At 45.3% G+C, this 140855-nt stretch overlaps 2 protein-coding genes across 4 annotated transcripts; both read left to right on the forward strand.

Annotated features, from left to right (window-relative positions):
• Positions 1-12647: 12647 nt before the first annotated feature.
• Positions 12648-13241, forward strand: LOC138363185 (circumsporozoite protein-like). The gene has a single exon (XM_069322178.1). It carries the CDS (start codon positions 12648-12650, stop codon positions 13239-13241), a length of 594 nt encoding a protein of 197 aa, XP_069178279.1.
• A 23245-nt stretch (positions 13242-36486) lies between these two features.
• On the forward strand, positions 36487-121590 carry LOC123746864 (peroxisomal acyl-coenzyme A oxidase 1-like). Of its 3 annotated transcripts, none has more exons than XM_069321664.1 (15): positions 36487-36589; positions 41473-41631; positions 45289-45427; positions 45694-45859; positions 47887-48010; positions 55788-55907; positions 56623-56747; positions 62243-62403; positions 62998-63160; positions 63363-63553; positions 69730-69842; positions 75850-75989; positions 102109-102255; positions 109595-109758; positions 119086-121590. In XM_069321664.1, the coding sequence occupies exons 2-15, from the start codon at positions 41496-41498 to the stop codon at positions 119180-119182; spliced, it is 1986 nt and encodes a 661-aa protein (XP_069177765.1). In that variant the 5' UTR covers positions 36487-36589; positions 41473-41495; the 3' UTR covers positions 119183-121590. The 3 variants fall into 3 exon arrangements, with proteins under 3 accessions (XP_069177765.1, XP_069177763.1, XP_069177764.1); XM_069321662.1 differs by having other exon boundaries at positions 45691-45859; positions 119086-121589; XM_069321663.1 differs by lacking the exon at positions 36487-36589 and adding an exon at positions 39210-39296 and having other exon boundaries at positions 45691-45859.
• Positions 121591-140855: the final 19265 nt, after the last annotated feature.

The following is a 140855-nucleotide window of genomic DNA, read 5'->3' on the forward strand; positions in this document are numbered from 1 at the left end:
ACCACATAAAGGAAAGCTGCTGCTGCTCTCTCTCGCTCTCTCTGTTAAACTTTGGCCAGGTGTGTGTGTGTGTGTGTGTGTGTGTGTGTGTGTGTGTGTGTGTGTGTGTGTGTGTGTGTGTGTGTGTGTGTGTGTGTGTGTGTGTACTCACCTAGTTGTGTCTGCAGGATCGAGCATTGACTCTTGGATCCCGCCTTTCGAGCATCGGTTGTTTACAGCAATGACTCCTGTCCCATTTCCCTATCATACCTGGTTTTAATATTATGAATAGTATTTGCTTCCACAACCTGTTCCTGAAGTGCATTCCATTTTCCCACTTCTCTCACGCTAAAAGAAAATTTCCTAACATCTCTGTGACTCATCTGAGTTTCAAGCTTCCAGCCATGTCCCCTCGTTCTGTTACTATTCCGTGTGAACATTTCGTCTATGTCCACTCTGTCAATCCCTCTGAGTATTTTATACTTTCCTATCATGTCCCCCCCTCTCCCTTCTTCTTTCTAGTGTCATAAGGCACAGTTCCCTCAGGCACTCCTCATACCCCATCCCTCGTAGCTCTGGGACGAGTCTCGTTGCAAACCTCTGAACCTTTTCCAGTTTCATTATATGCTTCTTCAGATGGGGACTCCATGATGAGGCGGCATACTCTAAGACTGGCCTCACGTAGGCAGTGTAAAGCGCCCTAAATGCCTCCTTACTTAGGTTTCTGAATGATGTTCTAACTTTTGCCAGTGTAGAGTACGCTGCTGTCGTTATCCTATTTATATGTGCCTCAGGAGATAGGTGTTACGTCCACACCCAGGTCTCTTTCGCGCGTCGTCACAGGTAGGCTGTTCCCCTTCATTGTGTACTGTCCCTTTGGTCTCCTATCTCCTAGTCCCATTTCCATAACTTTACATTTGCTCGTGTTGAATTCCAGTAGCCATTTCTCTGACCATCTCTGCAACCTGTTCAGGTCCTCTTGGAGGATCCTACAATCCTCATCTGTCACAACTCTTCTCATCAACTTTGCATCATCCGCAAACATCGACATGGAGGACTCTATGCCTGTAAACATGTCGTTAACATATACAAGAAATAGAATTGGTCCCAGCACCGATCCTTGTGGTACTCCACTTGTTACTGTTCGCCAGTCCGACTTCTCGCCCCTTACCGTAACTCTTTGGCTCCTTCCTGTTAGGTAGTTCCTTATCCATGCTAGGACCTTTCCCCCCACCCCCGCCTGCCTCTCGAGCTTGAACAGCAGTCTCATGTGCGGTACTGTATCAAAGGCTTTTTGGCAGTCCAGAAATATGCAGTCTGCCCAACCATCTCTGTCCTATCTTATCCTCGTTATTTTATCATAGAATTCCAGAAGGTTTGTTAGGCACGATTTCCCTGTCCAGAACCCATGTTGATGTTTGTTCACAAACCTAATGTTCTCCAGGTGTGCAACCAGTCGTAGCCTAATTATTCTTTCCAGTATTTTACAGGGGATGCTTGTCAGTGATGCAGGTCTATAGTTAAGTGCCTCCTCCCTATCACCTTTCTTGAAGATCGGCACGACATTTGCCTTCTTCCAGCAACTGGGCAATTCTCCCGACATAAGTGACTCATTAAAGATCATTGCCAGAGGCACGCTGAGGGCCTGCGCTGCTTCTTTTAGTATCCACGGTGATACTTTTTCTGGTCCAACTGCTTTAGTTGCATCTAGAGTTGTCAACTGTTTCATTACCTCCTCTGCTGTCACCTCTATATCTGATAGTCTTTCATCTAGGGTAACCCCTTCCAACAATGGGAGCTGCTCAGGCTCGGTAGTGAACACTCCATGGAAACTGGCATTCGGCCTCGCAGATTTCCTTGTCACTTTCAGTATATGCCCCCTCTGTCTTCCTTAGTCTTGTCACTTGGTCGTTCACCGACATTTTTCTTCTTATATGACTGTGTAGTAACTTAGGTTTTTTTCGCTTTGATTGCAATATCGTTCTCATAGTCCCTTTCCGATGTTCGTCTTATGTTAATGTAATCGTTCCTAGCTCTGTTGCATCTGATCCTGTTGTCCTCTGTCCTTTGTCTTCTGTACTTCCTCCACTCCCGCCTGCTGGCCATTTTTGCTTCCTGACACTGTCTATTAAACCATGGGTTATTATATTCCTTCTTATTTTTTCCCTTTACTGTTGGTATAAATCTCTCTTCGGCCTCCTGGCATTTCTGTATGACTAGGTCCATCATATCTTGGACTGTTTTTCCTCTAATTTCTTCCTCCCACTGCACTTCACCCAGATAGTCCCTTATCCTCTTATAGTCCCCTTTCCTGTAGTCAACTCTCCTTTCCCAGATCTCTTGTCCCATGGTCATAAGTTTGAATTCCATCATGTAGTCAAAGACTAGGACACAATGGTCACTGGCCCCTAGAGGTATTTCATGCTCTAAATTCTCGATATCTTCTACGTTCTGGGTGAAAATCAGGTCTAATAGGCTCGGTGCATCTCCTCTTTCCCTTGTGTCTTCCTTCACATGTTGTGTTAGGAAATTCCTGTCTATAACATCTACTAATTTTGCTCCCCACGTTTCGTCCCCTCCATGGGGATTCCTTGATTCCCAATTGATCTCTCCATGATTTAGGTCCCCCATGATCAGCAGCTTCGCTCTCATTCTGTGGGCTAGTGTTGCTACCTTCTGCAGTTCAACTATACATGCCTTGTTGTTGTCATCATACTCCTGCCTGGGTCTTCTACTGTTTGGTGGGGGATTGTAGATTACCAAGATCATAATCTTCCTCCCATCTACTGTCAGAGTTCCATGTATGAAGCTTGTGCACTCATTGGTAACTCGATTTCCCAGGTCTTCAAACTTCCATTTCCGCTTTATTAGGAGTGCTACTCCCCCTCCCTGTCTCTGTGTCCTCTCTTTTCGTATCACCTGGTACCCTTTAGGAAAGATTGCATCTGAGATCATGTCATTAATTTTAGTTTCCACAATTGCAACTATGTCAGGATCTGCTTCACTCACTCTTTCTTTGATCTCTTCTGCTTTATTAGATACCCCATCAGCATTGGTGTACCAAACCTTGAGATTCTTCATGGAAACTCTTGTACCAGAGTTCTCCCTTTCTCTGGGGGTCTGGGGGGATCTGAGGGGTGTCTGGGGGGTGACTGGGGGCAGGGGGGATCTGGGGGATCTGGGGGGTGTCTGGGGGATGACTGGGGGCGGGGAGGATCCGGGGGATGTCCGGGGGGATCCGGGGGGTGTCTGGGGCGGTCCGGGAGGTGTATGGGGGGTGAAAGAGGTCAGGAGGGGTGCTTGGGGGGCTAATGGGGGCTGGGCTTCTAGGAAGGTAGGTAGGAGGGTCTGGGGTAGGGCCTGGATAGGTAGGTCTGGAGTAGGAAGGGCATACTGGGTCTGAAGATTAGAGAGGGTCTGATAGGCATAGAGGGGTTGGGAGATAGCGTAAGGTTGAGGTCAGATAGAGGTTGAGAGGTTGGGAGGGGGAAGGATAGAGGAGGTGGGGGGAACCTCCCACCCCTCTCGCAAGGGTGGGGGTCACATGGAAGGAGAGGGGATGAGGAGGGATGAGGGCTGGGTAGGTTTTGGGGGTTGAGGGGATGAGGGCTGGGTTGGTTTTGGGGGTTGAGGGGATGAGGGCTGGGTGGGTTTTTGGGGTTGAGGGGATGAGGGCTGGACGGGTTTTGGGGGTTGAGGTGATGAGGGGGTCCTTGGAATGTGGGATGAATTTGACTGCAGTGGGGTCAGAGGGGACAAGGGAGGTGTTGGGGAGATAAGCAGGGGCAGGGAGGGCTGATTTGGGGAGGGAGTGACCTGAGAAGGTGTGAGATGGTTAGCATGGGGTGGATTAGCATTGGGGTGTGTAGCTACGCTCAAATGGGAAGAGTTGTATTGTTGTTTGCTTGCTCTGTGGGCTATCTGCTCCTCCTTCGTTATGAAATCATGACGAATTCATGACGTGGTGTGTGTGTGTGTGTGTGTGTGTGTGTGTGTGTGTGTGTGTGTGTGTGTGTGTGTGTGTGTGTGTGTGTGTGTATACTCATCTATTTGTACCTACTTATTTGTATTCAACTATTTGTGCCGGCAGGATCAAGCTGCAGGCACTCTTGAACATACCGCTTTTCTAGCCGTTGGTTGACTAATGCAATGCCTCGTTGCCTATTTTTCTATCATTCCGGCCTTTAAAGTTATGAATGAATAACGGATAATGACGAGGAGATGAGTAGTATTGTTAATAAATATTTTATATCTGTATTTACTAAAGAGGAACTTAACAATATGCCTTCAGCCGAACAAATATATGTGGGTGGGGACGAGGACAAGTTGACTAGTTTAGCAGTTACCAGGGAGGATGTAATTAAACAAATAGTAAAACTATAACCAAACAAATTCCCAGGGCCGGATGAAGTGTTTGCCAGGGTGCTTAGAGAATGCAAAGAGGAGCTTTCCGAGCCATTGTCTACCATATTTAATAAATCAATAGAGTTAGGTAGAGTGCCAGAGTCATGGAAGGTAGCTAATGTGATACCAATTTTTAAGAAAGGAGATAGATCACTTGCATCAAACTATCGGCCAATTAGCCTAACGTCTATTGTGAGAAAGTTACTTGAATCGATAATTGCAAATACAATTCGTCTTCATCTTGAAAACCATAAATTAATAAATGAGTCGCAACATGGTTTTACAAATGGCCGTTCATGTTTAACAAATTTGCTACCTTTTTATTCCAGCATAGTTGAGGCAGTTGATAGTGGTAAGGATTGTGATGTTGCGTACCTTGACTTTAGCAAAGCTTTTGATACAGTGCCACATGAGACTGATTAAAAAAAATAGAGGCTCATGGTATTGGGGGTGCTATATTAAGTTGGATTAGGCCATGGCAATTTCAAAAGAAACAGAGTTAGTGTAAATGGGGTTAAGTCAGGGTGGGATAATGTTGTTAGTGGAGTGCCTCAAGGCTCAGTCCTGGGACCTCTGTTGTTTATAATATATATAAATGATTTAGATTCAGGTTTGAGTAGCAACATCTGCAAATTTGCAGATGATACAAAAATCGGTAGGGAAATTAACACGGAAGAAGACTCACTATCACTTCAAGTTGATCTAAATAGGGTTTTGAAATGGTCAAAAGATTGGCAGATGCAGTTTAATGCTGATAAATGTAAAGTTCTGAGGCTAGGTAATGATGATAGAGTTGCAAGATACAAGCTAGATGGTGTTGAAATTGCGAAGTCGGATTGCGAAAGGGATCTGGGAGTTATGATTAGTAAGAATTTAAAACAAAAGGATCAATGCATAAATGTTCGTAATAAGGCAAATAGGACACTGGGATTTATTAATCTAAGCGTTAGTAACAAGACACCTGGTGTGGTTCTTCAGCTATATCTTGCTCTAGTTAGGCCCCATTTAGATTATGCAGTTCAGTTTTGGTCGCCGTACTATAGAATGGATATAAATTCACTAGAACGTGTCCAGCGTAGGATGACTAAGTTAATTCCCCAAATTAGAAATCTTTCATATGAAGAAAATTAACAAAGCTTAAATTGCATTCACTGGAAAGGGGAAGAGTTAGGGTGACATGAGAGGTTTACAAGTGGATGAATGGACACAACAAAGGGGATATTAATAGGGTATTAAAAGTAAGCACACAAGACAGAAGACGAAACAATGGTTATAAATTGGATAAATTTAGATTTAGGAAAGACTTGGGTAAATACTGGTTCGGTAACAGGGTTGTTGATTTGTGGAACCAATTACCGTGTAACATGGTGGAGGTGGGGTCCCTCGATTGTTTCAAGCGCGGGTTGGACATGTATATGAGTGGGATTGGGTGGTTATAGATAGGAGCTGCCTCGTATGGGCCAATAGGCCTTCTGCAGTTACCTTTGTTCTTATGTTCTAATGGGGTTTGCTCCTACAACCTGCTCCTTTAGGTCATTCCATTTACTCGCTATCCTTACGCTAAAATAAAACTTTCTAACATCTCTGACACATCTGAGTCTCAAGCTTCCATCCGTGTCCCTTTTGTTCTGTTGTTATTCTTCGTAAACATTTATTTTCTTTCCACCTTGTCAATCCCTCCAAGTATTTGATACGTCTGTGTCATGTCGGGTTGTTGATTTGTGGAACCAATTACCGCGTACCTTGGTGGAGGTGGGGTCCCTCGGTTGTTTCAAGCGTGGGTTGGACATGTATATGAGTGGGATTGGGTGGTTATAAATAGGAGTTGCCTCGTATGGGCCAATAGGCCTTCTGCAGTTACCTTTGTTCTTATGTCTCCCTTCTCCCTCCTCCTTTCTAACGTCGTCAGGTTTAGTTCCTTCAGTCTATCTTCGTACCTCGTCCTTCGCAGCTCTGGGACGAGTCTCGTTGCAAACTTCTGCATCTTCTCGAACTTCCTTATGTGTGTTTTTTTTTAAGATGGGGGCTTCAAGACGGGGCGGAATACTCTAAGACTGGCCTCACATAGGTGGCATACACTGATCTAAAAGCCTTCTTATTCAAGTTTCTGATGGATAATTTGTGTGCGTGTACTCATCTAGTTGTACTCACCTGTAATCTATAATTAGGGCCAGTTTCCCTAACTTGTATACCATGCAAGGTGATAGAGAAGATCGTGAGGAAAAAGCTCGTAGAGCATCTGGAGGGAAATAACTTTGTAACGCACCACCAACATGGGTTCAGAGATGGTGCATATATTAGAAACAGGATGGGTCCAAGTACTGAGCCCTGTGGGACCCCGCTGGTGACATCTCGCCACTCTGATGTCTCCCCTCTCACCGTTACTCGCTGTTTCCTGTTGCTTAAGTACTCCCTTATCCACTGGAGCACCTTCCCTTTTACTCCTGCCTATTTCTCCAACTTTTGTTATAGCCTCTTATGGGGTACTGTGTCAAAGGCTTTCTGACAGTCTAAAAAAAATGCAGTCCGCCCACATTTCTCTTTCTTGCCTAATGTTTGTCGCCTGGTCATAGAATTCTAATAATCCTGTGAGGAACGATTTATCATCTCTGAACACATGCTGGTCGTGTTACAAAGCTCCTTTTCCCCAGATATTCTATGAGCCTTTTCCTCACGATTTTCTCCGTCACCTTGCATGGTATACAAGTTAGGGAATCTGGCCTGTAGATCAGTGCCTCTTGCCTGTCACCCTTTTTGTATATTGGGACTACATTAGCTATCTTCCAGCTTTCTGGTAAGTCTCCTGTTTCCAGTGACCTGTTATACACCATAGAGTGGCACACTTAGTGCTTCTGCACCTTCTTTTAGTATCCACGGTGAGAGTCTGTCAGGCCCAGATCCTTTGTCACATTCAGCTTCAGCAGAATCCTTTTGACCTCATCACTGGCGAGCTCAGAATCCTCTAAGTTTGTTTGGTTTACCTCTTCCTCTCTTAGTACAGGGGCTTCTCCTTGCTCTATTGTGAAGACCTCCTGGAATCTCTTGAGTTCCTCACACACCTTGTCATTCTCTTTGTATCTGTTCGCCCTTTTTCTCAGTTTCATCACTTGTTCCTTCACCGCTGTTTTCCTCCTGATGTGACTGTAGAGCAGTTTTTGGTTGGGTCTTAGCTTTACTTGTGATGTCATTTTCATACTGTCTCTCTGCTTCTCCCCTCACTCTGAGGTACTCATTCCTGGCCCTCTGGTATCTCTCCCCCTGGTGTATCTCTGGTGTTCTGTTATTTCTGTAGTTTCTCCATGTTCATGGACTCGATTGCTTCGGTACATAAGTTCATTATAAAGTGGGTGTGTGGGGGATAACGTTTTGTCTGCAGGAACTTTACCAGATAAAATAAATACGGTGTTAGTGATTAACAACGTAAGCGGGAGTGGTAAGGTTATGAACAATGTGGTTGGCTGAGGTTAGTGATTAGTTCAGTCTCACTTTACCAACTTCCATGACTTCACCCCCTAAGACATTTCTGTAAGCACATGCCGTGTGAATTTATGTTACATAAGTAAAGCTCTTGCGGGGAAAACATTATCTACAAAGCTTAGCTACTTTACGCTCGGAGCCTCGCAACCTTATTATCATTGATCAACCAGCCTCACATAATATCATTAACACTCAGAACACTTCAATACTGATAAACAACCGATCAAAACGTTTGTGCCTATGAGATCACTCTTATGGGGTTTTCTTAATTTCTGGATGAAGAATTTTAATTTGAATTGAACTATCAGGGGAAATTACAAGCCATTACAACTATATAGTACTTGGAGGAGGTCAGGATAAGGATTTGGGTTGGGACGGAGGGAAGGAATGGTGCCCAACCACTTGGACGATCGGAAATTGAACGCCGACCTGCATGAAGCGAGACCGTTGCTCTACCGTCCAGTTCAAGTGGTTGGTTTGAAGAATTTTAAACTAACGATTAAATTGATCTTAAAGGATTTGTCTCACTGTTTTGGATACTTACCATTGGAAAGTACAATAGTGTTTATACAATAGTGAGAAAATTCAAGTACAATATTTTTATTCTACAATTATTTTTTAGGTTTTAAATGTGTTTTATAATTTATAGAAAACGTAATACTTAAGCCACCAGATGCTGGATCATCTTTACTGCCAGTAATGTTGAAGGGTCAGAGGTAGTAAGTCGACATTCGAATTACTGCGTATATACTCTCAACAATACATAGATAATCACAGTATGTCTATACATGACACTTGATCCAAATGAACCAAATATGACACCTAAACATAAGTGACACCTGATCCATCGACGCTGTCGCATATCAGCATTACTATCAACACTGAAACAATATTAACAACGTGTGACAAAAGAAGTTGTTGGGAATAACCCAGTTATCTCGACCTATAACCGCCTCAGCCCAGTGGACTGCATGGCATTTAACACAGGAGATAAATGAACCTTCGTATGTTACCAAGTCGATGAAATCGACTCTAGACCCCAAGACTCCGTTGGCTTCAAAACCCTTTCCACCCTACAGGAGTTTATGGCCGGGCATCTGTTATGCTCCCCCATGCTCATTCCGTGGCCAGTGGCGCAAAGGGTTGCATATTTTGCATAGTATATGTCGTACCTAATAGCAAGAATGCACTACTTGGCCTAGTATGTGTATGTATGTGTGTGTGTGTGTGTATATATATATATATATATATATATATATATATATATATATATATATATATATATATATATATATATATATATATATATATATATATATATATATATACCTAGTAGCCAGAACGCACTTCTCTGCCTACTATGCAAGGCCCGATTTGCCTAATAAGCCAAGTTTTCATGAATTAATGTTTTTTCGACTACCTAACCTACCTAACCTAACCTAACTTTTTCGGCTACCTAACCTATAAAGATAGGTTAGGTTAGGTAGAGTTGGTTAGGTTCGGTCATATATCTACGTTAAATTTAGCTCCAATAAAAAAATTGACCTCATACATAATGAAATGGGTAGCTTTATCATTTCATAAGAAAAAATTAGAAAAAATATATTAATTCATGAAAACTTGGCTCATTAGGCAAATCGGGCCTTGCATAGTAGGCTGAGAAGTGCGTTCTGGCTACTAGGTACGACATATATATAATATATATATATATATATATATATATATATATATATATATATATATATATATATATATATTATATATAGACGATAATCTCCTTCAAGAGATTGAGCCTGCTCTTCCCTCCATAATTACGTCGTTGGAATTATATAAAACTACTATGGAAGAAATGTACAACAACACCAGCAAGGCTTGCCAGAGCGCAAAACGTTGCAGCCAGAGACACCTGTTCAGACTCAAACCGCCAAACTACTCGTTGATCGCTACCGGCCCCGCTGATTGGTCGCCGGTCTGGCTGCACCTGCACTCGCCCCCCCATACTACTTGATGTCTGGGGTCGCCACGACCTCAGACCTCAGAATGTTCAGTGCTTTCGTGGTTATCACTCCTCCCAGCTAGACGTTAGCGTGTACTGAGAGAGGTGATAGCTTAAAGCCAATATTCCAGCACCTCCCATTTAATTTTGTGTTGCACTTCTTGTTATTTTATCTTAACGTAACTTTTCATTGCGTCATTTAAGTATTCTCATTATTTTGATTGATTGATTTTATTATAAGAATTTGTTTGTCCATTTTTTCATGTTTTGATTTATTTAACGTAATTAAAATTTCATTGTTAAAATTTACTTGTGTTTTGTGTGTCTTCTCCTTACCTTACCACAGACGAAGTTCCAGTTTTTCTATTTTTTTTATAACTATGTGACGAGGCCATACCCCTAGCCTTAAACAGCCGAACACCAACGCGTTACCGTCACAATATATATATATATATATATATATATATATATATAATAACGTGAAAACTCAACGAAGGATTCGAACCCAGACAGCCAGGAGCACTATGCACCATGGCGTACCTGGTTCTTTAACCACTAGACTACACAACTCTACAAAAATCTTGGTAGTCGTGAGACTATTTATCCAAGATCCGAGAGCGCTCGGGGATATTGTTGATATTGGCTCGGGGACCATTCAAGCTTGTTCGCATTTGTGTTGCTCACGTGGCTCCACAAAGTGAGGTGATTCGATGAAATATCTATGTCTGAGTTGACCACTGAGCGCTGTCGAATCTTGGATAAATAGTCTCACGACTATCAAGATTTTTGTAGAGTCATGTGGTCTAGTGGTTAAAAAAACCAGGTACGCCATGGTGCAACCCTGGCGGTCTGGGTTCGAATCCTTCTGGGGTGTAGAGTTTTTAGTTTATATATAAACATTATTACAGCAACCGCTGCAATATTTTTGTTGAATGACAAATTATTATGATCGCTCATACATTGTATAAAGAGTATATTTAGATTATATATATATATATATATATATATATATATATATATATATATATATATATATATAATATATAATATATATAATATATATAATGCAACTGACGTTCACGAAACAGTGATCATAGGTATGAGGGAAAACCCACGGAGAAATGGGAAAGGGAATGTTGGATGTTGAGGCTGGTAAGTCTCAACAACAGGCTGGTAAGTCTCAACAACAGGCTGGCTTCCCTCAGCCTGCCTGTTGTTGATATTTTATTAACACCTGTCATTTCCCCGCCTCTAAACCTTAACCATCCATCACTCTCCTCACTTTTCACGGGTTCTTGTCCACGACACTTGTGTCTCGAGCTGTGTCTCCTCCCTCAACCTCCCTTCCTACCCCCATCACTTCTTCCCCTCCCGGTCACCTCTCTCTCTCTCTCTCTCTCTCTCTCTCTCTCTCTCTCTCTCTCTCTCTCTCTCTCTCTCTCTCTCTCTCTCTCTCTCTCTCTCATTCCTGTCCAGCAAGACCTGAGCGAGTGTTGGGTTGCCCTGTACACTTGGCTTCACTTTGCTTTACATTTACTGTGAAACAAGACCCATCTGGACCCTCCGGTTCGTGTCAACAAGACAAGTACATCAGCCGGAAGAGGTGAAACTACTGGAGCAAACGCTGTTTATGCAGCAGATGATGAATCGGCAAATGGAGGAACAGGATCTGACGGATCAGCATCTGGCAGAGCAATAGCTGGTGAATCTGCTGGAGCAACAGGTAACGAAACAGCAGCTGGTCTTCTCAGCATTTGGTGAATTCATCACCTGGTGAAGCTGGTGAGGCAACATTTAATGGGCAGCATCTGGTAAGACAGATGCTGTCCATGAAGCTTGAAGCACCATCTGATGCATTGGGAGCTGGCCGAGTACCAGGTTGCTGAATAAATTCTTGTGGATTAAAAGTGAATAGAGCAGCATATGTTGGAGTAGCAACATATAAGCAAACATTTTGCAACACCAGCTGGTGAAACAGCATCTGATAAATCACTAGTGTATGAAACTGTAACTAATAAATCAGCAGCTGCAGGTGTAGACGTTGCAACAGCTTGTGCAAACATTAGTAGAGAAGCAGCTGATGAAGAAAACTGCTGGCATCTGCTTGAATGTAAATATTAATCCAGATTCACCAAATGGAGACAAAATACACGTGCAGTTTTAAATAAATATATCGGGTATTGTACAGCAAAGAGGTACCCGAGCCTTCCAGGGAGATAATTGGCCACATTATGAAAATTGTCTAATCACTACAAAAAACAATCACAAAACTTTAAAATTGAACTACCGGACATAGCTTAGGATATATATGGTGAGGTTAACTTAGGTTTGGTGTGGATAGGTTCAGGTTAGGCTATTTCAGGCTGGATTAGGCTCAATATTACATTTGATTAGATCCTGGCAAGTTAGGTTATGACGATTGCGTTAGACTAAGATAGATCAAGTTAGGTCTGATAAAGTTTACTATTATAGTCTTCTCATTCCTTCATCAGAGTGGACACATAAATATTGGAACGCTACACAAATTGGGTGATTGTGTCAACATATCCATAACACAGAGCACCACATTCTATATATAGATATTATACAAACACGAGAGCAAAAAATTAAACTAAAACACTTAACTCGACGTCTGTCTAATACCAGGAAAATCACAAATGTAATACATCATTGATTAAACTGTCATTTAACCCAACACCAAAAAAAACTCCTTATAGTCTGAAGGACTCGTTTTCTTTCCCCCCTGACTGCTAATTATGTCCAGCAGCTCAGCCGTCCAAGGCAAAACAACATGATTAATGGAACTGGTCGTTTTGCTCGACCAGCAGATGGCTGCAGGGGACTCGACCAGCAGATGGCTGCAGGGGACTCGACCAGCAGATGGCTGCAGGGGACTCGACCAGCAGATGGCTGCAGGGGACTCGACCAGCAGATGGTTACAGGGGACTCGACCAGCAGATGGCTGCAGGGGACTCGACCAGCAGATGGCTGCAGGGGACTCGACCAGCAGATGGCTGCAGGGGACTCGACCAGCAGATGGCTGCAGGGGACTCGACCAGCAGATGGCTGCAGGGGACTCGACCAGCAGATGGCTGCAGAGGACTCGACCAGCAGATGGCTGCAGGGGACTCGACCAGCAGATGGCTGCAGGGGACTCGACCAGCAGATGGCTGCAGGGGACTCGACCAGCAGATGGCTGCAGGGGACTCGACCAGCAGATGGCTGCAGGGGACTCGACCAGCAGATGGTTACAGGGGACTCGACCAGCAGATGGCTACAGGGGACTCGACCAGCAGATGGCTGCAGGGGACTCGACCAGCAGATGGCTGCAGGGGACTCAACTCCTCAAACAAAGATAACAAGGTCGGGTGTTGTCCAGCTGTGATCATGTTCTGCACACGTATCAAGAGGTCTCATTATTTCCCTGAAAATATTAGTTCTCGACAATGGGAAGAAACAAAATAGGCTCTGGAGATATATAATATAGATATGTTTACTTGCAAGAGTAACGCGAGTGAGAGGGAAGGCGGGGTGAATGTTGAGGTCTTGCCGGCTTACATAGGATCAGAAGAGTGGGTTGACAGCTTGTAGCCCGATTGAGACATTCGAGAGAAACACGTATTTTTTCAAAAAAAAATAAATTACTACAAACCTGCAATCTGTAAAAATAGTGAAATGTTGAAATAAAGTTTAAATAACGCTTTCTCGTCCGTGGAGATACGTCTTACTTCTGGCTCTTGAATGGTTTTACTGAAGTAAGCGTCCTCGTGAGAATGATCTTCTGGATTATGGTAACTCAAACAGCCGCTGTTTGCATCACCTAATGCTTCTGTATGAACTTCCCAACACATTGCCGAAATTAGGCTTTGACAGCAGTGGAACTTTACTTACCACTGACTTTAATTTATTGAATGTCTTGGCTTGTTCTATCCAGACGAACCTTTCCTTGGTTAGGACTCTCAGTGGGTTTGGTTTAGTTCATTTATTAAATGAACCTGATCAACCAGGCTGTGATTCGTACGTTAGGCCGAGAGCAGCCGCGTCCAACAGCCTGGTTGACCAGTCCAGCAAGGAGGAGGTCTGGTCGACGACCGGGCCGCGGGGACGCTAAGCCCCGGAAACACCTCAAGGGTGGGGCTGTTGTTCTTGTAAAGTCTTCAGTATGACAGCAAGACCCGCTACTCCTAGGAATCTGCACCGCGCTCCTAGCATCTGGCATCTTAATGACCACTCGACTGGTCTTTAAGTCAGGCTTAAGTTTAGTCTCCGTGGTGTAGTGGTAAGACACTCGCCTAGCGTTCCGCGAGCGCTTTGTCATGAATTCGTATCCTGGCCGGGGAGGATTTACTGGGCGCAAATCCTTAACTGTAGCCTCTGTTTAACGAAACAGTAAAATGTGTACTTGGTTGTAACGACGATTCTTCGCGGCGGGGATCGTATTCCAGGGACCTGACCGAAACACTACGCGTACTAGTGGCTGTACAAGAATGTGACAACTCTTGTATATATATCTCAAAAAAAAAAAAAAAAAAAAGTAGGATGCCACCATCTGCACAAACTTAAAAACCTAAGAACTAAAGTCTCTGCAGCCCCTCCTCCGAATAGACAGTACGTTTTGTTACTAAATGTAATAAATACAATCCTGACTACAGGATTAGTACATAAATACACTTAATCGCCAGAATCGCATCAAAATATTGTGAATATTAGAGTTTACCTGAAAAGCTGAATAGAAAACCACGACCTAATCTAACCTTCTTAGTGTAGAAGGACAAGCATTTTATTGCTTTTTAATTACAATTAGTACTTAACTTATAGCTATATTCATATTACAGTTTTATAAAGCTAATAAAACAAAACTAAAATCTTTCAGTAAATTATAAAGTAACTCAGGGTATTTTCAAATTTAGTATAAAATCTATTTTGTTCAATAAAACTGAAAAAGAAATTCTTTATATTTAAAACTTGTGTATATAGAATTACACATGAAAACTTTATCCTGAAATTTTGAGTGACTTAACAGAAAATGTAACTGTACAATTAAGTATATTTATGTACTATGCAGACAGTAAGGAATGTACTTATTATATTTAGTATTAAAACGTACTGTATAATCGGAGGATGCGTTGCTCTGAGCAACAAGTGTTCATTTTGTACATTCAATTTAAACACCATCCACAACACCAATGTATGCTAATGAATTTTCCCCTAATACTGAACTTAAAATATAATTAATAGCTCTCTAAAAGAAAGAGGAACCTCTCTTGAATCTAATAGGTAGCTGTCTTTTTCTCTGTCCTCTTCAACAACCTATATGGTCCAATATGTTAATTCCCTCTAATCAGGAAAATACTTAGCTGTCCCTTAACTATCTAGAATTTCCTGAATTAGCGAAAGGGGGCTTTTGCATCAGCCTTTCACCATTGTTGTGATCTACACAATACATATATGTGTTATCAGGCTTACATAATAGTAGTACAGGTGAGAGTCATGTGAGAACTTCCTTAAGTGTCTCTTAGCTATGTTCTGACAGGTACGTGATTTAAATAAAATGCAGCTGTCAATTTATCTACTGCATTAGTGTCCTGGCTAAGGGAGCGGATATTTTTTTGTTGTTGTTTTAGATTCAGCCACTCAGAACAAAAAGTTCCAAGTAGCACAGGCTATAGTGAGCCCGTAATAGAGTTCGGTTATTCGCGATAACCTTGTTACTGTGATATTTGGGTCAGAGTTTTAAATGGAGGTGGGGTTTCCTCCTTTTTTCACGTTTCTTTTCCCGCTTCTGTTTTAGCGCACTGGTTTTAGCCTTGTTTTAATAACATTATCGTGGTGGTGGATATAGATGCAGTGTGTGCACTAGTGTGTCCCATTCTTCAACTGTTTTTCTAATCATTGTTGTCGCTGTGAAATTTGCATCTAATGCAGCTGCTGTTGTTGGATTAATGTTGAGTTTGATGCACAGGGCTTCAGTAACTTCACATTCCAGTAAGTAATACAATAGTGGCGCCTCTGCATCTGTTCCACAGATATGACATTCTTTAACTATTGGGTTTATTGCCTCCCAGCAGCACTTGTAACCAAGTCTGAGTCTGTGTATGGCTTCTGCAATGTCTCTGGGTATCTTTTTGTCAGGCTTGAAAGAGTAGTAACCAGTGGCTTGTTCGTACCACATCACAGTGGATCTTGCCTTCCGTTACTTTGGCTCTGTGGCGACTTTTGATAGTTGGGAGTATTTTCTTCTTGATTTGCTCCTTAATCTGGGAAAAACTTGGAGGTATTTGAACCTGTACAACAGGTAGAGCAGTGGCAGTTTTTGCTAGTGAGTCTGCCTTTTCATTACCATCTATGCCTATGTGACTTGGTATTCAATTTAGGGTGATTGACAACCCTATACTGTGTGCGTCTTTTCCTATATGTTGGAATTCTTTTATGAGTTGTATATTATCTCTGTGCCGGCTGTATAACAATGCCTGGAGCGATGATTTAGAGTCGGTATGAATGATGACATCATGTAAATTATTCTCAATTGCATAATTTATGGCCTCCTTCAGGGCATGTAATTCTGTTTGCAATGTTGAGCACCCACTATTCATGCTCCAGCAAGCTTCATGGTTGTTAGTGTAAACTGCTGCCCCAGCAGAACCTCTTTCTTGATCAACTGATCTGTCTGTGAAGATGAGAGTGGTTGTAGGTCTCGAGATGGTTTCCATTTGTTGTTCTATGACTGCTTTGAGCCTCTGCGAGTCACAAGCTGATTTTCTAGCCGGTGATCCTTCAATGATTATCTTTAGACTCGATTCTTCCCATGGAGGAGGCTGCCGAAAGTGTTGATATGGTCTATCTTCTCCTTTGGTTTTAATGGTCCGTTTAAGTTCACTTTCTCTAGAATCTTGACCAGATTATCCGTCCGTGCACTTGTTCTATATTGAAGGTTTCTCTGAAGCGATCTGTGTATGCTATCTTTGATTGACAGTCTGGTGGTGGTTCCAACAAGTTTTGCTGTTGTGGTGGCTATTCTTTGTTTGATCCTGTTTTCTAAGGCTGGTAAGATGGTTTCCATTCTTAGATTCTCTCGACGCGTCCACATAGGTGCTTACAGCATTGTTCTGAGGGCATCATTTTGAGACATTTCCAGTATCTCCCATTGGTTATCACTGAGGGATGTAAGAGCAGGAGCAGCATAGTCAATGAGTGACCTAACTGACTGCTTGAACGTAGTACATTTTGAGTACTGGTAGAGATGCACCATCTCTAAAACTTGTCAGGGAGCGCAAGGCTGAGTTTCTGGCTTTACAACGTTGCCGAAGATATTCAATTTTTTTAATGAATTTCAACTGGCTGCCTATTATTACTCAATTTCGTCTCCTTGTATTTCGAGTCTGATGTTGAGAGTTCTCATTTTAACGGCCATTGCTTTGGTCTTATTGTTCTTTATTTTCACTGCTATGCGTTCCGCTTCCCTGCTGATGATGTCTAGGCATTTTTGTGCATGGTTCCTGGCGCCTTTGCCATTGATGATGACCACAAAGTCGTCTGCATAGTTAAGCTGTTTGGCTTTTTGTAGCTCGAGCTTCATGAATTGTTCCATGAGACAGTTGAAGAGGAAGGGGCTTAGTACTCCTCCCTGCGGAGTCCCATTTTCCAGCCTCTTTGTGGAGGATATTTTTCCTTGGAATTTGACTTTACCTTCTTGGTTAAGCAGTGGCACTGTACTGGGCGTATGGGATTTATACCATTAGGGAGGTCAGGTACATAATACACATAGGTGAGGAGTACGGCGTAAAGAGAGGGAGAATAGGGCATAAATGAGGGACGTAATAGAGACGAATAAAGCTAAAAAAAAAAAAGAAAGAAGCACATATAAAGATTATTCAGGTGCAGTGGGCGTGGTGTTGGCAGCTTCACGTTCCGGTCTTATTGTCATACTCAGTCCTCAGTCTCAGTCCTCAGTCCTTGTCTCACTCAGTCCTCAGTCTCAGTCCTCAGTCCTTGTCTCACTCAGTCCTCAGTCCTTGTCTCACTCAGTCCTCAGTCTCAGTCCTCAGTCCTTGTCTCACTCAGTCCTCAGTCTGGGTAGAGTGAATAGTCCCAACACAATGACATCATCCAAGTACAGCAACGCTGTGGTGCCGAAAACTCCGATTGCATATTGGATTGGTGACCATTTAAGCTTGTTCGCATCTGTTACTCACATGGCATCCCTACATTCGAGGTGATTCGATGAAATGTCCCTAAAATTTACCACTGAGTGCTGTCATTGATTGGGTTAAGGGTCTGATGACTTCCAATTCTTTTGAAGAGTCAGTGTGGATTAGCAGGTTAAGTACTGGATACGCTAAGGTGCATGGAGCTCAGGCTGTCTGGGTTCGAATCCTTCAGAGGTGAGGAGTTTTCGGTTGCATATTGGCATAGGAACCATTCAAGCGTGTTCGCATATATATATATATATATATATATATATATATATATATATATATATATATATATATATATATATATATATATATATATATGTCGTACCTAGTAGCCAGAACGCACTTCTCAGCCTACTATGCAAGGCCCGATTTGCCTAATAAGCCAAGTTTTCATGAATTAATTGTTTTTCGACTACCTAACCTACCTAACCTAACCTAACCTAACTTTTTCGGCTACCTAACCTAACCTATAAATATAGGTTAGGTTAGATTAGGTAGGGTTGGTTAGGTTCGGTCAGATTTCTACGTTAATTTTAACTCCAATAAAAAAAAATTGACCTCATACATAATGAAATGGGTAGCTTTATCATTTCATAAGAAAAAAATTAGAGAAAATATATTAATTCAGGAAAACTTGGCTTATTAGGCAAATCGGGCCTTGAATAGTAGGCTGAGAAGTGCATTCTGGCTACTAGGTACGACATATATATATATATATATATATATATATATATATATATATATATATATATATATATATATATATAATATAAATGTGTGTGTGTGTTTTAATTTCCATTCCATGTCCCTCTTTACTAGTCTTATGTTAACTAAATTAGTTCGAGTTCTTTGAAGGTAGAACTGCCGGGGATATCCTCCACCATTTGTTTAATAGTGGAAAATAGTGTGTGTGTATTTGGCATTAATAGACAGATGGAAAAACTCGTCGGGGATAAACAGTAATCTCTCACTCAGATAATGTGATAATTAGTAGCTTTGGTTAGGACTGACGCGGCAGATCATAGTATAATCAGCAGCGCCAGATACGTCCATCACCCGACCACACAACTGATGAAAAGTATCACGGCTGAATTCCAGAGAGACAGGATTTTTATTGCTATATCAACAGCTGAAATTGAAACTGAATTACGTGAATTTCAATTTCGGAAATTCTGAAAATAATTGATATGTAGATGAACTAAAAGTAATATGGCGAAATAATAATAATCGTGATGCATTATGTAATGTGCTCTTAAAAGTGTATTCACAAATAGAGAGGTACTTGTTCTATGTTAATTAAAAGGAATTATCGGTGGCCTGATTGTTGGTGGTAACTGGGTACTGTTCAATATCTTCTCTTCCAGGCCACCAGTAACACACTTTTCAATGTACTAAAAATATGTGACGCTTCGAGAAATTCGAAACCATTGTTAGAGCCATTCATGGCCGGCTGGTTACCCAGCAGGCCGCCCGGCTGGCCGCCCGCCTGGCCGGCTGGCTGGATAACTGACTTGTCGGCTGGCTAGCTGCCCAGCCACACCCAGCCAGCTAATATGAGTGACGTAAATATCACTCAGAATTCGTTAGTGAGCTTTGAAATGGAGGAATTACATGAACACACCTGAAGATTAGAAGGTTTATCATTTTAATTTACCGTTGATTGAATATACCAAAGCCTAATAACGATGAAATTCAAGGCTATAGGGGGAGTTTTCGATATTTCCGATATTTTGAAAACTGCCGGCAGGCCAGCCAGCCGTCAGACGGCCGGTCGGCCAGCTTGACTGCACGGCCGCCTGGCCAGCCAGGCAAAGAGCGGCAGCGAGTAGGAGGAAGCAGGAGGTAGTGTTTTTAAAATTTCGGAGAGAGAGAGGAAGTGTTTTTAAGGCTTCAGAGAGCGGGAGCAATTTTGGGGAAGTAAAAGGGAGTTTTATAAAACTTCAGAGGGGGACAGGAAGTAGGAGGAAGTTTTTAAAGCTTCAGAGAACGGGAGAAAGTGTTTTTAGGGTTTCAGAGAGCTGGAGCGAGTAGGAGGAAGCAGGAGAAAGTATTTTTAGGGCTTTAGAGAGCGAGTGGGAGGAAGAAGCAGGAAGTATTTTTAGGGCTTCAGAGAGCGGAAGGAAGCAGGATGAGGTATTTGTAAGGCTTCAGAGAGCAGGCGCGAGCGGGAGAAAGTGGGGGAAGTGTTTTTTAAGGCTTCAGAAAGCGAGAGCGAACACGAGGAAGCAGTAGAAAGTATTTTTAAGGCTACATGCAGAAAGCGGGAGAAAGTGTTGTGGGGAACTGACCTGTAAGATTTCAAATTCAGAATTCAAATTCAAATGTTTATTTAGGTAAAATACATACATACAAGGGGTGATACAAAAATTGATGAATTTATAGATAGAGCTAGTACATACAATGCCTAAAGCCACAATTACGCAAAGCGTTTCGGGCAGGAAAAACACTAAAGACTAAAACTTAATACTAATTGAGATTAAAGTATAAAATGTGTTGAGAAAATATAAAAATAAAAAAGGGGGGAACATGGCAGAAAAAAGCAAAAATACAATTTGGTCGACAAACAGTATTGTTTAAAAATAGCAGACATGAGTTGACATTAAAGGGGTAAGGTAGGTTACAGGGAATTAATTAAGTAGTACTTAGTTTTTATCTTAAACTGGTTGAGAGAGGTACAGTCTTTGACATGATTGGGAAGGTCATTCCACATTCTGGGTCCCTTGATTTGTAGAGCATTTCTAGTTTGATTAAGTCGTACTCTTGGAATATCATAAAGGTATTTGTTTCTGGTGTGGTGCTCATGGGTTCTGTTGCAACCTTCAATGAAGCTTTTAAGGTCAGGATTGGCATTACAGTTCAGCGTTATTTATATATATATATATATATATATATATATATATATATATATATATATATATATATATATATATATATATATATATAATATATATATGTCGTACCTAGTAGCCAGAACGCACTTCTCAGCCTACTATGCAAGGCCCGATTTGCCTAATAAGCCAAGTTTTCCTGAATTAATATATTTTCTCTAATTTTTTTCTTGTGAAATGATAAAGCTACCCATTTCATTATGTATGAGGTCAATTTTTTTTTATTGGAGTTAAAATTAACGTAGATATATGACCGAACCTAACCAACCCTACCTAACCTAACCTAACCTATCTTCATAGGTTAGGTTAGGTTAGGTAGCCGAAAATGTTAGGTTAGGTTAGGTTAGGTAGGTTAGGTAGTCGAAAAAGCAATAGTTCATGAAAACTTGGCTTATTAGGCAAATCGGGCCTTGCATAGTAGGCTGAGAAGTGTGTTCTGGCTACTAGGTACGACATATATATATATATATATATATATATATATATATATATATATATATATATATATATATATATATATAAATACACATGAGAGGATGTGCAGTGACTTAATATCTAACATATTCAGAGATTTGAGTAGGGGTACCGAGTGATGTCTGGGGCCAGAGTTGGATATTGTCCTAATAGCAGCTTTGTGTTGAGTAATTAGAGGACATAAATGATTTTGGGTAGTAGAACCCCAAGCACAAATACCATAGTTGAGATAAGGATAGGTGAGGGAGTAATAGAGCGTCACCAGGGCAGGGCGAGGTACATAATATTTGATCTTAGAAAGAATGCCAACAGTTTTTGAAACTTTTTTGATATAATTTAGAATGTGTCCCTGGAAATTCAGTTTGTGGTCAATGAGAACGCCAAGGAATTTGCCATAAATTTTGCTACAAATTTTAGTATTATTTATCCTGAGATTTACTTGATTTGAGGATTTATTGCCAAACAAGATATAGAAAGTTTTGTCAATGTTGAGGGTGAGTTTGTTGGCAGTTAGCCAAAGATGGACTTTACTTAGCTCAGTATTCACTGTGCCATTTAGAGCAAGGGGGTCAGGACTGGAATAAATGAAGGTTATGTCGTCAGCAAATAGAATTCGTTTGAGATGTTGGGAGGCATTTGGGAGGTCATTAATGTAGATGAGAAAGAGGAGAGGGCCAAGCATGCTGCCCTGAGGAACACCAATGTTGATGGGTAGAGTGGGAGAAATTGAATTATTCACAGAAACATACTAGAGCCTGTCAGTATGGTAAGATTTGAGGTATTGCAGGGAGTGACCTCTGACCCCATAATGATGTAATTTAAGAAGAAGGTTTTGGTGGTTGACAGTGTCAAAAGCCTTATGCAGGTCCACAAATAACCCAACAGGGAACTCATTTTTATCAAGAGCTGCATGTATCAAGTTAATCATACTAATAAGTGCATCGTTAGTGCTTTTTTGGGTCTGAAGCCATATTGACAAGAGCTAAGTATATTGTGTTTGGCTTGATAAGAGTAAAGCTGCTTATAGATTAGTTTTTCAAATATTTTTGACAAGTTTGGCAGGATTGATATAGGTCTGTAGTTTGGAAGAGATGTTCATTTATATTTATATAATTTATATGAATTTATATAGAATTTATATTTACGTTAATATATATATTTTGATAGCAAATTGTATGATGTTTAGCAGACTGCATTTCTGCAATATTCTCAAAAATCGATCTCCTTACACATGGGGGGGATTAATATTAAATTTATATATGCAGTTAATCAGACTACAGTATTAAACTACATATATTAGTAAATAAACTTAGGAAGCCTTATCTTATATGGCTGATTTTGTCCCAGACAACCAGTAGGAAAACGGATGAATAAGCCAGTCGATCCACTTTGTGGGTGGGGGCTGGCTCCCACCTATGTACTGGAGTACTAGGTTTAATTCTTGCTTTCTCTGCAGTTGTTCCTGTTAAAGGGCACTTGCTGTAATAGCAGGAATCCTATATATATGACAGCTATATCAGAAGAAATATTGGTATATTATAAGATATGAACCAAGGAATAATTACCGGGATTATGTCGCTGCCGTTCGTGCTTACCGGATTGCCTTATATATACCTAACATTACTGGCCATGAATGACTAAATAAGAAACGGGTTTCGGTAATACACTTCCCTTATAGTAGACGTAGTTGGATTTGATAACAGGAACACTATTAGTCCCGTAACTCCGTTGTCCAAGGGAATTTTCTAGGAGCTAAATTTCCTCCAGCAACCTGTTGTCTTAACAATGGCTGACTACTGAGGCCCTCCCACTGACGCATCCCTGTTGTCCAGATGCGTCAAGTAGTAGTAGAAGGGGTATCATTTACTCTATTTTGGTACTAATAATTCAGTTAATTCAAGTGAAATGTTTTTATGATGATAAAAGTTCAAAGACTGCCGTATTAAGAATAATTCCCAACAGATTAATTGATTGATTGATAAAGATTAAGCAACCCAAGAGGTGGTACGGCAATAAATAGCCCGTAAGTGGTACAATTTTTTGTTCAGTAATTCTTTTCAGTATTCTGAGGTTGCATTTAATCGCCAAGCTGTTGTCGCGGGGGAGGATACTGCTTGAGAGTCTTCATGAGGGTGTCCAGCTGCTGGACACCTTTTTTGACCAGGAGAGTGGCTGTGTTGATGGCTTCAGGGTGGCCACTGCAAGATTCAGGGACTCTTAAAGCTTTTTTAAGGTCGTTGGTTGCTTCACATTCCAGAAGATAGTGAAGTAATGGCTTTTCTGTGCAAATTATTAAGGATGGTAACAGAGTCCATTTCATATGGTCTCCATCTCATGTTGGCCTCCTAATGCATGATAGAGCTGATAAGTTAGCCAAAGAATCTGCCTTTAAAGGAGCCGTTGAGTGTAACCTTGGATTGTCAATGAGCAATCTGAGAGCAGCAGTACACCGAAAACTTCAACAAGATCTTGTAGATCTGAGGCAAAGTGAAATTGACACCAGTAATTCCATCTATCATCATACTATCACGCAAGAGGAGCCACACATCTATGGATCATCCAATAAAATCAGCAGACTTCTAGATGTTACTACTGCTCGGCTTAGACTCGGTTACAAGTATCTCTGGGAATTCTCATTATCTGCTGATGTAGACCTGACCAAATGTAAACTGTGTCAACAAAATTATTCGCACACACTCCGTCACTATGTGATGGAGTGCGAAAAGATACGTGAATTTAGAGACAATTCTATAACCAATGTTCCAGCGATGTGTAAATATTTCATTCAAAATGATCTGCTACCAGAAATTTTAGCCAAATATCCCCAGTTTGCTAACTGTAGGTAGTAACTGAGTGATTGTAACCTATCCACCGCTGCCCACTGGATGGGGGGCGGTGTGCAGGACAAACATATAAATTGTGACACTAGCTCTCCACACATGTCAGTTACTTAATTTAGAACCTGTACTTGAGGTCGATCTCGAACCCATTGTTGATGTGACGACTTAAATTGAATTTTGTAACTAGCTCATCAAGATTGTACTTGCTTAGCTAAATGAATTGTGGGGTTCAGTCCCTGAGCCCATTATGTGCCTCTGTAACCCTTTCCACTACCGCCCACAAGATGGGTATGGGGTGCATAATAAATGAACTATAACTAAAAACTGTGACAGTTTGGCAGAAGAAGAATACTCTGTCGGGGTTCACCAATCTCCCAGTTGCATCTGTAACCTAGACGTAGTCTATATAACCTAACTGCTATTTCCCTGTGGATTCGTTTTGGGATATTTAACCTTTATAATTTGGTTGCCTGAAGATACCATGTTGCAGATGGCGAACCTTCAGCTACTCTCTCGTGTAGGTAGGGTTTGTTGAGGTGTGAGAGTTTTTTGGTGATGATGTTTTTTATGTTCTCTAGGCTGGGTTGAATTATTTTTATGTATCACTGGATGACGAGTTGCCAATTTAGCAATTTCATCAGCTTTCTCATTTAATGGGATTCCAACATGGGATGGGATCCAGTTTAAGGTTATGTTGAGTCCTTTACCTTTAGCGACTGCTCCAAAATACAAAATGGTGGTAATATTTCCACGTTATCTTTCCATTGTTTTTGTCCTAATATTTGAAGTGCAGCTTTTGAGTCTGTGTATGATTGCATTTTGAGTATTTTGTGCAATCACATACGCAAATGCCTGTTGTATGGCAAACAGCTCAGTTTGGGTTGATACTAGTCCTCCCAGTCTCCAATATGCCTGTACGCTGGTCGTGCAAAGAGCAGCGCCAGCACACTCATATTCTGTGTCAACCGATCCGTCTATGAAGATGTGAGTGGCTCCTGCTACTGTAATGCTATACATTTGCTTTTCTATTATGTGCCTTAGAATTGTTGGATCATAGGCAGCCTTTTTCATTGGGAGACTTTCTATTACTATTTTGAAAGTAGGCTCTTCCCACGGTGCGGGAGAAATGTAATTTGGGTGAGGTTGATCACCCTCTCTATCAAGAATCATACTTTTTAAATATAGTCTGTTTAGGACTTTTCCTGCTCTTGCAGCCCAAGAATTTCCACTGTTTTTGGCGAAGTCCAACCACCAAGGGCTGCCGTACTGGGATTAGATCAGGAGAAATAATTATCTTACTGATAATTGTAGCTGTCCTTTGTGATATTCTTTCTTGAAGAGAGGGCAACCCCGTCTCCAGTCTTAGAGTTTCGAGCCTGGTCCACATGGGGGCTCCCAGTGCGGCTCTCATAGCATTGTTTTGGGCAACTTCAAGCTTTTTCCACTGTTGGTGTGATAGACTTCTGAGTGCAGGTGCGGCATAGTCGATCACTGATCTGACTGCCTTTACATAGTATGTGCACAGGACTTGCAGATTAGCTCCTCCTGTCGGAAAACCCGACACCATTTAATAATAATACATACAATATGCAGATAATATTGCTGCAGTGTTGTATACACAAGTTAACCCATAGAAAATGTAGCTTGTAGTGGAATTTTCCGTCTATAGAAAACGGGATATCATTGCCACATACTATTATAAATTCACCAACTATTCTGTTGGGAATTATTCTTAAATACATTAGTCTTTGGACTTTTACCATCATAAAAACATCTTATTTGAATTAACTTAATTATCAGTATCAAAATAAAGTAAATGTGACCCTTCTATCAGTTACTGATATCTCTACAAAGTGCCAAGGCGTCAGTGAGGAAGGAGTCAGCCATTGTTGTTAAGACCAGAGTCGTTGGAGCGAGTACAGCTTCTATAAATTCTCTTGGACGAAGTGTTATGGAGACCAAAGTTCTGCCATCGTCAACACGCTGTCAACAAACACAAGGGAGGTGTCTTTCCGAAACCCGTTTATCTAATCATTTTTGGCCATTAATGTTAGGTAGATATTGGGCGAACCGGTGAGAACACAAATGATCAACTCAAAAAAAGGTAATTAAGCCTTGGTCCTTGTCTGATCTATTATTCAGTGTTTTCTCTGATATAGCTGTCATATATTAGGATTCTGGCTTTACAGCTAGCGCCCTTTGACAGGAACAAGAAGAGGAAGCAAGACTTGATACATCAGTTACTGGGTGATGGAAGCTAGCCTCAAACGAGGATAATTTGGTGTCTACATCCTAGTTATACCTGGTGGACTAAGCCTGCTGTACAATAAGATAAGGAACCTCCTCAATGTATACTAATATATGTAGTTAATACTGTAGTTTGATTGGCTGCATATATATAAATTTAATATAACCCCCCCCCCTAATGTGTAAGGATCGATTTGTGAGATTATTGCAGAAATACAGTCCACTTAACATCATACCAATTGCTATCGAAATACATAAATTAACGTAAATATAAATTCTATATAAATTCATATAAATTAAATAAATATAAATCTCACAAGTCGGTGCCCACACTTCCAGAGAGGGAGGTTAGCGACCCGAGGATTCCCGTCCGGGCCGCAGTTCGCTCTCTCAAGTAAGTAACCTCAGCATTAAAATTCATGTGTCCAGGATTATTCCTAGACACTGATTCCTAGTCCTCCCATTCAGTTGGTTGACCCTGTACTGTGAGTTGGATGTTGGGCTTCGCTATTTTTATGGGTATGGCTTTTGTCTTTGAGGGGTTGAGTTTAATACCAATCTGTTTTGCCTTTTTATTGATGCAGTCTAAGCATTTAGGTGCAAGGGGCGCCGCATCCCTTCCTTTTATGATGATGACAAAGTCGTCCGCGTCTGCAATGATGTGGGAGTTTCAACCTCATTATTCTTTCCATTAAACAGTTGAAGAGAAGGGGTCTGAAAATACCTCCTTGCGGTGTACTATTTTTATGTCTTTTGTATTCAGACAGAATAGCTGGTGAATTTATAGCGCTATGTGGCAATGATATCTCGTTTTCAATTGACGGAAAATTCCACTGCGTCACGTCTTCTATGAGTGAATTTATTTATACAACAGCAGCAATATTATATGTCTATTATATTGAATATTAGTAAATGGTGTCGGGTTTTCCGACAAGTGTATTTAGGGCTTCAGAGAGCAGCAGCGTTTGGGAGGCAGCAGGAGGAAGTACGTTTAAGGCTTCAGAAAGAGGGAGCGAGCGGGTGGAAGCAGTAGGAAGTATTTTTAAAGCCTCAGAGAACGGGAGGAAGCAGTGGGAAAAGTTTTTAGGGCTTCAGAGAGCGAGTAGGAGGAAGTATTTTTAAGGCTTCAGAGAGCGAGTAGGAGGAAGTATTTTTAAGGCTTCAGAGAGCGAGTAGGAGGAAGTATTTTTAAGGCTTCAGAGAGCGAGTAGGAGGAAGTATTTTTAAGGCTTCAGAGAGCGGGAGCAAGAGACAGGAAGCAATAGAATGTATTTTTAGGGCTTCAGAAACCGAGAGCGAGTGGGAGGAAGTATTTTTAAGTCTTCAATATATATATAATTCATATAATATAATTATATATTATATATAATATACATTACAACGAAGATTATGTGTTATCAGCTTATCATATAGACGTGAGAAGTCGTTTTATTAAGAAAGGATGTAGCATGTTGAAGTTTATAATTTATTGAGATAGGGTATATTAGCCGATTGATTGATTGGTTGGTTTATTAATGAAGAGTAAGCCACCCGAGAGGTGGCTTTTGGAGTGAATAGGATCTTTGGTCGTGAAAGAATATACTGTGTGCTGAGCTCGCATTTAAATATTCAGTCTTTACTATGTGGCGGCTATTGTGGGGAAGGATACTGCTTGGCAGTGTTTATGAGGGTGTCTAGCTGCTGGACACTTTTCATCACCAGAAGAGTAGCAGTGTTGATGGCTTCAGGCTGGTTACTGCAAGATTCAGGGACTCTTAAAGCTCTTCTAAAATTCTTGGTTGCTAATTCACATTCCAGAAGATAGTGAAGTAGTGACTTCTGTGATTGTTTGGCAGAAGACGCATTCCCACTCTCTGAGTTCACAAAATTTTCCAGTTGCATCTGAAACCTAGAAATACATAAAACAAGAAAGGTATAGTTTTTTTAGTTTTTCTATCAAAGAACTTGGCAAGGATGGTGGGAGGAAGAAGGATGGGACGGTAAAATTCTTGGAAGAAGATTTGGATGTGGAGAGAGGAGGCTTGAAAGTTCGGTGGCCTATCCACCATGGGTTGGAATCATGTTTTTGGTCTTGATTTGGGGGGCTTGCTTTCTTCTTCAGCAGCAGGAGGCTAGTAATGAGGCAATTAGGTATTGCTCTGGTTCAGTTGAGGTGCTCTGTCTCGCTTGGAGGAGGCGTCTTCCCTATGGTGTTGGTTAACCTTTTCATTCTTTTAACTGTTGTTCGGTGATGGTTGTGGTTTTATGAGGTTGAATCTTAGCCTGAATTGTCCGCATGCCAGCTGTGGTATCGGCGTTCCTTCCGGGTCTTCGGCTGCGGTAGAGAAGTCGATTTGCCTCAGCTTTTCTTTCGTGCAGATCGGGTCGATGCAATTTTTATGCAGGATGGGGAGGTCTATGTAGCGTTCCACTGTGGAATAGTGGACGGACATTTGGTGAGGTAATTTGACTCTGTTCCTGGTGATGATGAGCTGGTTACATTCTAAGGCCAGGGTTTATCTAGTATTGTTGTTGCCATAGAAAATTTCACCATGTGGTTGTTGACTTTAGTAAAAACTTCCGTCTTGGTTGTTATATTGAGTGCATATTCTACTGCATTATTCCTTGAAATAATCCTCAAATTGTGCTTCAGTGAACTAATGTATAGCCCTGAAATGTTATCCTTATGTACCTAGTAATCCTTGTTCATTATAGTGTATTATTATTGTGTATTATTCTAATCTTTGTTTTTGTCAAAATTTCTTACGATGTACCTGTAAACATTTTTTGTCAATTTTACTGTAAATTATCTACCGTGGAACAACCGTGGACATCTTCAAGAGGAAACTAGATTGTTTCCTTCAAGGAGTGCCGGACCAACCGGGCTGTGGTGGGTACGTGGGCCTGCGGGCCGCTCCAAGCAACAGCCAGGTGGACCAAACTCTCACAAGTCAAGTCTGACCCGGGCCGGGCTTGGGGAGTAGAAGAACTCCCAGAACCCCATCAACCAGGTATCTACTTAAAATTATGTTAGTTTAAGGACTTGCCCAAAACGTTATGCGTGCTAGTGGCTTTACAAGAATGCAAAATCAACTTCATTTCTATGTTCTCTCTTAACCCCCCCCCCCCCAATGTACCTTCTTATAAATAAATAAATAAATAAATAAATAAAATAAATGTGGAGATAATGAGACAGTAACAGGGTTTGCTCTTGTCTATTATGCCTGGAGTCACTTCGGATTCTGGGTCAATGTTGGTGATTTCCAGCTCTTCGCTATCCTCAAGTTCAGTTGCTTGATGGGGTGGTACTGTTGCTGGGGCCTGACGTGTCGTTGGCGCGGTTAGTACAGTTGGCAGCGACGTTGTCGTTGTTGATTCGGTTTCTGCTGATGTTGGGGTTTGTTCTGGTAGGATTGAGGTAGCTTGTTGAGGTTGTATAGTAAGACCACTGGGACCGACATATTTTTTTGCTTTATATAGGAGGGGTGAGAACTGGTGCTACGAAATATATGGTGTATTATGTAAAGGTGAATATAAGTTTGTTAGATATTTTTATACTCTAGTTTGGGTTTAGTGGAAGACTGGATTTTGTAGTTGAATAGCATTTAATTCGATATAGTAATCGTCAAAATACAATATAAATAAATGTTTACTATGAACGAGATAAGGTATTTTTAAAACGTAAAATAGTAACCCATTTGTTGCATTCGTTTTCTTTTACAGGATTAATCATTTTCTTTGGTTATGTGATTGGGGGACTTAATTGTGTTCCTATGGGGGTCTGGCTGTCGTGAGTGACGTATATATCACTCAGAATTTGTTAGTGAGCTTTGAAATTGAGGAATTACAGATTCAGATTCAGATTCAGATGTTTATTCAGGTAAGGTATATACATACAAGTGATGTTACATTAATGGATTGATATATAGATAGATCTAGTACATACAATGCCTAAAGCCACTATTACGCAATGCGTTTCGGGCAAGAAAACATTAATATCTAGAACTTAATACTAATTGAGCATAAAGAATAAAAGATGTTGAGAACAAATACAAATAAAGATAAAAAAAAAGGGGGAAACATGACTGAAAAAGCAGCACAAATACAATAGGTTGACAAACAGTGTTGATTAAAAAAAAAAAAAAAAAAAAAGAAAATAACAGACATGGGTTGACAATAGAGGAGTGAGGTAGATTACAGGGAATTTATTAGGTAGTGTTTAGTTTTTATCTTAAACTGGTTGAGAGAGGTACAGTCTTTAACATGGTTGGGAAGGTCATTCCACATTCTGGGCCCCTTGATTTGCAGAGCATTTCTAGTTTGATTAAGACGTACTCTAGGAATATCAAAACTGTATTTATTTCTGGTGTGGTGCTCATGGGTTCTGTTACAACCTACTATGAAGCTTTTAAGATCAGGATTGGCATTATAGTTTAGCGTTTTATATATGTATAATACACATGAGAGAATGTGCAGAGACTTAATATCTAACATATTAAGAGATTTGAGTAGGGGTACCGAGTGATGTCTGGGGCCAGAGTTGGATATTGTTCTAATAGCGGCTTTGTGTTGGGTAATTAGAGGACGTAAGTGATTTTGGGTAGTAGAACCCCAAGCACAAATACCATAGTTGAGATAAGGATAGATAAGGGAGTAATAGAGAGTCACCAGGGCAGGGCGTGGTACATAATATCTGATCTTAGAAAGAATGCCCACAGTTTTTGAAACTTTTTTAGATATATTTAGAATGTGTCCCTGGAAATTCAGCTTGTGGTCAATGAGAATGCCAAGGAATTTGCCATCTAATTTGTTACAAATTTGGGTATTGTTTATTTTGAGATTTATAAGACTAGAGGATTTATTGCCAAACAGAATATAGAAGGTTTTGTCAATGTTAAGGGTGAGTTTGTTGGCAGTTAGCCAAAGATGGACTTTATTTAGCTCAGTATTTACTGTGGCATTTAGAGCAAGAGGGTCAGGACTGGAGTAAATGAAGGTTGTGTCGTCAGCAAATAGAATTGGTTTGAGGTGTTGGGAGGCATTTGGAAGGTCATTAATGTAGATGAGAAAGAGGAGAGGGCCAAGTATGCTGCCCTGAGGAACACCAATGTTGATGGGTAGGGTGGGAGAAATTGTATTATTCACAGAAACATATTGGAGCCTGTCAGTAAGGTAGGACTCGAGGTATTGTAGGGAGTGTCCTCTGACTCCATAATGATGTAATTTAAGAAGAAGGTTATGGTGGTTGACAGTATCAAAAGCTTTACGCAGGTCCACAAATAACCCAACAGGGAACTCCTTTTTATCAAGAGCTGTATGAATCGAGTTAAGCATACTAATAAGTGCATCGTTAGTGCTTTTTTTGGGTCTGAAGCCATATTGGCAAGGGCTAAGTATATTGAGTTTGGCTAGATATGAGTAAAGCTGCTTGTATATAAGTTTTTCAAAAATTTTTGACAAGTTTGGCAGGATTGATATAGGTCTGTAGTTGTTAACATCTGTGGGGTCACCACATTTGTGGACAGGCGTTACTCTCGCTTTTTTTAGAATATCTGGAAAGGTTTGGAGTTCAAGTGACTTGTTGAAGAGCAAAGCAATAGCAGGGGCTAAAGATCTGGAGGCTTTTTTGTAAATTAAAGTTGGTATCTCCTCAAGGGCACCAGACTTGGTTTTAAGGGAAAGGATTATCTCATTGACGTCAGTGGAGTTAATAGGCTTTAGGTACAGAGACTGTGGATAGTTACCTGTAAGATAGTCCTTAATGTCAGTACTGGAAGATGGAATATCATTTGCAAGGGATGAACCAATGGAAGAGAAGAACCTATTAAACTCAATAGCAGAATCAGAGGCTGAAAGCTGACCATCGTTATTAGACAGGAGAGTCGGTTTGTTATTTAAAGATTTCTTTGATCCCAATATTTGTGAAATTGTGCTCCAAGTTTGTTTAATGTTGCTCTTTATTTGAGTAAATTTATCTTCGTAGTAATTAGTTTTGGCTCGTCTAATTATCTTAGATAGCAATAATGAGTAATTCTTTGAGAATTCTTTGGAGACAATTCCTAACCTATACTTCTTCTCAAGGTCGTGTTTTTTGTTAATGGATTTCAGTATTCCCTTTGTAAGCCAAGGATTGTTAAGCCTTTTGCTTGTGACTTGTTTTGTAAGCCTAGGACAGTGGGTGTTATAAAGGCTAAGAGTTGTTTGTAGAAAAGATTGCACTGCTAGGTTGATGTCCCCTATGTTACCTAACTCGGACTCCCAGTTGACATTATCAGCAGCAGTTATAAAATTGTTTATAGCAGTTTCATTGTGCAGCCTAAAGCTTAACTCCCTTGTTTCTAGAGGTGGTTTGCTAATGTTAGTTAAGAGAAATGTGGGGTAGTGGTCTGTAGTGCTATCGGTGATTATACCTGAAGTAAGCGGAGAGGTTATGTTGGTCCAGATGTGATCTAGAGTCGTGGCAGTGCTATCAGTGATTCTAGTAGGTCTAGTGATTAAGGGTATGAGGAGGCAGGAATTCATACAGTTGAGGAAGCTAACAGCAGTAGGGTGTTCTGGCTCGCAGAGGTCAATATTAAAGTCCCCTGCGATAATTAGGTGGTTTTTGTTCAGTCTGTTATCAAGTATTAGATTTCTAAGGTTTGAGTTGAATCCAGACACATCAGTGTTGGGAATTCTATAGACTGCACCCACAGACAGGACAGACTCGGCACCCTTGACTCTGAAGCTGGCGAAGATATACTCCCCATAGCAGTCTCTAGTTCTAATTTCTTTTAAGCATGTTAGTTCTTGGTGGTAGTAAAGAGCAGTGCCACCACCTCTCTGAAGTTGACGACAGTTGTGAATTGCTGAGTAGTTAGGCATGTTAAAGAGTTGAGTAGTATCCTCTTTCAACCATGTTTCAGTAAGTATAATAAAAGAGAATTTGTTGCCAATAGTTTCAATCAAGGCACTAACATCATCGAAGTGTTTACCTAGGGATCTAACGTTCAAATTGATTACAGAGATATTGTGATTATGAGTTAATACATTGTTTACATCATGTGCTGCAAAATATCTGCAATTTAGATCATTAAAGTGATTATTGTCATAGATAGTGGATAAGAGGTTAAGTTCAGGGTCTATACTTGACTGCATAAAAAAAGCTGATTGTAGAATCAGAAATAAGTAGAAAAAAGCTATAAAATAGGGAAAAATATATACACAATACTGTACAAAACAAACACAAAAGGGGCTTACAGGGGTACAAAGGAGTAAGGGAGTATGGCTAGGCTAGGCAACCTAGGCAATTAATGAGATTAAAGAAAAAACATGTAAACATGGACTATACAAAACACAAGATATGGAAATACAAAACAAAAAATATAAGCAAGACTAAGCAATACAAAAAAAAAAAAAAAAAAAAAAAAACAAATTGAGCAAAAATGAGGTAGATTGCATACGAGTACTCACAGGTACACTGTAAGTAACAATTTGCAATTTGAGATGCAGGCAAAGCCAGGGGTACAATGGAGTAAGGGAGCATGGCAAGGCTAGGCAACCTAGGTAATAAATGAAATCAAAGAAATGTTGAATAATAAACATAGGCAAATTTAAGCTAATGATTAATAACTATAGAAGATTAGCGGTTCTCTGCCTCTGCCCAGAGGTAGAGAAACAAACTGCCCATTTGTTTCCACCTCCATCAGGAATCGAACCCGAGTCATTAGGACTACGACCACCAAGCGCCGTCCACTCAGCCGTGAGACCCCCAGGGTTGCCTCGATGGTGTAGGGAACCATCGGTGTAAATAGTCTTCCCTGGAAGAAAACCGTGCAAGTTAAGACTTGATTTGCACCATTAGTCTACCAAGGACAATCCTCTCAAGAATCTTGCATATTTATTTATATACTAGCAGTACCCGGCCACAGCAACCTTCCCTGTCCCCCCAGTCCTCCCCACCATTCCACCCTCACCCATCTCCTCGGCCTCCCAAACATTCCCCACTCCACTGTCCCCTCGTCTTCCCCACCATTCCCCACTCCACCATCCCCTCTTCCTTCCCAGCATGCCCCACTCCCCTGTCCCTTTGTCTTCCCCACCATTATCTATTCCCCCATCCCAAACTCCCCCGTCCCACCATCCCAAACTCCCCCGTCCCCTCGTCCTTCCCTACCATTACCCCCTCCCTTGTCCCCTCGTCCTCCGCACCATCTCTCACTTCCGTCCCCTCATCATCCCCACCATTCCCCACTCCCTCGTCCGATACCTTCCCAAATGGTCTGATGTTCACGTCAGAAAACTGGGAATATCAAGTGATTTAATGTTCCCATCACTGAAGTATAAGAAAAAAAAGTTAAAAAATTAAATGAAAATATGAAAAAATATAAAAATAAACTATTCTCACGAAATAAACAGTCTGGTAAACAACACAGCTCAATTCCAATGCAATTCACACAAAATAATTAAATCAAAATGAAAATAAATCAAAATCTAGGAAAATTAAATTTATCAATGCAATCAGAAACATTGAAATGGAATCGTAACATATCTAGTACAGCATGTGTGTTGTTCTTACATGCAACAGATGGCGCTGTTTTTCAAAAACGCATGATTTTACCTGTCACAGGGGTGGCATCTATATAATATGTATATAAAAAGACGCGCCTATTCGAATGCAACGTTGTGTCAAAATTTCAAAGCAATCGGTAAAGAGGTTTCGAAGATTTCTCCCACTTGAAAAACAAGAAAAACACAGTTTTTCAGAAAAAGCATGTTTTTTACCGTCACAGATGTGACATCTATACAGCATTTATATAAAAACCTGGCCGGATGCGAATGGAACATTGTGTGAAAATTTCAAAGCAATCGGGGAAGAACTTTCGGAGATGAGCGATTTTGAACAAACGAACATTTCCATTTTTATTTATATATATATAATATACACACAAAAGAAGGTACATTGGGGGCTAAGAGAGAACATAAAAATGAAGTTGATTTTACATTCTTGTAAAGCCACTAGCACTCAAAACGTTTCGGGCAAGTCCTTAAACTAACAAATAATTTACAAGTAGATAATTTACAGTAAAATTGACAAAAAATGTTTACAGGTACTTTACAGCTTTACTTTACAGGTACAGATAATTTTAAGTAGATAAATTACAGTAAAGTTGACAACAAAAATTTACAGGTACATTGTAAGAAATTTTGACACAAAAACAAAAATTACAATAATACCCAATAATAACAATACACTATAATGAACAAGTATTACTAGGTACATAAGGATAACATTTCAGGGCTATACATTGGTTCACTGAAGCACAATTTGAGGATCATTTCAAGGAGTAATGCAGTAGAATATGCAATCAAAATAACAATCATGATAACAGATGATATCTAAGATTACAATGGTAAAGTAATATGGCTTAGGTACAAATATTGAGGGATTGGATAGCACTAGATGCAGTGCGAGTTAAAGCACAAGGTAGGAAACTGTGAAGATGAAATTAGGTACTTTTTGGTTTTATTTTTGAATAAGGCAAAAGTTGGACAGCTTTTCAATTCATTAGGGAGTGAGTTCCATAGACTAGGTCCCTTTATTTCCATAGTCTTTAAACAGATTAAGTTTGACTCTTGGGATATCAAAGAGATATTTATGTCTGGTGTGGTGAATTATTACATCTGTCCAGGAAGAGTTTCAGAACAGGGTTTGCACTTAAAAAAGGGGTTTTATAAATGTAATTGACACAAGAGAATGTATGGAGTGAATTTATGTTTAGCATGTTTAGGGATTTGCAAGAAGTTAAAGAGGCACTTGCCTAAATATGTGAGAGTTTGGCATAGGAATAGGGTTTATGAGTTACTTTTGTCAAGATCTCTTCCACAATAATACAAAACACTGAATAAACCAAATATCAAACTGTTGTCTTAAACCCTTTCAAGGTTATATAACGAAGATAAGAATGCAGTCAGGAGATAAATGCACGTGCTGTATCTTGGGTCGAGAGGAAGGTTATCTCGGCTGAATCACCGTGACACAAGAGCTCATGGGTCCTCGCATACATTCTTTCGCACCAGGACAGTTGCGGCAGGAGAACCACTGCCAGAAGACCGTGTCAGAAAACCATTGTAAGAAACTGTTTGTCAGTGATATTATGAGGTGGGGTATTGGGTGCCACTGATATATGGTATTGAGTGCCATTATGAGATGATGAGGCATTGAGTGCCACTGTGATATATGATAGTGCCACTATTATATGGGGTATTGAGTGCCATTGAGATGGGGTATTGAAAGTCACTGTGATATATGGTGTTGAGTAACACTGAGACGGGGTGTTGAGAACGATTGTGAAATGCGATATTGACTGCCATTGCGAGTTGTGTTGCGTGCCATTATGAGTGTTACGTCAGTGTTCACACTAGAAAGATTAGACGACATCCCAATACCCACACAAATGTTTGTAGGAGGTGAAGATAACAAATTAAGAAATATATACCCATAACGTGGGACGTAGTCAGGAAGAGCATTGACAAACTAAAATACTTATAAGCCCCAGGTGTGGATGGAACTCAATCCAAAGTCTTAACTTTGGACCTGGTAGACTAACTATGCCTACCACTGAAACTCTTTTAAAAAAATTCTGGACCAAGGGATTGATCCCTGGATTGGAAATATGAAAATGTCACTCCTATTTTCAAAAAAGGTAGAAAGATCTCAGCAGAAAACTACCTTCCGATCAGCTTTACATAACACATCTGTAAGCTCACGGAGAGAATCTCAAGGGATGGAATCGATGGTCAACCCGTCCTCTTAAAAATAACGTCACTTATCGCTCGTATGCGCGCTATAGCCATAAGTGGACGTAATTTGAAATGAAATAGACTCACAAAAGTGACGTACTGTCTCGTTTTCTGTTTGAGTCGTCCGGCTTACTCGGTAAGGTTAGGAGAGGAAACTTTCAATTAACGTTTTTCATAACTTTTGAAACTTTATAAGAATTTCCTGCCCACCTAACCTACCAGAGGACCTTAACTTACTGTTGTTGAAAAAAAAACAAAATTTATTTTCATTTTTTTTCATTTTCAAATTTCGTCCACTTTCGGCCATACTGGCAAACGGCCAAAAGCGATGTTATTTTTAAGACTGGTTTTTGAACAATCTTGTAAAATTGACGCAACATGGGTTTGTTAAAAATAGATCCTGCCTTACAAACCTGCTCATATTTACTCTGACAAAGGACTTCCGGTAGATGTACAATACAAGGATTTTGCTAAAGCCTTTGATAAAGTACCACATGAAAGACTAACAAGGAGCATATCCACAAGGGTCATATCCACGACATGGTCCATGTCGTGGCACAGTTGACTGAGGTGCATCTGGGAACATCCCGTGAGTAGGTTCGAACCCTCATCACGGCCCTTGTGGATTTGTTCATTTGATATATCACGCTATTGTGATTTCTGTGTGTACTAACAAGGAGCTTACAGACACAAGGAATAAACTGTAGAATACTAGAATGGATAAACAATGGTAAGAACAAGGGAAACAGAGGGTCGTGCTAAATGGGAATGAATATGACTAGAGAAATGTGGTCAGTGGGGTACCACAAGGGTCTATTTTGGGACCAACCCTTTTTGTCATATACGTCAATGAGACATAGATGAGAATATTACAAACCACATCATCATATTTGCTGATGACATAAAGATTTATGATAAATTGGGAAATTAAAATTATATTGAAACCTTACATAAATATCTACATAAACTCCACAAGTGGTCAGAAGACTGGCAAATGCTATTTAATATCGACAAAACCTTGCATGTGGGGCTTAACAACCCACGTCACAACTACCCAATTGATAACATTACCTTGCAACAGATTGATGAAGAAAAAGGACCTTCATAAGTCAAAATCCACCACTCACTGAACGTTGCCCAACAGGTAGGGGCAGCAGTAAACAAAGCTGAATTTACCTGATGGCCTCTAGTGGCCTCGACGAGGAGAGGAAGTCGGCGGCTTGTCAAAGGGCTTCTCATTTTCCCTGATGATTTTTTTCCAGATGGATTTTAAAATTTAACAGAATTGGTATTTACGGCTAAGGCTGGTAGGCGATTCAATGGTTTTATTAACATGTAGGCGAAGAAAAACATCCCCCGTTTTCAGACTTGCATTGTGGCTTGTTGACCTTGAAATTACCGTCGTTTCATGTTTGTGTTATATAGTGTCCCGATAATACAGTCGGGTTTGTCCTCGACGCACAATCGAGAATTCCGTGTTCTAATCCCGGGCGGAACATAAATGGTTGGGCACATTTCCATTCACTTAGCAATAAGTAGGTACTCGGAAGCTAGTCAATTCGTCGCATCCTGGGCGGGGGTCAGTCATTCGACCTTGGTGGGGGGGGGGGGGGGGGAGGGGACACCTCGATAAAAGCCTAGCGTGTGTGAATACTCTAGCTTTCTGTCCCCCGACACAATGAATTATTTTTTTTAATTAACCGTTTGAAGAAATTGTCCGGATGAACATCCTCCAAATTGTTTCATTTGGATCACTTGTTCTCCAAATTATCCCTGAGGTCCTCAACGCTTCCTGGTATGGTGACTCTCAGAAAGATTCAGGTAAAATCAAGTTCTAATTTTCTCTTTGTCGCTTATTCGTGGTTAGTTGAGTTCCCTCAAGATTGGATGGTAGTTCCTTTCTCCGTTTTCTTTCTCCAGTCAAGTGTTTCTTGATGTAACTGATCAGTAAGATTTGTTTTGATTATTGTAGTTTATTGTGCACCCCATACTCACCCTATGGGTGGTAGTTTATTGTGCACCCCATACTCATCCTGTGGGTGGTAGTTTATTGTGCACCTCATACTCACCTTATGGGTGGTAGTTTATTGTGCACCCCATACTCACCCCATGGGTGGTAGCTTATTGTGCACCCCATACTCACCCTGTTGGTGGTAGTTTATTGTGCACCCCATACTAACCCTGTGGGTGGTAGCTTATTGTGCACCCCATACTCACCCCATGGGTGGTAGTTTATTGTGCACCCCATACTCACCCCATGGGTGGTAGTTTATTGTACACCCCATACTCACCCCATGGGTGGTAGTTTATTGTGCACCCCATACTCATCCTGTGGGTGGTAGTTTATTGTGCACCCCATGGGTGGTAGCTTATTGTGCACTCCATACTCACCCCATGGGTGGTAGTTTATTGTACACCCCATACTCACCCCATGGGTGGTAGCTTATTGTGCACCCCATACTCACCCCATGGGTGGTAGTTTATTGTGCACCCCATACTCACCCTGTGGGTGGTAGTTTATTGTGCACCCCTTACTCACCCTGTTGGTGGTAGTTTATTGTGCACCCCATACTCACCCTGTGGGTGGTAGTTTATTGTGCACCCCATACTCACCCTGTGGGTGGCAGTTTATTGTGCACCCCATACTAACCCTGTGGGTGGTAGCTTATTGTGCACCCCATACTAACCATGTGGGTGGTAGCTATTGTGCACCCCATACTCACCCTGTGGGTGGTAGTTTATTGTGCACCCCATACTCACCCTGTGGGTGGCAGTTTATTGTGCACCCCATACTAACCCTGTGGGTGGTAGCTTATTGTGCACCCCATACTAACCATGTGGGTGGTAGCTATTGTGCACCCCATACTAACCCTGTGGGTGGTAGCTTATTGTGCACCCCATACTAACCCTGTGGGTGGTAGCTTATTGTGCACCCCATACTAACCATGTGGGTGGTAGCTATTGTGCACCCCATACTAACCCTGTGGGTGGTAGCTTATTGTGCACCCCATACTAACCCTGTGGGTGGTAGTTTATTGTGCACCCCATACTAACCCTGTGGGTGGTAGTTTATTGTGCACCCCATACTAACCCTGTGGGTGGTAGTTTATTGTGCACCCCATACTAACCCTGTGGGTGGTAGTTTATTGTGCACCCCATACTAACCCTGTGGGTGGTAGCTTATTGTGCACCCCATACTCACCCTGTGGGTGGTAGTTTATTGTGCACCCCATACTTACCCTGTGGGTGGTAGTTTATTGTGCACCCCATACTCACCCTGTGGGTGGTAGTTTATTGTGCACCCCATACTCACCCTGTGGGTGGTAGTTTATTGTGCACCCCATACTAACCCCGTGGGTGGTAGTTTATTGTGCACCCCATACTCACCCTGTGGGTGGCAGTTTATTGTGCACCCCATACTAACCCTGTGGGTGGTAGCTTATTGTGCACCCCATACTCACCCTGTGGGTGGTAGTTTATTGTGCACCCCATACTTACCCTGTGGGTGGTAGTTTATTGTGCACCCCATACTCACCCTGTGGGTGGTAGTTTATTGTGCACCCCATACTAACCCTGTGGGTGGTAGTTTATTGTTCACCCCATACTCACCCTGTGGGTGGTAGTTTATTGTTCACCCCATACTCACCCTGTGGGTGGTAGTTTATTGTGCACCCCATACTCACCCTGTGGGTGAGTATGAGGTGCACAATTGTATGAGTACATAATTGTACACCCATACTCATCCTGTGGAATACCAACAGAAACCCAACTTTGAATGTAATGAAACTACATTTTCTGGGTGAGCTCTGGAGGCATCCTTTCACTCTTCTTCTCTCTGGTCAGCAGTTTTTCATCGTTCAAGAACTGCTGTGGTGGGCTGCTTCCTCCGGTGAGCCGGCTCCCCTGCTAATGCTAACAAAAGTTCTTGTTGTGTTCAGTACTTGAGCTATCACTTCAACTTCTTAATCAGAACTAACTGTAAACTGCTTGTGAACCCAACAGTGCTTGACCACTTGAAGTGCTGACATACACCAATGACTGTGTGATGTCACATGCAAGGGATCCACACCGGCCGTTAGTGAGCTGCATATGATAGAAATATTGTACAATTTATCATTTCTTTATTAAAGAGCCAGTTTATATTGGACTATTTATCAGCAAATATAACTTCTTGAAGATATTGTATGTTTACATAATTATTTATCTTTCAGGATTGTAAGAAAACATAAAAAGCATGATGAAGCCATCAAGAGAGCTGGAATGTGTTGCAGAACTTAGAAAAGAGCGAGCCAACTGCAACTTTAACATAGAAGAGCTTACTAACATTATTGATGGAGGGGTGGAGAAAACTGCCAGTCGACGATCATTTGGTACAATTCATAATTTTATTTATCTCTACTGGAACTTGGTTTCTGACATAGTGGTGGGAGCCATTTGCCATTCTAGCAAATAAATGAATTCTTTATGATAGCACTAAGAAAACCCAGCCAATTTATACTTGTATTATTTATGTACATCATTTATTCATTTGCAAGAAAGTACAATATATTTTGGTGCATAAGCATTCATTGTATTCATTCATATTAGTACAGTGAGCAGCTATAAATTAATTAGGTTGAATGAAATATTAAAGCTGGCATAATGATTGAGATAAATAATGGTAATTTGCAGTGATTTATAAATTAACAGATGTACAGTCAATCAAAGTTCTTCAAACTAAGAGGTATATTCTAGTTTTACAAGCAGACAGGTACAGCAGACCCTTATATAACACATCTTACTGAAATTACTCTTTATAATGGGTCACATCAGTCACAGCAGTTCTATTTGGACTACTGGGGATCAGAGACAGAGGTGCAAGAAGCAAATGAATGCCCACCACCCTACTGAGAAAACATCCAGAAAGTAAGCAAATGCTTTACAAACAACTGCAAGGTTCATCAGTGTTGAATGTAATGAAATGCCATTTTGTGGGTGAGTCCCGGAGGCTCTATAGAGTATATATATATATACTCCTGGAGTATATATATATATATACTGTATATATACAGTATGCGAACAAGCCTGAATGGTCCCCAGGACTATATGCGACTGAAAACTCACACCCCAGAAGTGACTCGAACCCATACTTCCAGGAGCAACGCAACTGGTAACTACACGGCGCCTTAATCCGCTTGACCATCACGGCCGGACAGAAGGACGTGATAGCCGAAGCTATTTGAACCACTTCCCCGCCGGCAACTCGGATGGTAATCTTGGGCATAGCATTTTACCAAATCACCTCATTCTTTGGGGCACACGTGAGGAACACAAATGCGAACAAGCCTGAATGGTCCCCAGGACTATATGCGACTGAAAAGTATATATATCCTTTTATACAGTATATATATACATTTTCTTTCGGACAGGGATCCGACTCCTTCGCTGTTGACGGGGCGCTGGGGGGGGGGGGAGACTTGCTCTGTTGGTTCACGCTTGGTCCCGCAGTTCGTGGGCATTTTTTGGTTGCCTTCCAGCCACTGGTGGTGTCGGGCGGCTCCTTCCCCCTTTTGGGGGTTCAGGGCTGGCAGGGTGGAATTCTTCCCCTGCGCTTCGTCATGACATCATGATGTGGGTGCGTTTGGACGTTGTCGATCCACCTCATCCTTCCGGGGTTGCCGACATGGGACTTTGCAAATCTGAGGTTCTTCTGGACTTGTTCAGTCTGCACCCTGGATTCTTTGCCTCTTCGGCTGACTGTTGTCTCCAGTTCGGCTTCTGTTGGGGCCGGGTGCCTGTATGGTGTCCCTGGACCTCCGGGTCACTTCTTGGCATATTCCTCTCCAGGGTTCCTGGACTGGCACAGTTAGTGGTGAGGCTTCAGGCTTGCCGCTTTCGTTGCTTTCCATAGTTTGTATTGGCACCTCACGTATTTACTCATCTTTACCGGATTTTGGTGACCTGTCTGGGTCTGTTCGGGATTCGGTTTTCTGGCCTACCTCGACGACTGGCTGGTGTGGGCTCCCAGTCGGTCTGCTTGTCTGCTCACCAGGGGTGTGGTTCTTTCCAAGGGTTTCTGGTGAATTGGAGGACATTCCATCTGGTTCTGTCCCGGGTTCGAACCTGGCTGGGTCTTGTTTGGGACTCTCGGGCCATTTCTTTGTCTCTCCCTCCAGAAAAACGGCTTTGGCTATTTCTGAGAGAGTCCCGGATCACTCGGTGGTTGCTTGAGCAGTTATGAGGGAGTTTGAACTTCGCCGTGCTGGTCTACCCGCTGGGTCGGGTTTGGCCTCGGCATCTGTTTTGGTTTCTTCAGGGATGCCCCCTTCTGCCTCTCTCACGATTTTTGGGTTTTGTACTCCGGGGGCCTTGTGTTAGTTGCTGCATTGCCAGCTTCCTCTTTGGGGCTTCTGGGGGTTCTGTGCCTCGCTCGATGTTTTCACGGATGGGTCGCCTCTCGGCTGGGGCTTTGTGGCCAGTGCTCACCAGGCCGGCCAGGGATGGTGGGGTCCCTGCTTCCGTTGTGCTCACAGCATGGATCGGGAGTTCACAGCAGTCTGGTTTGCGCTTCAGAGGGTTCAGGTCACTCGGGGCTCTACCATCCGGCTCCATTCGGACTGTTCTCCAGTGGTTCATTGCCGGAACCACGGGGGTTCTCTTTGGTTCTTGTCTCTTTGGGGTTGGTCCCTTCGAGTAGCTCATCTGTTGGATTCTCGTGGTTTGGCTCTCCATGCGGTTCATGTCCGGCGAGTGTCCAAGGTCCTAATGGATGGCCTGTCTCGGTTCGTTCCCCTGTTCACGGAATAGACGGTCGACGCTGTCTCGTTTCGTTGGCCCTGCCAGATGTACGGACTCCCAGACATGGACATCTTCACGTCGGCGTTGTCTCGGCATCTCTCATTTTATGTGGGGCGCCCTTCCCCGTCTGCGAGGCATTCGCAGTGGATGCCTTTCGGCAGGACTGGTCGAGGTGGAGGTACCTGTACCTCTTACCCCCCCCCCCCCCCAGTCCAGCTGTTGCTTCGGGTTCTGGCTCGGTTGGAGTCCTTCCCAGGGAGAGTAGTCCTCGTGGCCCTTTGGTGGCCGGCCCAGCCTTGTTTTCAGGCACTGCTTGTTTAGTGTTCGAGCCCTGGACGTTTCCAGCAGGTCCGCCTCTTTCGGCAGGTCGGACCAGTCCAGTATGTGGCTGGTTTGGCCTTCTCCTCTGCTCTTTGTGTCTGGTCTTCTTGACGCAGGTGTATCACCATTTCTATGGTATTCAGATGGTTTCGTTGATGGTGTTCCACCTGTGGGCTTTGTCTCGGCAACTGTATGATGTTCCTGGCACTTTTTTCGCCATTTTCTTGCTCTTCGTAGGTTGTCTTCAATTTTGGATCGGGTTGTCTTGTCCTTTCTTGGCTTTTTCAGGACCATCATTTGATGCTTCTTACTGTCGCCTTGTATCGTGCGGCACTGGCGGAGCCGCTCCAGCTTGTGTTCGGGGTGGACGTCACATTCGCCCCATTCTGTACGCTGTTTCGTGCTTTGTTTTACCTCCGGCCTGCTCAGGCTGTGCCTGAGCCGTCCTGGTCCTTGGACAAGGTGCTCTCTTATCTTTCCTCTCCTCGGTTTGTGGTGGCCCTTTAAATTCAAAACTGTTTTTCCAAGATTTTTTGTTGGCATTGTCCTCTGGGGGTCGGGTCGGGCGAGGGGAGGGCTGCGCAGATGAGCGTCGCAGCAGTAGTGTGTTACGTTTGCTTGTTTCCTAGGGATTGAAGGGAGTTCTACCGCTCTGTTCTGTTTTTGTTGTTAGTTTTTACCATATGGGGTTTGTTTTGTTATGCCTACCTTTCTGTGTGCCTAACCCCGGTCAATGGCAGATAAGGAAAAACCCCAACCACAGATGGGTTTTCCAGGGCCCAGGTTCTGGCTCATGGTCCTTGGTAGGTCTGAACTCCATAGCTAATTTTCTGGTCTAATATAACGTACATTAGCATGATAAGCTCCAGAAAGCCTCCAGGGCTCGCTCAGAAGATTGTGTTTCATTACATCCAACTTTTTTTTTCTAGAGAAGCAGTTCCTTGAAGATCCTGAGTATGTAGATAAAATTCCTCCAGAATATTTGAGTCATGAAGAGCGTGTCAGTAATGAATTACGGAAATCATGCTACACCATCATGAAAGCTTCAAAAGAAGGAAAAAATGCAAGGTAAAACAAAATGTTTCGTGTATACTAATGGTAGTCAGTTCTACCATTGGTGTGTCAGTATTTTCAAATTGATTATTTATTTCTAGTGCATCAGCTTCATTGTCTAAAAGCAACTTAGATAATTCTTAAACCAAATTATTAAATGTGTAACACTTGGGAGTATGTTATTAAAGTACTAAAAGTTTCTGTGAAAAATTGCACATTGAGGTGCACTTGCTAACTAAATATATAAACAGAATCTTATTTAGACACTTTCTTAACAGCAGCATCATGGACAATTATGTCATTAGGAGAATACTGAAGGATGGTAACCCTCTGATGCTTCACTGGGGTATGTTTATCCCAGGCATCAAGGGACAAGGAACACCTGAGCAGAAGAAGAAGTGGGTACCTCTTGCCACAAGTGGGAGAATTATCGGCACATATGCTCAGGTGAGATTAGCTTGATTTTGATAAATTATTTGTACAAAAACAGAAGCACTACATCACTTTTAATTGTTTAACCCTTGGACAGCTGCTATGGAGAAATGGTAATACCTGCTTATGTGAAAACAAATATAAAAATTCCCCAAAATAATTGTTCATTATAGTATTATCGATTTGTATGTCAAATGTAAGAAAGCCAAAAATAAGTGAATATTTAAAATTTCTCTGGGTGAAATAATAAATACTTTTGAAGGGTGTGTTGTGGCCTTCGATAAATCTCAAGAGGTGCATGGCGCTGTGTCTGGCGCCTGTCAACACCTGGTGCCCAACACTGCTGATCCTTCCTCTGTTATCCTAGGATGTTTTATTGATTGTTTATCACTTGGTTCTCTTTATTTACAAAAGTATGTGTTGAATAACTTGATAAATCACACAATTAACATAACACATGATAATGTTTCAATTGATGATTAGTTTACCTGGTACTCCATTACAACCAGTAATGCATTCATCAAGTTATGTAACCATGAAATGATAGCAGGATTTTTTCAAAGGGTTCAGGAAAACTTCCTTACATCTACATAGACCTATTACAAACCTTATTTGCATCATATATGTAAAACCCAGACCATAATTGTTTAAATTGTCATATGATGATAACCACTGACTGACTTCACAAATCAATGTATGACGATAACCTCTGCCTAAGGGTTAAAGAACTGAGGATTTTTTAACTAATCAGAGTACATATTTAGTTTGCATTAGATGATAATCTACTAGATTAAATATCCTTAAACACATACACAATCTACAAACTGAAATTAAGACAAAAAAACACAAACAATATACACACTGATGGTTCTATCCATTCATCTACCTGTACTGTGATTAGTTTCTTGGCAGAATATGTTGGTATCGTGATGTTGGAAGATGTTATCTGCCTGAGGAGTGGAAAGTGCTGCAGTTATTATTACTCTGTACAATTGGTACAGCCCAAACATTTAATACGAAAAGCCATCCAGAATTTCAGTTGCATTTGTGTTTAAATAATTGTATTACACATTGTTATTTTCATTGCCATACCCGAATTTACCTGAGAGCCACTAACACTAGTGACCTCGAATGAGGACAGGAAGCCGGAGGCTTGTCGAAGCTCCCTCCATTTGCCTAGATGATCTTTTCCAAATGTACTTTAAAAGTTAACAGAGTTTTGGCATTTACGGCTTTGGCAGGTAGGCAGTTCTGTGGGTCTATAACCCTGTGGGTGAAAAAGCATCTCCTGTTCTCAGTCCTACAATGTGGTTTGTTGAGGTTGAAACCATTGCCCCTTGTTTGTGTTACATCTGACCTTCTGAAGAAATTTTCTGGATCAACATCTTCAAACTGTTCAGTATTTTAAAAGTTTCAATGAGATCTGCCCTGTTATACCTGGATTGCAGGGTTGTTAGCCCTGTGGCCCTCAACTTTTCCTGATATGTGAGATGATTTACTGAGTTGAGCTTTAGTCTTATTATTAGACTGATTTAAAATATTCACTCCTGAATGTTTGAATGTATAGTTTTTCTTACACATTAAGAATTTTGGCAGTAATTGAGTAATTGTCAAATATAATTCTGAGCTTCATTTTGCCTTTTCTGGGGGAGCCTCCTTGTGCTCTGTGAAGCTATTTCACTGAGATGGCTTCCATCTACTAGGTCATATCAACAGTAAAGCTCTATCCTACCAGGGATCATGAGCCAGAATTTGACTTTCCTAATAAAGGTGCAAAGAGTGGGTGACATGCCGCATAGTTAATTGTAATGCTGTAGGAATTTGATGGGATTGATTTTATTGGGGCATTTATTACTACTTTGAAGAAGGCGGGACTTAAAACTACTTTGTGGAGTATCTAGTTGCATTACTCTAATTTAATGTATGTAACCTTGAAAACATGTAGGGAACTTTGTGTTGATAAGGTAACTATGTACCTGCTGTGGCAGTTGACCAGTCTCACTAGAATATATTTTATCTGGTCACACAATGTAATTTTCCAGACTGAGATGGGCCATGGAACCTTCCTGAGAGGGTTAGAGACAACAGCCACCTACAGTCCCGATACTCAGGAGTTTATCCTTCATACACCTTGCATCTCGGCTACTAAATGGTGGCCAGGAGGCAGTAAGTATAAAGCACTTGCCACTTTATAGTGTAAGACCTGAATATTTGAACACTGGTATGCAACACACCATACAGTACTTCTTGGTGATGGTTCATACTGATTCCTAATGCATAATGAGATATCAAATTGGAAAAATCAGGTAAACAGAGTGTACAATATACTATTCTTGTATATATTGTATCTATAATGCAAAAGGAAAATCCACAAAGCTAACATGTTTAATGGTCTAATAAAGCATGTACTGTTGTTATAGGAAATAGTTTCAAAGGAATTTACATTTTGTCAGCTTGTTTATATCTATTATGTGATATGGTACAGTACTGTTGTATTAGCATTACATGTCAATATATATAACCAGGAAAATACATATGTTTATTGTTTGATTTTTTAGAATTTTCATACATTTCATGAAATTATAGTAACTATCATCATTATTGCTTTACCACTAACTTTCATCAGATGGGAATACATCAGCCAGTAGAAAATAGAACAAGTTGGCCAAAGGTATTGAAAACTGACACCTGTTTATTCACCGCACCCTACACACACAATATCGAGCACCACCAGAGAGAACCAACATCCCTACACTCCAGTTAATCATCCATTACATCACTCCACCAAACTTTGCAGGTGCTTGTGGTTCTTCACTCTTCTGGGTGGGAGGATCCTTTCCTTCTTCCCTGCCATGAAAATAGTGTACCTTTGGGGTCTGATCCTTTCCTTCGCACAGACCTGTGATTTGTTGGGTTTTCCCTACAAGGTGATGCAGAGAGTTCATCCTCTTCCCCAGTCTAGGAAGATATTCTGCCTAAGATGATTGGAATGTGATCAGGACCTGTTCACCTTTATTCCTTCTTTGACTCTGGTCTCCAGATTGGGGGAAGTGTTTTACAATGCGATAGGACTGCTGTATTCTTCACAAGTTTAAGATTGATTGTCGACTTGAGAATGGTACAGGACGGACCGAAACGTCGTCGTCCCTTCACTTTCTAGTGTGTGGTTTGGTCAACATTTCAGCCACGTTATTGTGACTCCTTGTCTGCTTAAGATTGACTACTCCTTTCTGCCGAGAGTTTCGATCATCATTCTCTCTGTGGACGTTGATGAATCTTCTTTTCGAAACTTGCTATCCACTTGTTTTCCTGCATTTTCTTACGGAATTAGGGCTATGCTTCTCAACTTGATCTGACACTCTTGGAGTTCAGATTTTCGTCTGTTTCGTAGTTACAGCAAAGATCCTGATGCCTTCTAGCTAATTGACAATTTCATATTCTCACTAGGAAGAGGATATCTGTTTTGTCACTCACAGGTGCTCAGTTGGAAGGAAACTTTGTGCACCTTTATTACTGTTCTTTCAGGAAATCAGTTGAATTTCCAGAGGTCTCGCTGTGCTCCTGTTCTCGATGGAGAGGTAGTGGACTAACAGTTGTATAGAAAACAACTGAAAACTAGAAAAACAATAGCATGGAGACGACAAGTCACAATAACATGGCTCAAGATAAGATGTCCAAACCACACATCAGAAAATGAATAAACAACAATGTTTCGATCCGTCTCAATTATTATCAAACTTTGTTCCAGAATGAACCAAAAAGTCATTGTTTCTTCATTTTCTGATGTGTTGTTTGGACATCATGATAGGATGAATTATGAGACCCTTCAACTCCAGGGATCCAATCACAATGGTCATACTATTCAAATCACTTGTACTGTCCTGTCTGGAGTGCTGCTTGATACTCACTTCAGAGCAGGAATGATTGCTGAAATAGAGGGAATTCAGAGAACATATACAGGAAGCATAGACATGACAAAGCACTTAAACTATTGGGATTCTCTCACTGCTCTCAAAATGTACTCTGTAGAAAGGAGTTGAGAGAGGTATCAAATAATATATATTGTACATGGAAAATACTGGAGGGCAACCGGACTTCCTTTGTGTAGGGTTGCGGCCCTTCGCCGTTATTTGCGCACAACGGCTTCTGTTTCCGGGGACGCGCTTTAGGTCGATCCGGTTTCCCTCCTTCCCTGTTCGCGAGTGCAGGTCTCTCAGGTCGTCTGCAGGGTTATTAAAGCCAGACTGCCTGCGGTCTATCCCTGTGCCCATGATGTTCGTAAGTTCGCTGCCCTTGCTGCCATTTTTGGCAACATGTCTTAGACTGGTATTCGGGTGCGGGGTTTTTGGAGGTCGAACAGGGTCTTGGCTACATGCTACCTCGTGAACATTCCTGGGCCTAGTCGGACCTGTGTCGCTTTGGGTTGGCGGTTGCAGCCAGTTGTCTCAACTTCGCGTTGAGGAGTGAGCAGCGACCGCCTCCCGGGTAAGTCCCTCTACTTTTCCTCTGTGGGTAGTTAGCTCCAGAGAGCTGACGGGGATCCCCCCCTCAAAAAAAAACCAGCGTTGAATGTAATGAAACGCCATTTTCTGGGTGAGACCCGGAGGCTCCTCGGCATCCCTCCCTTCCCCTGGTCAGTGGTTTTTTGCGTGTTTTGATGTCTAGTCTCAGAGCTAAAGGGTGGATGGCCGGCACTTGGGTTTGGGGCTCCCCCTTCCCCTCCTGTGGAGGGGAAAGGTGCGCAGATAGCAGCGCGGCGATGTGTGACGTCATGCTTGCTTGCTCGTTTCTTTTTGGGAAGTTCTATCCACTTGTTCGGCTTTTTGTAGCAATTTTCACCAGAATAGGGGTTTGTTTTGGGATGCTTACCTTCCTGGGTGCTTGACTCGGTCGATGGCAGACATAGAATGCTTCCAACCACACAGGGGTTTCTGTAGGCAATTGCTCCCCCATGCCTCTCTGAGGGGGGGGCCACGTTCTTGTTCGTGGTCCCCGGTAGGTCCACAGAACTCCATACACCTGATTGAAGCCAAGGTCTGACATATATCCTGATATGCTATCCTGGCATATCAGCCAGGATAGTTCTGGGGAGTCTCCGGGTCTCACCCAGAAAATGGCGTCTCATTACATTCAACACTGGGTTTTCTGGGGGGAGCCCTGTCGGCTCCCCGGAGCTTTACCAGGCTGATATGATAATGTCAGACTTTGGCATCAGTCATGTGTATGGAGTTCTAGGGCCTACCGGGGACCACGGCCGGAACCTGGCCCCCCCTCAGAGAGGCAAGGGGAGCAATGGCCTATAGAAACCCCTGTGTGGTTGGAAGCATTCTATGCCTGCCATCAACCGGGTCAAGCATCCAGAAAGGTAAGCATTCCAAAACAAATCCCTATTCTGGTTAAAATTGCTACCTAAAGCCGAACTAGTGGATAGAACTCCCCAACAGAAAACAAGCAAACTAGTATGAAGTCACACGTCACTGCGCCGCTGTCTGCGCAGCTCCCCCTTCCCTGGGAGGGGAGCCCCAGACCTCCCACGCCAGCTATCCACCCATCAGTTCTTCGGCTGATGCTATAGGCACTGGTTATGTGTTCCGGCTCCACTAGTTGTTTCAGCACTGTACCTAGAGTGTGGTGTCTGTCTTCTTGGTGGTTCGTGAGCCAGGAGTGTGTCTTCAGTACTCGGGCTGCATGCGCCTAGGGTTCCATTCCCTAGGTGCCCTGTAAGTACTGCCCTTGGGGCTTGGGGCCACCTTCCACAAGTTCCTTGGGTCCTGCTCCTGCTAGGCCGTTTACTGCTTGGTTTTCGGCCGCTCTTTGTGTGCTCGGGTGTTCTGTCTCCCTTGTTCGCCTTAGGGTAAGGGGCAGTTTTGCACTGGTGGGGCGCAGAGTACTGTGCAGCTTGTCTTTACCAATCATGGCGGCCGGCTCTGTTCCGCTTGGGTACGCTGTCCTCTTGTGGGGTTTTCTTTTTATTTTTGTTATCTACCAGGTGGGGGGGTCTGCCTTCATTCTTGCCCCTTGTCCCTTGTGTTCTGAGTATTTTCTGGTGGTACCTCCTGCTAGGTCCCCGTGAGTGTACACGTCCTGGGGGTTCAGCTCTTAGAAAGTTGTTTGGTAGCTTTGGGCACCGGTTAGCAGTACCCTGCCGGGGATTACCTGAGTGCGAGTCCTCTTATAGTAAATGCTCGGGACCCTGGGAAACCCCTGGGAAACCCCTGGGGGCGCGTGGGTCCGATGGATGTGACCCCAGAGTCCCCCCTCGCTTCCAGTGAGTTTGAGGGTTGCTCTCACCCTTTGTCTCTGGGTGACTCTGTTTTGCCTCCGTCTGCTGCCTGTGGGGTCGGTGACACCTTCGACCCGGAGTCCTGCGAGTTTTGTTGCTCGTTGTGGCTCGGTTACCCAGTTGTGCTGACTAAGCAGGTGCGGGCAGCAGGGGCATTGCACTTTGAGCCTTGGTGGTGGCAATGCTCTCGTGGTTTACTCCCCGGGAGCCCCGGGGCTGCCCCGTTTTGGTTCGTGTTGGGACTTGGGGTGTTGGTTACTTCGGTTCCTTCCACGCCCCCTTGTCTTTCCCCTGGATCCCCCTTCCTGCCTGCATCCGGTGGTTCCTTGCTGTCTGTAGGATCGGGGCGGGGTTTGTTGGTGTTGAGATTCGGGCAGTCTCGGGGTATTCCCCTTCCGGGGTAGTGACGGGGGCATTGAGCCTGTTCCTCCAGCCGTGTTGTAAGAGTCTGCCAGTGGGCTCCCTTCCTTAGTGTTTTTGCGGCTGCCCCGGTTTTCTGGTACGGCCGGGGCTTTGGGGGGACAGCTCGGCCCCCAGGGCCTGTCGTGTCGGTTCCTGGGGGCTGACATGGGGAGGCCCTTGGCCCCGTAGGACCCCGTGGGGGTTCTTTCTCCCCCTCTAGGCGGGACTTGTGGTTATGCGGAGTGGGGTCTTTTCTCCCCACTCGCCGTACGTGCTGTTGGGCGTCAGCCCCTCCCCGGGCTCGGTTCCTTGGCCTTTGAGTCAGTTGGTTCCGTCCTGTGGGTGGATGCTTCCCCCCCTCCCATATTTAGGACGGTGTCTTTGTCATGTTTCCCCGGTCTTGGGTTCTACGTGACTTCTGGTCTCGGGTGCGCCTGCGCCTTTGTGTGCCTTCGGGACTACTGTTGACTTCTGTGTTCTCGAGGGTTCGGGAAGGTTTTCGCTACTTCCCGCATTATTGGAACGTCTGTTGGCTCCTCGTCCGGGTCGCCATTTTGGGCTACTTGTGGCCCTGTAATTACCTAAGTGTAATTACCTAAGTGTAGTTACAGGATGAGAGCTACGCTCGTGGTGTCCCGTCTTCCCAGCACTCTTTGTCATATAACGCTTTGAAACTACTGACGGCCTTGGCCTCCACCACCTTCTCCCCTAACTTGTTCCAACCGTCTAATACTCTGTTTGCGAAAGTGAATTTTCTTATATTTCTTCGGCATCTGTGTTTAGCTAGTTTATATCTATGACCCTCTTGTTCTTAAAGTTTGAGGTCTCAGGAAATCTTCCCTATCGATTTTATCAATTCCTGTTACTATTTTGTATGTAGTGATCATATCACCTCTTTTTCTTCTGTCTTCTAGTTTTGGCATATTTAATGCCTTTAACCTCTCCTCGTAGCTCTTACCCTTCAGTTCTGGGAGCCACTTAGTAGCATGTCTTTGCACCTTTTCCAGTTTGTTGATGTGCTTCTTAAGATATGGGCACCACAGAAATATGTATGTATGTGTGTGTGTATATGTATGTGTAAATGTATGTGTAAATGTATGTGTATAAAGTATATATGGAAGCTGATCAGAATTACATTTCACCTTTGTAAATGTACATTAATGACACTATGTAAAAGACACATCGAACACTTTATGTAGGGCATACGTAAATCTGTGTATCTATGTATTTACGTATGTAGGTTAGCTTGGTGATTTGGTGGCCCTGTTGGGCTACTTGTGGCCCGGTTGGGTACCTTTTTCATACGGGGCTGGCGGAGCCGCTTCGGCTTGCTTTCAGTCTTGGTGTTGTTTTTGCACCATTAGTAAGCTGTCTCGTGTGTCGTTTCACCTCCGACCTGTTTGTGCACCGCTTGCACCGTCCTGGTCTCTAGTCAGCATGCTCTGTCTTCTCGTCAGTTGGTAGGGCCCCTTCGGTTCCGGTTTGTTTTTTCGTCGGCTCTTTTTCCTTTTGGCGTTTGCCTCTGGGGGTAGGGTCGCTGAGTTTTCTTGCTCCTTCGGTTTTAGCATTTTGGTTGTTCGGTGGCAGCAGTCTCCATCTTTTTTGGCGCGGGGTGGGGCTGCTGCGTTCTGGAGGGTCCATGTTTTGTTGGTGCTTGGTTGGTCGGGCCGGGGGTGTGTCGTGTTTTGTGTTCAGTGGCGGCCCTCCGCTGTTGTTTGCGTGCCACAGCATCTGTGTCCGGGGCGCATTTTGCGTCGATTCGGTTCTGTTCTTCCCGGTTCGCGGGTGATGGTGTCCCGGGTTGTCAGCCGTGTTCTTGCGGCTCAGTTGCCTGTGTTCTTCCCTCATGCCCGTGGCGTTCGTGGCTTCGCTGCTCTCGCTGCCGTCTGAGCGACGTGTCCTTGCGGTCATTCGGGCGTGGATCTTTGGTGTTCGTACGGGGGGCCTTGCTGCTCGTTCTCGTGTTGTTTCAGGGACTTTTCGGGGCTGTGGCGCCTTGGGTTGGCATTTTGCTGCTGGTTGTCTCGCTTCCGTGGGGGGTGCGTGGTGTCCGCCTCCCGGTTCCGTCCCTTTGACCTTCCTCTGTGGGTAGTTAGCTCTGGGGAGCCGACGGGCTCCCCCCAGAAAACCAGCGTTGAATGTAATGAAACGCCATTTTCTGGGTGAGACCCGGAGGCTCCCCGGCAACCCTCCCTCCCTCCGGTCGGCAGTTTTTGCGTGTTTTGACATCCAGCCTCAGAACTGATGGGTGGATAGCCGGCGTGGGAGGTCTGGGGCTCCCCCTTCCCCCTCTCGGGGAGGGGGGAGCTGCGCAGACAGCGGCGCGGTGACGTGTGACGTCATACTAGTTTGCTTGTTTTCTGTTGAGGAGTTCTATCCACTAGTTCGGCTTTAGGTAGCAATTTTAACCAGAGTAGGGGTTTGTTTTGGAATGCTTACCTTTCTGGATGTTTGACCCGGTCGATGGCAGACATAGAATGCTTCCAACCACACGGGGGTTTCTATAGGCCATTGCTCCCCTTGCCTCTCTGAGGGGGCCAGGTTCTGGCCGTGGTCCTCGATAGGCCCTAGAACTCCAAACACATGACTGATGCCAAAGTCTGACACTAGCATATCAGCCTGGTAAAGCTCCGGGGAGCCTCCGGGTCTCACCCAGAAAATGGCGTTACATTACATTCAACGCTGGTCTTTTGGGGAGGGAGATATTTTGCTCTTTTGATGATGTAGCTTGTATAATGTAACCAGACAGTGATCTGTTTTGATTTGCTTACCTTTCTGGGTCCTTTCCTGGTAGATGGTAAGTATGACATGCTCTAAATGTTAAGTGCTCATAGTCCCCTGCGCCTCTCTGGGGAAGGGACCTGGTTCTGGCTCGTGGTCCCCAGTAAGTTAAAGGACTCTGTGACTGATAACCCTAACTAATACAGCACTGTATCAGTTTGGATAGCTTCAGGGAGCCTCTGGGGCTCACCCAGAAAATGGCATTTCATTACATTCAACCCTGGGTTTTTATAGATCTACAGATTCCATAGTTTAGGTTGAATTTGTGGCCCTGTTTTCTACAAATCTTAGATGAATGCTATTTAATGATTCATTTTGCTTCAGATTTTCTGCCATTTATTTGATCATGCAATCTCAACTATGTAAACAGAGAAAATGTAAGGTAACCATTTTCTGAGCCCTGGAATACCTGTTGCCGTTTCTTGTGCCGCATCTGTATAGCTGTATAGTTTATACTGTACATTGTATATTTTTCAGTGGGCAAGACAGCAAATTATGCATTGGTGATGGCCCAACTGTACACAAAGGGCCAATGCCATGGTCCTCATCTGTTCATGGTTCAAATAAGGGATGAAGAAACTCACCACAGTCTCAAAGGTGAGTTCAATTATCAGTGAACTGTGAAGACTGTTAACAAATAACTTAACTACTAAGATATCTATGTATTACCGCTACATAATCATCACGAGGGTCATGGTAGTACAATCGGGTTCATTCTCAACCCACAATCAAGAATTCTGGATTTGAGTCTCGGGCGGGACAGTAATGGTTGGGCACATTTCCTATCACCTAATGCCTCTGTCCACCTAGCAGGAAACAGTTTCCCAGGAGTTAGCCAGCTTGTTGTGGGGTTGCATCCATGGGAGGGGTCAGTAATTAAACCCTGGGGGGGGGGTGACCTCGGTATAAGCCTAACATTTACTCTATACTGACTTGGAATGGATTAGAGTAAAAAACCAAGGTATCACTGTAGTAAGTACAGTATGTAGCCTTATAGATACACATACCTCTTTATTATTTAGCTTACTGGTGACTGAATTCTCTTGTATCCAAGATATCCCACCCTGTACTGAGGTTTTGGTCGTTTAAATGTGTGCCTCCAGTGTTCACCAAGATGGAACGTTCAAAGTTACCAGCAAAGTAACCAAGATATGGGGCTATTCTATACAGCTTAAATGAATCTGCCTGGAGTACCTTATTTTACATACACACTTTTCTTGAAGCTGTCCAACTATTCCCACTTTCTTTTAGATACAATATTAAAAACTTGGCTTATTAAAGGTTTTGTTAAACATTTTGCTATCTTCACCAGGAATCACAGTTGGTGAAATTGGTCCTAGGATGGGTATGAACACCAATGATATTGGTTTCCTGAAATTTGATAACTACCGCATTCCCCGCTCAAACATGCTCATGAAGAACTCTCAGGTTCTTGAGGTAAGAAAAACACAGATTTTCTGTGGGAGCCTCTTTGGCTCCCTGGAGCTATATAGGACTGATATACTCTACATTAGGGGCTTCAATCAATGGAGTTATGCTTACTAGGGACCACAAGCCAGAACCTGACCCCCTCAGAAAGGCGCAAGGAGCAATGGCCTAGGGAAATCCTCTTGATTTTGAGGGTATTCCCTGTCTGCCATCGACTGGGGTTAGACACCCAGAAAGGTAGGCATCTCAAAACAAATTCCACACAGTAGGAAATTGCAAAAAACCCAAGACCGAACAGAGAAACAGAATTCCCCAAAAGAAAACAAGAAAAACAAGCAAATGTTAACCACTGACACCATGCCTCTTGTCCATGCAACTTCTCCCCCTCCCCCACAGGGGATGGGAGAGGGAAGCCACGTTCCTCCACGCTGATTGCCCAGCTCCTCAGTTTGTAGACTGAAGCGCTCTGGGGTGCTTTGTCAACTCTGGTCTTGGTTTCCTGCAGGATTTTGTGCCATTGTGGTGTTTCTTGCGTTTTATGGTGTGGTGGCCAGGAGTAATGTAGTGTACTGGGACTGCTTGCACTTAGGGCTACCTTCCTTAAGCATCCTGTAAGTACTACCCATGGGTTCTATGGTTGCCTTCCCTAGAGCTTTCAGTCCTTTACTTCCATAGGGGTTCCTGCTGCTCGACATTTACCCTACCCTTGGGGCCAGCTGGTTTTCTTTTGGCCCTTTGGCCATATATTTTCGGTGGCCCCCCCTCTATGCTCCTGTGCTTGTATACTTCCCAGGGATCCAGTTAAGCCCTCTTCCCTCTTGTTGACACTCTTAGGGGCTCAACCAACTTTGCAGCACCGTTACCTGGGCTTCCCGTAGGCAAAACCCCCTATGAACCCTGAAGAACTCCATCGGGGCTTGACAGACCCATGGAAGCGTCTTCCAAGTCCCATCTCGCCTTATGCGAGTTTGCAAGTTGTTCATTACCCTTCTCTCAGGGTGACGATCCCATCAGTTTTGCCGCCATCATGCTGCTTGTGGGGTCACTGACACCATCGATCTGGGGTCGAGCGGATCTTTTTCCCTGCTCGTTCTCCAGTTTACCCTTTCTTCTTTGGAAGATCTTGGGGGTCAAGCAGCGGTCGCCTTACTTGATTGGTTTAGTTCTTTCAACGTGCTAGGTTGGTTGCCCGCTCGAATGCCCCAGGGCTGCCCCGTTTTGGTTAGGTCAGATTTGAGGGCATTGGTCGCTTCGACCTTGGTTCAGTCCGCACCCCTGGGTCCTTTCCCTGTTATTGGGATTCCTCTGCTCCTCCATACCCCTGCCGGCCCCCTAATGTCTGAGGGTTTTGGAGTTGGGATGGGGTTTAGTTGGGGATGAGACTCGGGCTGCTCCGGGGGCTGCCCCATTTGTTGTGGGGATAGAGGCATTTGAGCCTACTCCTCCCGCAGAGACTTCTGGGCCTTACCAGCAAGCCCCCTTATTGTTTCCTTTTTCTTGGACTCTGCATTTCTTCTAGGGTAGTGAGCATGGAGGGCAACTCTGCCCCGGGGCCCCTCTGTCGGTTTTTTGGGGGGGCTGTGGTGGAAGCCCACTAGCAGTTCTGGGGCTGTTTGCCCCCCTGCCTTTGCTCTTTCGATCCAGGTGGCTGTTTTGTTCAGTTGCAGCCGTCTCCTTCTTTTCTGGTGCAGAACGAGATGGTGAGCTTCCGGAGGGGCCCCTGGTTTCTTGATGCTTGGTTGGTCAGGCCAGGGGTGCATCAGGTGTTGTGGCTGGTTGCAGCTCTGTGCAGTTACCTGCGCATTTCGACTTCTGTGGACGTGATTTGGGTTGATCCTATATTTCTCTCAGGTCATCCACAGGATTAAGTCTCGCCAGCTTGTGGTCTACCCTTGTGCCTATGATGTTTGTAGGTATGCTGTTTTGGCTGCTGTGTTTGGGAACATGTCTTAGGCTGACATTTGGGAACATGTCTTGGGCTGACGGGGTCCTGGCCGCCCGGTATTTGGTGAATGTTCCTGGTCCCAGCCTCTTTTGTGTGGCTTTGGGTCGCAGGTTGCAGTCAGTTGTCTCATCTTCGAGTTGATGCTCGCAGTGCATCCGCCTCCTGGGTAAGTCCCTCTTTTACTTATCTTTGGTTATGTAGCTCAAGGGAGCCGAAGGGGCTCCCTACAGAAAACCAGCATTGAATGTAATGAAACGCCATTTTCTGGGTGAGCCTCGGAGGTTCCCTGGCACCCTCCCTCCCTCCAGTCGGCAGTTTCGTTTTTGATGCTCATCCTCCGAATTTAGAAGCTTGGCTGCCGGCACGGGGGTCCAGGGCTTCCCCTTCTCCCTAACATTTGTTAGGCTGTTGTTAACATTTGCTTGTTTGCTAGTTTCCTTGTTTTCTTTTTTTCGGGAGTACTGTTTCTCTGATCGGTCTTGGATTTTTTGCAATTTCTTACCATGTAGGGTTTGTTTTGAGATACCTACCTTTCTGGGTGCCTAACCCCAGTCGATGGCAGACAGAGAATACCGTCAAATACAAAGAAGGTTACCCTAGGCCGTTACTCTCCTCACCTTTCTGAGGGGACCAGGTTCTTGCTCATTGTCCCAGTAGGCAGAACTCCATTGACTAAAGCCCCAAACTAATATAATGTATCAGTCCTATATAGCTCCAGGGAGCCAAAGGGGCTTACCCAGTAAATGGCATTTCATTACATTAAACGCTAGTGTTTTATTTAAATTTCCTTCAGTTTATTTTGATTTTCACACTTTTAAAATGACCATTTCTGGAAGGAGTCCCTTTGGCTCCACGGAGCTATCTAGGGTGATATGTATATCCCTAGACTTTGGCATCAGTCAGTGTGAATGGAGTTCTAGGCCTACTGGGGACCATGCGCTTGTTATTTGGAGTATTCTATATCTGCCATTGACCGGAACAGACACCCAGAAAGGTAAGCACCCCAAAACAAACCCGTATTCTGGTTAAAACAACTAAAATAGACAAACGAGTGGACAGAACTCTCCAAATAAAAACGAGCAAACGAGCATGACGTCACACGAGCCGCACCTCATGTCTGCGCAGCTCCCCTCTCCTCGGGAGGGGCAAGAGGGAGCCCCAAACCCCCGCACTGGCTATCCACCCTACAGTTCTGAGGCTGGATGTCAAAAACACATGAAAAACTGCCAACTGGAGGGACGGAGGGGAGGGTTACCAGGGAGCCTCCAAGACTCACCTAGAAAATGGCGTTTCATTACATTTAACGCTGGTTTCCTGGGGGAAAGCCCCCTTCAGCTCCCTGGAGCTAACTACCCAAAGACAAGGACAAAAAAGGGACAAACCCAGGAGGCAGAAACCACGCGCCTGAACCCGAAAGCAAAACAACAGGCAACACCATATGACTCCGCGGACGACCCAGGAGACCTGAACCCTGGAACAGGGACGAAGGGAGCCCAGGTTAACCTAAAGCACATCCAGGGCCACAGAGGCCGTGGCACGCAGGCAATGGCTAGGAGCCACAACAGGTCACAAGAAGGTGCATCCCGGCCAACCAACCAAGCATCAACAACCCCAAGGACTCTTTCCCCCCCCCCCCCAACCCAGAAAACAGCTTTATTGTAACAAAATTAAATTTGTCAAACATGCATCTTCCAAGCCTGGAGGATGAGCAGGAGCATTGTCGAGGAGTAGCAGGGCCTTGAGTGGCAAACTTTTCTCCTGCAGATATTTTTTTATGGCAGGGTAAACCACCTCATTCACCCACTCGGTAAAAAATTGCCTCGTCACTCATGCCTTACTATTAGCACCTCCACATCATACACATTTGGCTTTTCTGCCCATATATTTTTTAGAAAAAACCTGGATTTCAGAATGATACACAAGCAAGGGATTAATTTTCAAATTGCACCTCACATTACCACACAGCACAAAAGTAAACCTATCTCTCATAGGCTTGTCTGGACAATGACTTCTCCTGGGTAATGTATGTCCTCTTAGGCAGTCTTTTCCAGAATAGTCCTGTCTCATCACAATTAAACACTTGTTGTGGTAGGTATCCCTCATTCTTTACAAAATCTTTAAATTCGTCAATAAATCTTTCAGTTGCTGGTTTATCTGAGCTGGCAGCCTCCCCATGCCTCACGACACTATGAATACCACTTCTTTTTCTAAATTTCTCAAACCATCCCCTGCTTGCCTTAAACTCTTTCGTATCTGCAGCCCTCGTTCCAGGGGTTTTCTTTAAAAGGTCTTTGTGCAATTGCCTTGCTTTCTCACAAATGATGGCCTCTGAAATGCTATCACCTGCTAACTCCTTGTTGTGTATCCAAATTAATAAGAACTTTTTAACATCCTCAAGTGTTTGTGTTCTTTGTTTCGTGATTGTTGGTACTTCTTTTGCCACTTTAGCACTTATAATGTCCTTTTTCTTAGCAAGTACAGTGCATATCGTTGACATAGATTTGTTGCACTGCCTAGCTAGTTCAACAACCCGTGTATCATTTTCATGTTTACGAATGATCTCTTGTTTTTTCCTCTATGGTCATTCTCACATGTGTTTTCTTGCCCTGAACCTTACCACTGGCTTTCTTGGGACCCATGGCGAGATATATAATCATAACTTTTATGTTCAAAATACCAAAAAAATCCAAAAAAAAGATAATTCTTTACAAAGAATTCAGACGCGATTGTCACTGGTAAACTGAGGGGCGAACGCCATGCTACCACGCACTAGGTCAGCCATACGTGTATCAACAAACTTCGTTTCCCAAGGCAAAGCTCGTAACCCAATTCGTATTTTCTGAAGAAATTGGGGTCGTAGCTAAAAAAGTTCGTAAATAGGGGCATTCGTAAGCCGCGGTGTCATTGTATGTTGCTTTTTCTTTCTGTAATATGATTTGTGTTTTACAAGTGGCTTCTCTCTTGATATTTTCATTTTTTGCTGTAGCTGAGTATGAATTTATCAGAAAAATTATGGGGAGTTTAGGAAAATAATGAATAAAATTACACGTGCAATACAGTAGTTTAGTTGTACAAGGCTAACAAAATGAGACTTCATCCCCCCCTCCTTAGTGCTTAAAATTGAAACATTAAAATAAAAAATTTCTTAAAGTTTTGTTAAAAATATATGAAAGCTGTGCTTGATACCACGAACGTAGCTCTCATCTTGTAACTACACTTAGGTAATTACCTTGATAACTTAAGACATGCTGGAATGTAGATACCTTTCTTGAGCACCGTTGTGCCAACAGACCATACCTGGTTTTACCATTAATTTCAAAAATATTTATTTTTTAAATTGGCAGCCAATAAATAAAGTTTATGTGATTGCCTGTAACCTTATGATTACACTGCTTTAAGAAATAACTGTACATGAGAATTCTTACATGTCTTTCATAATACTTGTAACTGAATTTGTTTCATATTTTATTTGTTAATAATAATAACTTATTGTAACTTAATTAACTTAATGTTAATAATAATATAATTACATTTGTTCTTATATTCTGAATCGTAACAGGATGGGACATACGTCAAACCTATGCATAGTAAACTAAATTATGGCACGATGATGTATGCAAGGACTGGCATTATACTAGACGCCTGCAAAGAGCTTCAGTGTGCTGTCACCATTGCTACCCGATATTCAGCTGTGCGTCGTCAGTCCGAACTAGTTCCGGGGTAAGATCTTGTTCAATATGGCCTGTCTCTATTAGTGGCCGTGTTAGGTCATGTGTTGTACTACTGTGCTAAGTTCATACCTAGCATCAACAGATTGTTTTTTTTTTTTTTTTTTTTTTTTTTTTTTTAGATATATACAAGAGTTGTTACATTCTTGTACAGCCACTAGTACGCGTAGCGTTTCGGGCAGGTCCCTGGAATACGATCCCCTGCCGCGAAGAATCGTTTTTTCATCCAAGTACACATTTTACTGTTGCGTTAAACAGAGGCTACAGTTAAGGAATTGCGCCCAGTAAATCCTCCCCGGCCAGGATACGAACCCATGACATAGCGCTCGCGGAACGCCAGGCGAGTGTCTTACCACTACACCACGGAGACTGATAAACTTATCATATTCTTATATGATAAGTTGGCTTAGTAGGCAGCCATACTTAATACCAACAATGTGAAATAATTCCTGAGAAATATACTAAGCACTGAATGTTATAATAATTCAATAACAATAAAAATTAAATAAAAGTAATAATAGAATGTCACTTGATTAGTAAATAATTATTAAAAAAAAAGTGCTATATAAATGTCTCTTTCTTTCAGGGAACCAGAGCCTCAGATTTTGGACTATCAGACACAGCAGTACAAGCTGTTGCCTCACATTGCATCTGTGTTTGCTTTACATTTCTCAGCAAACAGTGTAGTAGATACCTACATGAAAGCATTATCAAACATTTCAAAAGGCAGTATGGATTTTTTGTCAGAGGTGAGACAAGGCTTCCAACTTGTCTTTCAGTATGTATCAATATTCTGAAAAATTACTTTCTTGATACAGAATCAGAGATATTTATCCACAGAAATGTAAGAAAATAATTTAAGTATTAAATGAGCCATATTTTAGTTTTATATTAAGAATAAATATACTGTTCAAGGATTTCTAATAATTACCCACTACCATAATATTGCAGCTACACTTCCTGACAAGTGGCCTCAAAGCCCTTAGCACCACTGATGCAGCACAGGGTGCCGACATCTGCCGTCTGGCATGTGGTGGTCATGGTTACATCGCCTCCTCCAACTTACCCCGGATCTATACTAGCACTGTAGCTGCTATGACCTATGAAGGCGAGAACACTGTCCTCTGGCTCCAGGTTGCTCGGTATGCTGTTTCTGTTCTCATTTTAAATTCTCTTAACAATTTGTATTATTTAATGTTTTTTTTAATTGACTGTAAAGGAATAAATTCAGATCCTGTACATTGAGCAAGCATTATGTCGACATTTTCAAGATGTTAATGTAAAAACTGTGTATGTAATTTATGTATGGTATTATAATTCTCGTTTAATAATAATGTATAGGGAAAGACTAGAGCTACACACTAGTACACCTATCAAACCTTCAGTACTACTCTATTCTCTTAACAATTCACAAGCACCTACCAGAGACCAATGCCAGAATCTGGTCTACTCCGTAGAGTGAAAGGGAAGTCTGGGAGTCTATAACTAACACAGTAACCAAGAGAAAAGACCACCAGAAAGGTAGATCACAGCAACACAAGGGTACCTCAGTTTACGAATTTAATCCGTTCCTAGAGACGGTTCGTAACCCGGAAATTTGTTAACCAAAGCAAATTTCCCCATAAGAAATAATGGGAAATGAATTAATCCATTTCAGACTCCCAACAAAATTAACTTCAAAGTAAATTTTATACCTAATTCACCCAAATCTTAAATATAAAAGTATGTACAAGTTATTACTTACCTTTACTGATGACTCCTGTTGGCATATGGAAGACAGTGAGGAGGGGAGGGAGGAAGAGAGGCATTACTGGTTGGAAGCGGAGTCCCCTTCCATTATATTCATCAGGCGGTGATGACTTCTCTGGGATACACACACTGGCACGTTTTGCCTGCATACCACCAGGACCTGCTTCTGGTTCACTGCTTGATTTTCTCACTAGAAATTATTCCATTGAAGATTGTTTTTCCCTTCTTTGTAACACTTGTCTGTAGTGAAACATCACATTGTCATTAACCCTTTAACTGTGCAACGCGCCTGCAGGCCCACGTCTGGGCTGCGCTACGCGCCTCCAGGTATTTGTATTTTTCACGTTCCATTCAAAACTCCCGGGGCTACATGGGATTCACATCAGCTTCCTCAGGGCTCTTGTAAACAGACGCCATCTTTAAAAAAAATCATGGTCCATATTCCCGGGTGCGAGAGCCTCAGTAGTGAGTGAGCAGCCAAGGCTGGTGCTCGCAGCCTGAGCGCACAGCACTGCTGTTCAGCGTGTGACCACAGCATCGCCTAATAATGTCAAAATATATATATAATCTGTATTTTTTAGCCATGATAGTATTATAGAAGAGTCTGAGTGTGATAATGACTGGGTACGATGTTCAAATATCAGTGATTCAATGCTGTTCACGATGTTCACAGCGCTAGCCACAGCACTACAGCATTATTTTGTCCATCTTAGAATCTTCAAACGACTTCTTGGGTTCCTTTTCAAAATAAACTTGTGGTCAATTATTCATTTACAGGAATTAGTGACCAGGATTGTGGTTATAATCAGCGTTGTGCGTAGTATTGTGGAAGGAGGAATTTTGGTGAGGTAGGGAGGAAGGGAGAGAATTGAGGTAGCCTCACTGTTTGGCAACCACTCTTTTTTTTTTTTGCTCACCATACTAGCTTCGTGGATCGCTATGGGGAACACACATGTACATGGGTATATACAGTGTGTTTGTATAGTGTAATAACAGCAACAGGAGTATGTTGAGTGGAGCTATTTTAGTGAGGGAGGTGACGGCGTAATCGTAGCGTTGTCTGCTGTGTGATTTCTCATGCAGTGTATGGTAGCCACTGTACTGTTTGGACACAATACCGGCTTACTTGCATAGTTCTGGTAAATAAAACATGTAGATAGGTATATATAACGTGTGTAAATAGTGTAATAAAAACAATAACAGTATGGTGGGAGGAGGAATGTTGGCAATTAAGATGTTGAAGTGAGGGAGGGCCTGTCTGGGTGTGGCAGCTCACACTCGCGGTGTTCTGAATGTGTTGATGGTGAATGTATATAGTGTGTGACAGTGTATAGTCTGTAAATAGATTGTATATATAAATAAATACAAATACAAATATTTATTCAGGTAAAGTACATACAAAGTGAAATACAAAAGTTGATGGATTTATAGATAGAGCTAGTACATACAATGCCTAAAGCCACTATTACGCAAAGTGTTTCGGGCAGGAAAAACACTAAAACTAAAACTTAATACTAATTGAGATTAAAGTATAAAGTGTGTAGAGAAAAAATCAGAAAAAATGAAAAAAGGGGGGGGGGGAAACATGGCAGAAAAAAAACAAAAATACAATTTGGTCAACAAATTTTGAGGGGCCTCGTAGCCTGGTGGATAGCGCGCAGGACTCGTAATTCTGTGGCGCGGGTTCGATTCCCGCACGAGGCAGAAACAAATGGGCAAAGTTTCTTTCACCCTGAATGCCCCTGTTACCTAGCAGTAAATAGGTACCTGGGTGTTAGTCAGCTGTCACGGGCTGCTTCCTGGGAGTGGAGGCCTGGTCGAGGACTGGGCCGCGGGGACACTAAAGCCCCGAAATCATCTCAAGATAACCTCAAGAAGATAACAAACAGCATTGTTTAAATTCGTAGACATGGGTTGACATTTAGGGGTGAGGTAGGTTACATTGAGTTAATTAGGTGATACTTAGTTTTTATCTTAAACTGGTTGGGAGAGGTACAGTCTTTAACATAATTGGGAAGGTCATTCCACATTCTGGGTCCCTTGATTTGTAAAGTATTTCTAGTTTGACTAAGTCATACTCTTGGAATATCAAATAGGTATTTGTTTCTGGTGTGGTGCTCATGGGATCTGTTACAACCTTCTAGGAAGCTTTTAAGGTCAGGATTGACATTACAGTTCAGCGTTTTATATATATAAAATACACATGAGAGGATGTGCAGTGACTTAATATCTTACATATTCAGAGATTTGAGTAAGGGTACCGAGTGATGTCTGGGGCCAGAGTTAGATATTGTCCTAATAGCAGCTTTGTGTTGAGTAATTAGAGGACGTAAATGATTTTGGGTAGTAGAACCCCAAGCACAAATACCATAGTTGTGATAAAGATAGTTGAGAGAGTAATAGTGTCACCAGGGCAGGGCAAGGTACATAATATCTGATCTTAGAAAGAATGCCAACAGTTTTTGAAACTTTTGATACATAATATATACATAAATTATGTATAAATACATAAATTAGCATGATACATGGTAAATATGTGCAACATATGTGTATACAAGTGTCATGCACGTAACACAGTGTCCTCGGACAGTACGGATGTTTTACTGCCATAATATAGTGTATGTGTTCGTTACACATAGGATTAGCATGTAAAAACAAATAAAATGTATTTGGAACTGTGCGCAAAAAATGAACAAAAATATATTCGTGGCAACTCGTGCGCCCCGCCCCAGGTGCCCTACTGGCCCCGGGAGCATACGTCACGGGTGAACGGGGAATGATGTCACGCGCCAACTTACGGATCTAATAGGAGCCAAAGTAAGTACAATTTTGAATTTTTTTTTACATACCCATACTGAGGGAAGGGTTTTTGACACTTTAAAAAACAAACGAATTTTTTCAAGAGAATTTATTTCCTGTGCACTGGGGGGGTGTCATATTTGAAGGCAGCGCAGTTAAAAGGTTAATAACATCAATACAACGGCCTGCTAAAGCTTTATCTCGGTGATTCTTTTCAGCAAAACTTTGCAGTTCTTCCCATACTGCACACATTTTCTTAATTAATGAGGAAGGGACATCCTCTACTGCCTCCTCCTCCTCCTCCCCTGAAGAGTTGTTATACTGCCTAGCTAGTTCAATAACACGTGTACCATTTTCATGTTTACGAATGATCTCTTGTTTTTCCTCTACGGTCATTCTCACATGTGTTTTCTTGCCTTGAACCTTACCACTGACTTTCTTGGAACCCATGGTGAGATATATAATAACAAATTTCATGTTCAAATAGCCAAAAATCCCCCCCCCCCCCCCCAAAAAAAAAAAAAAAAAAAAAAACTGTAAATCCTTGCAAAGAATTCAGGCGCAATAGTCACTAGGTGGGAGGCACTAATAAACTGAGGGTCGATCACTGTGCCACCATGCGCTAGGTCGGCCATTCGCATATCAACAAACTCGTTTCCCGAGGTAAAGTTCATAACCCAATTCAAATTTTCAGAAGAAATTGGGCTCGTAACCCGAAAAGTTTGTAAAGAGAGGCATTTGTAAGATGCCCCTCTTTATGTCTATACAGTGTGTGTGTATACAGGCACCACTGTATAGACAACTGCCTGGATCACAGTTACAATACTGACTTAACTATGTAAACAATTATTACCCTGGGCTGTACTACTGGTTCATACCACCTGCTCACTACTAGATGTCAGCCCTGGCCACCTGGAGACTTAGAATGCCTACTCTGTTATTCACACACCACTCCAACTCATATTGGGTTACACAAAATCCGAGATAATAACCCTGGTGGAGCAAAAGAATCGCAAACCCAGAGCCAGGGAAGAGAACCCTGAACCAAAGATGGAGTATAAATAACAGCAAAGGATAATGTAATGTGGTTGATACAAATACTTGTGAAAGCTAAAATTAAATAAAAAGCAAACAAAGGACCCTACAACAAACAATTGTTAGGGAAAAACCAATACTGTACTAATTTGCTTCAAAAAGTAGCAAAGAACTCCATGTAGATGCAAACAGCCCTACTGTACTAGGTGTATGAGTAAAGCAGGTAGTGTTGTAGGATCTAGAGTGACCTGGCTGCCATCTTGTGCAGACTAGAATTTGGTTGTCAATTTCTCGAATAAGTCAGGAGTATTGTTCTCTTAAGGCTGCATATGCTCAGGGTTCCCTTCGCTGAGTGCTCCTTAAATGATGCCCTTGCATAGTCAGGGTTATCTTCCCTGGTATGTTTGGGATACACTCCCTTAGGCGTGTCTCCTCGCTTGTCGTGCACCTCTCCCTTCAGATAACCCAGTTGAGCTTGAGCTTTCTTTCTATTTCTTGAACTTGCTGTCTTTCTTGGGGTTGGGAGTGTTTTTTTTGCTGGGGATGGAGGGTGCACTGCGGTTCAAATGAGCTTCTGGAGGGGTCCTTGGGTTATTGACGCTTGGTTGGTTCAGTTGGGGGTGCGTCATGTGTTGTCCAGTTGCGGCTTTTTGCTGTTACCTGCGTACCGTGACTGTGGATGCACTTTGGGTTGATCCGGTTGTGCATTTTTGTTGCCTTGAGTCGCAGGTTGCAGCCTCTTGTCTCGGCTTCGCATTGCGGAGTTTGTGGTCAGCCCTTTCTTTTCCTTCTCCTTGGGCATGAAGCTCTAGTGAGCCGTAGGGGCTCCCCACAGAAAACCAGCTTTGAATGTAATGAAACACCATTTTCTGGGTGAGCCTCGGAGGCTCCCTGGCAACCCCTCTGGCTCCCTCCCACCAGTCGGCGATTTTTTTGCGTTGATTGAAGCTTAGCTTCCGATCTGATGCTAGGCAGCTGGCGCAGTGAGGTCCGGGGGCCCCCCCTCCCCCTCTCGGGGTGGGGAGGGATGCGCGGACGAGCGACGTGGCAGTAAAGTGTGATGTTTGCTTGTTTTCTTGTTTCCTTGGGATTGTAGGGAGTTTCTACCTCTCTGTTCGGTTTTCTGTTTTAGTTTTTTACCATGTGGGGTTTGTTTTGTTATGCCTACCTTTCTGGGTGCCTAACCCCGGTCGATGGCAGATAAGGAAAACCCCAACCACAAGGGGGTTTTCCAGGACCATTGCTCCCTGAAACCTCTCTGAAGGGGCCAGCTTCTGGTGCTGGTCCCTGGTAGGTCTGAACTCCTTGGCTAATGTACCGGTCTAATATAACATAAATTAGCCTGATAAGCTCCAGGGAGCCTCCGGGGCTCTCCCAGAAAATGGCGTTTCATTACATTCAACGCTGGTTTTTTGGCCTTAGGTAAAGTGTACGTCAAAATGCGATGTGCTATTAGAAGGACGGGTTGCTGTGAGGGGCTGCCACTGGTCCCCAGTAAATCAAACAGAACCCTTCATGACTGATGTGACCTTTTAGTATGCAGCAATCTCAGGAAAATAGCCTCAGGACACTGCCATGGCTCCTCCAGAAACTGGCATTTCATTATATTAAATGCTGGGTTTTTATTAATAACAAATGTGCACAAATGTTATTAATAACAAATGTGTACAAATGTAACTCGTACAAATGTGAATAAATTTGTTTGTTTCCTCATAAAAGACTATACCTTTTACAGGCATCTCATCAAGTCTTATCGTACAGCTAGTGAGAATAAGCCAGTTTTTGGGTCTGTTGCTTATTTGGCATTGCAGCCTACCATGCCTCCTACACCACCGTTCTCAAATAGAGGTGATGAAATGCAAGAAATTTTGGGTGTGACATAGTTCTATATCATTTTTCAAAATTGTTTTTTAAAAAACAGCATTGAATGTAATGAAACGCCATTTTCTGGGTGAGTCCCGGAGGCTCCCCAGAGCTATACAGGTTGAATGGATATGTATAACTTTCTGGCATCAGTCAATGCATGGAGTTCTTGCCTACCGGGGACCACGAGCCAGAACCTGGCCCCCTCTAGAGAGGCACGAGGAGCAATGGTCTATAGAGACCCCCTTTATGATTGGGAGCATTCTATGTCTGCCATCGACCGGGATAGGCACCCAGAAAGGTAGGCGCCCCAAAACAAACCCCTATTCTGGTAAACTATTGTGACCGAAGACCAAACAGGTGGACAGAACTCCCCAAATGAAAATTAGCAAACAAGCATGACGTCATCATGTTGCTGCGTCGCTGTCTGCGCAACCCCCCCTCCCTGGGAGGGGGAAGGGGAAGCCCCAGACCTACCCACTGGTGACCCAACCTTCAGTCCTTAGGCTGGATGTCAAAAAGCGAGAAAACACACAGCCGACCAGAGGGAAGGAGGGATACCGGGGAGCCTCCGGGACTCGCCCAGAAAATGGCATTTCATTACATTCAATGCTGGTTTTCTGGGAGGGGGGCTCCTTCGGCTTCCCCAGAGCTACCTCACCACAGATAAGGAAAAGAGGGCAGGATCCGGGAGGTGGATGCCACGCGCACTAACCTAAAAAAACACCACAGACTAAAAGAAAAGACCTTGCCAATGACCCAGAAGACCCAAACCCCAGAACAGGAAGGAGGGAAGTAAGGGGAAACCGGACAAACCAAAACGCATCCACAGCCTCAGAGGCTAAGACGCGCAGAGAACAGTGAAGAGCTCCAACCGAACAACAAAAGAAAGTACCCCGACCTGACCAACCAAGCAGCAACCCAAGGACCCCTCAGGAAGCAGCAGACCCAAACATCACCCAAGAAGGAGACTGCATCAAAAGAACAACCTACCACGAGGACCAACGAGGCAGAAAAACACGGGCGCCAGAGGAGAGCCAGAAACTCCCCGACCCGACCCCAAGAGGTCAACACCAACAGAAGGAGACTCGAAAAACAAAAATACACCAGAACTGAAGGGACCACGACAACCGAGGAGAAGAAGAAAATAGACCACCCGGGCCAATGACTAGGACAGCACCAGAAGCGCAAGATCAGGCCGGAGGCGAAAGAATGCCCAAGACAGCAAGCGGAATGGAGCAGAAGAAACAGCAACACTGAACGCAAGCTGGAGTGGCTCCGGCAGCGCTACCTATGAGACAAAAGTACAAGGCACCAGAAGACGGTCCCAGAACAACCCTGAAGGGAAAGACAAAACAACCCTATCGGAGACTAACGAACCCTTCGCAGTGATCTTTCGCAGTGATAAGAAAACCAGAAGGACCACCAGGAACCACACATCGCCGCCGAGACGAAGCACTTAGGCGGGAGACCAACAAAGAATCCACCAGTACCCCCACAAGCGACGAGAACATGATACACAAACCCCAGACAAGGAAGACTCGAGGGGAAAGAATGCACCACAGGGCTGGACCAATCCACAAAAAGAGGCGGAGTCGCGGGAAGCTCCACAGGATCAGAATCGAGGAAAGTAGAGCCCCCAAATAAGGCTGGCAAAAACCAGAAGGAATGGCTACCAGGGAACCAGGAACCCAATCCCGATGAGCCGAAAAGGAACCAACCCGGACGAGCAGAAAGGCCCCATCTGGGAGGAATCCCCTCCCCCCAGGACCCTGGAAGGACCAACATGGCCAAACACCGAAGAGCCAGGGGCCAGGCAAAGGCCAATGAGGAAACTGAGCACCACAAACTAAAGTGCGAGAAGCGAAGCAAAAAAGCAGTGACCCTGCAACCCTAAGGAGCAGCACAACCAACCCCAGCAGAGAAGAATGAGGCACGCATCACCGAGGTACACCAGAGAACTACTCAAGACATGTACCACAAGAAAACAAAAACGCATGGTCTGGAAAAAGAACAAGGAGAAACGGGAGCCAGGACCGGAATCCAAGCTACCCGTCCCAATAAAAGGAACCAGAAGGGCAGGAGCGGTTGACCAGAAGACCACATCCTCCCGCAGACATTGCAACAAGGGAGAACAAGAAAAAAGTGAACTCGTTCCAAACTGAACACTGGGGAAGTCCAAAATCAAGAACATGGACAGAAGCCCACCCCAGCACCTAACAACAGTATAGCCAATAAGCACCAACCAAGATTCACAGCCATGTGTAGCATAGAGGGAAGAAAACAAAAAATAGACAAGGGAAAAGACCGGAATACGGACCAAGTAGCCACCAGCAAAGCAATGTCAACAACCAACCACAAAGTGTGGTGTGCGAGGTCGCACAGACACAGAGGGACACCATGGATATCAGGGTGCACCCAGGCACCGAAGATAGGCAAGGAATGCCCAAAGATCGAGAAAAAACCCAGGCACCGAAAAACGAAACAAAAAGCACCGAAATGCGGGGCAGTGCCCCCCAGTACAACAAGAACAAAATACACGAACAAAGTAGTCACTGTGAGACACATGCAAAGTGTCCAAGCAAAGCACACAACACCTAACACCCCTGTTAGGAGCCAATGACACTACCCTGTCAAGTGGGAAAGCGACTGGGTAGACAAGGACGGAACAATTAACACAGGTGGTACTTGCACAAGGGGACACAGGTGGAAGTCTAGTAACCAAATGAGCCACAGACACACAGAAAGAACCGTATCAGTGTCAGTAGTCAGGAAGTGGAATGCACTAAGAAGTGACGTGGTGGAGGCAGACTCTATACACAGTCGCAAATGTAGAGAAGATAGAACCCAGTAGGCTCATGAAGCTGTACATCAGACGATTGACAGTGGAGAGGCCAAACCAAAGAGCTAGAGCACAACCTCCGCAAGCACAACTAGGTGAGTACGAAGAGGCAAGGATCCCACCAACAGCGAGAACCAGCACCCGGCCGACAGATTCGCCGGACAGTACAATCTCGCCTGCAAAACAGACACCACCGTGTCACGAAACAGCTGAGCCGTGCTATGTAACAGGAGCATCCCTAGTGGAGAACGCCCAGTGGAGCGAGCCCAGTATGAAAAGACAAGGTGCATGCAGTACAGAGGCGGAGGAAGTGCCATTCCTAGCTGCCCATACTCGCTTCAGAACATCAAGTAACCAGGGGGGTTATGACCTGAAAGAAGAGGAGCGAAAACAGCATAGAATCCACGAGAAAGAACGCGGAACACTAACACACGTGTACACTGCCCAGAAACAAAACGATTGCCCCGGCCCCAGCGCTCAAGGCATGAACCACCATGAACCAAGTACCGAAGAGGTTCATGAACCAATGAAAACCGTGACAAACAAGCACAAGCGCACGGAGGCACATACGGGCCCGAAGACACCCCTGACCAAGCGACGGGCAAGGATCCCGAAACGAAGAGAATAGCAACATGACATAAGCGCAAAAAAGGTAAGGAAAGGGGTGAAAAGTACTCCATGAGGCATCCCTAAGGAGCAGCCAACTTCCCAGGAAGAACGGAACCGAACGGACCCGAAAAGACACGGAACCAAACCCAGGGAGGGGTAGACCCGAGACCAACACGAACGCAGAGGGGGAAGGGAAAAACCCCACTCTGAGGAACTGTAAGCCCTGCTCCGAGGGTACAAAAACCCCAAGCGGGGCAAAACGGGGCCTAGGTCCCCAGGCAACTCCTCCCCAACCCCGGGAACCCTTACGGCACGACCCGGGACCCGAGTCGTTCCCCCCAAAGCCCCAGCCCCACAAAGAAAAGCCGAGGCAGCCATACAAAAACTCTAAGGAAGGGAGCCCACTGGTCAGACCTATACGGCATGGCTGGAGGAACAGGCTTGAATGCCTCCGCGGCCACCCCGGAAGAGGAAACTCCCGAGACCGCCCAACTAGACCCCGCCCAACCCCGAAACCTGCCTACGGTTCGGAGCCGGGAGCAAGTGGAAGGAAGTATGCACAACAGAAGGGAAAGGACGAGGAGGCGCCAATATAGCCGGAGCCGAAGTGACTCCCACCCGCAAAGTCCGGACCCATTAACCAAAACGGGGCAGTCTCGGGACATCCAGGGCCGCAACCAACCTAGAGCGTTGCAGCAACCTAAACCTAGCATGCAATGCCGCAACCTAAACCTAGCATGCAATGCCACAGCTGCCTGCACCCGCACATCATTATCAGTGGCTTGGGTGAACAGGAGCACGTACAGACAACATACGTCGCACGACTTCGGGTCAAAACAATCATCAACCCAACAGGCAGCATGGCGGAAGCAAAACAGCCGAGTGTCACCCTGAGACAAGGGGACAGAACAGCCCTCAAACTCACAAGACACGAGGGGGGACTCAGGGGGTCACATCCATTGGACCACGTAGCCCCCATGGGGTTTCCCAGGGCCCTTAGCCATGGTTACATGCTAAGGGAAGCCTAGGCAGGGTACTGCGAATCGGCACCCAAGTCCACCAAACAAACTGCTAAAGCTGAACCCCTGGGACGTGTCCACTCACGGGGGCCAAGCGGGGAGGACCACCAAACACAGAATATAGATATACAAACATATAAACCTCAACAACAGCGATGGGGAACCACAAAGACAGACCCCCCACCAGGCAAAAAACAAAAACAAAAGAAAAACCATGCAAGAGGACAACGTACTCAGGCAGAACAGAGCCGGCTGCTGTTATAGATGAAAACTAGCTGTGCAGTACCCCGTGCCCCTGCCAGTGACAAAAACTATCCTGTACCCAGAGACAAACAAGGGTAAGAAAAACCCCAGCTAACCCCAAGGGCGGCCAAATATCGAGCAATAAACAGCACAGTGGAGGTAGATCCCAAAGTGACTAGTGGGAGGTGGGCCCAAGCCCCAAGGGCAGTACTTACAGGGCACCTAGGGAAGATGGCCCTAGGCGCATGCAGCCCGAGTAGCATAGAATATCACTCCCGACTCGCGCATCACCTGAAGGGACAGCCCACACCACAAGGCACAGAACTGTAATGAAAAACTGGAGCCAGAGGCACGACCGCAATAGACTTCCATTAGCCAAGAACTAAAGGTTGGGTCGTCGGCGGGTAGGTCTGGGGCTGCTCCTTCCCCTCCCGGGAGGGGAGGTTGCGCAGACAGCGGCGTGGCAACATGATGACATCATGCTAGTTTGCTAATTTTCGTTTGGGAAGTTCTGTCCACTTGTTCGGCCTTCAGTCGCAATAGTTTTACTAGAATAGGGGGTTTGTTTTGGGTCGCCTACCTTTCTGGGTGCCTATCCCGGTCGATGGCAGACATAGAATGCTCCCAATCACACGGGGGTTCTCTATAGGCCATTGCTCCTCGTACCTCTCTAGAGGGGCCCAGGTTCTGGCTCTTATTCCCCGGTAGGCAAGAACTCCATGCTTTGACTGATGCCAGAAAGTTATACATATCCATACAGCCTGAATAGCTCCGGGGAGCCGACGGGGCTCCCCCCAGAAAATATATATTTTCTGACGTGATATATCAGCTCACCCCGTCGGCTCCCTGTCCAGAGCATCAGTTAATTGGAGTTCTTTCCCTACCGGGAGCCACAAGCCAGAACCTGGTTTCCTCAGAGATGCAGGGGAGCAATGGCGTATGAACACTCCACTTATTAAGAGTATAGTCACTTACTGAGAGTGATACCCCCGGTCGATGGCAGACGTGACTAGACTCTCACAAAGTGGAGTGTTTCATAAGATATTGCTCCCTTCGCTTCTGAGGGAACCAGGTTCTGGCTTGTGTAAGAAAAATGTATTTCTGTAGGCAGAGAACCCCTAATTAACTGATGCTCTAGACTAATACAATGGATATCAGTCCATTAGTTTCGGGAAGCCTCCGGAGGCTCAACCCAGAAAATGGCGTTTCATTACATTCAACGCCTTTTTTCTTTTTGGTACCATATTTTGCAAAAGGAGTTTTTTCCTATGTTTGACAGCTCTGGTTGATGCATACAAGTCATCAGTGATGGCTCTGATACAGGACACTGATGCAAGGCTCCAGAAGTTGTATGATGCAGGACAAGATCAGCATCATGCATGGAATAACTCTTCAGTACAATTGGTCAAATGTGCCCAAGTAAGTTCATGATCAAATTGTGATGGTGTATCATTATGACTAGACACCCCCATCCATTGTATTAAAAAGTTGGAAAAATTCATGAAAATAAATACAGTAATCTCTGGCAGTATTTTGTTAGAGATCTACCTTGAAATAGATTTGCTGTCTTATACTGTATTTTCATTTGCTATTTGCAGTTAAACAGCATTTAAATGAAGTTATAATTCAGAGGCTTTATACTTATTTTAATAAATTCATAATTAAAAGGGGGAGTAAATGGCTATTTACTTTTTCTTGTCTTTACACTTAAACTGCTGTTTTATCTTATTTTCCAACATTAATGGGGTAACACTTCAGTGACCTTTCACTTTTAACCATTCCAGTTGTAAATTCGGCTGTAGATGTTCTTTGGAAAGCATTGTCACTAGGCAGATATTGTATGGTATAATGATTTTCTATTTTAGCTATCACATCCAATTACTCCCCAAGACAAAATTCTACTGATACTTTGAATAGAATGTTGCTCAATCAGGGCAAGTTGACATTTTGCACCAGCACAATGGGAATCTTTTTAGGTGATGCCCAAAATCATGCTTGTGCCAGGTAGTCACTGGAGAATACTCAATCCAGCCCAAAATGACCTTTAGAGAGAGCATTCAAATCAATGTGAAGTGATTATAGTTTTGCTGTGTATGTTTGCTCTGATCCTCTATGTTGCAGTTGCCGACTTTGACATGGCTTGCCTGAACTTCCAAATGAGCACCATGACTGGATTGCCAGATGGCTTCCAGTCACTCATGGTTTAACTCCCTGGGTCTCCAGTATGATTATTGATTTATTCCTTTCAATCTAGAATTTAGGGATTGGCGGAGTTTCAGGGTGGCCACACCTGCTACTTTTTAATGCTTCCCTTTGGGTTGAATCTGACACTCAGGACCGTCACCAGACTGAACAAGGTGGTTCTTTGTTAACCTCAACTCTGATTCTCAATGCCAGGGTCCTACCTCTACGACTGGTTAACTTGGGCTCCCAATCATTGACTCTTCCTGCTAGCCTGGGATTGTGCATTGATGGGGCTTTGCAATTTCATCTATGTGATTGTAACATGTTTGTGTGTCCATGTTTGGTTGATTAGACACAAAGAGTTTAGTAATTCCTTGTATTTATTTACTATAGTGTTGGTTACAGCAGTCGGTTTGTTGCATACAGGGGTACCTCAGTTTAAGAGTTTAATCCGTTCCTGGAGACGGCTCATAACCCGAAAACTCATAAACCGTAGCTAATTTCCCTCATAAGAAATAAATGGGAAATGAATTAATCCGTTCCTGACTACCCAAAAACCTCACTTCAAACTAAATTTTATACCTAATTCATCAAAATCTACACTACAAAAGTATGTTCAAGTTATTACTTACCCTTGCTGATGACTACTGTTGGTGTATGGAAAATGGTGAGGAGGGGGGAGGAGGAGAAGTGTTACTGTTTGGAAGGGGAAGTCCCCCTTCCATTATAACATCAGGCAGTGATGTTATAATGGAAGTGCACTCTCTCTGGGGTGCACTCTGGCACGTTTTGCCTGCATACCACTAGGTCCTGGTTGTGGCTCACTGCTCGATTTCCTCACAACAAAACGATCAATTGAAGATTGTTTTTCTCTTCTTCACAAGATGTCTCTTTAGTGAGGCATCACATTGTCATTGAAAAGATTAATGCAACGGCCTACTACAGCTTTCTCTGGGTGAGTCGTTTCAGTAAAAGCCTGCATTTCTTCCCACATCTGACACCACTTCCTAATGGTTGCAGAAAGGACATCCTCTTCCTCCTCCACTGGAGAAACATCCTCAGCTGCCTCTTCTTGCTGCTCCTTTTGAAGGGCTTGGAGTTCTTCGGTGGCCAGTTCTTCAGGTTGTTCTGTCACCAACTCCTCCACATCAGCACCATCCAATTCCAAGCCCATCTTCTGGCCCAGAGTAATAATTTCCTCAACAATAGGCACTTCATTTACAGCCTCAAACCCCTCAAAGTCTAGTTCTGGCACACATTCAGGCCACAATTTTCTCCAGTCAGAGATCAGGGTTCTTTGAGTCACTTCTTGCCAGGCTTTGTCAATGAGTTTTAAAGCACTACAAATGTTAAAATGGTGTTTCCAGAACTCTTTGAAGGTGAGATTTGTGGCTTCAGTCACTTCAAAACATTTCCGGAAAGTGCCCTTTCATAAAGTTTCTTAAAATTCGCTATGATTTTCTGCTCCATAGGCTGAATTAGAGGAGTGGTGTTAGGAGGAAGAAACTTTACTATGAGAAAAGTACTGTATCTGTTCAACAATTCATCTTCCAAGCCTGGAGGATGAGCAGGAACATTGTCGAGGAGAAGCAGGGCCTTGAGTGGCAAACTTTTCTCCTGCTGATATTTTTTTATGGCAGGACACACCACATCATTCACCCACTCCGTAAAAAAAAATCCTAGTCACCCATGCCTTATTATTAGCCCTCCACATCACACACATTTGGTTTTTCTGTACTTTATACTGCTTGAAAACCCTTGGATTTTCAGAATGATACACAAGCAAGGGTTTAATTTTCAAATTGCCACTCTCATTTCCACACAGCACAAGTGTAAATCTATCTTTCATAGGCTTGTGTCCGGGCAATGATTTTTCCTCCTTGATAATATATGTCCTCTTAGGCAATCTTTTCCAGAACAGTCCTATCTAATCACAATTATACTCGTTGCGGTAGGTATCCTTCAACCTCTACAAACTCTTTAAATTCTTCAATAAATCTTTCAGCCGCTGGTTAGTCTGAGCTAGCAGCCTCCCCATGCCTCACAACACTATGAATACCATTCATTTTTTTAAATTTGTCGAACCATTCCCTGCTTGCCTTAAAGTCTATCGTATTGGCACTCGTTCCAGGGGTTTTCTTTACAAAGTCTTCGTGCAATACCCTGGCTTTCTCACAAATGATAGCCTCTGAAACACTATCACCCGCTAACTCCTTGTTGTGTATCCAAATTAATAACACCTTTTCCATTTCCTCAAGTATTTGTGGTCTTTGTTTCGTGATTGTTGATATGCCTTTTGACACTTTAGCACTCGTAATGTCCTTTTTCTTGGCAAGTATAGTGCATATCGTTGACATGGATTTGTTGTACTGCCTACAAAGTTCAACAACACGTACACTATTTTCATGCTTCCGAATGATCTCTTGTTTTTCCTCTATTGTCATCCTCACATGCTATTTCTTGCCTTGAACCTTACTATTGGCTTTCTTGGGTCTCATTGCGAGGTATATAATAACAACTTTTATGCTCAAGTAACCAAATATCCGACAACACACTGTAAAGCCTTGTGAAGAATTCAGGCGGGATTGTCACTGGGTGCGAGGCACTGGTAAACTAAGGGACGATCGTCGTGCCATCACGTGCTAGGTCGGCCCGTACACATATCAACACACTCGTTACCCAATGCAACGCTCGTAGTCTGATGCAAATTTTCCGATATTCTGATGCAAATTTTCCGACCAAATCCTGCTCGTAACCCGAAAAACTCGTAACCAGGGACGCTCGTAACCCGGGGTTCCACTGTAGTGAAGTGTCGTAGTTGAGACGAAGCCTAGGAGCAGGGCAGAGAGTTGAGTGAGGCCGGAGGTAGAGAACTCAGATATGGGGTGAGAGTAAAGAGCGTGACACTCTGAATTCGAAGGGAGTTGAAGAGCTCAAGTGCGGGACGAGAGCGTGGAACCTAGATGCGGCCGGAGTCTGGCTGTCTGCTCTGTAGCGTGACTGAAGCATCTTGTGAGGGTATGAATTGGACTCGTCGAGTGTTGCATTGTTGCAGGTGAATGTTGAAGATGTACAGTATCTCTTAAAGCATTTGTACTGAACCACAATATGAGTTTAGACTGCTTGATTAATGTGCTGTCAAAGCTTATATTACAGGCCTGCCCCTCACCTGACCATCATCTACCAGGTTGGGAAGAGATATTAACTGTTATTAGTTGTACACTTGGGAATTGCAATTAGTGGCCCAAGAATCAGTGTAGGAATTCTAGGAATGTGATAATTCTAGGAATGTGACTTCTAGGAATGTGATAACTTAGAGATATGTTATGTAGAATTAACAGACCCATTTCATCATCTGCACATAAGCTAATGAGAATATGGAGCAAGTATATTACTTACATAATATATTTGCTACATGATCAACAAGCTACAATACCAGTTGTAGCCTTCACAACATCTTACCTCGTTTTGGTTTGTTTGGGATATTAAGTAAGGCTTCACTTTCCTTCTGGAGACAACAATTAATTAGCTTGTTTCTGAGAACCAAGCTCTTTTGGTTCGTGCTGGCTCTCTTGTGCCCCTTGCTGTGGTGGTGTGGGGCAGCTTGCTCGGTGTGCCTTCTCCTTGTTACGTGTTCGTGGTCTTATTGGGATTCCCTAGGATCGCAATGTAGTTGGTCGTGTCTCTCCCTCTTTTGGGGGGTTCTGGGCAGGCTTTCTCCCTTTGCCTGTTTGGGTCATCTTGAAATGGCCTCTTCTGGTGTTGGTTGCCGTCCTCTTTTTGATTTGTTGGTGATCCGGGGTGGGCGTTCTTGTGCTTCCGGGGAAGATCATGCTAGGGCTCAGGCTTCTGCCGGTCGAGGTGGGGCCTTGGTGCCATCTACTGTGACTGTGCCTCCTCCGGAGCCGTCTTCGTCTGGTCGGCGCAGTGGTCGCTCTGTTCATACGTCAGCTTCTCAGAAGAGACACTGATCTTTTCGCAGGTCACCCCCATTAATGGGGCGATGGGGAGGCTGGCTCTGTTTGCCCAGGCTTGGTCCCACAATTTGTAGGCATTTAGGGTTGTGTCCTCCAGCGTGTGGTGGCGATGGGCGGCTCCTCCTCCTCTTGGAGGATCAGGGCTGGCGGGTCTGCCTTCTTCCCCTTCGCTCCATCGGGTCATCTTGGCGTGGGCGCGCTTGGGCGTAGTCAAAATGACTTCGACCCTCAAGTGGGTTTCTCGCTTGTTTCTAGTGTCGAAACAGGACTGCGGATCTTCAGTTCATTCTGGACTTGTCCCGTCTGAACCGTTGGATTCCTTGCTTCTCCTTTTGGATGACCTCTCTGTCCCAGGTCCAGCTTCTCTTGGAGCCGGGTTCTTGGATGGTGTGTCTGGACCTCCGGGACGCTTATTGGCACGTCCCCATTCATCTGGGGTTCAGGGACTGGTTAGGTTTTGTGGTAGGGCGCCAAGCTTGCTTCGACGACTGGTTGGTTTGGGCTCCCAGCCAGTCTGCTTGTCTGCTTGCCAGGGGTTTGGTTCTTTCCCAGCTGGCCGGGTTTGGGTTTCTGGTGAACTAGAGGAAGTCCCATTTGATTTCGTTCTAGGTTCAGACTTGGCTGGGCCTTGTTTGGGATTCTCGGACGGCATCTATGTCTCCCTCTTGCGGTGTTGCTCCGGCTGCAGTCCCACCTTTGGCTGTTCCTGAGGTGGTTTCAGGTCACTTGGCAGTTGCTCGAGCAGCTGTGTGGGAGTTTGAACTTCATCAAACCCAACCCAGCATTTCCCGCTGGGTTGGGTTTGGCTTCAGTGACTGTTCTGGTTTCTTCACGGCCATCCCTTCTGTCACTCTTGTGATCGCTGGGTTCGTCCTCCAGGAGCCTTGCGTCGGTTGATGCATCTCCAGCTTCCTCTTCGGGTTTTTTGAGGTTTGGTGCCTTTGCGCCTCCCGGAATGCCTTAATTGCGCCTTTGTGCTCGCTGTGTTCACGGACGCCTCATCTTTCGGCTGGGGCTTTGTGACCAGTGCTCACCAAGCCTGCCAGGGGTGGTTGGTTCCATTGCTCCATCGGGCTCACAGCACGGTGCGGGAGTTTGTGGCTGTGTGGCTTTCGCTGCAGCGGATTTGACATGCTTGCGGTTCTACGATCTGCCTCCATTTGGACTGCACCCCGGTGGTTCATTGCCTGAACTGCAGGGCGTCTCTTTGGTCCTTGGCTCTTTGGGGCTGGTTGCTTTGAGTGGCTCTTCTGCTGAGTTCTCAGGGTTTAGTTATCCGTGCTGTTCACATCAGAGGCGTGTCCAACATTGTGGTGGACGGCCTGTCTCAGTTCATTCCTCTGTCCATGGAATGAACAGTTGATGCCGACCCTTTCAGTTGGCTTTGCCGGACATTCAGGCCCTGATGGTGAACCTCTTTGTATTGGCGTGGTCGAGGTGTCTCACTACAACACCATCGAAGTTGGCACTTTTCAGCAGGACTCCTCTCTCCCCCCCCCCCCCCTCCCCCAGTCCAGCTATTGCTTCGGATTCTGGCTCGGCTGTAGTCCTATCGGGGGAGGGTTCTCCTTCTGGCCTCATGATGGCCAGCCCAGTTTTGGTTTCAGTCGCTGCTTGCTTAGTGTCTGAGCCCGGGGTGTTCACTTTGAACAAGGACCCAAGGACCAGCAAGGACCAGCAAGGACCAGCAAGGACCCGGTGAGGGTCCTTGCTGGTTTAATCTACTCTTCCGCTCTTCGCATCTGGTATTTTTGACGCACGTGTATCACCACTTGTATGGTGAGACCGCAGGTGTCCCACCTAGTGTCGCAGCAGGTGTCGCGGTCTTCTCGGTGATAGCATAAAGTCTCTTGGCATTCCTTTCACTACCTCTTTTCTCTTTGTAGGTTGCATTCTGTTTCTGTTTGTGTTTTGTCTTTCCTTTCTTGGCTGTTTCAGGACCGACATCTTATGCTGAATATTGTCACCTCTTATCGTGTGGCGCTGAAGGAGCCGCTCCAGCTTGTGTTCGGGGTGAATGTCACTTCGACTCCATTCCGTAAGCTTTCTCGTGCGTTTTTCCACCTCTGTCCTGCTCATGTGCCACCTGAGCCATCCTGGTCTTTGGAACGGGTGCTCTCTTTTTCTCTCTCTCCTCCTCGGTTTGTTGTGGCCCCTTCGGTCCAAGATTGTTTTCGGCTTTTTGTTGGCTTTGGCCTCTGGGGGTTGGGTCGGTGAGCTTCATGCTCTCCTCCAACACAGGGGTATCTTCTCTTTCGGTCCTGGTGAACGTTTTGTTTGTTTGCAGCCGTCTCCTTCTTTTCTGGCAAAGAATGAGACGGCAGGCTTCTGGAGAGGTCCGTGGGTTATTGATGATTGGTTGGTCAGTGCATCATGTTTTGTGCCCAGTTGCATTTCTCCGCCATTACCTGCATGCCTTTGCTTTTGTGTCCGGGGATGCGCTTTGAGTAGGTCCGATTTCCTTCATTCCCTCTTCAATGGCTCAAGTCTCTCAGGTTGTTCGCAAGGTTATCAAGTCTAGCCAGCCTGCGGTCTATCCCCGTGCTCATGATGTTTGTAAGTTCGCTGTTCTTGCTGCTGTTTTTGGGAACATGTCCTGGGCTAACGTTCAGGCACGGGATTTTTGGCAATCGAACAGGGTCCTGGCTGCACGCTACCTCGTGAGCGTTCCTGGGTCTAGTCAGGTCTGTGTCGCTTTGGGTCGGCGGCTGCAGTCTGTCGTGACTTCGAGTTGAGGTGTGGAGCACCAATCGCCTCCTGGGTAAGTCCCCTTTTTTCCTGTCTTTGGTGAAGTAGCTCCAGGGAGCCATAGGGGCTCCTTCCAGAGAACTAGCATTAAATGTAATAAACGCCATTTCCTGGGTGAGTCCCGGAGGCTCCCTGGCAACCCTCCCTCCCTCCCTCCGGTTGGCGGTTTTCGCATATTTTGATAACCAGCCTCGGAATTGGAGGTGTGGATTGCCGGCACGCGGGTCTGGCGCTCCCCCTTCCCTCTCTCGGGGAGGGGGGAGCTGTGCAGATATGTGACACAGCTCGTGCGACGTCATGCTTGTTGGCTCGTTTTCTCTTGGAGGAGTTCTGTCCATTTGTTTCATTATTTTCGTTGGTTTTACCAGAATAGGGGTTTGTTTTGAGGCACTTACCTTTCTGGGTGCCTGTCCCGGTCGATGGCAGATATAGAATACTGGAAAATCTCAAGTGCATTTCTATAGACCATTGCTCCTCGTGCCTTTCTGAGGGGGCCAGGTTTTGGCCGTGGTCCCCGGTAGGCCTAGAACTCCACCCCACATCGACTGATGCCGAAAGTTAGAACTATCCTATCAGCCTGGATAGCTCTGGGAAGCCTCCGAGACTCGCCCAGAAAATGGCGTTTCATTACATTTAGCACTGGGTTTTTTATTTTGTGCCCTCCATGGATTAAACTGGTGATAGTGGTTTTTCTGTGGGGAGCCCCTACGGCTCCCTGGAGCTTATCGGGCTAATGTATGTTATATTAAACCGGGACATTAGCTAAGGAGTTCAGACCTACCAGGGACCAGCGCCAGAACCTGGCCCCTTCAGAGAGGTTTCAGGGAGCAATGGCCCCGGAAAACCCCTTTGTGGTTGGGGTTTTCCTTATCTGCCATCGACTGGGGTTAGGCACCCAAAAAGGTAGGCATAACAAAACAAACCCCACATGGTAAAAAACTAAAACAAAAAAACGAACAGAGAGGTAGAAACTCCCTACAATCACAAGGAAACAAGCAAACATCACACTTTACTGCCGCGCCGATCGTCCGAGCAGCCCTCCCCGCCCCGAGAGGGGGAGGGGGGAGCCCCGGACCTACTGCGCTGGCTGCCAAGCTTCAGTTCGTTCGCTAATGTCAACCGGGATAGACGCTTCTCTGGCCTCAGTTTCCTAGGCGGTGTTTGCCTTGTGTGGCGTTCACTGCCGTGTGTTGTGTTGTGCGGTGGCCAGGAGTACCTCATCAGTGCCAGGGTTGCATGCGCTTGGTGGCTGACTTCCTTAAGCGCCCTGTGAGTACTGCCCTTGCGTAACAGGGTTATCTTCCCTGGGGCGTTCGGGAACCGTTCCCGTAGAGGTTCTTGCTGCTCGGCATTTGCCTCGCCCTTGGGGCCAGCTGGGGCTTGGGGCCCTTGTTTGGCCCTGGGTAGGGATTGGTATTGTGCTGGTTAGGGCGTCAAGGTGTTGCACAGCCTGCCACCTAAGCGGCGGCCGGTTCCTGTTGCCTCTGGTGACGGTGTACTTTTGCAGGGTTTTTCTTTTGTTTTATTTTCATGCCTGGTGGGGGTCTGCCTAGTGTGGCTATAGTTCCACTGGTAGTGTTTGGTGGTCCTCTGCTAAGCCCCCGTGATTGTACACATCGCAGGGGTTTTCAGTGCTATCCTCTACCCTCTTGTTATGTTTGGGTTTCTTAACCCGTTAGCAACACCTTGCCCGGGCTTCCCGTAGTTGTTACCCCTACAGGCCCTGGAAACCCCTGTCGGGGCTCAGTGGACCATTGAATGTGTCTTTCGGGTTCCAACCCGTCTTGTATGGGATCGTTGGTTGTTGTGCCCTTGTCTCCGGGTGACAGTCGCCACTTTTACCTCCGTCATGCTGCCTGTTGGGTCACTGACACCTTGACCCGGAGTCTTGCGAGTATTTCTCTGCTTATTTTCCAGTACTCTCCTGATGTTATTACTGTTCAGAGTACAGGCGGCATCCGTGTTGCAAGCTAGGTTAGGTTGCTGCAACATGCTAGGTTGGTTTCCCCACTCGGATGCCCCGAGGCCGCCCCGTTTGGTTAGGTGCTGTTCGCCCTTTTCCCTCCCTGTTCCCGGCTCCGGACTATCTGTGGGTTTCGGGGTCGGGGCGGGGTTTAGTTGGGGTCGAGACTCGGGCGGTTTTCGGGGGCTGCCCTGTTCGAGTTGGGGGACGGAGGTTTTTCGAGCTGGTTCCTCCTGCCAAGGCTTTTGGGTCTTACCAGCGGCCCTCTCTTGCTGCCTTTCCCATGGACTCTTGTTTTCTTTAGGGGCGGAGGGCTTTGAGGACGGCTCTGCCCCGGGGCCTCTGTTGTTGGTTTCCGGGGCTGTGGGGGATGCCTGCTAGCAGTTCTGGGGCGGTTTGTCCCTGCCTGGGTTTTCTGCTGTTGGGCGGCGTTTTTTGCCCATCCAGTCTGCTTGCTTCCCACTTTTGCTGGCGTGTTTTTGTATTTTTAGCGTCAGCCACAGCCCCTGCTGGCGGCCATTTTCGTCTGCCGGTTTCCCAGAGTGGCCACTAGGGCGGCGTTGCGGTTTGTTTACATGCGACTGGGTGTGCGAGCGAGCTGCTGGGGTGAGTTTTCACCTCGTTTCAGGGGTTTTTATTCTCCTGTTGTCGTTTCTTTGCTTTTCTGGTGTTTTCTGCCCGTTGCCTATTCCTCTGGGAACGTTTGAGTGTTGATTTTACACCGGGTTTTCCATTTTGTCTGTTTTGGGTCTGGGCCTTTGGGTTTGGACTCGGTGTCCCCTGACTGGTATGCTTGCTCCCACACCTTGTCCCTCGATTTTCGGTCTGTTATGACCGTTTTCCCATGGGGTTCTGTCTGGGGCTGTGCTTTGCCTTCTGTGGTGTTCTCCGCCGGCAAATGTGGTGGTTTGGGCTCCCCCTGGTTCAATTCTGGGTTCCTTTGGGTTCTTTGGTTTCGTTCTGGAGGTTTCTTCCTCTTGGGCCCCCTTTATGGGTTCAGGGGGCTTTGTTTCCTCATATGACCCGGTTCTGCCTTCTGGGGTTCCAGGGTCTTCCTGGCTTGCAGACTGATTTTTTTGGGTCTTGGCACATGTTGTGGTCGTGCTGGGATTTTGAGGTTTTGCTGTCGTGGTGGGCCTTTTGATGCAGTTTTGTGCCTTCTTTGCCTGGCCGGCGTGGTGCTCTCTGCCCACTGGTCGGCGACTGGTATTTTTCTTTTGCAATGTATGTACTCACCTAGTTGTTTGTGGGGGTTGAGCTCTGGCTCTTTGGTTCCGCATCTCAACCGTAATTCACCAGGTGTACAGATTCCCGAGCCCATTGGGCTCTATCATATCTACACTTGAAACTGTGTATGGAGTCGGCCTCCACCCATTCACTTCCTAAACACACGCATGTGTGTAATTACCTAAGTGTAATTACCTAAGTGTAGTTACAGTATGAGAGGTGTCCCATCTCCCCAGCACTCTGTCATATAATGCTTTGAAATTACTGACGGTTTTGGCCTCCACCACCTTCCCACTTAACTTGTTCCAACCGTCTACCACTCTGTTTACAAAAGTGAATTTTCGTATATTTCTCCGGCAGCTTTGTTTCGTTAGTTTAAATCTATGACCTCTTGTTCTTGAAGTTCCGAGTCTCAGGAATTCTTCCCTATCAATTTTATCTATTCCTGTTACTATTTTGAACGTAGTGATCATATCGCCTCTTTTTCTTCTTTCTTCTAGTTTTTGCATATTTAATGCCTCTAATCTCTCCTCGTAGCTCTTGTCCTTCAGTTCTGGGAGCCACTTAAAAAAAAAAAAATAAAATAAAATGTTTATTTAGGTAAGGTACATACATACAATAAATGCCACTTAGTGGCATGTCGTTGCACCTTTTCCAGTTTGTTGATGTGCTTCTTAAGATATGGGCACCATACAACCGCTGCATATTCCAGTTTTGGTCTAATAAAAGTCGTGAACAATTTCTTTAGTATTTCTCCATCCATGTATTTAAAAGCAATTCTAAGGTTAGAAAGTGTAGCATAGGCTCCTCGCCAAATGTTCTTAATGTGGTCCTCAGGTGACATTTTTCTATCTAAAACCACCCCTAGATCTTTTTCTTTATCAGAATTCTTTAAAGATTTCTCACATAATTTATAGGTTGTGTGGGGTCTATGTTCTCCAATTCCACATTCCATAACATGGCATTTATTCACATTAAATTCCATTTGCCAAGTGTTGCTCCATATACTTATTTTGTCCAGGTCTTCTTGAAGGGCATGACAATCATCTAAGTTTCTTATCTTCCCTATTATCTTAGCATCATCAGCAAACATGTTCATGTAATTGTGTATTCCCACTGGTAGATCGTTTATGTAGACAATGAACATTACCGGTGCAAGAACTGAACCCTGAGGTACTCCACTCGTGACATTCCTCCAATCCGATACCTTGCCTCTGTTTTTGGCCCTCATTTTTCTGTCAGTTAGGAAATTTTTCATCCATGTTAGTAGCTTACCTGTCACTCCTCCAATATGTTCCAGTTTCCAGAACAACCTCTTATGGGGAACTCTGTCGAAAGCCTTTTCTGTGTGGAGCCCCTACGGCTCCCTGGAGCTTATCGGGCTAATGTATGTTATGTTAGACCGGGACATTAGCTAAGGAGTTCAGACCTACCAGGGACCAGCGCCAGAACCTGGCCCCTTCAGAGAGGTTTCAGGGAGCAATGGCCCTGGAAAACCCCATATGGTTGGGGGGTTTTCCTTATCTGCCATCGACCGGGGTTAGGCACCCAGAAAGGTAGGCGTAACAAAACAAACCCCACATGGTAAGAAACTACAACAAAAACCGAACAGAGAGGTAGAAAACTCCCTACAATCCCAAGGAAACAAGCAAACAAGCAAACATCACACTTTACTGCCGCACCGATCGTCCGCGCAGCCCTCCCCACCCCGGGAGGGGGAGGGTGGAGCCCCGGACCTACCGCGCCGGCTGCCAAGCTTCAGTTCGTTCGCTAATGTCAACCGGGATTGACGCTTCTCTGGCCTCAGTTTCCTAGGCGGTGTTTGCCTTGTGTGGCGTTCACTGCCGTGTGTTGTGGTGTGCGGTGGCCAGGAGTACTTCATCAGTGCCGGGGCTGCATGTGCTTAGTGGCTGACTTCCCTAAGCGCCCTGTGAGTACTGCCCTTGCGTAACAGGGTTATCTTCCCTGGGGCGTTCGGGAACCATTCCCGTAGAGGTTCTTGCTGCTCGGCATTTGCCTCGCCCTTGGGGCCAGCTGGGGCTTGGGGCCCTTGTTTGGCCCTGGGTAGGGATTGGTATTGTGCTGGTTAGGGCGTCAAGGTGTTGCGCAGCCTGCCACCTAAGCGGCGGCCGGTTTCTGTTGCCTCTGGAGACGGTGTACTTTTGCGGGGTTTTTCTTTTGTTTTTCATTTTCTTGCCTGGTGGGGGTCTGCCTAAGGTGGTTATAGTTCCACTGGTAGTGTTTGGCGGCCCTCTGCTAGGCCCCCGTGCTTGTACACGTCTCAGGGGTTTTCAGTGCTATAATCTACCCTCTTGTTATGTTTGGGTTTCTTAACCGGTTAGCAACACCTTGCCCGGGCTTCCCGTAGTTGTTACCCTACGGGCCCTGGAAACCCCTGTCTGGGCTCGGGGGACCATTGTATGTGTCTTCCGGGTTCCAACCCGTCTTGAACGGGATCGTTGGTTGCTGTTCCCTTGTCTCCGGGTGACAGTCGCCATTTTTACCTCCGTCATGCTGCCTGTTGGGTCACTGACACCTTGACCCGGAGTCTTGCGAGTGATTCTCTGCTTGTTCTCCAGTACTCTCCTGATGTTATTACTGTTCAGAGTACAGGCGGCATCCGTGTTGCAAGCTAGGTTAGGTTGCTGCAACATGCTAGGTTGGTTTCCCACTCGAATGCCCCGTGGCCGCCCCGTTTGGTTAGGTGCTGCTCGCCCCTTTCTCTCCATGTTCCCGGCTCCGGACCGTCTGCGTGTTCGGGGTCGGGGCGGGGTTTAGTTGCGGCAGAGACTCGGGCGGTTTTCGGGGGATGCCCCGTTCGGGTTGGGGACGGAGGTTTGAGCCTGTGCCTCCTGCCAAGGCTTCTGGGTCTTACCAGCGGCCCTTTCTTGTTGCCTTTCCCATGGGCTCTTGCTTTTCTTTAAGGGCGGAGGGCTTGGAGGACGGCTCTGCCCCGGGGCCTCTGTTGTTGGTTCCCGGGGCTGTGGGGGTTGCCTGCTAGCAGTTCTGGGGCGGTTTTGCCCCTTCAGGGTTTTTTCTGCTGTTGGGCGTCGTTTTTCGCCCTTCCAGTCTGCTAGCTTCCCACATTTGCTGGCGTGTTTTTGTGTATTAAGCGTCAGTCACAGCCCCTGCTGGCGGCCATTTTCGTCTGCCGGTTTCCCGGCGTGGCCACCAGGGCGGCGTTGCGGTTTGTTTACATGCGTCTGGGTGTGCGAGCGAGCGTCTCTGGTGAGTTTTCGAAAAATTTGCAGGGTTTTTGTTCTCCTGTTGTCGTTTCTTTGTTTTTCTGGCGTTTTCTTGCCGTTGCCTGTTCCTCTGGGAACGTTTGGGTGTTGATTTTGGGTCTGAGCCTCTGGGTTTAGGCTCAGTGCCCCTGGCTGGTATGCTTGCTCCCACACCTTGCCCCTCGGTTTTCGGTCGGTTGGGACCGTTTTCCCAGGGCGTTCTGCTGGGGTCTGTGCTTTGCCTTTTAGTGGTGTTCTCCGCCGGCAAATGTGGTGGTTTGGGCTCCCCCTGGTTCGATTCTGGGTTCCTTTGGGTTCCTTGGTTTCGTTCTGGAGGTTTCTTCCTCTTGGGCCCCCTTTTGTGGGTTCAGGGGACTTTGTTTCCTCGTGTGACCCGGTTCTGCCTTTTGGGGTTCCGGGGTCTTCCTGGCTTGCAGACTGAGCTTTTTGGGTCTTGGCACATGTTGTGGTTGTGCTGGGACTTTGTGGTTTTGCTGTCGAGGTGGGCCTTTTAATGCAGTTTTGTGCCTTCTTTGCCTGGCCGGCGTAGTGCTCTCTGCCACTAGTCGGCGGCTTGTGCTTTTACAATATATGTCCTCACCTAGTTGTGCTTGTGGGGGTTGAGCTCTGGCTCCTTGGTCCTGCCTCTCAACCGTCCGTCAACAGGTGTATCGGTTCCTGTGCCTCTTGGGCTCTGTCATGTCTACATGTGACATTGTATGGGGGTCAGCCTCGTTACTTGTGTGAGGAGTCGCCACATTACTTCTTAGTGCTTTCCCGTTCCCATTCTGACACTCAAAAAAAAAAAAAAAAAAAAAAAAAAAAAAAAAAAAAAAAAACTAATTCTATCTGTGGCTCTTTTGGGTACTCAGTTTCCACCTGTGTGCCCCTTGTGTTACATAGCCTGTCCTTCTCAACCCTGTCGATTCCCTTGGGTATCTTGTATGTGGTGATCAGGTCTCCCCTCACTTCCTCTTCCAGCGAAGTGTGGTTTCATTCCCGTAGTCTCTCCTCATGACTTCGGTAGTGTACTTTTTCTTTCTGTAGGGGTTCTGTTCCCTTCTCTGTTGACTGGGCGCTGGGGGAGCAGCTTGCTCTGTTGCCTCTCGCTTGGTCCCGCTGTTGGTGGGCGCTTTGGGTTGTCTTCCGGCCTCTGCTGGCGTCGGAGGACGGCTTCTCCCCCTTGGGGGGGGTTCAGAGCTGGCGGGGTGGGCTTCTTCCCTGCGCTTCGTCATTTCCTCTTCGTGGGTGCGTGGGGCGTGGTCGATCCGCCCCATCCTTCTGGGCTTCCCGTCTGCTCTTTGCAGTCATGAGCTTTTCCCGTCTGCTCTTTGCAGTCATGAGCTTTTCCAGTCTGCAGTTCTTCTGGACTACTTCCGTCTGCACCCTGGATCCTCTGCCCTGCTCGGAGGACTGTTGTCTCCTGTTCGGATTCTGTTAGGGCCGGGTGCATGGATGGTGGACCTGGACCTCCAGGTCACTTCTTGGCACGTTCCTCTCCAGTTTTTCTGGGGCTAGCACGGTTGGTAATTACCTATGTGTACTTACCTAAGTGTAGTTACAGGACGAGAGCTACTCTCGTGGTGTCCTGTCTTCCCAGCACTCTTTGTCATATAATGCTTTGATTATAATTGTCATATTGTCATATAATGATTGTCATATGTCATAATATGTCTTAATATGATTGTCATACAATGCTTTGGTGGTGGGGCTTCAGGTTTGCTGTTTTTATTGCATTCCCTATTTTGTGAAGGGCACTTTGTATACTCTTTGCATCCTTACCGGATCTTAGTGCCCTGTCTGCGTCTGAGATTCGGTGTCTGGCCTACCTCGACGACTGGCTGGAGTGGGCTCCCAGTCAGTCCGCTTGTCTGCTCGCCAGGGGATGGTTCTTTCCAGATCGCTGGGTTTGGTTTCCTGGTGATCTGGAGGTTTTACCTTCTGTTTCCGTCCCGGGTTCGGACCTGGGCCTTGTTTCAGGCTCTTGGGCCCCTCATTGTCTTCCCTCCAGAAGTGTTACTGTGGCTGTGGTCCCACCTTTGGCTGTTCAGGAGGGGGTCCCGGGTTGCTCAGCGGTTGCTTGGGCGGTTGTGCGGGAGTTTGCACTTCGGCGTGCTTGTCTGCCTGCGGAGTCGGGTTTGGCTCCGGCGTCGGTTGGTTCCTACGGAGACTCCACTTCCGCCTCTTGCATTCCTTGGGTTCCTCTGGGGATCTGGTGTTGGTGCTGCGTCACCAGCTTCCTCTTTGGGGTTTTCGGGGTTCCGTGCCTTGGCAGCTCCCCGAGCCTTCGCTCGATGTGTTCACGGACGGGTCATCTCTCGGCTGGGGCTTTGTGACCAGTGCTCACCAGGTCGGCCAAGGTTGATGGAGTCTGTCTGTCCGTCGGGCTCACAGCCCGGTTCAGGTGTTCATGGCTGTCTGGTTTGCGTTTCGGAGGGTTTGGGTCACTAGGTACTCTACCATTCAGCTCTGTTTGGACTGTTCTCTGGTGGTTCTTGCCGGAACCACAGGGGGTTTGGTTAACCGTGTGGTTCGTGTCCGGGGTGTGTCCTGCGTCCTGGTGGACAGCTGTCTCGGTTCATTCCTCTTCGTGGGTTGGCCAGTCGTCACCGATTCGTTTTGTTGGCTCTGTTGGGCTTATGGACTCCTGGCCATGGACGTCTTCGGGTAGGCGTGGTCTAGGCGTCGCCCGTTTTGTGGCGCCCTTCCCACTTGCGAGGACTTCACGGTGGAGGCTTTAGGCAGGCCTGGTCGAGGTGGGGGGTACCTGTACCTCTTCTCCCGGTCCAGCTGTTGCTTCGGGTTCTGGCTCGGTTGCAGCCCATTCCCACGAGAACAGTCCTTATGGTTCCACGGTGGCCGGCCCGGCCTTCTTTTCAGACGCTGCTTGATAGGTGTCCGTACCCGGGGCGTTTTTCCTGAGGCTTCGCCTCTTTCAGCAGGCCGAATCGGTCCTGTCCGTGACTGGTTCGGCCTTCTCTTTGGCTCTTCGCGTCTGGTATTTTGACGCAGGTATCGCCATCTCTATGGTGTTCAGGTGGCTTTGTTGACGGTGTCCCACCTGTGAGCTTCGTCTTGGAGACTGTATGACGTTTATTACGTTTTCTCGCGTTTTGTTTCCCCTCCGGCCTGCTCATGAGTCGCCTGAGCCATCCTGGTCCTTGTTCAGGGTGCCTTCTTCTCTTCCCCTCAGTTTGTGGTAGCCCCTTCGGTTTCAGTTTCCTCCTCTTTGGTACTGGTGGTAGCTTTATTGGTGTGCAGCCTTTCTCTGTCTTGGCGACGGTCGAGACGGCTGCTTTCCGGAGGGGTTCTTGGGGTTTTGGTACTTGTTTGGTTTGGCCGGGGGGTGCGTCCTGTGTTGTCCAGTTGTGCTTTTTGCTGTTGCCGGCGTGCCGTGCCTGGGGATGCGCTGTGGTTGATCCGGTTCCTTCGTTCCCTGTTTTCAGGGCTCGGGTCTCCCGGGTCGTCCGCAGTGTTTTCCTTCTTCCTGCGGTCTGTCTTTGCGCCCGTGCTGTTCAGACGTTTGCAGCAATTGCTGCTGTGTTGGTGACGTCTCGGGCTCATTTCGGGTGCAGGGAATTGTGGGTCGCACAGGTTTTTGGCTGCCCATCCATATGTGCGTCTGTTCTTGGGCGTTCTTGTTGCCTTGGGTCGCAGGTTTGCGACCGGTTGTCTTGGCTTTGCGTTGCAGAGTTTGTGGCGGCCGCCTCCCGGGTTAGCCCTTTCTTTTCCTTCTCTTTGGGTATGAAGCTCCAGGGAGCCGTAGGGGCTCCCCACAGAAAACCAGCGTTGAATGTAATGAAACGCCATTTTCTGGGTGAGCCCCGGAGACTCCCTGGAAACCCTCCCTCCCACCGGTCGGCGTTTTTTTCGCGTTGGTTGAAGCTTAGCTTCCGAACTGGAGCTTGGCAGCCGACGCGGTAGGTCCGGGGCTCCCCCCTCCCGGGGTGGGGAGGGCTGCGCGGACGATCGGTGCGGCAGTAAAGTGTGATGTTTGCTTGTTTCCTTGGGATTGTAGGGAGTTTTCTACCTCTCTGTTCGGTTTTTGTTGTAGTTTCTTACCATGTGGGGTTTGTTTTGTTACGCCTACCTTTCTGGGTGCCTAACCCCGGTCGATGGCAGATAAGGAAAACCCCCAACCATATGGGGTTTTCCAGGGCCATTGCTCCCTGAAACCTCTCTGAAGGGGCCAGGTTCTGGCGCTGGTCCCTGGTAGGTCTGAACTCCTTAGCTAATGTCCCGGTCTAACATAACATACATTAGCCCGATAAGCTCCAGGGAGCCTCCGGGGCTCACCCAGAAAATGGCGTTTCATTACATTCAACGCTGGTTTTTTAGGTCCAGATAGATGCAGTCAACCCAACCATCTCTTTCCTGTAAAATCTCTGTGGCTCGATCATAAAAACTGAGCAAGTTCGTTACACAGGATCTTCCAGATCGAAAACCATACTGTCTGTCTGATATATCGTTTTCCTCCAAGTGTTCTACCCATTTAGTTTTAATTATTTTTTCCAATATTTTGACTATTACACTTGTCAATGATACAGGTCTATAATTAAGGGGGTGTTCCCTGTTTCCACTTTTGTAGATTGGAACTATGTTAGCCTTTTTCCACACATCAGCTACAGCTCCTGTACACAGGGATGCCTGAAAAATCAGTTGAAGTGGAATGCTGAGCTCAGGTACACATTCTCTCAGAACCCATGGTGAAACTCCATCTGGACCAACTGCTTTGTTCTTACTTAGCTCCTTGAGCATTTTTTCCACTTCGTCTCTAGACACCTCTATGTGCTCTATATTGTTCTCTGGAATTCTTATTGTATCTGGTTCCCTAAAGATTTCATTTTGTACAAACACACTTTGGAACTTTTCGTTTAGTGTTTCACACATTTCCTTTTCATCTTCCGTGAATCTATTTCCCATTTTCAACCTCTGAATATTATCCTTTACCTGCAATTTGTTGTTTATGAATTTATAGAATAGACCTGGTTCTGTTTTACATTTGTCTGTAATCCCTTTTTCAAAATTTCTTTCTGCCTCTCTCCTCACTGCCATGTAGTTGGTTCTCGCATCTTTGTATCGCTGGTATGTTTGGGGGTTCGGCCTCTTCCTGTATTGATTCCATTTTTGTGTCTTTTGGTCTCTAGCCCTCTCGCAATTTCTATTGAACCAATCCTGTTTCCTAGTTCTGCATCTCTGTTTTGGTATAAAAAATTTTGTGCCTTTATCATATATTTCACAAAACTTGACATACATCTCATTCACTTCCTTGCCTAGCATCAAGTCTGTCCAATTATACTCACTAAAAAAATTTCTAAGGTCACCATAATGTCCTCTCCTGAAGTCTGGTTTTTCAACTGCTTCAACCTCCTTATTTTCTTCCAGCTTATAACGCATTGCATACTTTATTCCCAAAAAGACATGGTCACTTTTACCCAAGGGAGGAAGGTACTGAATGTCAAATATCTCTTCCTCCTTCCTGGTAAATATCAAATCTAGCATGGAGGGAACATCCCCTTCCCTCATCCTCGTAGCTTGTTTAACATGTTGATACAAGAATGTTTCCAGGATGAGGTCTACAAATTTACAGGTCCAAAAATCTTCTGTTTTAGCTTCATATGCTTCCCAGTCTATGGATTTCAAGTTGAAGTCACCGACTATCAACAGTCGTGATCTATCGTTATCCGCTCTCGCTATAATCTCTCTCATTATTGTTATAAGACCTTCACGTTTACTATCTAGCTCCTCCTTTGACCATGTGCTGCTTGGCGGTGGACTTTATGCATTTATTATCATTAGTTTATCATCCTCATGGCAGATCTCTAGTGCTATTATGTCAACTTCTTGTGGATTGGCAGTCATTATTTCGTTCACCTTTAGGTGTTCTTTTACCAGCACAGCAACGCCACCACCTTTCCTAATTTTTCTGTCTCGTCTCCAAATTGAGTAGCCCCTTGGGAATATGACCTCATTTAAAATTACATCTTCAAGTTTTGTCTCCGTGAGTGCAACAATGTCTGGTGTCTGCAGCTGTATTACATCACTTAACTCCAGTATCTTCGATCTCACTCCATCTATGTTGGTGTATCCAATCTTCAGGAACTTGTTCCCCCTCTCCTTATTCTTCACTCCCCCTCTCTCTATTGATTTTGTTGGTTTGCCTTTATGTACCACTTTACTGGTTTGCCTACCCCTATCACTTTGTAGAAAAAAGAATTTATTTCTTCTTCATTCCGGCTCTCATTTAAATGTTTTGCCTTGGCGAGGTTCAGTTTCAGCTTCTCTCTATTTTCTTTTGAAAGATCTCGTCTTAACGACCACCCTTTCCCATCCTCATCACTTTGCAATTTTCTAGCATTCCTTAGTTCTTTTTCCATCTGTTTGGCACCGTTTTGGGTGATCCTCAAAGGTCGATCTTTCCCTTTTACGTACCTGCCTATTCTCCTGTAGTCGCACACATTCTCTATGGTTGTAAGACCTTCTACGAGGTCAACAATTTTATCTACTACTTTAGCTTCTTCTACAGCTCTTTCTAACCTAGATGTTATTGCCTTTTCTTTGCAGCCAAAAATGATCAGGGACTTACTCCGATCAACTGTGTTTTGCACCAACTTCGGGTTAGATGCCAATTCTTTCCTCACTTCTAGCCTAATGTTTGTTTTATCTTGGTTGCCGCAGTGTTTGACTTCCTTTACTGCTTCTTCTATTTTTTCCTTCTCCTTGGCCACTTGTGCATAAGTGAGTTGCATATCTTTCTTGCACTGTTCTATTCCCTGTGTAACTTCCTCCATCTGTGCTGATAAAAGCTGTTTCTCCTGTTGAATTTCCTTGCCTAACCTATTGTAGTCATTTATGTTTAAATTTACTTTAACTTCTTCCAAAGCTATTTTTAAGAGTTTATTTTCTTCTTCCATGGCTTTGCAATTTGTTTCCAATTGATTCTTATCCTTGCGCAAGTCTTTCACTAAACCCTCAAGACATAAAACTTTGCTATTCAAATGGTCATTACTTTCTTTCAATTTACTAATTATTTCTACATGAGAGTTCACTATAGTATCTAAATTTACCAACTTATGTAGACTGCTAATATCAATGCTTTCTTCATTGAATCCCTCAAAATCAAGCTCTGTTTTGTTTTTCCCCTTGCCAGTGGCCATCTTGGATGTTCTCTGCACTGTAAACACTAGGGCAACTTTTTCTCATCCGATTTTTCACTTCCCTTAGCACTTTCTTGTTATCTCACCTATTTTTCAAGAGCACTATACCTTTATGTTCTCTGGGACACCACTCACTACCATCAACCTGTACTACAATACTTAGGATTGTTGAAATATGCTGGAGCTCCTCTGCTGCAAGTGTTGACCCTAGGGGTGTCACCTTTTTTTTTTGTGTGTGTGTACGCATGTGCTTTTGTATGCTGTGTGTGCACATGGGTTTACACACGTGTGTGTAACATATCTTGTGTGTTTGTGTATATGTATATGTATGTGTATATACATAATGTGTATATGTATGTGTACTTTTTCTTTCGGAAGGGGTTCTGTTCCCTACTCTGTTGACGGGACGCTGGGGGAGCAGCTTGCTCTGTTGACTCTCGCATGATCCGCTGTTGGTGGGCGCTTTTGGTTGTCTTCCGGCCTCTGGTGGCGTCGGTAGACGGCTTCTCCCCCTTTGGGGGGGTTTAGAGCTGGCGGGGTGGGTTTCTTCCCCTGTGCTTCGTCATGTCATCTTAGTGGGTGCGTTGGACGTGGTCGATCCGCCCCATCCTTCTGGGGTTCCTGTCTGATCCTTGCAGTCATGGGCCTTTCGCATCTGCAGTTCTTCTGGACTTCTTCAGTCTGCGCCCTGGATTCTATGCCCTCCTCGGGGGACTGTTGTCTCCTGTCCGGCTACTGTTGGGGCCGGGTGCCTGGATGGTGGCCCTGGACCTCCAAGTCACTTCTTGGCACGTTCCTCTCCAGTTTTCTGGGACTGGCACAGTTAGTGGTGGGGCTTCAGGCTTGCTGCTTTTGTTGCCTTCCCTATTTTGTAATGGGCACTTGGTATATATTTTTTGCATCTTTGCCGGATCTTGTGCCCTGTCTGAGTCTGAGATTCGGTGTTTGGCCTACCTCGACGAGTGGCTTGTGTGGGCTCCTAGTCAGTCCGCTTGTCTGCTTGCCAAGGGTGTGGTTCTTTCCAGATCACCGGGGTTGGTTTCCTGGTGATCTAAAGGTCATTCTATCTGTTACCGTCCCGGGTTCGGACCTGGGTCTTGTTTAGGGCTATTGGGCCACTCGTTGTCTTTCCCTCCAGAAGTGTTACTGCGGCTGTGGTCCCGCCTTCGGCTGTACATGAGGGGGTCCCGGGTTGCTCAGCGGTTGCTTGAGCAGTTGTGCGGGAGTCTGAACTTCGACATGCTGGTCTGCCCGCTGAGTAGGGTTTGGCTTCGGTGTCTGTTTGTTTCCTTTGGAGACTCCCCTTCCGCCTCTTGCATTCGTTGGGTTCGTTCCTCTGGGGTTCTTGTGTTGGTGCTGCGTCACCAGCTTCCTCTTTGGGGTTTTCGGGGTTCCGTGCCTTGGCACCTCCCCGAGCCTTCGCTCGATGTGTTCACGGACGGGTCATCTCTCGGCTGGGGCTTTGTGACCAGTGCTCACCAGGTCGGCTGAGGTTGGTGGGGTCTGTCCGTCCGTCGGGCTCAGAGCACAGTTCGAGAGTTCGTGGCTGTCAAGTTTGCGCTTCGGTAGGTTTGGGTCACTCGGTGCTCTACCATTCGGCTCTGTTCGGACTGTTCTCTGGCGGTTCTTGCCGGAACCACAGGGGTTTGGATAACCGTGAGGTTCATGTCCAGGGTGTGTCCTGCGTCCTGGCGGACAGCTGTCCCAGTTCATTCCTCTTCGCAGATTGGCCAGTCGTTGCCGACTCGTTTTGTTGCCTCTATCGGACACATGGACTCTTGGCTGTGGACGTCTTTGAGTCGGCGTGGTCTAGGCGTCGCCCATTTTATGTGGCGCCCTTTCCCACCTGCGAGGCATTCACAGTGGATGCATTCGGCAGGACTGGTCGAGGTGGGGGTACCTGTTCCTCATCTCCCGGTCCAGCTGTTGCCTTGGGTTCTGGCTCGGTTGCAGCCCATCCCACGAGAGCAGTCCTTATAGTTCCTTGGTGGCCGGCCCAGCCATATTTTCAGACGCTGCTTGATAGGTGTTTGAACCCGGGGCGTTTTCTCACGGCTCCGCCTCTTTCGGTAGGTCGAATCGGTCCTTTACGTGACTGGTTCGGCCTTCTCCTCGGCTCTTTGCGTCTGGTATTTTGACGCGGGTATCACCATCTCTGTGGTGTTCAGGTGGTTTTGTTGACGGTGTCCCACCTGCGAGCTTCGTCTTGGCGACAGTATGACGTTTCGTACGCTTTCTCGTGTTTTGTTTCACCTCTGGCCTGCTCATGCGTCACCTGAGCTGTCCTGGTCCTTCATCAGGGTGCCTTCTTGTCTTCTCAGTTTGTGGTAGCCTCTTCAGTTCAGGTTTCTGCTCTTTAGTACTGGTGGAAGATTTGTACGTGTGCAGCCTTTCTCCGTCCTGGCGATGGTCGAGACAGCTGTTTTCTGGAGGGGTTCTTGGGTTATTGATGCTTGATTGGTTTGGCCGGGGGTGCGTCCTGTGTTGTCCGGTTGTGTTTTTTGCCGTTGCCTGCGTACCGTGTCTGGGGATGCGCTGTGGTTGATCCGGTTCCCCTCGTTCCCTATTTTCCGGGCTCGGGTCTCCTAGGTCGTCCACAGAGTTTTTCATTCTTCCAGCCTGCAGTCTGTCTTTGCGCCCGTGCTGTTCAGACGTTTGCAGCTTTTGCTGCTGTGTTGGCGACATCTAGGGTTCATTTCGGGCGCAGGGATTTGGGGGTCGCACAGGTTTTGGGCCGCCCATTCTTTATGCGTGTCTGCTCCTGTGTGTTCTTGTTGCCTTGGGTCGCAGTTTGCGACCTGTTGTCTCGGCTTTGCGTTGCAGAGTTTGTGGCGACCGCCTCCCAGGTTGGCCCTTTCTTTTCCTTCTCTTTGGGTATGAAGCTCCAGGGAGCCGTAGGGGCTCCCCACAGAAAACCAGCGTTGAATGTAATGAAACGCCATTTTCTGGGTGAGCCCCGGAGGCTCCCTGGCAACCCTCCCTCCCACCAGTCTGCGTTTTTTTTGCGTTGGTTAAAGCTTAGCTTCCGAACTGAAGCTTGGCAGCCGGCGTGGTAGGTCCGGGGCTCCCCCCCCTCCCCCTCTCGGGGCGGGGAGGGCTGCGCGGACGATCGGCGCGGCAGTAAAGTGTGATGTTTGCTTGTTTCCTTGTGATTGTAGGGAGTTTCTACCTTCTGTTCGTTTTTTTGTTTTAGTTTTTTACCATGTGGGGTTTGTTTTGTTATGCCTACCTTTCTGGGTGCCTAACCCCGGTCGATGGCAGATAGGAAAACCCCAACCACAAAGGGGTTTTCTAGGGCCATTGTTCCCTGAAACCTCTCTGAAGGGACCAGGTTCTGGCGCTGGTCCCTGGTAGGTCTGAACTCCTTAGCTAATGTCCCTGTTTAATATAACATACGTTAGCCCGATAAGCTCCAGGGAGCCTCCGGGGCTCACCCAGAAAATGGCGTTTCATTACATTCAACGCTGGTTTTTTAAAGTAGTTGTTTATATAATCCTGTAGTTAGTCAATAAGAATGATTGTGGGAACGGGCCAATAAGGCATTTTAGAAACTGCTTACAGGAATACAAGCTTTAACAAGTACGGGTGGAAACATCTCCGCTATCCTTTCCCCGTTTGGGGGGAGGAGGGGCATCCTGTGGCTCACCAGCCACTCCACCCTTGGTTCTCCTCTGATGAGTCCGGCTGCCGTAGTTGTTCTGCCCCAGTGTTTTTTCTTGGATTTATTTTGCCTTGGTGTCACTTCCTTCCACTTTCAGTGTGCATGGGCCACGAATTTTGTGCACGTGAAGCTGCATGTGCTCAGGGTTCTCTTCCCTATGTGCTCATTAGTACTTTCCCTAACACTACCGGGGTTCTCTTCTCCGGATGGAGTGTTCGGGGCTGTTCCTCTGGAGATCTGCCCCACCTTTGATAGTTTTGTCTTGGTGCAAGTCTGGGGTTTTTGCTGTCCATCTTTCCCCCCAGTTTAAAAGGTCTTTGGCTAATGGGGCATCACTGGGTATCAGCAGCTGTACTACAGCACACTGAGGTAGGTTTTTCTATCCAAGTGATCTAGGCTGGGTTGATTTAGTAGAGATCACCGGTGGCGCATCCCAGTGCCTGACGCTTCCCACTTAATTCAAGCTTTTGCACCCTGGAAATTACCCAGCAGACTCGGTGGTCCATATGGGTATAACCATCGACCTCCCTCACTACCTGTATTTGCGAAGTTCAGGATGTATATCATCTGTGCTACATGGGTTATCATGGGTTCATTCGTCCTGCCTCCACCTGCTGTCTGATGACAGCAGGTGGAGGCTGACACCTTCGACCCTGAGTCATGCGGAGCATGTTCCCGTCACGTCTCTCCTCTCCTCTCCCCAGCCCTCCTGATGATGATTGAGCTTTCCTGCAGTGACCACTCTTTGTCTTCATTTCTCTGTTACAACGGTCCAGGTTGTGTGCCTTATTAGTTGTTTTGGAGCTCTCCTGATGGGTTTTCAGGTCTTAGGAATTGGAGGTATTGGTCACTTAAACCTTGGGCTCTGCTACACCTTCTCTTCCTTCTTATCTTGAGGTTATCTTGAGATGATTTCGGGGCGTTTTAGTGTCCCCGCGGCCCGGTCCTCGACCAGGCCTCCACCCCCAGGAAGCAGCCTGTGACAGCTGACTAACACCCAGGTACCTATTTTACTGCTAGGTAACAAGGGCATAGGGTGAAAGAAACTCTGCCCATTGTTTCTTGCCGGCGCCCGGGATCGAACCCGGGACCACAGGATCACAAGTCCAGCGTGCTATCCGCTCGGTCGACCGGCTTCCTTCCCTGGTTTATTGAGTGGTGCTCTCCCTTCTTCATCTACCCCTTTCCCCATCCTTCTGGCCCCAAGGCATCTGAGGACTTCGTGGTCGGGGCAGGGTTTAGTCCGGGATGTGGCTCGGCGGTTTCGGGGGTTGCCCTATCTTAATTATTAACAGAGGCAGTTGAATGGAGGCATTTCACTACATTCACTGCTGCTTTTTATGTCAAGCATCATTTTTGCAAATGAATTAGCACTAGCTAATACTATTTTCTTACAGGCACACACCAGATATTATGTATGTGAGCAGTATGTTAGAAGTCTGGAAGAGCTTGAAGCAAGTGAAGGGGTACGCAATATCTTGAACAGTCTTTGTCGGCTCTACATCGTTCACTATATCATTCTTAATCAAGGAGATTTTCTTAAGGTTAGTATATAATTTGTGTAATTGCATTTAACTACTTTCGTATATTTTTATCAATTAGTGTAATTTTGATATTTTAGTCTATCAACCAATCAAGAGTATACAAATCTTTTTACAGCATATATTTTCTGAGGGGAGCACCTTGTTGCTCCCTGAAGCTACTGTCAGTTAGGTGCCATACTACTAGGTTTATCAGTCACGGTTGTATTGGCGTGTTGGGGGACCAGAGCCAGAACCTGGCCCCTTCACAAAGGAATGGAGTGGTGCCATTTATGTAATAAGTTATTCATTTATGCGACCCATTTATTTCCACCAGCATCGGGAAAGGCACCAATAAAGTCAGTGAAACTAAAACAAACCATTTAAGGGTTGCACATCATCCTTGATACATGGGATGGCGTGCAACCCTGCCTAGGGTGTGCGTGGCTGAACCACCTTGTTGCTCCCTTTGGCCTTTCCATTGGCTTTGAGTAGCCCGGGTTGCCTGTTATCAGCTGGGGTTACTGGCGTAATATTCCCAGTGCATGGGCATCCTGCAGGGCTAATTCACCCTGCAGGCCCCGTTGTATGGGCCTGCAACAATCTGTATGTACAACAGATCCCATAGGGATCCCATAATAGGGATATTATGGATATCTCTTCCTAGCCCACTCTTGCCTTGTGCAAATTTGAGGGTTGCTTGTCACCTGTGCCACTTGGTGACATTCATACAGTCTACTTCCGCCATGCTGCCTGTTGGGTTGGTGACACCCTCGATCCTGAGTCATATGGGACTTGTTCTCCCCATGTGCTCCAGCGTACCCATGTAACGGGGGGTGGGGAAAATAGCTCTGTCTTGTCCATTATTCCACCCCCCAGTTAACTAACGAGGCCGGGGGAAACAGCTCTCTCTAGTCCGTTATCCCGTCCCCAGTTAGCTAACTATTCTAGAGCACTCCCAGAGTTCCTAAGGCAGCCTCTCTCATTCAACACCTTGTAACCTAGGTATTTGACTACCTAGGTGCTAAGACTACAAGGCGCCGTAACTGGATCAGCTACCCGAAACTCTAGAGAGAACTCTAGAATACAGAATCATTGCCACAAACGTATAAGAGAAAACGAAAGGAAAGAAATGAATAGTGAAGTAATTAGTGAGGGTTTGGGGTGAGAGAGGTAGAGAGGTGGGAGGGGCGAGGAGGGTCATTAGTTGAAAGTGAGAGTTTAGAGAGGGGTGGAGGGAGAGGTGTAGATAGGTAGAAGTAGAAGAGTAGATAGAAGTAGATAATAGAAGTAGAAGAGTAGATAGTAGAAGACGAAATGCTGCCACCATCCATTCATGATCATTACATACAAGACAAGGAATGGAACTTGTCTGTATCACAATATTCTCAAAAGATGTTATAAAGAGATCATTATTAGTATGGTCCCATCTTTATCATGTACTCATTCTAAACCATGAAACCAGTAACCACAGAGGCTTTCTCACCTCAACTCAACTCTCTAGGGAACACAGTGAAAGACCATTTAAATAATAAATTCATAATTATATTTCCCATGAAGTATCATAATTTAGCAATTCAATTAAAATGTTCCAGTTTAATATGCAAAGTGAGTCATCATCCAAGAATTCGAGAACCCTACAACTTGACTGCCCCTGATCATCACACAACATATGTAAACACGACCAAGTCACCTTAATGTTCACTCACCGAGGACTGAGTCTAAGTTGAATAGAGAGGGGGGGGGGGTCTGTAGCTTGACAGAGACTGTCTCGCCCCTGCCGGCCGACAGCCTCCCTGCTAGGGACGTCTTCTCTGCTCTGCTGGCTCGTCTGCTGTTGCTCAATGCTTAATGCTCTCCGAGTATATATTGGGGACCCTAGTACTAACTCCGCCCACAAGTAGATAGCCTCCGGCACTACCAAGCCACTCCTTAAACGTCGGCATGTTTGAAGGCTACCAGACTACAATTATAAGCTTAGCGGAAGCAAGGTGAAATTCTCATGATCTGACCTCAGGTCACTTGAGGTCATTAACGCTTTGAGGTGTGAGATCTCAGGCCGACAAACTGGCGCCTCTCAGATCCTTGTCTGTGAGTCATGTACTCTATGTATGTATTAAACTAAACCAAACACTTTTACAGTGTTACATCTCCCCTTCTCCCCGAAATAAAGTTTTTGCAACACTGCTAAAGCAAGCTAGCTGTGTGCAACAACTTTATTAACAAAAAAAAAATACATCCTAGCTAAACAAATATACATCATCCTACTCTAAAAAATGAAATATATAGACAGACGTCCATTGTCTCTGGCTGGGCGACGTCACTGCTTGGTCTTGTAGATAGTCCTGTACCACATTTCTTCAACACAACTGCCTCCGTCGCTTCTCCGTCGTTAGCGCACAACAACCCTTGGTCAACCAGAAGCCCTTACTACTTGAACTGTGCACAGGACCGTGGAATTCGGTTGTCCCAGCTGATCTGTAATTGGCCCTACGTCAGTCACCATGAGAGACGTATATTGGGGTTCTTCACAGCTATAGGGACTACAAGTTTCGAGACCTTCATATAGTTGCCAACAGTAGAAATCCCATCCTACTCTTCTTCCTCCCTGTTGCTCCAGCACGCCTCCTTCAGAGAGCCACTTCTGACAGCCACATCAAGTCCGCACGACACAGGAAGAATCACTCAACAGAGCAACATGCTTGCAGGAGGGGCGGCCAGTTAAGGCAAACGATCCTGTCTTGCAATTACGCTCCATGCAATGATGCTGACACCAGCAAGGGACACTAGGCATCGTGTCTCACTCAGCTTGTCTTATCTTCTTCTTCTTTCTTCTCTCTTCCTTCTTCTCTCTTCCTTCTTCTCTCTTCCTCCTCCCATGGGTCTTTGACAAGCGACCTGGGGTCCATTGGGGTCTGTCCGTCCTGGGGTCCATCCTGGGTAGACCGATGTTGGTGGGACAGACTGGAGTCGTTGTTGCTCCTCTTCCATCTTTACTGGGTCGTCTGGGGTCGTCTGCAGAACGACCTGGGGTCCACTGGGGGTCCGTCCGTCTTGGGGTCCACTGGGGTCCATCCGTCCTGGGGTCCGTCCGTCCTGGGGTCCACTGGGTAGACCAATGTTGCCGACCGAGAGGGCTGCATCTTGGGGTCCCCTGGGGTGGTGGTGGTGGTGGAGCCATGACCTCCAGGTAGTGGGCTGGTCGTGGTGGTGGTGATAAACGCCCGTGAGTATGGTACACAGCAGCCGTCTCCCTCTTTTGTATGTGCGTCTCTCCTCTCTTCTGGCTCCCACCTGTGGATGAACAGAAAGGCGACAATATCGTGCTCCCAAGATGTTTGTGTGACCCTGTAGTTTGTATAGGGTTTACACAGTCCAGTCATACCGCTCTCCTCCTGGCAACGACTACACTCAAATTTTAATAATCCAATTACCCCTGAATGATATTGACTTGGTGGAACATAAAACAGTAACAGAGTAAAGTTAGAGAAGAGAGAATAAGGTCATCACTACTTTTAACTTGTCACCTAAACCAATCTCCACAATAAATATCAAAACTAATAGACAAAACACTAGCCTAACTTAACTGTACCGTTCCTAATCTTACGTACATAATTAACCGTTACTCCCACCCTTAACCTACAGCCACCTACGTGACCCAGAGTGTTTCCCTAGCTTCTCCGCCGGTCAACAACTCAAAACTGTTGCCACCCCTGTGACCAGACTATCTAACGTCGAGCGTCCCCAACGTGAAGTCTACTGACATACTAAGCCTCCCCCTAGCATGCTGTACAATACCAGTACACCTCGGGTTATTGCGTTCAAATGGAGTAAAACAGTCGATCGCAATAATCTGAGCAGAACCACCACTTAAAACTACTTAAGAACTACACCTGCCACTCCCCACTGACCTGGAGACCAGCGGTGGCTGGGTATCCCCCTGGGACATGCGAGGTCACCTGTCACACTCAGCTGACCTGCACTACCAACACCGCTAAGTTCCCAAATCACCAAATCTTATCACTAACATAAATCACTACACATGCAAGTTCTGGTGAACATTCCCTGAATACCACAAAACTCACAAAATCACTAAACACAACACCAGAGAATCACCATCTCCTAACCTGAATAAAGCTCGCTAAATCGCGAATAATAAACACATGTCAAGAACTCCCTGATAGCGCCTGAGCGGCAAAAGACACGTGGGACTGAACAATGTTAAAAGAACACCAACTACCTACAACATTGTTCAACACCGCTGCCAACATTGTAACGGGGGGTGGGGGAAATAGCTCTATCTTGTCCATTATTCCACCCCCCAGTTAGCTAACGAGGCCGGGGGAAACAGCTCTCTCTAGTCCGTTATCCCGTCCCCAGTTAGCTAACTATTCTAGAGCACTCCCAGAGTTCCTAAGGCAGCCTCTCTCGTTCAACACCTTGTAACCTAGGTATTTGACTACCTAGGTGCTAAGACTACAAGGCGCTGTAACTGGATCAGCTACCCGAAACTCTAGAGAGAACTCTAGAATACAGAATCATTGCCACAAACGTATAAGAGAAAACGAAAGGAAAGAAATGAATAGTGAAGTAATTAGTGAGGGTTTGGGGTGAGAGAGGTAGAGAGGTGGGAGGGGCGAGGAGGGTCATTAGTTGAAAGTGAGAGTTTAGAGAGGGGTGGAGGGAGAGGTGTAGATAGGTAGAAGTAGAAGAGTAGATAGAAGTAGATAATAGAAGTAGAAGAGTAGATAGTAGAAGACGAAATGCTGCCACCATCCATTCATGATCATTACATACAAGACAAGGAATGGAACTTGTTTGTATCACAATATTCTTAAAAGATGTTATAAAGAGATCATTATTAGTATGGTCCCATCTTTATCATGTACTCATTCTAAACCATGAAACCAGTAACCACAGAGGCTTTCTCACCTCAACTCAACTCTCTAGGGAACACAGTGAAAGACCATTTAAATAATAAATTCATAATTATATTTCCCATGAAGTATCATAATTTAGCAATTCAATTAAAATGTTCCAGTTTAATATGCAAAGTGAGTCATCATCCAAGAATTCGAGAACCCTACAACTTGACTGCCCCTGATCATCACACAACATATGTAAACACGACCAAGTCACCTTAATGTTCACTCACCGAGGACTGAGTCTAAGTTGAATAGAGAGGGGGGGGGGTCTGTAGCTTGACAGAGACTGTCTCGCCCCTGCCGGCCGACAGCCTCCCTGCTAGGGACGTCTTCTCTGCTCTGCTGGCTCGTCTGCTGTTGCTCAATGCTTTCCGAGTATATATTGGGGACCCTAGTACTAACTCCGCCCACAAGTAGATAGCCTCCGGCACTACCAAGCCACTCCTTAAACGTCGGCATGTTTGAAGGCTACCAGACTACAATTATAAGCTTAGCGGAAGCAAGGTGAAATTCTCATGATCTGACCTCAGGTCACTTGAGGTCATTAACGCTTTGAGGTGTGAGATCTCAGGCCAACAAACTGGCGCCTCTCAGATCCTTGTCTGTGACTCATGTACTCTATGTATGTATTAAACTAAACCAAACACTTTTACAGTGTTACACCCATTATTGTGTTGAGGTTCATAGGTTTCAGGTGGTGCCTGCTCTGCATTTAAGATTTTCAGTGTTGCAGTGGTCTAGGTTGTGTGCCCAGTTGGATGCCCCGGATCTGCCTCACCAAGTGTTCCAGGGACTCAGATTTAAGGGTGTCGATCACCTTGACTTTGGTTCCATCCATTCCAACCTCTTCTTTTTCCCAGTGGGCTGCCTTCGTTCTTCTCCTCTTCCCCCCTGCTTCTGGATCAGAAGTGTCTGAGAACTTAGGTCTCGAAACAGGGTTTAGCTCAGGATGTGGCTTGGGGGGGATCTAGGATTGGCTCCTTCCATTGCAGGTGCAGAGGTAGTTGAGCCTCTTGGTCCCACAAAAGTTTCCATGTTTTTCCAGCTGATCTCTTCCTTCAAAGCTGTTTCTTTGGACTCTGCTTTTCTTTCCCAGGCAGTAGGCATGGATGAGAGCTCTGCTCCAGGTCTCTCTTCTGTGGTTCCTGGAGCTCAAGGAAAGTTGGAGTAGAGTTCTTGGGTTCCATTTGATGCAGTTTGATTGAGCCAGGGCATCATCTGCTGTTGGTCAATGTGAGTTCTCTGTGGTGCCAGCAGTAATGTTGGATGCGCTTCCTCAAACCTCTCCCTCATTATTTGGTCGGCACCATGTTCACTCTGCTCAGAAGGCTGCCTCTCATGGTTTGTGCCAGCCCTTTTGCAAGTCTTCCCTTTGACAGAGCAGTGGAGCAAAGGCTAGCTCGGTTTGCAATCTTTTGGTCCCACTATTTGTGGGCTTTTCAGGTCATGTGTTGCAGCGTGCAGTGGGGTTGGTCAGTTCCATCTCCTTCAGAAAGTTCCAGGATTTTGGGGCAGGTCTAATTTCCTGACTTTTGTAGAGTCGTCTCAGAGTGGGTGTAATCAGTTGTAGTCAAAATGACCTCATCTCTTTGGTGGGTTTTCCACTTGTTTCCAGTCCTGAAACAGGGTTATTCGGACTTCCGGTTCATTCTCGGTCTTTCCTGATTGAACCAGTTCATTCTTTGCCCCTCCTTTCTGATGACTACTTTGTCCCAGGTCCATCTCACTCTCGAGCTGGATGCTTGGACAATTTCCCTGGACCTCTAGAACGCATATTAGTATGTCTCTATTCATCCGGGGTTCAGGGATTCATTAGGTTTCATAGTGAGGCAGCAGGCTTACTGCTTTTAGGATCTCTCATTTGTGCCAAATCTGGCATCTCACATTTTTAGGAGGTCGTGGCTTAAGAGGTCGAAATTCGAACAAAGTCTTGGTGGCCAGGTATCTTGTGAATGTCTCTGGTCTTCAGCAGCCTTGTGTCACCTTGGGTCGTGTGTCTCGGCTGAGGGGTTTTGTCTTCGGATTGATACCTGCAGTGCTGCCTTCTTCCTAGTAAGTGCCCTTTATTGTCCTTCTCCATGAGTAGTTAACTTCAGGGAGCCAACAAGGCTCACCTCCCAGAAAACCAGCGTTGAATGTAATGTAACGCCAGTTTCTTCGTGAGCCCCAGAGGCTTCCTGACACTTTCCCTTCCCGAGGGTGTCGGTGTGTTTCATCATCATAGAATTGGCAGTAGGTATGCCTCCTTCATTCCTCTAAACAAGGGAATTAAGGGAGGCTCTGGGGCTCACCCAGAATTTGGCGTTTCATTACATTCAGTGCTGGTTTTATTCCATTCAATGCTGATTTTTTCTCCATTGTTAGGCATTGAGAGGAAACATTTTTTGACAATAATCTAATTTATAACTAATTATCTCATCTGTATGACATTGTGACAGAGTGGTGCACTGTCGGGAGAGAACATGAGTCTGCTAGAAGGGGAGCTGTGTGACCTGTTAGCACTCCTACGGCCCCAGGCTGTACCCCTTGTTGATGCATTCAACATGCATGACCTCCTCCTTAACTCAACATTGGGATCCTGGGATGGAAATGTTTATCAAAGGTAGGTACAGGAAAGCAAATTTTAATGTGCAATTTAAAATCTTTCAAAATTTTTAGATCTTTATCTTAAATATTAACAATGTTTTAATTGTCATCTTTTCTGGTGGAAGCCCCTTGTGGGTCCTTGAAACTACTAGCACACATAGTAATGTGTCATCTACTAGGTTGTATCAGCTGCGTGATTCTATTGGCTTACCAGGGACCAGCGCCAGAACCTGACCCATTCACAGAGGTGTAGGGTGTAGTGGCATTTATTTATTTCATCCACCGCTGGAGAAGGCAAGCAGAAAGTCAGTGAGTCAGAATAAACCACCGCTGGCTTGAATAAAGACTACATCCTCAAGATCTGGTGAAACAACTCTCCCAGTTATATAAAGAAATTATTTAAATTTCTTTAACCACAGTGCAGAGATTATTGTGAAATTTCCCCTGTGCGCATGAAATAACGTGTTCCCAAAAAATTCTTTTTTCTTCGTAAAATGATAAATTCCCTTCCATGAACATTTCTATGTAAAAATAAATAACAAATTCCACTTTGGTTGTGAGGACGTGGACAAGATGCGCTGTGATGTCATCAGGGCCTGGTCGCCTGTGCGTGACTCACCCAGACATGGTCGCGCGGGCCATTCAAGCACTGGGTGTTATCGCAAATATATTTTCAATTATTTGTTCTATGTATTTCCAATGCGGTTTTATTTGTTTTTTATTGTATATGATGCATATTTGTGTCCTTTACAATATGTATACAGTAGAACGTTCATAATGTTCCATGGAACTGTGATACAAGTGTCAGTAATGTGTCCACAATAAATGTTTATTGTCGCAGTATTACTTGTTAAAAATTCACTAAAATTACAATATGTACAGTTTCACACACTATTTACACAGTAACACACTGTATTACACACTCAGTACTTTGGAAGTGAGTAATAATCAATGAAGTAGTCCTTGGTACACAGCGCGACTTCTCTTTCGTTGCACCCGGTACAGATAGATTTTCGCTTCCTGTTTCTTCGTTCTGTGTGCTTGCAAATAACCCACTGATGTACACCTTTGGCATTAGTACCTGTAGGTGGTATGTAGCCAAGCTTGTAAAATGTAAGGTAGTCTTGAAAAGATTACAGGAAAAGATCAATTTGTAAGGTAGTCGTGAAAAGATCGCTATGTAAGGTCCCATACAGGAAGAGATTCAGCCACCCTCAAAGAGTGTCCGTCAATGTAAGAGATTCAACCAGCCTCAAAGAGTGTCTGTCAGTCAAGAAGAGATTCAGGTATTCCTGAAAATATCTATGGAAAACACAACCATGGAAGCCGCTAACACTGTTCGTCTATGCTACTTGTATCAGATGCATCATCACTGAATGCAGAAAACGATTCATCTATGTATCGTCTAAATAAATTGGAGATAGCATAGCATAGGTGGGCAAGGATGGCGCTCAGAGCTACAATTGGATATGCTCGCTGTATCGTCCTCATAAGTTCTGAATCACTTGCATCTGACCTTTGTGGTAGGTCCTTATTGCACCTAGCTTCACCAATATTATGACCCTCATGTTCTTCAAACAATAAGGTTTGAATTTCACCGACAGAACTTGATCTTTCAACATCACGTCGGACAGGTGTTTGGGAGCCAGAGGCGCGTGTGCCACCGCACACATTTAGAATGGGTACGAATAAATAAAAAAGAGCTTTCTCAGTTGGCGCAGTTTCCCATCGACCGAGAATACTCGGTTGGCGCAGTTAATTAAGTGGTTAAACTAGTGCAGGCTTGTTCATCTCAACTAACCCACTCATTTCGGGGGGGAGGGAAGAGGCAGCTCATGGTCACCTGAAGTCTCCACCCCTCAGTTCTATGCTGATGTAGTGTTTGCCTAGTCACCTTTCTCCTGCTCTGTCTCTAGTGTTCTTGTTTTCAGCTAAGTAGTAGTTTTTGCCCTTGTAGCAGTTCATGTGCATAGGGTTCTTTTACCTGTGTGCTTCCTAGTGCTCGCTTGCACTGCCAGGGTTTTCTTCCCTCAGAGGTCCTCCTAGCTTGTGTTGGCCCTCTCCCAGGGTGTTAGGTGTCTCAAAACTTTCCTGTCTTCCCTCGGGTCAGGAGTGACATTGGCTGGTCGGTCAGACTGGGTATTCACATACTACATTGTAGTGCACAGAGGTCGGCCTTCACCGCCATGTTGACAGGTCTATGTTGGCTTACTTAGTTCATTTTCTATATAAATATTATATATCATAACGAATCAATAATAATCATCAATTAAAGGTTTGGCATAACATCCCAGTGTCCTGCTTTGTTAAGCCCTTCAGGCCCCTGTAAATTCCCTGCAGGCTCGGGGATCCTATGGGTATTCCTCCAAACATGCTCTCACTTTGTGAGAGTTTGAGGGATGCACATTGTCCATGCCATGTGACGGCATTCAGTCAGTCTGCCCTTGCTGGATGCTGGTTGAGTCAATGATACGTCAACCCTGAGTTGACAGTCCTGTTGGGGTTTCCCTAACTGACAATGGCAATGAGGTACCTCCTCTCACCCCCCCCCTCCCCCCAACCTCAAACCACTGGGGAAGGTGGGGCAAACAAGCTCTTCATGCTCTCCATGATTCCGAGAGACTTCAATTGTTTGATTACATAGTTCCCCCTCCCCGCTCAGCTCGTTGTCGCCGTGTGGGGGCTTCGTGGGCGGCTGCTGGAGTGTGATGCTCCTTAGGACAGTCCTCTGTCCTTTTCTAGCCTTGTGCTCCTGCTGCCGTCCTCTCCAATTCTGCTGGGCACCTTTTCCATTTCCTTCTGTTTCGTTTTTCTCCCCCCTCTTCTCCTATCTGCTTGCCGTTTCCTGCCGACTTTTTGCTCGTTCTGGTTCTTCCATGGACTTCTTCTATTTTGACGCCCGGGTGCTTGAGGAGGCATACTCATGCACCCGTAGAACTGCAGTACCCGACGTCGAGAGCGAGGGGAACCTTTTATTGTCAATCCCCACTTCGTCACTGAACCCGATCTCGACGGACTGTCGGTTTCTTAAGGTGGCGTTTGTGGGGCGTATACTCACGACGCACCCCTAGGAGGCCCCGACAAGATCGGCGATAGCTTCTTGTTGGGTGTCCTGCCTCTAATTGTGGCTCCATGGTGGGTGTGGGGGCACATTCGTGAGTGAATTCTTAATTTCGTCAAGATGATAACCCCTGTTTCGGCTGCTTCTGGCTTACCTTTTCAGGCTCGTGGGGTGGGCGACCAAGCCCCCGAGTCGGTCCGTATTGGAAGACCGGGCTCTGTAGCCTCCGCTGCATTGGGCCCCGACCTTGCTCCTCCTTTGGCCTCTCTGACTCCTTCCCCTGGCTCCCCTCCCTCCTCTGTGGTTGGGTCGAGCCCCAAGCCCCCAGTGGTGACTACCTCGTCCCCTGGCGCGGCTCCTTCTCTAGTTGTAACTACTGCGCCTTTTAACCCCTCTCTCTCTGGGGGTTCTCACCGCCGTCTTCGTCACGGCCGCCCTCGCTCGATTCCTTCCAGTTCTGCTACCTATCAAGCCTTGTTTGGTCCCGCTTCGTGGGCCAAATATTTTGATCTCCTCCCTCTTGATTCTGCGCCTCCTGACGATTTCTCCCTTCATCGACATCTCATTGATTCCGTGGATGCCTCCATTACTTTCAACCCCACTCGTCTCGGTACACGTGTCGTTGCTGCTCCTTCTCAGGATGCTGCTTCCCGCTTGGCTGCCTTATCCTGCCTTGGCGAGACCCCCGTTCGGGTCTCGAAGAACGCTCAATTGAATGCCAGTGTTGGCACTATTTTGCTCCCGCCCCATGTTGCAACCGGTGTTCGGGACCTGCGCGACTGCCACGACGATATTCGCCATATCCTCGCTGCCCAGGGCCATTCTATTCTCCAGGTGGACACGTTTACTCGTCCCCCTCGTGGTAGTCGCCGTCAACCCCTCCGGGTTGTGAAGATTACCTTTGATGGTAGGACCCTTCCACCCTCTGTCATTCTTGCTGGTGCCAGGTGCTCTGTCCAGGAGTACATTCCTTCTCCTCGGCTCTGCAACAAGTGCTGGAGGTTTGGGCATGGTGCCCTCCGCTGCTCCGGGACTGTCTCTCTCTGTCCTTTGTGTGGTGGCGAGGGTCACTCTAAGTCGGAGTGCACTTCTCCCCAGGCTCGTTGCCTCAACTGCGGTGAGGCCCATCCTACCTTCTCCCGTGCGTGTGTCCATTACAAGCTTGAGGCAGCCGTCCTCAACCTGAAGCACCGGGAGCGTTTATCTTTTCCTGAGGCGAGGCGCCAGGTTCGCCGGCTCCCGCCTTATGCTAATATCTCTTATGCTCGTGTGTTGCGCTCTTCCTCTCCTCGTCCTTCCCGCCTTCCTCAGACTCACAACCGTTTCCGGGCCTTGGACCCTGATGCGCCCACTGCCCCCTCCTCTGTTCCTTTGGGTTCTCTCCCGAAGGATCCTCCTCCTGGTCCTCTGTCTGGGGTTCCCCTTCCTTCTACCCGGTCTGTCGTGTCTTCTGTGTCTTCTTCCTCGTCCCCCTCCGATCCTCCTTCCCGTCCTCTTCCTCCATCTATTGGCTCTCCCCACCGCCTGTCGGTGCGGGCGGATGTCCATCGCTCTCCTAACGGCCGTCGTGTGTGCTCTCGTTCGGCTTCTCCTGTTGAGACACTGGAATCCGTTGCCCGGTACGTAGTTGCTGGGACACCGGTCTCTTTAAGTCAGAAGCGTAAGCCTGGCTCCTCTCCTTCCTCTTCCCCGGCGGGTAAGAAGGCTTCGCTTTCTTCCTCAGCTCCTCCTTCTGGCTCTGTTGCTCCTTCCCCTCCCGTTTCAGTGGTTGCGCCCCCTGTTCCTGCTATGGAGGTTTCTTTGGCCCCTGCTTCCCTTTCGGTTGCTGCTCTTGCTGGGGTGCGCTCCCCTCTTTCTACTCCCCCCTCCTCCTGCTGCTGTCCTTGACGGCTCCTCTCCGTTGTCTCCTCCTCTTCCTCCTCCTCCTCCAGACCCTGCCCGCCCACCTCTGCTCTGTTCTCCCGTTTCCTTCCCTCCGTCTTTGCTCAGTTTACCCATGCCCCCTAACCCTGACTTTGCTGACCCTGATCCCGACCCTGATATTCTTTAACGTGCTCTGTTGGTCTTTCGCCTTTGTTTCTTCCTTGTTCTCTGTTTTTGTCCTTTCTCTTCTCGTCGTTGTCCATTCTTCAATGGAACGTTCGAGGTTATTACGCCAATTTCCTCGAACTCCAACTTCTGATTTCGCGGTTTTCGCCCCTTTGTGTCTGTCTCCAGGACAGACACAAAGGGGTGCTTGGTGCTCGTCCTGGTCGTTTTCGTGGCTATTCCTTTCTCTCCCCCTCCCCCAGCCATTGCTGGGGCTTCTAATTCTTCTGCTCTTTTGATTCGGGCTGATGTTCCCTTTGTTCCTTTACTTTTTCCTTCGCCTCTCCATTGTTCTGCTGCTCGTATCTTTGTGGGGAAATGGTACACAGTTTGTTCCATTTATCTCCCCCCGAGTGTCCCGCTCTCTCTTCCTGATTTGAAACACCTCCTGGACTCCTTGCCGGAGCCTGTGCTCCTGCTGGGTGACTTCAATTGTCGTCATTCTCTTTGGGGTGACGTTCTGACGAATACCCGGGGTCGCCTCCTTGAGCCGTTTCTCCTCTCTTCTTCCCTGTCTCTTCTGAATTCTGGTGAGCCCACTCATTTGGACTCTCGGACTCGCACCCTTTCTTGTCTTGATCTTTCTCTCTGCTCTTCTTCTCTTTACTTAGATTTCACGTGGCAGGTTCTTGATGACCTCCATGGAAGTGATCATTTCCCCATCCTTGTTTCCTTTTTCTCTTTTCGCCCTTCCCTCTCTTTCCCTAGGTGGCAGTTTGCTAAGGCAGACTGGACCCTATTTACCCTCAGTGCTGCTCTCCCTGACCTCTCCCTTCTGCCTCTCTCTCGCGCTCTCCTCCTTTTTCATGACACTGTCTTCAACGCTGCCCTCCGCTCTATTCCTCGTTCTTCCTCTCGGGGTCCACGGAAGTGCGTTCCCTGGTGGAATGCGGACTGTGCTCGGGCTGTCCGCTGTAAGCGTGCAGCCTGGAAGAGGCACCGCCGTAGGCAGACGACCGATTCTTTTCTTTTCTTTCGGAAAGCGAGTGCGGTGGCCCGTAGGGCCATCCGTACGGCTAAACGTGAATGTTGGGCATCTTATGTCTCAACAATTACGTCCGAGACCCCTCTGGCCCAGATCTGGAAGCGTATCCGCAAGATAGCGGGTAAGTTCGTTCCCGATGTTTCACCGGTCCTTCACCTCCATGCTACTCTTGTGGCGGACCCGTTGCAGGTCGCTTCCGAACTGGGTTCCCATTTTTCTTCTGTTAGCTCTGGTCTTCATCTTCCCCAATCTTTCCTTCTTCGTAAACCTGTCCTTGAGTCTCGTCCTTTAGATTTCTGCACTCATCTTCAGCTTCCCTATAATGATCCCTTCTCTCTCTGAACTTCGTTCTGCCCTGGCCCTCTGCGGTTCTACGGCGGCGGGCTCCGATGGTATTCATTATGAGATGCTTCGCCATCTCCCTCCGAGCACGTCTCAGTATTTACTGAGTCTGTATAATCGGATCTGGGAGTCGTCGTCAGTCCCTGAGGACTGGCTCGATGCCGTTGTCCTCCCTGTTCGCAAACCGGGGTCTCTGGGTACTTCCCCTAAGGACTTTCGCCCTATTGCTCTCACAAGTTGTGTCTGCAAACTCTTTGAACGTATGGTTAACGTTCGTCTGATGTGGTTCCTGGAACACCATCACCTCCTCTCCCCTTCTCAATTTGGTTTCCGCAAGTGCCGCAGCACGACAGATGTCCTGGTGAACTTGGAGGTCTATATTCGTACTGCTTTTGCTGCGAAGACCTCCGTTGTTGCCGTCCTTTTTGACCTAGAAAAGGCTTACGACACCACTTGGCGTTATCATATCCTATCTCAACTTCATTCTTTTGGCCTTCGTGGTCATCTCCCTCTCTTTCTCCGCAGCTTCCTCTCTCGTCGTTCCTTTCGGGTGCGCCTTGGTACCGCTCTCTCTCCCTCTTTTCAGCAATACGAAGGTGTGCCCCAGGGTAGTGTTCTGAGCACTACTCTTTTTCTTGTTGCCCTCAATGGTCTTCTTTCCTCTCTTCCTTCTGGTGTCTTCTCCGCTCTCTATGTCGATGATCTTACCCTTTGTTGTCAGGGTGATGATTCGCCTCTCCTTCAACGCCGGCTTCAACTTGCAATTGATGCCGTGTCGTCTTGGGCCACAGGTCATGGCTTCAAGTTCTCTACTTCTAAGACTTGTGCCATGACTTTTACGCGGAAACGGGTTGTTCTTCGTCCCTCTTTGTCACTTTATGGTCATCCCCTTGAATACAAAGATTCCGCGAAGCTTTTGGGGTTATTCCTTGACACTCGTTTGTCTTGGTCTCCCCATATCTCTTACCTCCGTGTTGAGTGCTCTAAGGCCCTTACCCTCCTTCGGGTCTTGTCCCATACTTCTTGGGGGCAGATAGGCGCACTCTCCTTGCTTTACATTCCTCTCTCGTCCTGTCTAAGCTCGATTATGGTTGCCCTGCTTACTCGTCTGCTTCTCCTTCTACTCTTCGCCGTCTTGATGCACCATACTGGGTTGCGCCTCAGTTCTGGTGCCTTTCGTTCGACTCCCATCCTTAGCTTGTATGTTGACACTGGCTTCCTGTCTCTCCAGGACCGCCGTGATCGCTACTGTCTTCGCTATCTTGCGCGGTCCTTGCAACATCCTTCCTCTCGCCTCTGTCGTGCTTTAACTTTTACCCCTCCTGCGGTTCCTGTTCCTCTTCACCACCTCCCTCTTTCTGTCCGGTTATCTCGCCTACAGGATTCTCTCTCCGTTCGTATTTCTGATGTTTCTCCTCGTGTTGTTCCTTCTTTGCCCCCGTGGAGGGTCCCTCTTCCGCGGTTTTGTACTTCCTTGACCCGTATCACTAAAGCTTTTACCCCTCCTACGGTTCTAAAACGCCTTTTCCTCGAGCACTTTTCTTCTCACTCCCGCTCCGTTTCTGTCTTCACCGATGGGTCTAAGTCAGCGGACGGTGTTGGCTACTCTGTTGTTTTTCCTGATCGCACTTATATGTGTCGCTTGCCTCCAGAGACTAGCATCTTTACAGCAGAACTTTATGCTATTCTCTATGCTCTTCGTCTCCTGCTTTCTCGTTGTCAGTCTTCCTTTGTGGTTGTTGTTGACTCTCGTAGTGCCCTCATGGCTCTCGGGTCCTTTAATCCGGTTCATCCAGTAGTTGTCGAGATCCAGCATTGGCTGTTTCTCGTTCACAGTAAATTTAAGTCGGTTGAGTTTTGTTGGGTTCCCAGCCATATTGGTGTGTCTTTAAATGAGCGTGCGGATGCTGCCGCTAAGGAAGCTGTCCGCTCTTGTCCCATCTCTCGTAAAGGCATTCCGTATTCCGACTTTTACCCAGTTATCCATTCCTCAGTTCTTACCCGTTGGCAGGCTTCTTGGTTGTCTGTTACTGGTAACAAGCTACGTACTCTTAAATGTTGTGTTTCCTCGTGGCCGTCCTCCTTCCACCGTAACCGGCGGTGGGAAATAGCTCTGGCGAGGTTGCGTATTGGCCATACTCGCTTAACCCATGGTCACTTGATGGAGCGCCGCCCTGCTCCTTATTGTCCTAGTTGCATTGTCCCTCTTACGGTCGTGCATGTCCTTCTTGAATGTCCTGACTTCCAGGACGAGCGTGTGTCTTGCTTTCCGACCGCCCCTCGCGGTCACCTGTCCCTCGATAGAATTCTTGGTGACTCGGATACTTTTGATATCGTTCGCCTTATGCGTTTTTGTTCTTGTATTGGCATCCTTGGTGATATTTAGCGCCCTCTGATTATTTTGCGTATTTGATGGTGCTACATAGCCTTCCCGGTTTGGTGCCTTCTTTTGATAATTACTTACTTACTTGATTACATAGTTGGGGTGGGTTTTGAGGTGTTGGTCTCTTCTGAAGTCAATAGTGGTTTGTTTTGACTCACTGACTTTCTGGTTACCTTTCCCAGTGAAGTGGCAAAAATATGTCGCAAATCTTGTGACTTTCAGTGGGCCAGTTTTCCCCGGTGCTCGTCTGCAGTAGGCTTATAGAACTCCATGGCTGATGTGACTTAGTAGATGGTGTCATCTCAGTAGCTTCAGGCAGCCAAAAGGGGCTCCCCCAAAAAAGTGTTTATTACATTCACCGCTGGATTTTTTGTTTTATTTCATAAGTACTGTACACATTTTCAGTTACAGTACTGTACAGCATAATATAATTAAGGATGTTAACTCCAATGAATTTTAACTGCTATGTATTACTCTTCACCAGACTGTATGATGAAGCTCAGAAAAGCCCACTGAATAAGACGGACGTGCCCAAGGCATACTACAAATACCTTCGTCCATTGTTAAAGTCAAGCTTATAAGCCGCTATAAAAATTTCCAGTGCATGTGCTTCGGAAATCCATTCAGCTAACTCTTTAGTTGCTGAATTAAATATGTTAACACTGAATATTTACTGTAGAGAAGAAACCAGCATTGAATGTAATGAAATGCAAATTTCTGGGGAACTCCAGTGGCTCCCTGAAGCTACTACATACTGATGTGGTATCATCTATTCGGTTGCATTAGCTGCAGACTTCTATAGGCCTACCTGGGACCAGAACCAGAACCTGGCCCCCCTCAAAGAGGTGCAGGGAGCAGATGACATTTATTTTCGCCACTAACCATGGAAGGCAGCCAGAAAGTTAGTGAAGCAAACCACTGCTGGCTTCAATAGAGACCAAAACATTGAGACCTATCAATAGTACTCCCCCAACAATGAAACAAACGCTCAAATTTTCACGGAACTAGCACAAGCTCATTCTCCCTACCTTCCTCGTACATTTGGGACAGGGGGGAGGAGAGGTCACCAGCCAGTGATCGACCCAACAGGTCACTGGCTGGTGACCTGATCCACAAACTCAGTTCTAGGGGCAGATGTTGGCACCCATCTGATGACCTTGGATAGATCAGGGAGCTACCAGGGCTTACCCAGGAAGTCATGTTTCATTACATTCAATGCTGAATTTCTAGGGGAAAGTCCCATGAGGCTTCCTGAAACTAACTACCCAAGGTGAAGAAAAAGAAACAGACATGCCAGGGAACAGGGAGTAAAGCAGGAATCAAGACGAAGAGGAGACACCTGACTGAGACACTCGACCCAAGGCCACACAAGGGCACTAGAGCCCAGGAACATTATCAATATACCAGGTCACCAGAACTCTTGATAGGCCCCCAAAACTCCCAGGGCCAAATATCAGCCAGGACATGACTTTGAACACTGTTGAGAGTGCTGCATATGGCCTAACAACATGGTGATGAGGGTAGACCGCAGGAGGATTAGATGGAAAAACATAGCAGACAACCTGAGACAAAATGAACCTGAAAACAGGGCCAAGGCAACAGGGTTAGTCCACAAGGCATTTACCAAGGCAGAAATGATGGCACAAAGGAAGCAGCAGAGAGTCGCCACTGGACAATGTGCAAGATGCACCCCCAACTGAAATATCCAAGTATCAACGACCAAAGGACCCCCTTCAGAAGCCAACCGACATGTACTCCACTAGAAAAGGAAGATCTAGATGCAAATGAACAGTGTAAAGGCACGAGCTTCTAAGCCGTACCCTAGAGTACAAGCTATCGAAAACCGTCCTTATTGCTTAGAGACCAAAAGGTCACCAGGGTCTGCAATATACTAATTCTAACAGTACTCCAATAATCAATGAACATTATATTGTAGAATGTCCCATACTGACTGACTTTCGCCCTCCTGGGCTAAGGTATGCTGAACTCTGTAATTACTATATGAGTACTGGAACATTTGATGATATATTGGACTTGTACCCAAGATTGACCTTGTAATGTATCAATTATACAATGTATGTATGTGATGTAACTATATAACCTGAGCTTGTAAAAGCACCTTAATCACCTTCAGTGATTAAGTGCTTAATTGCACACTAGTTTCTTTATCAGCTATCTTACCCTGTTAGAGTAAAAGAGACAAATGTATGTAATTACCTAAGTGTAATTACCTAAGTGTAGTTACAGGATGAGAGCTACGCTCGTGGTGTCCCGTCTTCCCAGCACTCTTTGTCATATAACGCTTTGAAACTACTGACGGTCTTGGCCTCCACCACCTTCAAAAAATATGGTGACCGTGTGAACACCGACTCCGACCTCACAGTCTGACCACGACGCTTCCTTATATTAACTTATTAATATACACTTAACTTGTTCCAACCGTCTACCACTCTATTTGCGAAGGTGAATTTTCTTATATTTCTTCGGCATCTGTGTTTAGCTAGTTTAAATCTATGACCTCTTGTTCTTGAAATTCCAGGTCTCAGGAAGTCTTCCCTGTCGATTTTATCAATTCCTGTAACTATTTTGTATGTAGTGATCATATCACCTCTTTTTCTTCTGTCTTCTAGTTTTGGCATATTTAATGCTTCTAACCTCTCCTCGTAGCTCTTGCCCTTCAGTTCTGGGAGCCACTTAGTAGCATGTCTTTGCACCTTTTACAGTTTGTTGATGTGCTTCTTAAGATATGGGCACCACACAACAGCTGCATATTCTAGCTTTGGCCTAACAAAAGTCATGAACAATTTCTTTAGTATATCGCCATCCATGTATTTAAATGCAATTCTGAAGTTAGAAAGCATAGCATAGGCTCCTTGCACAATATTCTTTATGTGGTCCTCAGGTGATAGTTTTCTATCTAGAACCACTCCTAGATCTCTTTCTTTATCAGAATTCTTTAAAGATTTCTCACATAATATATAGGTTGTGTGGGGTCTATGTTCTCCTATTCCACATTCCATAACATGACATTTATTAACATTAAATTCCATTTGCCAAGTGGTGCTCCATATACTTATTTTGTCCAGGTCTTCTTGAAGGGCATGACAGTCATCTAAATTTCTTATCCTTCCTATTATCTTAGCATCATCAGCAAACATGTTCATATAATTCTGTATACCAACTGGTAGATCATTTATGTACACAATAAACATCACTGGTGCAAGAACTGAACCCTGTGGTACTCCACTTGTGACATTTCTCCATTCTGATACATTGCCTCTGATTACTGCCCTCATTTTTCTATCAGTCAGAAAATTTTTCATCCATGATAGAAGCTTACCTGTCACCCCTCCAATATTTTCCAGTTTCCAGAACAACCTCTTATGTGGAACTCTGTCGAAAGCCTTTTTTAGGTCCAGATAGATGCAGTCAACCCAACCATCTCTTTCCTGTAATATCTCTGTGGCTCGATCATAGAAACTGAGTAAATTCGATACACAGGATCTTCCAGATCGAAAACCATACTGTCTGTCTGATATTATATCATTTCTCTCTAGGTGTTCTACCCATTTAGTTTTGATTAGTTTTTCCAATACTTTCACTATTACACTTGTCAATGATACAGGTCTATAATTGAGGGGGTCTTCCCTGCTGCCACTTTTGTAGATTGGAACTATGTTAGCCTGTTTCCACCCGTCTGCTACGATTCCTGTACACAGGGATGCCTGAAAGATCAGGTGAAGTGGAATGCTGAGCTCAGATGCACATTCTCTCAGAACCCATGGTGAAACGCCATCTGGGCCAGCTGCTTTGTTCTTACCGAGCTCCTTGAGCATTTTTTCCACTTCGTCTCTAGACACCTCTATGTGTTCTATGTTGTTCTCTGGAATTCTTATTGTATCTGGTTCCCTAAAGATTTCATTTTGTACAAACACACTTTGGAACTTTTCGTTTAGTGTTTCACACATTTCCTTTTCATCTTCCGTGAATCTATTTCCCATTTTCAACCTCTGAATATTATCCTTTACCTGCAATTTGTTGTTTATGAATTTATAGAATAGACCTGGTTCTGTTTTACATTTGTCCGCAATCCCTTTTTCAAAATTTCTTTCTGCCTCTCTCCTCACTGCCGTGTAGTTGTTTCTCGCATCTTTGTATCGCTGGTATGTTTGGGGGTTCGGCCTCTTCCTGTATTGATTCCATTTTTGTGTCTTTCGGTCTCTAGCCCTCTCGCAATTTCTATTGAACCAATCCTGTTTCCTAGTTCTGCATCTCTGTTTTGGTATAAATTTTTTTGTGCCTTTATCATATATTTCACAAAACTTGCCATACATCTCATTCACTTCCTTGCCTAGCATCAAGTCTGTCCAATTATACTCACTAAAAAAATTTCTAAGGTCACCATAATGTCCTCTCCTGAAGTCTGGTTTTTCAACTGCTTCAACCTCCTTATTTTCTTCCAGCTTATAACGCATTGCATACTTTATTCCCAAAAAGACATGGTCACTTTTACCCAAGGGAGGAAGGTACTGAATGTCAAATATCTCTTCCTCCTTCCTGGTAAATATCAAATCTAGCATGGAGGGAACGTCCCCTTCCCTCATCCTCGTAGCTTGTTTAACATGTTGATACAAGAATGTTTCCAGGATGAGGTCTACAAATTTACAGGTCCAAAAATCTTCTGTTTTAGCTTCATATGCTTCCCAGTCTATGGATTTCAAGTTGAAGTCACCGACTATCAACAGTCGTGATCTATCGTTATCCGCTCTCGCTATAATCTCTCTCATTATTGTTATAAGACCTTCACGTTTACTATCTAGCTCCTCCTTTGACCATGTGCTGCTTGGCGGTGGACTATATGCATTTATCATCATTAGTTTATCATCCTCATAGCAGATCTCTAGTGCTATTATGTCAACTTCTTGTGGATTGGCAGTCATTATTTCCTTCACCTTTAGGTGTTCTTTTACCAGCACAGCAACGCCACCGCCTTTCCTAATTTTTCTGTCCCGTCTCCAAATTGAGTAGCCCCTTGGGAATATGACCTCATTTAAAATTACATCTTCAAGTTTTGTCTCCGTGAGTGCAACAATGTCTGGTGTCTGCAGCTGTATTACATCACTTAACTCCAGTATCTTCGATCTCACTCCATCTATGTTGGTGTATGCAATCTTCAGGAACTTGTTCCCCCTCTCCTTATTCTTCACTCCCCCTCTCTCTATTGATTTTGTTGGTTTGCCTTTATGTACCACTTTACTGGTTTGCCTACCCCTATCACTTTGTAGAAAAAAGAATTTATTTCTTCTTCATTCCTGCTCTCATTTAAATGTTTTGCCTCTGCGAGGTTCAGTTTCAGCTTCTCTCTATCTTCTTTTGAAAGATCTCGTCTTAACGACCACCCTTTCCCATCCTCATCCCTTTGCAATTTTCTAGCATTCCTTAGTACTTCTTCCATCTGTTTGGCACCGTTTAGGGTGATCCTCAAAGGTCGATCTTTCCCTTTTACGTACCTGCCTATTCTCCTGTAGTCGCACACATTCTCTCTCTTTGTAAGACCTTCCACGAGGCCAACAATTTTATCTACTACTTTAGCTTCTTCTACAGCTCTTTCTGACCTAGATGTTATCGCCTTTTCTTTGCAGCCAAAAATGATCAGGGACTTGCTCCGATCAACTGTGTTTTGCACCAACTTCGGGTTAGATGCCAATTCTTTTCTCACTTCCAGCCTAATGTTTGTTTTATCTTGGTTGCTGCAGTGTTTGACTTCCTTTACTGCTTCTTCTATTTTTTCCTTCTCCTTGGCCACTTGTGCATAAGTGAGTTGCATATCTTTCTTGCACTGTTCTATTCCCTGTGTAACTTCCTCCATCTGTGCTGACAAAAGCTGTTTCTCCTGTTGAATTTCCTTGCCTAACCTATTGTAGTCATTTATGTTTAAATTTACTTTAACTTCTTCCAAAGCTATTTTTAAGAGTTTATTTTCTTCTTCCATGGCTTTGCAATTTGTTTCCAATTGATTCTTATCCTTGCGCAAGTCTTTCACTAAACCCTCAAGACATAAAACTTTGCTATTCAAATGGTCATTACTTTCTTTCAATTTACTAATTATTTCTACATGAGAGTTCACTATAGTATCTAAATTTACCAACTTGTTATGTAGACTACTAATATCAATGCTTTCTTCATTGAATCCCTCAAAATCAAGCTCTGTTTTGTTTTTCCCCTTGCCAGTGGCCATCTTGAATGTTCTTCTCTGCACTGTAAACACTAGGGCAACTTTTTCTCAACCGATTTTTCACTTCCCTTAGCACTTTCCTGTTATCTCACCTATTTTTCAAGAGCACTATACCTTTATGTTCTCTGGGACACCACTCACTACCATCAACCTGTACTACAATACTTAGGATTGTTGAAATATGCTGGAGCTCCTCTGCTGCAAGTGTTGACCCTAGGGGTGTCACCTTTTTTCATGTGAATCATGTGAATGCATGTGTGTGTGTATATATGTATGTATATGTGTGTGTGTATGTATGTGTATAAAGTATATATGGAAGCTGATCAGAATTACACTTCACCTTTGTAAATGTACATTAATGGCACTATGTAAAAGACACATCGAACACTTTATGTAGGGCATATGTAAATCTGTGTATCTATGTATTTACGTATGTAGGTTAGCTTAGCATTTTAAAAGCACCGAATCACCTTCTGTGGTTGAATGTTCAATAAACTCCTATGTTTAAGATGTTTAACACATCTCTAATCCTGTCCATGGAGGACAGAAGAAAATGTATATATGTTGGTTAGCATTGTAAATGTGTGGTCACGTCTGTGGTAGAAAAAAAAAATCAATGTACCTGGATAGACACTCTTCATCCCTAGGGCCAAACACTGTTAAGATAATAAACGGAAAATTATAGTTTCTTATCTTTACAGTACTGTAGTGTTATTTCTAGTTCTTAACCCTTAAGCTGCTATGGCCCTAATGGCTTTCAACACCGCTGTGCTTAAGAAATAAAAAAGTTCAACATTTTTTATTGTTTGTTTTATAAAAGTGTTCATTTGTGTTCCTTGACCACGGGAAAATAACAAAAGAATCATAGGTGACATATTTTGGCCACAATAGGGCGAGGAAGTCTGGTAAAATGTAAGTGTTGACAGAGCAAACGTCGGAGGCGGTCAGCTCCGCCCAGAGCTGTCAGGTGGAAGTTGCCACAAAGATATTATTACCTAATTGTTTCAATGTCTCTGATTGATTTTTTCTTAGTTTTTTGCAGTAATATTATTCAATAGTGTGTAGTGTGATATATTTATATAATAAAATGTGTGAATCGTAACTATACTCAAAAGTATGGTGTGCATATTAGTGATTCAATAATGAAGTTCATAAAACAATAAACAAATAGTTGTGCTGTTATTACACTATATACACAGGTTATATATAAGTATCTGCATGTTTTGTTAACTATAATAAACCACTAAGTTGGTATGGTGAATCAAAACACTAACGAGTGGCTGCCACACACTAGTCAGCAAACGCTGCCACCTTCTCTCCGTCACCACCTCACTTGCCAACATTCCTCCTCCCGCCATACTTTTTTGCTTTTATTCACTATATACAGACATTATATATAAGTATCTACATGTTTTGTTCACCATAACTGTACAACTAAACTGGTATGATGAGATCAGACAATAACAGAGATTGCCACACAGCTAGTGCTCCCTCCCTCACTCGTTCAAGGCCAAATACACTAACATTCCTCCTCCAACCATACTGTTTGTGGTGTTATTACACTATATACACACATTATATATAAGTGTCTACATGTTTTATTCACCTTAAACATACAACTAAGCTGGTATGGTGCCCAAAGAGCATAGTGGCCAACCTACACAGCATGACAAGTCATGCAGACAGTGCCGCTTCCCTCGCCAAAATGGCTCCTTCCAACATACTCCTTTTGCCATTATTACACTATATACACATTATATATAAGTATCTTCATTTGTGTTCACCATAGCAAACCACAAAGCTGGAATGGTGAGTCCACCTCCGGCCCGTTTCATAAGCTTTCCCGTGCTGTTTCACCTCCGGCCTGCTCATGCTCCTCCTGAGTGGTCCTGGTCCTTGGACAGGGTGCTCTCCTATCTTTCCTCTCCTCGGTTTGTGGTGGCCCCTTCTGTTCTGGATTGTTTTTCAAGGCTTTGTTTTTGTTGGCATTGGCCTCTGGGGGCCGGGTAGGGGAGCGTCATGCTCTCCTCCGGCACAGGGGTTTCTGCTCTTTTGGTCCTGGGGGTAGGTTTGTCCGTTTGCAGCCTTCTCCATCTTTTCTGGCGAAGAACGAGATGGCTGCTTTCCGGAGGGGTCCATGGGTCATTGATGCTTGGTTTGTTCGGCTGGGGGTGCATCATGTGTTGTGTCTGGTTGCAGCACTTCGCCGTTACCTGCGCGCTTCAGCTGAGTTGGCCGGAGATGCGCTTTGGGTTGATCCGGTTTCCCTCGTTCCCTGTTCCAGGGCTCGGATCTTCCAAGTTGTCCGCAGGGTTAATAAGGCTAGCCAGCCTGTGGTCTATCCTCGCGCCCATAACGTTCGGAAGTTTGCAGCTTTGGCTGCCGTGTTTGGTAAGATGTCTTGGGCACATATTCGGGCGCATGGATTTTGGAACTCGAACAGGGTCCTGGCCACCCGTTATTTGGTGAACGTCCCTGCTCCTTGGCGTTCTTGTGTTGCTTTGGGTCACAGGTTGCAGCCAGTTGTCTCGACTTCGCGTTGAAGAGTTTGTGGCCGCCGCCTTCCGGGTAAGTCCCTATTTTCCTTCTCTTTGGGTATATAGCCCCTACGGCTCTTCTGTGGGGAGCCCCTACGGCTCCCCACAGAAAACCAGCGTTGAATGTAATGAAATGCCATTTTCTGGGTGAGCCCCGGAGGCGCCTTGGCTACCCTCCCTCCCATCCAGTCGGCGGGGTTTTTCGCGTTGGTTGAAGCCTAGTTTCCGAACTGAAGGCAGCCGGCGTGGTGAGGTTCGGGGCCCCCCCTCCCCTTCCCAGGGAGGGGAGGGCTGCGCGGATGACCGGCGCGGCAGTAAATTGATTGTTGGATTGTTTCATTGGGATTGTAGGGAGTTTCTACCTCTCTGTTCGGTTTTTGTTGTAGTTTCTTACCATGTGGTTTTTTTTGTTATGCCTACCTTTCTGGGTGCCTAACCTCGGTTGATGGCAGATAAGGAAAACCCCCAACCATAATGAGGTTTTCCAGGGCCATTGCTCCCTGAAACCTCTCTGAAGGGGCCAGGTTCTGGCGCTGGTCCCTGGTAGGTCTGAACTCCATAGCTAATGTCCCAGTCTAACATAACATACATTAGCCCGATAAGCTCCAGGGAGCCTCCGGGGCTCACCCAGAAAATGGCGTTTCATTACATTCAATGCTGGGTTTTTTAAATGACATCTATTTACAAGAGCCCTGAGGAAGCTGGTGTGAATCCCATGTAACTGCAGAATGTTTAAATCGTGCACGGGAACCCTCAATCACCTATGTATGATGAACGAAGTCATGCTTGTTTGCTCGTTTTCCCTTGGGGAAGTTCTGTCCACTTGTTTCGTTGGTTTCGCCAGAATGTGGGTTTGTTTTGAGGCGCTTACCTTTCTGGGTACCTGTCCTGGTCGATGGCAGCAATACAATGCTCCAAAATCACATGTGCATTTCTTTAGTCCATTGCTCCTTGTGCCTCTCTGAGGGGGGCCAGGTTCTGGCCGTGGTACTCAGTAGGCCTAGAACTCCACCCACATCGACTGATGCCAAAAGTTAGGACTATCCCTATCAGCCTGGATAGCTCTGGGGAGCCATAGGGGCTCCCCTCCAGAAAAGCATGTTTACTGGGGGAAGCCCCTATAGCTCCCCAGAACTATCCAGGCTGATATGAATATCCCTAACTTTGGCATCAGTCGATGTAATTACCTAAGTGTAGTTACAGGATGAGAGCTATGCTCGTGGTGTCCCGTTTCCCCAGCACTCTTTGTCATATAATGCTTTGAAATTACTGACGGTTTTGGCCTCCACCACCTTCTCACTTAACTTGTTCCAACCATCTACCACTCTGTTTACAAAAGTAAATTGTCTTATATTTCTCCGGCAGCTTTGTTTCGTTAATTTAAATCTATGACCTCTTGTTCTTGAAGCTCCGGGTCTCAGGAATTCTTTCCTATCAATTTTATCGATTCCTGTTACTATTTTGAACGTAGTGATCATATCGCCTCTTTTTCTTCTATCGTCTAGTTTTTGCATATTTAATGCCTCTAACCTCTCCTCATAGCTCTTGTCCTTCAGTTCTGGGAGCCACTTAGTGGCATGTCGTTGCACCTTTTCCAGTGTGTTGATGTGCTTCTTAAGATATGGGCACCATACAACCGCTGCATATTCCAGCTTTGGTCTAACAAAAGTTGTGAACAATTTCTTTAGTATTTCTCCATCAATGTATTTAAAAGCAATTCTGAAGTTAGAAAGTGTAGCATAGGTTCCTCGCACAATGTTCTTAATGTGGTCCTCAGGTGACAGTTTTCTGTTTAGAACCACCCCTAGATCCCTTTCTTTGTTACAATTCTTTAAAGATTTCTCACATAATTTATAGGTTGTGTGGGGTCTATGTTCTCCAATTCCACATTCCATAACATGGCATTTATTCACATTAAATTCCATTTGCCAAGTGTTGCTCCATATACTTATTTTGTCCAGTTCTTGAAGGGCATGACAATCATCTAGGTTTCTTATCTTCCCTATTATCTTAGCATCATCAGCAAACATGTTCATATAATTCTGCATTCCCACTGGTAGGTCGTTTATGTAGACAATGAACATTACCGGTGCAAGAACTGAACCCTGTGGTACTCCACTTGCGACATTCCTCCAATCCGATAACTTGCTTCTGATTACAGCCCTCATTTTTCTGTCAGGAAATTTTTCATCCATGTTAGAAGCTTACCTGTCACCTCTCCAATATGTTCCAGAGATAGATGCAGTCAACCCAACCATCTCTTTCCTGTAAAATCTCTGTGGCTCAATCATAGAAACTGAGTAAATTCATTACACAGGATCTTCCAGATTGAAAACCATACTGTCTGTCTGATATTATATCGTTTTCCTCCAGGTGTTTTACCCATTTAGTTTTAATTATTTTTTCCAATATTTTGAATATTACACTTGTCAATGATACAGGTCTATAATTAAGGGGGTCTTCCCTGCTTCCACTTTTGTAGATTGGAACTATGTTAGCCTTTTTCCACACATCAGCTATAACTACTGTAAACAGGGATGCCTGAAAAATCAGTTGAAGTGAAATGCTGAGCTCAGGTGCACATTCTCTCAGAACCCATGGTGAAACTCCATCTGGACCAACTGCTTTGTTCTTTCTTAGCTCCTTGAGCATTTTTTCCACTTCGTCTCTAGACACCTCTATGTGCTCTATGTTGTTCTCTGGAATTCTTATTGTGTCCGGTGGGTGGAGTTTTAGGCCTACCGGGGACCATGAGCCAGAACCTGGTCCCCCTCAGAGAGGCACGAGGAGCAATGGCCTATAGAAATGCACATGTGATTTTGGAGCATTCTATATCTGCCTTTGTGAGGTCTCCATGCCAGAGTACAGTAGTCCAAATGGTGATACACCAGAGATTTATACAGTTGAAACATTACCTTCTTTTCCTTAAAGTGAAAGGCACGCTTGATTATCCCAAGAGTTTGGTTAGCTTTTCTGACTGCTGCACCAACCTGTTGTGAAACTTTTAGTAGATGGTGGATCCCAGGTCCCTTTCTTCATCAATCTGCTATAATATATACAAGAGTTCTTGTATATTATACAACAGTTCTTGTATATTAGACAACAGTTCTATATATATATATATATATATATTTAAGTTTATATACTGTATATAGATATATATGCGAGAGTTCTTACATTCTTGTAAGGCTATATCGGTAGTCTTCTTTGTTTTATAGAATATGATTAGGTCTATGTCCTCCATAAACCTAATCATATTCTATAAAATAAAGAAGATTACCGACCTCCTTATTAAAAACAGCCCAAAGCCGATGGAGAACCCTTTACAGCAGTCAAACGTAGTATATATGTACACCTGTCCCCATGAAGGATGTAACCTTCAATCTAAGTACATAGGTATGACGATGACCAGGCTGACGACGCGTTTGACCTGTCATTTTCAATCCGGTGCCCCCAGAAATCACATGAGACAAGCCCATGACATCACCCTAACAAGAGAAATGTTGAATAAAAACACTTGTATAATAGACAAAACCCAAGATATTAGAAGATTACAAATTCTTGAAGCAATCCACATAAAAATAGAACAACCCACTATAAATACCCAAATTATGGAACTATCACTCTACCCACCATGAGAGTAAGAACAAAACTGGAACGTGAAGATGCCAATATAGAAGACACAGCTCAACATGCCATGCCCACTACACCTGATTAATCTTTGTATATTTTTCGTACCCTATTTTCGCTTCATTCTTCACACTTTATGCCTTACTCTTTTCTCCTTTATGCCTTATTCTTGTTCCATTTATATAGACCTTTAAAACCCATTGTTCGATCCATTTGTCTTCTGACCCCATTGTTCACACCTGACCCCCAAATGGTATAAATCCAAAATGCCCTGTACTGTACCATCACTTGAGAATGAACCGTGTAGGTTCGAAACACTGTAATTTTATAATGAGTGTAATACATTCTACAGTTATTTATTTCTTTTTCTTCACCACAATTGAAGATGACTTTTGGAGAACTCTTCTTCCAATTAATCCCAGATGCAAGAGCACTAGTCAGAGGAATAGAAGCCCTAAACAAGAAAATAATCAATACAGACTATGCAGTCATATTCAATGAAACATGTATATATGTATGTATATAAACAGTGTGGCGATGCAGGAATACATTCAACTGGCTTAATTTTAGGCCTTTTGCAACATAATGTAGTCCCCGTGGCGCAGCGGTAAAACACTTGCCCGGCTCTTCGTGAGCGCTTTGGCCTGGCTTCGTATTCTGGCCGGGGAGGATTGACTGCATGCCAATCCTTAACTGTATCCTCTGCTCACCCAGCAGTGAATAGGTACCTGGTTGTTAAATGATTTTGAGGGTCATATTTCAGGAAAAATTAAGATTAAGGACCTGCTCGAAATGCTATGCGTGCTAATGGCTTTACAAGAATGTAAGAACTCTCGTATATATATATATCTATGTACAGTATTTAAACTTATATGTAGAACTCTTGTATAATATACAAGAACTCTTGTATATATTACAGCAGATTGACGAAGAAAGGGACCTGGGAGTCGAAATTCACCGCCCACTAAAAGTTTAACAACAGGTGGGTGCAGCAGTCAGAAAAGCTAACCAAACTCTTGGGATAATCTAGTGTGCTCTTGACTAAGGAAAAGAAGCTAATGTTTCAACTGTATAAATCTCTTGTAACGTTTCTATTGTTAGGTAAGTATGGTGACAATAAACAGACACTAAGACAATATAAATATATTTGCACAAATGTAGTACACAGAAGTTTGCAGGTGACACTTGGCGAGCAATGGTGTGATAGCGAGTTGAGTGCACTGAGAGCCGGTACAGTATCTCCCAAGTGTCTGTTCTAAACCACACTTGAAGGTAGACTGGTAATTACTCGCTTCTCTGCTGCTTATATGTTCAGACAACACCTCACCATTCTCCAAAGGTTGGAAGGAATATTACAGTAACTGTAAGTAGGGAAAAGGTTTGAGTTCCATAATGAGAGCTTTGCTTCTCTCGTTAGGCTAATGAGTTTGGAGCAAAGATATTATTGGGATAATCTACTCACCACATAACTCCCCTTCCCAGGGGATGGAAGGAAAAACACTTGATCAAGGAACCTGGCTGGTTGGTAAATTGTACGCCCTGCTCGCGTTGTATTACCCTCAAAATTAACTTCCTCCTCTTTGCTGATGTCATCTAACTTGGGTCGTAGTGTGGGAGGTCGCACAAGATCGATCGTGTTGTAGGTGGCGGTGCTGCTGGTAACTGTGGTTGAAAAGTGAATGGCGTTGTCGGCGGATGTGTGTTTGGAGGGATGTCTGGGGCAGCGTCACAGTGTGCTGGTTTAAGGCGATCCATGAAAATGTTTACCCACTCTTTGGCATTCAATGGTGAAAAACTTCGGTGTTTGAGAAACCATTTTAAATGGTCTTTCGTAAGGTGACTGTAGAGGGCATCGGACAGCATCGATTCTTACAAACATGTGTTCAGTTGTGTGGAGCTCATGAGGCACATATGTAGCATGAGTTGTCGGTTGGCGTGGTGGTGTAGGCCGAATGCTTGTCATGGCCGCCCTTAATTTCTGGACAAAAGTGGGGTCTGGGAGTGTGATGAGTGACGTCGGGGTTAAGAATTCGCCTGGAAGCCGCATGCTAGATTCATATACTAATTCTGCTACCGAGAATCCACTGCCTTCCTTTGTGGCCGAACGGATGCCAAGCAAGACTAATGGATGGTTGTCGATCCAATCATCAGGCCGTGCTTGAGCTCTTAGGTCGGCTTTTTAGTTGTCTATGAAAGCGTTCTACCATTCCATTCGACTCAGAGTGGTATGCTGTGGTTTGGTTGTGTGTGGTGCTGAGGAATTCCATAAGTTCCTTCCATAGATATGATTCGAATTGTTGTCCTTGGTCGGTGATGATGACGGGGGCTGCCAAAACGGGCGACTCATCCAGAGAGGAAAGCCTGGACCACTGACTCAGCTGAGATGTTGACTAATGGGATTGCTTCCGGCTATCTGGAGAATCAATCGATGCAGGTGAGTAGATAAGAATATCCTGTTGCTGATGGTAACGGTCCAACGATGTCTATATGCACCACCTCAAAACGGTCAGAAGGTAACGGGAACTGTTGAAGAGGGCTCTTTGTGTATTGATGTGTTTTCGCCCGATGGCACTGGAGATGAGCGAGTCCATCGTCGAACATCGGCATTGATTCCTGGCCATACAACACGTTTCTGTTAGTAGCTTCTGGGAAGCACGTACTCCTGGGTGTGCTAGGGAGTGAAATGCTGAGAATGTTTTCCAGCAAAACTGGGCAGGAATGTAGGGCCTAAGTGCTCCCATCAGTGAGGTGTCAGATTATACTACCGCCACCTTCCATGGGAATCTTGATGAACCGAAGAGCTGTGTCAGATGTTCGTAACCACTGCAGATCAGAGTCTTCCCATTAGGCCTTGCTGATTACGCAATAGTCCACCTGAACCGGGTTTTGCACGACATGGTTTATGGTGGGGTCGAGACAGTACATCGGTTATGACATTGTTAGTTCCTTTGACATGGCAGATATCCGAGGTAAATTGGGAGATAAATCCCAGATGGTTGGCTACTCTAGGAGAGTGAGTATCACCCTTGGCCATCAGTGCATATGTGAGGGGTTTGTGGTCTGTGAGGATGTGGAAGTCCCGCCCCTCGAGGAAGTGCCGGAAATGTTATGGCTGCATAGATGGGGAGTAGTTCCCTATCAAAAGTGCTGTACAGTACTTCTCTTCAGTGGGTGACAGGCTCACTGAAAAGAATGCAATTGGGCGCCATTCTCCTTCAATGAGCTGTTGTAATACAGCACCAATAGCAGTGATGGAAGCGTTGGTAGAGAGAGTGGTAGGAGCTTCAGACACTGGAGCTTTTCTGGGTGCGAGCAAGGTGAATTTTGCCAGCTTGTGTTTCATGTTCCCCTCCCTGTTCGGCCCATTGTTGCCATGAGGGGGCTTGGTGGGCGGCTGCCAGAGTGTGATGCTCCATGGGGCAGTCCTCTGTCCTTTTGTGGCCTTATGTTCCTACTGCTGTCCTCTCAAATTCTGCTGGACGACTTTTCCTTTTCCTTATGTTTCATTTTTCTCTCCCCTTCTTCTCCTTTCTAATTGTCATTTCCCACTGACCTTTTGCCTGTTTTGATTATACTTTTGGTCTCCTTTTGTTTTGATGCCCAGGTATTTGAGGAAGCATAAACCCCCCTCTTGCACCCGTAGAACTGTGGTATCCGACGTCGCGAGCGAGGGGACGCTTTTATTGTCAATCCTCCTTTCGCCACTGAACCCGATCTCGATGGACTGACGGTTCTTAAGGTGGTTTTTGTGGGGTGTATACTCATGATGCACCCCTAGGGGGCCCCAACAAGGTCGGCAACATGTCTCTTGTTGGGTGTCCTATCCTCTAATTGTGGCTCCATGGTGGGTGTGGGGGCACATTCATGAATGAAAGTCTTTCCCTCTCATATTTATGTCAAATTCTGTTCCCCGTTGTACCTTTTCGGGCTCGTGGGGTGGGCGACCAAGCCTTCGAGTCGGACTGTGTTGGAAGACCGGGCTCTGTAGCCCCCGCTGCATTGGGCCCTGACCTTGCTCCTCCTTTGATCCTCCTGACTACTCCCCTCAGCTCCCCTCCCTCCTGACTACTCCCCTCGGCTCCCCTCTTCTGTGGTTGGGTCAAGCCACAAGCCCCCAGTGGTGACTACCTTGTCCCCTGGCACGGCTCAGTCTGTCATTGTGACTACTGCCCCTTTTAACCCCTCTCTCTCTCTCTCTGGGGTTTTTAACGCCGTCCACGCCATGGTCGCACTCGCTCAATCCCTTCCCGTACTAATGTGTACCAAGCCTTGTTTGGTCCCACTTCGTGGGCCAAGTACTTTGATCTACTCAGTCTGGATTCTTCCCCTGATGATTTCTCCCTACATCTTATTGATTCAGTAGATGCTTCTGCTACTTTCAACCCTACCTGTCTCAGTACACGTGTCATTGCTGCTGCTCCTCAGGATGCACCCACCCACTTGGCTGCATCCTGAGGAGCATCCTCGCCTTATCCTGCCTTGGCGAGAGCCCTGTTCGGGTCTCCAAGAACGCTCGGTTGAATGCCAGTGTTGACACTATTCTCCTCCCACCCCATGTTGCACCCGGTGTTTGGAATTTACAGGACTGCCACGAAGATATTCGACATATCCTCAAAGCCCTGGGCCATTCTGTCCTCCAGGTAGACACATTTACTCATCCCCCTCATGGTCATCACCATCAGCCCCTTCGGGTTGTGAAGATTACCTTGATGGTAGGACCCTTCCACCCTCTGTCATTCTTGCTGGTACCAGGTACTCCATCCACGAGTCCATTCCCTCTCCTCGGCTCTGTAATAAGTGCTGGAGGTTTACGCATGGTGCCCTCCGATGCTCCAGTACTGTCTCTCTCTGTCCCTTGTGTGGGGACGAAGGTCACTCTAAGTCAGAATGCATTTCTCCCCGGGTTTGCTGCCTCAATTGTGGTGAGGCCCATCGTATATTCTCCCGCACGTGTGTACAGTACATTACAAACTTAAGGCAGTCGTCCTCACCTTGAAGCACCGGGAACGTTTGTCTTTTCCAGAGACGAGGCACCAAGTTCGCCGTCTCCTCCCTTTCGCTGGCATCTCTTATGCTTGCGTGGTGTTGGGCTCTTCCTCTCCTCGTCCTTCCCACCTTCCTCAGTCTCACAACCGTTTCCAGGCCTTAGACCCAGACACGCCCACCGCCCCCTCCTCTGTTCCTTTAAGTTCTGTCCCGAAGGGTCCCCCTCATGGTTCTCTGTCTGGGGTTCCCCTTCTTTCTACCCAGTCTGTCTTGTCTCCTGTGTCTTCTTCCTCTTCTCCCTCTGATCCTCCTTCCCATCCTTCTCCTCCATCTCTTAGCTCTGCATGCCACCTGTCTGTGCGGGCTGATGTCCATCACTTTCCCGGCGGCCATCGTATCGTTTGCTCTCGTTCCTCTTCTCCTGATGAGACGCTTGAATCTGTTGCCTAGTACGTTGTTGCTGAGTCGCCTGTCTTTTTGAGTCAGAAGCGAAAACCTGGCTCATCTCCTTCCTCCTCCCTTGTGGGTAAGAAGGCTTCGCTCTCTTCCTCGCCCCCCCTACCTCTGACTCTCTCTCTCTATCCCCTCTCGTTTCGGTGGTTGTGCCCCATGTTCCTGCTATGGAGGTTTCTTTGGCTCCCCGCTTCCCTCTCGGTTGCTGCCCTTGCTGAGGTGCATTCCCTGGTTTCTGCCCCTCCTGCTGCTATCCTTGACCCCTCGGTTGTCCCCCCCCCCCTACTCCTCCTCTGCCTCCTCCTCCTCCTGACCCTGCCTGTCCGCCTCTGGTCGGTCCTCCCGCTCCCTTCCTTCCATCCTTACTCAGTTTACCTATGACCCCCTAACCCTGACTTTGCTGACCCTGATCCTGATCCTGCGCTTCTTTAACGTGCTATGTTCCTTTTTCACATTTGATTCTTCATTGTCCTCTGTTGCTGTCCTTTCTCTTCTTGTCAATGTCTATTCCTCAATGGAATATTCGCAGATATGCCAATTTCCATGAACTCAAACTTCTGATTTCACAGTTTTTGCCCCTTTGTGTCTGTCTCCAGGAGCCGATGCTTGGTGCTCGTCCTGGTCGCTTCCGTGGCTATTCCTTTCTCTCTCCACCCTTCCCCCCAGCTTTTGCTGGGGCCCATTCCTTTTCTGCTCTCTTGATTCGTTCTGATGTTCCCTTCATCCCCCTACTTTTTCTGTCACTTCTCCAATGTTCTGCTGCACATGTCTTTGTGCATAAATGTTACACGATTTATTCCAATTATCTCCCCCCAAATGTCCTGTTTTCTCTTCCCGATCTTAAGCACCTTCTGGACTCCTTGTAGGAGCCTGTGCTCCAGCTTGGTGATTTCAATTGTTGACATACCCTCTGGGGTGATGTTCTGATAAACACCCGGGGTCGTCTTCTCGAACCGTTCATCCTCTCTTCTTCTTTGCTTCTTCTGAATTCTGGTGAGTCCACTCATTTGGACTCTCGGACTCGCACCCTTTCATGTCTTGATCTTTTTCTCTGCTATTCCTCTCGGGGACCACGGAAGTACGTTCCCTGGTGGAATGCGGATTGTACTCGGGCTGTTTGCTGTAAGCGTGCAGCCTGGAAGAGACACCGCCGCCGGCAGACGGCCGATTCTTTTCTTTTATTTCGGAAAGTGAGTGCGGTGGCCTGTAGAGTCATCCATACAGCTAAGCATGAGTGTTGGAAGTCTTATGTTTCCACCATTACATCCGAAACTCCTCTGCCGCAGATCTGGAAGCGTATTCGCAAGATAGCGGGTAAGCTCGTTCTCGATGTCTCGCCGGTCCTTCACCTCCGTGGTACTCTTGTGGCGGACCCGTTGCAGGTCGTGACCAAACTGGGTTCCCACTTTTCATCCGTTAGCTCTGGTTCTCATCTTCCTCAATCTTTCCTTCTTGGTAAGGCTATTCTTGAATCTCGTCCTTTAGATTTCTGCACCCATCTCAAACTTCCCTATAACGACCCCTTCTCTCTCTCTGAACTTCAGTCTGCCCTGGCCCTCTGCGGTTCTACGGCGGCGGGCTCCGATGGCATTCATCATGAGATGCTTCGCCATCTCCCTCCATGCGCGTCTCAGTATTTACCAAGTCTGTATAATCGGGTCAGGGATTTGTCGTCAGATCCTGAGGACCGGCTCAATGCTGTTGTCTTCCCTGTTCGGAAACCAGGGTTTCTTGGGATATCCTCTAAGGACTTCTGCCCTATTGCCCTCACGAGTTGTGTCTGCAAACTATTTGAACGAATGGTTAACGTTCGTCTGATGTGGTTCTTAGAACACTATCACCACCTCTTCCCTTCTCAATTTCGTTTTTGCAAGTGCTGCAGCTCAACAGATGCTGTGGTAAACTTAGAGGTCTATATTCGTTCTGATTTTGCTGCAAAGACCTCTGTTGTTGCCATCCTTATTAACCTGGAAAAGGCTTACGACACCGCTTGGCGATATCATATTCTGTCCCAACTTCATTCTTTTGGCCTTCATGGTAATTTCTGTCTTTCTCCAAAGCTTCATCTCTCGTCGTTCCTTTCGAGAGAGGCTTGGTGCCACTCTCTCTCTCTGCCTCTTTTCAGCAATACGAGAGTGTGCTCCAAGGTAGTGTTCTGAGCACTATTCTTTTTCTGGTTACTCTCAATGGTCTTTCCTCCCTTCCTTCTGGCATCTTCTCCACTCTCTATGTTGACGATCTTACCCTTTGCTGTCAGGGTGATTATTCGCTTATCCTTCAAAGGCGGCTTCAACTTGCGAGTGGTGCCGTGTCGTCTTGGGTCACAGATCATGGCTTCAGGTTCTCTACGTCTCAGACTTGTGCTACGACTTTTACTCGGAAGCATGTTGTTCTTCATCCCTCTTTGTCGCTTTAAGGTCATCCCCTTGTGTACGAAGATTCCTCTAAGCTTTTGGGGTTAGTTTTTGACACTCTTTTATTTTGGTCGCCCCATATCTCTTACCTCTGAGTTGAATGCTCTAAGACCCATACCCTCCTTAAGGTATTGTCCCATACTTCTTGGGGGAGCGGATAGGCGCGCACTCCTCGCTTTACATTCCTCTCTCGTTCTGTCTAAACTCGATTATGGTTGCCCTGCTTACTCGTCTGCTTCTCTTTCTACTCTTTGCCGTCTTGATGCGTTGCACCATACTGAGTTGCGCCTCAGCTCTGGTACCTTTTGTTTGGCTCCCGCTCTCAGCTTGTATGTTGACACTGGCTTCCTATCTTTAAAGGACCGCCATGATCGCTACTGTCGTAGCTATCTTGCTCAGTCCTTGCAGTATTCTTCCTCTTGCCTCTGTCGTGCTTTGACTTTTACCCCCTCCTGTAGTTCCTGTTCCTCTTCACCACCTCCCTCTTTCTGTCCGGTTGTCTCGCTTGCAACATTCTCTTTCGGTTATTATTACTAATATTTCTCCTCGTGTTGTTCCTCTCGAGACTAGCATCTTCACAGCAGAACTTTATACTATTCTCTCTATGCTCTTCGTCTCCTGCTTTCTCCTTGTCATTCCTCTTTTGGGGTTGTAGTTGATTCTCGTAGTGCCCTCATGGCTGTAGGGTCCTTTAATCCCATCCATCCGGTGGTCGTCGAGACTCAACATTGGCTGTTTCTTATCTCCAGTAAATTTAAATCCGTAGAGTTTTGCTGGGTTCCCAGCCATATTGGTGTTTCTTTCAATGAGCGTGCGGATGCTGCTGCTAGGAAAGCTATCCACTCTTGTCCCATCTCCCATAAAGGTATTCCTTATTCCAACTTTTACCCGGTTATTCATTCCTCCATCCTTGCCCGTTGGCAGGGTTGTTGGTCTTCTGTTGTTGGCAACAAACTGCATACTCTTAAGCATAGTGTATCCCTGTGATCTTCCTCCTGCCACCATAACCGGCGGTGGGAAACGGCTCTAACGAGGTTGCGTCATGGCCATACACTCTTAACTCACGGTCAATGGTGCGCCGCCCTGTTCCTTATTGTCCCAATTGCATTGTCCCTCTTACAGTCATACATATCCCTGTTAAATGTCCTGACTTCCAGGACTAGCATGTGTCTTGTTTTCCGACCGTCTCTCGCGGTCACTTGTCCCTCGATAGAATTCTTGGTGAATCGGATGCTTTTGATATCATTTGCCTTATGCATTTCTCTTCTTGTATTGGCATCCTTGGTGATATTTAGCGCCCTCTGATTGTTCCGCACGTTTGATGGTGCTACATAGCCTTCCCGGTTTGGTGCCTTCTTTTGATAATTACTTACTTCGAAGGCCACTAGTGTTAGTGGCTCTCAGGTAAATCAGGTAAAAATAAATATATATATAAAATAAATCATGGCTTCCTTCTCGTCATCAAGTTTACCGTTGTTCCCTCACTCAGTCCCTCAGACCAGATCTTACGCCAAGAGGGAACTGGGAACCTTATAATACTCAACAGGCAGTGTATGTCTATCTCCCCAGTGCTTCACCTCTCCTGAAGCAGGGAAGGTAGTGTCTTACCCCAGTGCTTCACCTCTCCTGAAGCAGGGAAGGTAGTGTCTTACCCCAGTGCATCACATCCCCTGAAGTAGGGAAGGTAGTGTCTTGCCCCAGTGCATCACATTCCATGAAGTAGGGAAGGTAGTGTCTTGCCCCAGTGCTTCACCTCTCCTGAAGCAGGGAAGGTAGTGTCTTGCCCCAGTGCTTCACCTCTCCTGAAGCAGGGAAGGTAGTGTCTTACCCCAGTGCATCACATCCCCTGAAGTAGGGAAGGTAGTGTCTTGCCCCAGTGCATCACATTCCATGAAGTAGGGAAGGTAGTGTCTTGCCCCAGTGCATCACCTCCCCTGAAGAAGGGAAGGTAGTATGTAGCCCCAGTGCATCACATCCCCTGAAACAGGGAAGGTAGTGT

Source organism: Procambarus clarkii, chromosome 10 (assembly GCF_040958095.1).
Source record: "Procambarus clarkii isolate CNS0578487 chromosome 10, FALCON_Pclarkii_2.0, whole genome shotgun sequence".
NCBI lineage: Eukaryota > Metazoa > Arthropoda > Malacostraca > Decapoda > Cambaridae > Procambarus > Procambarus clarkii.

What these genes read in the sequence shown, in the direction of transcription:
- LOC138363185 (XM_069322178.1), top strand. Translation starts at nt 12,648, where the DNA reads ATGATTAATGGAACTGGTCGTTTTGCTCGACCAGCAGATGGCTGCAGG.
- LOC123746864 (XM_069321662.1), top strand. Translation starts at nt 41,496, where the DNA reads ATGATGAAGCCATCAAGAGAGCTGGAATGTGTTGCAGAACTTAGAAAA. An exon ending in TAAATGGTGGCCAGGAGGCA is followed by an intron (nt 48,011 to 55,787) that starts GTAAGTATAAAG and finishes TATATTTTTCAG; the next exon opens with TGGGCAAGACAGCAAATTAT. An exon ending in ATCAAGGAGATTTTCTTAAG is followed by an intron (nt 102,256 to 109,594) that starts GTTAGTATATAA and finishes ACATTGTGACAG; the next exon opens with AGTGGTGCACTGTCGGGAGA.